General features: G+C 43.6%; 4 protein-coding genes across 14 annotated transcripts; 1 reads left to right on the top strand and 3 right to left on the bottom strand.

Moving 5' to 3' along the window:
• Positions 1-32,612: 32,612 nt before the first annotated feature.
• SPA17 (sperm autoantigenic protein 17) lies at positions 32,613-46,705 on the bottom strand. Of its 2 annotated transcripts, NM_001076440.2 has the most exon segments (5): positions 32,613-32,923; positions 36,554-36,628; positions 39,502-39,572; positions 45,370-45,550; positions 46,649-46,705. In NM_001076440.2, coding segments are annotated over 4 exon segments (444 nt in total). In that variant the 5' UTR covers positions 45,524-45,550; positions 46,649-46,705; the 3' UTR covers positions 32,613-32,779.
• A 154-nt stretch (positions 46,706-46,859) lies between these two features.
• SIAE (sialic acid acetylesterase) lies at positions 46,860-84,626 on the top strand. Of its 7 annotated transcripts, none has more exons than XM_024987037.2 (11): positions 46,860-46,967; positions 50,531-50,566; positions 51,521-51,682; positions 60,386-60,558; positions 69,841-69,979; positions 74,033-74,210; positions 75,828-75,937; positions 76,680-76,813; positions 80,708-80,865; positions 81,835-82,027; positions 83,960-84,626. In XM_024987037.2, exons 3-11 carry the CDS (start codon positions 51,559-51,561, stop codon positions 84,209-84,211), a joined length of 1,461 nt encoding a protein of 486 aa, XP_024842805.1. In that variant the 5' UTR covers positions 46,860-46,967; positions 50,531-50,566; positions 51,521-51,558; the 3' UTR covers positions 84,212-84,626.
• A 4,690-nt stretch (positions 84,627-89,316) lies between these two features.
• Positions 89,317-101,068, bottom strand: TBRG1 (transforming growth factor beta regulator 1). 4 transcript variants are annotated; one of them, NM_001434876.1, is made up of 9 exons: positions 100,707-101,068; positions 99,014-99,084; positions 97,792-98,024; positions 97,068-97,204; positions 96,624-96,770; positions 92,698-92,795; positions 92,356-92,466; positions 91,824-91,966; positions 89,317-89,670 (listed from the first exon to the last, which is right to left on the bottom strand). In NM_001434876.1, the coding sequence occupies exons 1-9, from the start codon at positions 100,854-100,856 to the stop codon at positions 89,525-89,527; spliced, it is 1,236 nt and encodes a 411-aa protein (NP_001421805.1). In that variant the 5' UTR covers positions 100,857-101,068; the 3' UTR covers positions 89,317-89,524. The 4 variants fall into 4 exon arrangements, 3 of the variants coding, with proteins under 3 accessions (NP_001421805.1, NP_001068783.1, XP_059738790.1); NR_198870.1 differs by lacking the exon at positions 97,068-97,204; NM_001075315.1 differs by lacking the exon at positions 97,068-97,204 and having other exon boundaries at positions 89,324-89,670; positions 92,356-92,404; positions 100,707-101,054.
• Positions 101,069-104,058: 2,990 nt separating this feature from the next.
• On the bottom strand, positions 104,059-111,589 carry PANX3 (pannexin 3). Its single transcript, NM_001144084.2, has 4 exons — positions 111,409-111,589; positions 110,283-110,425; positions 107,260-107,474; positions 104,059-104,698 (listed from the first exon to the last, which is right to left on the bottom strand). Exons 1-4 carry the CDS (start codon positions 111,587-111,589, stop codon positions 104,059-104,061), a joined length of 1,179 nt encoding a protein of 392 aa, NP_001137556.1.
• Between the last annotated feature and the right edge of the window lie 13,829 nt (positions 111,590-125,418).

The raw sequence follows: 125,418 nt of genomic DNA, 5'->3' as shown, positions 1-125,418 counted from the left end.
TGGCAAGGCAGCACCTCCCCCACCCACCACGTACTGCACCAGTGTTCTGGGCTGGGTAATAATGCCTGTCATTTCCTCTCCCGGGGGAGTGGGGCTGCAACCGCCCTGACAGCCCCGAGGGATTGAAGGCAACTAAAAATAGTGCATTAAATATAATCTGTTGAGGGGCACGTTTGCATTGCTCTTCTTTCCCCCTCTGGTCTTTTTATCCTGCTGGGCAGGCCAGGCCTGGGTCCAGCTCGGGGGCCCTGGGAATCAGGTTTTGAGCTCCAGCTGCTCTCATTTTGTTGCAGAAGGATTCTCTCGGCAAGAGATTTCAGGGAGCAAATCCACAAAGTACAACCGGGGATCTTCAGGGGCCACCTCTCCTCACTTCCCAGTGGGCCCTCTGGGTCCTTCAGGGCCCGAAGGTACAGGGAGAGAAGCTGGAAGTGGGGGAGACAGTGTTGAGAAGGAGAGCCAGCTCCGGCTTTGTTCTCCCATCAGCCACTTCCGTCTGCTGCACAATCTCTCTGAGGTTAAATATTAATTAAGAGCAGAATGACAGTGAGCGCTGAGCAGTGTCACTTTCTGTCCCAACACAAATGCTAATTTCCTTCCCGGTATGAAGTGACTTTGGAGTGGGATTGGCAGCGCAAGGAGAAAGCTGGTGGGGGTGGGGTGGGGAGGAGGAGAGGGGAGGAGAGATGGGTAGCCCAGCTTTAGAGAACTAAGAGGAATGATGCGAGGGAGGGGGAAGAACGGGCTGTCAGGTGACAAAATGTGGTCATGATGCCAGCAGGGCCCTGTGGGACTCCTGGGCACGGATGCCTTTGGTCCCCCATCCCTTGTAGGCAAGATTCTAGCCTCCACGACCTTCTCTGAGTTCCAGGAGGGAAAACAGTTGCTGATCAAAGGAGAAGCAGCAATGAAATCACCTGAGGCAGAGTCTCATCCACAGTAGGAGATGGACCACTTAGGACCCTGTGCACACCCTAATCTGTCAGCAACCCCGCCCTTTTGAAACTGCAGAAGAAAGAAGAATGCAAGGTTGTTACTGCCTTGATCCTTACCCCATTCTTCTGCCCGACTATAAAACCTTTCCCTGCTCACCAGGGAAGGGACCGCAGTTCTTGAGGCGCTAGCCTACTTACTCAGTTCCCCCTTTGCCTGGCAAAGTAATAAAGCCACTCTTTCTTTCTCCTCCATAACTCTGTCTCCATATTTCTGTCTGGCATTGGTGCAGAGAACCAAGATTTTGGCAACAGTCACAACACAATCCTAGACTTTCTCCACTTTGTTTTTTTTAAAAAACTTTAAATTTTGTATTGGAGTATAGCCAATGAACAATGTTGTGTTAGGTTCAGGCGGACACTGAAGGGACTCAGCCATACATATCCATGTATCCTTTTTCCCCCAGACTCCCCTCCTATCCAGGCTGCCACATGACATTGAGCAGAGTCTCCTGTGCTCTACATTGGGTCCTTGATGGTTATCCATTTTAAATTTAGAAGTTGAACATGTTCATGTCAAACTCCCTAACTATCCCTTCCCCCATCATTCCCCACTGGCAATCATAAGTTCATTCCCTTAAGTCTGTGAGTTTCTTTCTGTTTTCTAAATAAGTTCATTTGTATCATTTCTTTTTAGATTCTGCATATAAGGGATGCCATACGATATTTCTCCTTTCCTGTTTGATTTACTTCACTCAGTATGATCACTTTAACCTGATGATCTAAGAAGCTGGGGTAGAGCTGAGTGACCCCACATCTATAAGGCAGGGTTCTTGACATGGGTCCATGCATTGGTTACAGGGTTCATGAAACTGGAAGTTGTTTGCAAAATTGTGTGTGTGTACATAAGCAGCTTTCTGAGGAGATTTCTGAATTTCCATCACAGCCAATATAATGTTCCACAGGGTCAGCCCCAGTATGTGGTACCCATCTCATGGCTCAAGATGGCTGCTAGAACCTTAGCCGAACATCTGTCTTCTAGGCAGGAGAAGGAAAAAGATGGGACGAAGAGGGGAGGGCAACAAAGTTCCACTCCAGTTTTCTGTTTCCCTATTAATGAACTGTCTCAGAAATCCCTGGTGGCTCAAACAGTAAAGAATTGACCTGTAATGCAGGAGAACAAGGTTCGATCCCTGGGTCAGGAAGATCTGCTGGAGAAGGAAATGGTTACCCACTCTAGCCTTCTTGCCTGGAGAATCCCATGGACAGAGGAGCCTGGTGGGCTACAGTCCATAGAGTTGCAAAGAGTTGGACAGACTGAAGCAACTGAGCTTGGGGGCACCTGGAGAGGTTAGTAGAAGAGAGAGGAATTTAGGGAGGAATACTGATTTGTGTGAGGCCTTAAGGCAAAATCAAACCCCCATTTTTAGGGCAGCACCTGGAACTGTGGTGTTGGAGAAGACTCTTGAGAGTCCCTTGGACTGCAAGGAGATCCAACCAGTCCATCCTAAAGATCAGTCCTGGGTGTTCATTGGAAGGACTGATGCAGAGGCTGAAACTCCAATACTTTGGCCACCTCATGCAAAGAGATGACTCATTGGAAAAGACTCTGAGGCTGGGAGGGATTGGGGGCAGGAGGAGAAGGGGACGACAGAGGATGAGATGGCTGGATGGCATCACTGACTCGATGGACATGAGTTTGAGTGAACTCCGGGAGTTGGTGATGGACAGGGAGGCCTGGTGTGCTGCGATTCATGGGGTCACAGAATCGGACACGACTGAGCGACTGAACTGAACTGAATTGAACTGGGAAAGAAGGGGCAGGAGGAAGAGAAAACATAATCTTTGGAGATCAGATGTTTTGGCAGGGCTGGAGAATTCCTTTGGGAATCTAGAAGTGTTTCTGTTTAACACAGGGAAACTATGCTCTCTATGTTGGGTTGAGTACAAAGCCTGACTTTTTATTCTGGAAGGAGACTGTGTTGTTCTTTATTTTATTTTTAAAAATATTTTTTGTGTTTGCTTACTTGGCTGCCTCTGGTCTTCGTTTTGGCACATGGCATCTTAGTTCCCCGACTAGGGATCAAACCTGCAGCCCCTGCATTGCAAGGCAGAGTCTTAACCACTGGACCATGAGGGAAGTCCCTCTTGTTCTTGTATAGCTTGAAAGTTCTGGTCAAGGTGTCAGGACGGTGAGATGGAGGTGTTCAGGGAGAGGAGGCAAGAGGCCAGGGTGGGGGCTGGGATGGGAGCCACCTTGGTCCAAGTGTTTTGCAGGCCTTTGGGAAGGAGATCCCATGCTAGGTCCTTCCCTCGCCCTTCCTTTTTCTGTCTTTCTTAAAATATCCTGTGTTTCTGCAGCAGTGCGGCTGCTAATCTAAAATAAAAACAGCAGGAAATGCAAATGGTCAGGTTCTCCTAGCAACAGGAGCCAACCCACGCAGGGCGTGTGGAGCAGAGAAAACTGTCCTGAGGCTGAGATGTGGGTGGCTGGGCCGAGGAGCAAGTCTCCTCTGACAGTCTTGCCTCTCTCACTGCAGACAGGGGCTGTCTGGTGGGCAGCCACCTGTTGTGCAAAGAAGCCCTCTATGAACTGGACTGGGGCAAAGGATCACATGCTGGGGAGATGGTGCGAGGGTAGGGAGATAGCAGCAGCCTTGGTTTATTTAAGACACCTCCTAACCAACACAACACAAAATGTAAGCCATTTTCCTCTGATTAAAAAAAAAAAAAGACATCTGTTGACGGCAGTGGCTGGAGTGGCCCCTTGGAACCTGACAGAGGGGGTCTAACTAGGTATGTGATCGGGAAAGGCCTTGATTTATCAACATGTTCTTATATGTCCATTTGAGTCAACCCTTGGAGCCTTGCCGTTCCGAAACAATAGCCATAACAATTTCATAACAATAAGTTATGAAATGAGAGGAAGCAGAAAATGGCTCAGATGCTTAGGTAGGGGGATCAAAACCAGGAGACTGCAAAGACTCTTCGAGACTCCTGGTTTAGGGACTACTTGCTGGTCCAGTGGCTAAAAGTCAGCCTGCAATGCAGTGGACATGGGTTTGATCCCTGCTCCGGGATGATCCCTGCTCTGGGATAATCCCATGAATGGTGAAGCAACTAAGCCCGAGAGCCACAGTTAATGAGCCAGCCCTCTAGAGCCCATGCTCCGCAACGGGCTTAGGCAACTTACTTAGGTTCTGAGAATTGGATTCTTTATCTGTAAAGCAAGAGCAATTGTGTCTGTTTCACAGAGTCGCATCTCACAGAGGTATGTGAAGTGCGAGCACCGCCAGGCATACAGTAGGCCCTCAACAGATACTGGTTTTTGCACCTCTTACTTGTGGTTGCGGTTGCTCAAGGGACCAGGTGGGAGTTTCGACTGCTATTGCCAAGGCAGGGAATGCTATTTTCCAGGTAGCCCGAGATGGAGCTCAAAATGGAATTCTCCCACACACACACAAAGGAGCTTGCCTTCATTATTGATTAAATGGCTTTTAAATAGATAGATCTGAGACCATAATGCCTATGTCTGTTTTTCATCATTGTGTCCTCAGCACCTGGTACTCAATAAACAATTGTTGAGTGAATGAACCAATGTGGTGTTTTTTCCATGAGGAAAGGCATTTTAAATATGAGATAGCCAGCTTACAAAAGAATATTGAAGCAAATGGACTTCCTGAGTTTGATCTGCTTAGGCAACCTCTTTGAGGTCAGGTCCAGAGAAGACAGGTCATGGCCGAGGGTGGGGACCTGACCTGCTAGTGGGTTTACCAAGCCATGACCTGCAACCCTGATCTGTGCAGTTTCTTGGCTCAGACAAGACGACAAGCTGTCCTGATTGATATAAATGGCTGATGAGGGGGTGGGTGTTTTCAGGAGATCTCTGATGGGCTGTTGGGCTCAGAAAAGTGAGTCATCACCCTTGGCCTCAGCAACTCCATCCTCCATCCCACTCTTCTACCTGATGAGGGGCATATGAGGCTGAGGTCACCTCCAAGAAGAGGTTTGCTCTTCCGTCTTATTTGTAAACATCTCCCTGACCCTACACCACTGTCTCAGTCCCTCTCTGTGTGTTTTTTTTTTTTTTTTTTAATTAATTATTTTGTTTGGTTGTGCTGAGTCTTAGTTACGGCAGGCCAGAACTTTGATCCTCATTGTGGCGTGTAAAATCTTCAGTTGCTGCCTGTGGGATCTTAGTTCTTTGACCAGGGATTAAACCCAGACCTCTTGCATTGGGAGCAGGAGTCTTAGCCACTGGACCACCAGGCACATTGCCTTTTTTACTTTCTTTTCTCTCTATCACACCCTTCTCTTTCTCTCTCTCTCTCCCACACATACACACGCATACCGACACGCACATATGAATTTGGATATTGATTTTTACTATTTTAACTCCAGGTTCTGTTTTTCAAATGTGGATAATTCCAGCTTATTCATTATTCTCTTGTCACTGGGGCTGTCATAAAAATGAGTTTCCCGTTGTTGAGATAGTAGCCCCTGTGTGTCTCAGGGAGATCAGCAAGGGCAAAGACCTTCCCATCAGACCCCTGGGAAATCACAGAGCCTGTTGGAGTGTGGGCTTAGCGTGTGAGGTCCCCAGGGAATTATGGCCCACTCCTCCTGGGAATTGTGGACCTGCTGAGCTGATTTGCAATCTCCTTGAATCCCAGACTTACAGGAGTGTTCAGAGTCTCTTCTTTTTGCTTCCTCCACTTAACACATTAAAGACCTACAAGAGGGCAGAGTACCTAAGGATGAGACAAAGTCTTTGGCCTTAGTTTTTTTCTTTATAAGTTATATTAGTTAGCTCCCTAGAATCTGGCTGCCTGATACCATTATCCATAAAACAGGTGGAGAGTAAGAACTGTCTTTGTCTTCATGGGTAGGAAATCAGGTCATCCTCTCCAAAGGTATAGAATACTCCCCCAGGCTGTGGAGAGCAGGTTCTGGTTTCTACCCAGAAAAGCTAGAGAGGAAAACTGTGGCTGCCTACTAGAGTATCAGGGGAAAAAGCAGAGATATTTTTAACATACGGAATATCAGTGAACAGAATGCTAAGGAACTAGAAAACTTATTCCAATAAATATGAAGCATATGCTCTTCCTAAAGCAAACCCAGCTTCTGCTATATACAAATTTCATGAAGGAAAAAAAATGTCGGAAATAGCAGAAATATCTGGCCTGAAGTGGGCTACAACCACTTTCTGCAGGAGACCTGGAAGGCTGCACAGACAGCCTGGGAACAGTGACTGGGGGGTCGGGGGTTCTTGGCCATCTTGTCATGCGGGTTGGGGATTGTCCAGAGCCCTCTGGAGTCCGGGGAGCCCAGCTCAAGATAGACAGTCGGACACACAACCACAGCTTGTAATGTCAGAGCGTGCGTCACCAACAATTGGAACTTCCTCTCCAGCTCCGCTCCCCAGAATCCCCAAACACAGAAAATGCCTTTCTGAGTGGCAGAGATTCCTGCCATCAAACGGCCTTTTGGATTCTCTTCAACCTGTTTTTCCTCTTGCAAGCAGGAAGGGCGATTTGTATTCATCTCATTAGTAGGGTTTTGGTAATTGGGGCTATTATTAATAATTTCATTGCGAAACCTGACAAATATTTTACTCTCTCCTGTAGTGGGTAATTGCATCCCCAACAGCATCTCTTTTTGTGGCGCCAGATGGAGAGGATGTGTGTTTGCCATTCTCATTAATACAGTTAGTACCTTAGCATCGCGCCTGTCCTCTCCCTAGCCCCACGCTCTCCTGGCTCGAGGTGGGGAGGGGAGACCGAACCGGAGGCCTGCTGGGGCAGGGTGGAGGGCGCCTGGGGCCCTGGGCGGAGGCGGGGAAGGCTGTGGGAGGGGCTGGCGGGAGAACCCTGAGAGAGGCGAGGCACTGCGGAGTGCTAAACCACAATAAAAACACCGCCGCTAACAACAGGGTGATGGAGACACAAATCATGATGCTGCCTAAAACTCCCACTGCAGTATTTCAACCCCAGAGCAGCTCCCCCGACTCAGGGCGCCGCCGGCCGCCCTTCCACCCCCCAGCGCCACCCCCGCAGCCAGACTGCTGACACGGTGCAGCCACTCACGCCCCCGGCTGTCCCCGCGCCCAGCACTTCGCTCCTCCCCGCCGGGAGATGCTGGGAGCCCCGTCGGGGAAGGGGGAGCGCTCTCAGCAGGCTGGTAACTGAAAGCCTGTTCCTCTTCCCGGGGAGGAGGAGGAGCAAGGATCGCGCTCCAGCTGCCTGGGCCTCCAAGTCTCTCTCTCCACCCCCCATCCGAAGGCTGCTAACCTGGCCAAATCCTCACGACGTTCCCGGCCCCGCCTCCTCAGCCCCAGCTGGCCCCTGACTAGCAGACGCTGGCCTGATACAGCTTCTCTCCTGGAGGGATAGGGACAAGGGCAGACGCCGGTGAGGGATGTAGCTGCTTCTGCTGCTGCTGCTGCTGTTAAATCGCGTCAGTCGTGTCCGACTCTGTGCGACCTCATAGACGGCAGCCCACCAGGCTCCTCTGTCCCTGGGATTCTCCAGGCAAGAATACTGGAGTGGGTTGCCATTTCCTTCTCCAATGCCTGCATGCGAAGTCGCTTCAGTCGTGTCCGACTCTGTGCGACAACAGCCCATGGACAACAGCCCATCAGGCTCCTCTGTCCACGGGATTCTCTAGGCAAGAATTGCCTAGAGGTGGGTTGCCATTTCCTTCTCCCATGAGGGATATAGTCCAGCCCGCATCTCAGGGTTCCTTTCTGCTGCTGCTGCTAAGTCGCTTCAGTAGTGTCTGACTCTGTGCGACCCCATAGACGGCAGCCCACCAGGCTCCCCCGTCCCTGGGATTCTCCAGGCAAGAACACCGGAGTCGGTTGCCATTTCCTTCTCCCATGAGGGATGTAGTCCAGCCCGCATCTCAGGGTTCCTTTCTGCGGGGTGTCACAAATGAGACCCATGACGGACTGGCTGGAGTCCCCTGGCTCCTGCCTTTTCCCAGTTGTCCGGGAGATGCTTGAGGGTTACCCCTTACTTCCAACTTCGCCTACTCCAAAGGGAAGGCAAAACTAGGCAGGGTATCCTTTCTCTGGCATCTGAGTGTGGATTTGGGGACCTTGAGCGAAGAGTTCCAGAAAGAAACCACCTCGAGGCCAGCCACAGTCTACTCCTAGGAAGGAGTCTGTCCTTCAAGGGACCTAGGTTGTTATAGAATGAAAATAATTTAAAAAAATCATCCCTGGGTATAGCAGCTAAGAGTGGCCATAGTGCTGCTCCATCCAGGTTTGCCCAGGGGCACCACTTTCTTTTCCCCCATTTTGGGTCACCTACTAATATCATTTGAGCCAGATATGGCATTGGTGGCAAAGACTATTACAGTGGGGTTTGGACTTGAAGAACCTGGGTAGAAGCAAGCCTATGGTCCCTACTCCTGCTAATGCTCTGAGCTTTGTGTGACCTCTGTAATTTAAGATTGATACTTCTTCCTGAGCTTTAAAATTAAAAAAATTTTTTATTGGCAATAATAAAATAATTTTTTTATTGGAATAAATAGTTGCTTTATAACATTATTTTCTGCAGTTCAGCAGTGAATCAGTCATACATATACATATATTTCTTTTTTGGGATTTCCTTCCCATTTAAATCACCAGAGTTCTCTGTGTTGTACAGTAGGCTCTCAATAGTTATCTATTTCATATAGAGTATCAATAGTGCGTCTCCTTCATGGACCATAGCCCTGTTGTGAGAAGCATCAGCAACTTCATGGACATGACATTGAGCGAACTCTGGGAGATAGTGGAGGACAGAGGAGCCTAGCATGCTGCAGCCCATGGGGTTGAAAAGAGTTGGATATGACGTAGCGACTGAACAACAACAATCAATAGCGTGTATATGTCAATACCACCCAATTCATCCCAGCCCTTTCCCTTCTTGGTGTCCATATGTTTGTTCTCTACATCTGTGTCTCTATTTCTGCTTTGCAAATAGGTTCATCTGTGCCTTTTTCTAGATTCCACATATATCATTAATGTACAATATTTTTTTTTTAGGTTTTTGAAACAAAACTGAATGAAAATACCTGAGTATTATAGCGGTTTCCCCTGACTCGGATGGACTCATCTTTTCTTTCCAACATATGATCCCATACCTCTTCTCCCCCCAAGAAACTTTCCTTGACCTGTTCTTTTCCATGAAGTCATCTTCATGGAGAAGGCACTACCTGTCTCACTCACCATTGATCTGACAGCCTTATGATGAGTTTCCTGATATGTGGGTAGGAGCAACACGATCATATGTGGTATATGTTGCCTCTAAAATTCAAAGAGGCAAGCACTGTGCCTGTCAGAGTATATCCTGACATGATCTAGACCTCTAGATCCTTAGGAATGCTGCTGATGTGGCAAATCCTTGAGCTTTCTATCATGACACCAATGTGACAGACTAGTATGATGTTCTTAGGGTACCAAGACAATCAAGGTCTCCCTAGACTGTCATGACAAAGAGCAGGTGCCTTTACAGTGAAATATATTTTTGTCTCTGCCACCTGGAGTCAGATTGCTTCTGATTAACTTTGGCCATCGGAATGGGGAGTGGGGGAGAATTTGTTAGGCTACTATCTGCATACCAGCTTCCAAGGGCTCCGTTGCTTTGTTCCAGCAAAGATATCACATCCAGAATCAGCTGCAAATGGCATCACTGATTAAGTGTGTGATAATCTACAGCCATTCTCCAAGACCATCTGTTTTTTGAAAGAGCCAAAAAAGGAAGTTAAATGGGGATGTGGTTGGAATCACACCTCTGCCTCTTTCAAGTCTTTAATGGTGACACTAACTCTGTGATTCCTCTGGCATGGTTTCTAGCTTGTTTTTGGGTTACTAGCTCAGCAGAGGAGAATGGGTTGGGGTAAGGCGTTTGGGGACCTTCTGCTTGGCCCTCCTTTCTGTATAATAGACTGCACTCCATAGGTCATGGGACCACTATGTTATTACGTGTGTCTGTTCCAAGTATATTTTCTGAGACTGGGAACCATAAAAATAGATCCATGGTCCCACTGAGTTTCCAAGGAAGGTGGATCTTTTACCTGACTTTCATAAGCACACTCTGACTAGTGGACCAAGGTGGGGGGCTTCAGATTTTAGCATTTGTGTGGGCATTTTCCAGGCAAGAATACTGGAGTGGGTTGCCACTCCAGGGGATTGTCCCGACTCAGGGATCAAACCTGTGGCTTCTGTGTCTCCAAAGAGTCCTGCCAAGCATTGGGCCTGAGCCACCTGGATTAGGTTACATTTACCACAGAGACACCTGGATTAGGGTCAGGTTAATTGGAGGGATTGGGGGCAGGAAGAGAAGAGGACGACAGAGGATGAGATGGCTTGATGGCATCACCGACTCGATGGACATGAATCTGAGTGAACTCCGGCAGTTGGTGATGGACAGGGAGGCCTGGTGTGCTGCGTTTCATGGGGTCGCAAAGAGTCAGACACAACTGAGCGACTGAACTGAACTGAATTTATTTTTTAATTCCTTGAAGAATGGAATACCTTCCAGGAACTCCTGAGGAAATATGGCTGCTGAATGGTTGAGTAGGTTGCATATAATAGATCCTTTTTAGCATCCTCACATTCTTTAGCATTTAGACCTCTGTCTATAGCATGTCTGATATTTCAGTCTTACTGGCTATAGCTTACTGTCAAGATTGGCTAACCTAGTTGAATATTAATACCTCTTCCCAAGTGCTCAAACCATGACATTACATCCTATTTTCCAGTTGAGCACCCATTTCAAAATATTTTAGGTAATTAGGCCTTCGATTACATTCTTGTTTGTCTAGCAACCTTAGAACCTAGTTAAATGCATGTTCCCCAGAACTCTTTACAGGAGTTGATGTAAGTTAATGAAATCCTGCACTTCTTTTGGCAAACAATCTGTCTCCTCCGGGCACATGTCTTGTACTTTACTATCTGAACTGTGCTGCCATTTAACCCTCCTTGAGCATAGTGGAGGTGGTTTCTGAAGAAATCACATTTTCTTGGCATGGTCATTGAAAGGTTTTCATTTGGGAAGGTTTAGAAGGATTTGCATATTCAAGGTCTCAGTTTCATCTGTGTCTGCACAAATGTCTCCATTCCATACCTTGGAATCTTCCTTCTTCCTCATCTGTGTGTGCATGCTCACTCACTTCAGTCATGTCCAACTCTTTTGTGACCCCATGGACTGTAGCCCGTGAGGCTCCTCTGTGCATGGGATTCTCTAGGCAAGAACACTGGAGTGGGTTGCCATTTCCTTCTCCAGGGGATCTTTCTGACTTGGAGATTGAACCTGGGTCCCCTGTACTGCAGGCAAATTCTTTACCACTGAGCCACCAGGGAGGCCTTTCCCATCATACCCTCCACTTATTGTAAGGGACTTAAACCAAAGGGTTTGAGTATTTAATTGGGTTTGCAACTCTGCCACATTAAAATCATTTTCTAGACTTGATCCTCACCCACATCAATCCAGAGGCTACAGGAGGAGAAGTATTTCTTTAGAGCAAACACTGAGACTTCCTGATTTTCCACCTGGTTCTGAGTTGGGTATTAAAAGTTTTCAACAGGTCCTTTTCCCTTCTTACTCTCTTTGGAGCCATCAGAAGCAGCCATCTGACTCTACAATCTTTATAATAGCTATTGTCACCATGGTGACTAAGTATCACAGTCACTTTACTTCTATTGCCCACCACCTGAACTTCATCCCTTGCAACACCAATGATAAATTGAGTCACTGTGATGCCACTAAATGCCATGGATTATCAGTATCCCATTTTCTCCTGGTAAAAAAGTTAGTTGTGTGCTTCTTAAATGTGAGAGTAATAGAGACTTCTCTGGTGGTCCAGTGAGTGGCTAAGATTCTGCACTCCTAATTCTGAAGGCCCAGGTTTGATCCCTGGTCAGAGAACTAGATCCTATATGCCTCAACCTAAAAAAAATCCCTCATGCCCCAATGAAGATCAAAGATCCTGCCTGCCTCAACTAAGACCCAGTGCAGTCAAAGAAATAAATATTTTTAATATTTATTAAATAGAATATTTAATATTTATTAAATAGCATATATAAATATATATGAATATAAATATTTAATATGTATTAAATAGAATATTAGAATAGCTATAGAATATTAGAATCCCATTTTTAGGGATGGTTTTCTTCGGTCCTTTTTTGATATCTATTCTTACTTTTGTCTAGAGTCTGGAAGGCAACATATGGCACATTCAAATAATGTAATTGAGGTGGATTTAATAAAAGGGGCTATTTATAATGACGAAGATGGGACCAGCAGATTGAATAACTGACTTCAATTCTTTATCCTTATTTTTATCCATATCCTTACATGGTATTGTTATTTGTAGAGTGTAATTCCCTGTCTCACTTCTTTGGGCTTGGAGGACTTTTTGGCCAATAGTATGTGGGTGAACGTGAGACCATGCCAGTCCCAAGCTTAGGCCTTAAGAGGAAGCCTGTGTTGTGTTTGCTCTTTTGAGGCTCTGCCACTGTCATGAGAGAAACATACCTACCGATCCAAGGAGGGTGAGAGGCCTGTGGAGCAGAGTTGCTTCCATCTCACAGACCTCCAGTGAGAAAAGCAGCTGCCCCAGCTTCCAAAGCATGAAGTAAAGAAGTCCAGCTGAGCCCATCCTAAGTCACCCCAGTTCTAGCTGACCTGGAGATCTGTCAGAACAAATGGCTGCTTTAAGACATGGACTCCAGAGTGGTGGAAATGCAGTGCTGGTATATGCAGCAGATACACAAGAAAAAGTAAAAAACAGTAAGAGATGGGGCAGAGCCTCACAGATGCTGATGGAAGGCTTAAAGGATCAAGGGGAGGGAGGAGTTACCAGAACTCGGGCAGTAACTGTAGGAGACGGTGTGTGATGAGAGCTGTGGCCTTTGATAGAGGGATGGAGACAATCCATAGAAGCCAAGTGAGGGGAACAAATTTCATTCCTTTGCTCTTGTTGCGTCCTCTGACCTCCTGATGGTGCCTTTTGTTATCAAAACTGGAAGGCAAGGGAGCCCACCGATGCAGACCGTGAAAAAAAATTCTCTGAGTACACAGAGCGGGATGAAGGTCTGGAAGGGACAATGGAAGATACCTAACACGCTTTGCATGTCTGAGAACATCTTTGTTCACCCTCACACTTGTATGATAGCTTGGTGGAGTATAGAATTCTAGGCTTGAAATTATTTCCTTTAGAAGTTTGAAGAAATTTCCAATACAGTGTAGCTATTGAGAAGCTTGAAAGTCTTCTGATCTCTTACCCTGTATGTGGGATCTATATGTGTCTTGAAATAAGTAGAATCTTCTTGTCCCCAGTAGTCACAAATTTTCTCCATGTGCCTTGCCGTGGATTTACTTTCAGTTATTGTTCTGGACACCCATAGGGTCCTCAATCTGGAAACCTATGTCCTTCAGTTGTTTCTAGAATTATTTCTTGGATAATTTCTCCTATTCTGTTTTCCTGCTCTCTCTAAATTTCTAATTTTCTTTCTCCTATTTTCCATCCTTTTCCTTTGACTCTCCTTTCTGGGAGCTTTCCTCAACTTTTCCCTTCAATTCTCTTGATTTTATTTTAATAGCATTTTAAAATTGAAATATGTCTCATATAGCATATTTACAACTTTAAGTGTATACTTCAGTGGTTTTGAGTCTACTCACTATTTTGTGCAGCCATCACTGCTATTAAATTCCAGAACATTCCCAACATCCCTGAAAGAAGCTGTGTGCCTATTAGCAGTTAATCCTGATTGCCTCCTACTTCCAGCCCCTGGAAAACACTGATCTATTTCCTGTCTCTTATGGATTCACCTATTCTGAACATTTCATATAAATGGAATCATACAATATGTGGACTTTGTGTCTGGCTTCTTTCACCTGGTTCATCCATGTTCTAGCATTTGACAATATTTCATTCCTTTTTAGGGCAGAATAATATTCCGTTGTAGAGTGGTCCCTCACTATCCATGGGGATTTCCAGAATCAATCCAAATCCATGGCTGCTCAAGTCATTTATATAAAATGGCATAGAATACAGTCAACCTTCCATATCTGAGGATGTGAAATCCACAAATAGAAAGGGTTGATTGCATTTATTGGAAAAAAAAAATCCAGGTGTAAGTGGACTCCAGAAATTCAAACCTCTGTTTTTCAAAGGTCAAATGTATAGATATGTCACATCTCATTTACTTAGTCATCAGTTGATGAACATTTGGTTTATTTCCACTTTTTGGTTATTACGAATAATGCTGCTGTGAACATTCATGTACAAATTTTGTACAAACATATGTTTGCAGTTCTCTTGGGTATGCACCTAGAAGTGGAATTGCTGGGTCATATGGCAATTCTATGTTTAACTTTTTGAGGAACTGCCAACTTCATTGAGTTTTAAAAATCTGTAACCAAGTTTGACATTTCTGAGAGCTTTTCTTTTCATTGCCCGAGTGTTTATCCTTTGAAAAAAATTGGTTGTAATCTCTCTCCTCTCTGAGGATATCACTGGAATTAAAAAAAAAAAAGATTTCTTCTCCCTGAATAGCCTATCTTATAAAGCTAATTTAATTTTTAAAAATCTCTGCTTTCTAGGGCTCCTTGGTGGTCCAGTGGTTAAGAATTTGCCTGCTAATGCAGGGGACACGGGTTCCACTCCTGGTCCGAGAAGATCCCACATGCTTCGAGGCAGCTACACCCGTGTGCTGTAACTACTGAGTCCACGAGCCAGAACTGCTGAGCCCGAGTGCCCTCGAGCCTGTGCTCTGCAACAAGGCAGGCCACTGCAGCGACAAGCCCTCACACCTGCTCAGTGCAACTAGAGGAAGCCTGCATGCAGCAAGGAAGACCCAGCACAGCCAAAAAGCAATAAAACGAAAAAAAAAAGAAAAGAAAACCACTCTGTTTTCTGCGTTAGTAGCTTTGACCAACTGTCTGTATATCTCATAATCCTCGGCCGATCAAGAATGATTTTATTCAAGAATAAAGAACCAGAAAACTGACTGGATCACATTTGCTATCACATGGGTCATCTTGTTGATTTTGAGTTTCAAAGTGATTTGATGGGCTGTTTGTGGAGAACTCCTAATGCCAGTTATTTCCATGAGAGTCTTCAGAGAAGGACCTTCCAGTCTCTCATCTGGAAGGTTAGGGTTCTTCTCCCTATGCTGTGGGGGAGGAATGGGAAAAAGGGTTGGATGTCTCTGGACTCACGAGTCAGTGTGCTCGTGGTCACGCCACACTTCTTTGGGCGAGGTGGTTCTGCCCTCAAGGGGGCCTGTATCTCCCAGTCTGGGGACTATGCTATTTTCTCTGGATTGCAAACCTCCGGATTTCTGCTAGTGTGTTGGGGCAGGTTCCCAGTGGCATGAAATGGAGAAAGGAATCTAAGGATCTGACTGCTGCTTAAGCAGCTTTTAAGCCATTTTCTTTTACATCGCCTGCCACCTCCCCCCTTTAACTAATGAGTCCTGCATATTCCTGCCAATGCGGTGGTGCGAATTGTGTTGATGCTCAGCCTTCCTCGGATTAGGCTTGGGATTTGGAGCTCTCAGTTCAGCTGAATCTAGTTTCCAGTTTCTAAAATTTGTTGATTTTTGCCTCATTTCCTATTGCACTAACCATGCTAGAATGTAAAAAACAAACAAAAATCCACTTGCTGTTGTTTTTGTGGGGTTACTGGAGGACACAGAATTAGATGCACATGTTCAGTCTTCCAACTTCATCCAGAAGCCTGCGTCCCACTCTTCTTAATGGAAAAAAAAAAAAAGAAAACTGATATTTTGATTCCCATCTGAATTAGACACCATGTAATCATGGAACAAAACCCTCTATAGTTATCTTAATAGATAGAATGTAACATAAAGAATTGTTAATCAGGTGTAAAGAATTGTTAACATGGTGACTGAAAAAGTTAATAGGGGAACCTCAGCTATTAAGGAGATAGAAATTACAGGAAGCAGCTACTAACTGTTAGGCCTGGAGGAACAAAGAGAAGAAGCTGGAGTTTTTAAAACATAGAAGAGACTCACAGACTTAGAGAAAACACTTATGGTGGCCAGGGGGAAGGAGAAGGGGAAGGGATAGTTGGGGAGTTTGGGATGGACATGTACACACTGCTATATTAAAAATGGATAACCAACAAGGATCTACTATAGAGCACAGGGAACTCTGCTCAGTGTTCTGTGGCAGTCGGGATGGGCAGGGAGTTTGGGGGAGAATGGATACATGTGTACGTACGGCTGAGTCCCTTCACTGTGTACCGGAGTTGTGTACGACATTGTTCATCGGCTATACTATGATATAAAAGTTAAAAACCAACAACCAAACCTAGAAACATAGTGAAAGGGGCTCACGGAGCTGGAAGTCAGACCTCTGAGGAGGAACACATCTCGGCTGGGGCTGGCACCTCTGAGGGGGCGTGCTGAGGCCAGCTGTGACTGTTGGAAAGCTGGGCTAAGCTGCTTCAGGACTGGACACTGCCCTGGGGTGAGAAGAAGCACAGCGAAACCGACGGGCAGAGGAAGCCAACAGGAAATGGACAGAAATGAGCACGTGTCACCTTCTCCTTCAGCCTTGCAGTCTCCCTCGTGGCCCTACTGTAGGAGCCTAAAAGAGGTCCAGGGCTTCCCTGGTGGCTCAGTGGTTATAGCATCCTCCTGCCAATGAAGGAGACAGGGGTTTGATCCCTGGGTTGGGAAGATCCCCTGGAGGAGGGCATGGCAACCCATTCCAGTATTCTTGCCTTGAAAATCCCATGGAGAGGAGCCTAGTGGGCTACAGTCCATGGGGCTGCAAAAGAGTCAGACACAACTTAGCAACTAAACAACAACAAAAGAGTCCAGCTTGCAAAGGACAGGAGTGAGGTGTGGCATGTGGCGCCCAGGCCCAGCATCACAGAGCCAACCGGAAGGCGGGCCTGAAGCTGAGGGACAGCCACTTAGTAATTAGTATAGTCTATGCTTTCGGGTACTTGAATGCCTATGTATCCTGCTGAGACTATTGTGAGCTTTCATTACAACAACGAAATCCACACTGTGTCTCCATCTTCTCACAAAACCATTCTCACTCTCTCCCCAAATGAGAAGACGCCAAGTCCCAACAGCAGTTGTATTGATACGTGGGAGATGGTTTCACTATCTATTCTGAGCTATATTAATTGCTGATTAAATTCTGCCACAGTTCCACCCAAATACTCTGTTTCTAAACAATGTCTTTTGATCCTGGTGTTCCTCCTTTTTCTCAGTTGGTTCAGAATTTGGGGTGGGAAGGGAGGGGTATTATATACTGACCTTCTTCTCCACTAATGGGTGTGCTTATTGTCAACACATTTGCCAGCTTCTGTGCCAATTTACATTCATCCCCAAGAGCAATGTGAGTTTCAACTGTTTCACAGTATCCACTCATTATTGTCAGACTTAAATTTTGCCAATTTATGAATGAGAAATTGTACCCCATTATTGTTTAATTTACATTTTCCTTAATGGGGAGGCTGAACATGTTTTTCCCATTTGCTTTTTGGACTCAGGTTTCTGCTCATATTTTTTGCCCAATTGTCTAATTTTTTCTTCTTAATGAATTGCAAGAATTCATAAAATTTTTTTGGTAAAATGTATATGAAACATGTATACATATGGCTGATCCATGTTGACTGTGAGGAGTTACCCTACATCCAAGGGCAGAGAAACCCCAGCAAGATCGTAGGCGCTAGAGTGGCAGCTGCCTGGTGCTGGAGTGACTTTGAGGAGATACCTCACATCGAAGGGTAAAGGAGAAGCCCCAGCAAGATGGTAGGAGGGGCGAAATCACATTTAGAATCAAACCCCATACCCACCAGAAACACTCAAACATACCTTCTGCCACCAGGACCCAGAGAGTGAGACAGAACTGTGTCTGGGTGTCTCCTGAGGAGGGACGGGTCAGCAGTGCACTGTTGCAGGGGCAGGGGCTCTGGGTGCAGCAGACTTGGGTATGGCATAAGCCCTCTTGGAAGAGGTCACCATTATCTGTGCCATAGAGCCACTGGAACTTACACAGGACTGGGAAACAGACTCTTGAAGGGCACAAACAGAACCTTGTGTGCACCAGCACCCAGGAGAAAGGAGCAGTGACTCAAGAGACTGACCCAGACTTGCCGGTGCATGACCCAGGAGGTGTGGGTCAGTGGTGGCCTGCTGCAGGGTTGGGGGCACAGAGTGTAGCAGTGCGTGCATGGGACATTTTGAAGGAGGTTGCCATTTTCTTCATTACCTCCACCATAGTTTGGCCTCAGGTCAAATACCAGGGAGGGAACACAGCCCTGCCCTTCAACAGAAAACTGGATTAAAGATTTACTGAGCATGACCCCACTCATCAGAACAAGACCCAGTTTCTCTCTCAGTCAGTCTCTCCCATCAGGAAGCTTCCATAATCCTCTTATCCTTCTCCATCAGAGGGCACACAGACTGAAAACCACAATCATAGAAAACGAATCAGTCTGTTTACATGGACCACAGCCTTATCTAACTCAATGAAACTATGAGCCATCCCTAGCTCTATCTATCTAGGGCCACCCAAGATGGACAGGTCATGGTGGAGAGTTCTGACAAAACGTGGTCCACTGGAGAAGAGAATGGCAAGCCACTTCAGTATTCTTGCCTTGAGAACCCCATGAACAGTATGAAAAGGCAAAAAAATAGGACACTGAAAGATGAACTCCCCAGGTTGGTAGGTGCCCAATATGCTACTGGAAATCAGAGGAGAAATAACTCCAGAAAGAATGAAGATCAGATCAGATCAGATCAGTCACTCAGTCGTGTCCGACACTTTGCGACCCCATGAATCGCAGCACGCCAGGCCTCCCTGTCCATCACCAACTCCCGGAGTTCACTCAGACTCACGTCCATCGAGTCGGTGATGCCATCCAGCCATCTCATCCTCTGTCGTCCCCTTCTCCTCCTGCCCCCAATCCCTCCCAGCATCAGGGTCTTTTCCAATGAGTCATCTCTTTGCATGAGGTGGCCAAAGTACTGGAGTTTCAGCTTTAGCATCATTCCTTCCAAAGAAATCCCAGGGCTGATCTCCTTCAGAATGGACTGGTTGGATCTCCTTGCAGTCCAAGGGACTCTCAAGAGTCTTCTCCAACAACACAGTTCAAAAGCATCAATTCTTTGGCGCTCAGCCTTCTTCACAGTCCAACTCTCACATCCATACATGACCACAGGAAAAACCATAGACTTGACTAGATGGACCTTTGTTGGCAAAGTAATGTCTCTGCTTTTGAATATGCTATCTAGGTTGGTCATATCTTTCCTTCCAAGGAGTAAGCGTCTTTTAATTTCATGGCTGCAGTCACCATCTGTAGTGATTTTGGAGTCCAGAAAAATAAAGTCTGACACTGTTTCCACTGTTTCCCCATCTATTTCCCATGAAATGATGGGACCAGATGCCATGATCTTTGTTTTCTGAATGTTGAGCTTTAAGCCAACTTTTTCACTCTCCACTTTCACTTTCATCAAGAGGCTTTTTAGTTCCTCTTCACTTTCTGCCATAAGGGTGGTGTCATCTGCATATCTGAGGTTATTGATATGGAGCCAAAACAAAAACAGGAGATGGCAAGAGTGAACATAGACATTTTAGGAATCAGTGAACTAAAATGGACTGGAATGGGTGAATTTAGCTCAGATGACCATTATATCTATTACTGTGGACAAGAATCCCTTAGAAGAAATGAAGTAGCCATCACAGTGAACAGAAGACTCCAAAATGCAGTACTTGAATGTAATCCCCAAAACAACAGAATGATCTTTGTTCGTTTCCAAGGCAAACCATTCAATATCACAGTAATCCAAGTCTATGCCCAAACCAGTAATGCTGAAGAAACTGAAATTGAACGGTTCTATGAAGACCTACAAGACCTTCTAGAACTAACAGGCAAAAAAGATGTCCTTTTCATTATAGGGGACTGGAACGCAAAAGTAGGAAGCCAAGAAATACCTGGGGTAACAGGCAAATTTGGCCTTGGAGTACAGAATGAAGCAGGGCAAAGGCTAATAGAGTTTTGCCAAGAGAACACACTGGTCATAGCAAACACCCTCTTCCAACAACACATGAGAAGACTACACATGGACATCTCCAGATGGTCAATATTGAAATCAGATTGATTATATTCTTTGCAGCCAAAGATGGAGAAGCTCTATACAGTCAGCAAAACTGAGACCCGGAGCTGACTGTGGCTCAGATCATGAACCCCTTATTGCCAAATTCAGACTTAAATTGAAAGTAGGGAAAACCACTAGACCATTCAGGTATGCCCTAAAAAAATCCCTTACGATTATACAGTGGAAGTGACAAATAGATTCAAGGGATTAGATCTGATAGACAGAGTGCCTGAAGAACTATGGATGGAGGTTTCTGACATTATACAAGAGGCAGTGATCAAGATCATCCCCAAGAAAAAGAAATGCAAAAAGGCAAAATGGTTGTCTGAGAAAGCCTTACAAATAGTTATGAAAACAAGAGAAGAGAAGGGCAAAGGCGAAAAGGAGAGATATACCTATTTGAATGCAGAGTTCCAAAGAATAAAAAAGAGAGGTAAGAAAGCCTTCCTCAGTGATCAGTGCAAAGAAATAGAGGGAAAAAAATAAAATGGGAAAGACTAGGGATCTCTTCAAGAAAATTAGAGATACCAAGGGAACATTTCATGCAAAGATGGGCTTGATAAAGGACAGAAATGGTATGGACCTAACAGAAGTAGAAGATATTAAGAAGAGGTGGCAAGAATACACAGAAGAACTGTACAAAAAAGATCTTCACGACCCAGATAATCACAATGGTGTGATCACTCACCTAGAGCCAGACATCTTGGAATGTGAAGTCAAGTGGGCCTTAGGAAGCATCACTACAAACAAAGCTAGTGGAGGTGATGGAATTCCAGTTGAGCTATTTCAAATCCTGAAAGATGATGCTGTGAAAGTGCTTCACTCAATATGGCAGCAAATTTGGAAAACTCAGCAGTGGCCACAGGACTGGAAAAGGTCAGTTTTCATTCCAATCCCAAAGAAAGGCTATGCCAAAGAATGCTCAAACTACCGCACAATTGCACTCATCTCACACGCTAGTAAAGTAATGCTCAAAATTCTCCAAGCCAGGCTTCAAGAGTATGTGAACCATGAACTTCCAAATATTCAAGCTGGACTTAGAAAAAGCAGAGGAACCAGAGATCAAATTGCCAACATTCGCTGGATCATGGAAAAAGCAAGAGAGTTCCAGAAAAACATCTATTTCTGCTTTATTGACTATGCCAAAGCCTTTGACTGTGTGGATCACAATAAACAGTGGAAAATTTTGAAAGAGATGGGGATACCAGACCACCTGACCTGCCTCTTGAGAAACCTGTATGCAGGTCAGGAAGCAACAGTTAGAACTGGACATGGAACAACAGACTGGTTCCAAATAGGAAAAGGAGTACGTCAAGGCTGTATATTGCCACCTTCTTATTTAACTTATATGCAGAGTACATCATGAGAAATGCTGGGCTGGATGAAGCACAAGCTGGAATCATGATTGGTGGGAGAAATATCAATAAGCTCAGATATGCTGATGACACCACCTTTATGGCAGAAAGTAAAGAAGAACTAAAGAGCCTCTTGATGCAAGTGAAAGAGGAGAGTGAAAAAGTTGGCTTAAAGCTCAACATTCAGAAACCTACGATCATAGCATCTAGTCCCAACGCTTCACGACAAATAGATGAGGAAACAGTGGAAACAGTGAGAGACTTTATTTTTCTGGGCTCCAAAATCACTGTGGATGGTGATTGCAGCCATGAAATTAAAAGATGCTTGCTCCTTGGGAGGAGAATTATGACCAACCTAGACAGCATATTAAACAGCAGAGACATTACTTTGTCAACAAAGGTTCATCTAGTCAAGGCTATGGTTTTTCCAGTAATCATGTATGGATGTGAGAGTTGGACTATAAAGAAAGCTGAGCACTGAAGAATTGATGCTTTTGAAGTGTGGTGTGGGAGGAGACTCTGGGAGTCCCTTGGACTGCAAGGAGATCCAACCAGTCCATCCTAAAGGAGGTCAGTCCTGGGTGTTCATTGGAGGGACTGATGTTGAAGTTGAAACTCCAATACTTCGGCCACCTGATGAGAAAAGCTGACTCATTTGAAAAGACCCTGATGCTGGGAAAGATTGAGGGTGGAGGAGAAGGGGACGACAGAGGATGAGATGCTTGGATGGCATCACTGACTCAATGGACAAGCTCCAGGAATTGGTGATGGATAGGGAGGCCTGTTGTGCTGTAGTTCATGGGTTGCAAAGAGTCAGACACAGTCAGTTCACAGCTGACTGAACTGACTGATATGAAAGATACAAATTAGAATAGAGGATCTGCTGTTGTTGTTCAGTTGCTAGGTCATGTCTAACCCTGTGACCTCTGCAGCACACCAGGCTTCCCTGTCCTTCATCATCTCCTGGAGTCTGCTCAAACTCAGGTCCATTGTGTTGGTGATGCCATCCAACTGTCTCATCCTCTGTCACCCTCTTCTCTTCCTGCCCTCAGTCCTTCCCAGCATTAGACTCTTTTCCAATGAGTTGGCTTTTCATATCAGGGGCCAAAGGATGGAGCTTCAGTGTCAGCATCCATCCTTCCAATGAATATCCAGGGTTCATTTTCTTTAGGACTGACTGGTTTAATCTCTTGCTGTCCAAGGGACTCTCATGCGTCTTCTCCACCACCACAATTCAAAAGCATCAATTATTCCATGCTCAGTCTTCTTTATCGTCTAACTCTCACATCCATACATGAGTAGTGGAAAAATCATAGCTTTGTATAGAAGATATTAAAAAATACTCTCATGTTTCCCTCACCTAGTTTCATTAAATTATTGTATGGATTTTCATTCATTGTCTTAATTTGCTTCAGATTAAACAAAACAGAGAAACACAGTGGACACTCTGTGTCCATGGAGGCTGCTGCAACCAATCCCCTATGGCTCCCAAAGGATGACTATACACTGTTGAGATCCCTTTCGTTCCCTTCTCTGTTTTTACTCGTCTCTGATCCTTCCACAGTCATCTCTATCATGGATTTAGTGTTTACCATTCTCATGCACAGCTTTTATACTGAGTGGGAGTTATATTCTGGATACTAATCTTTTGTTAATTTTATGCATTTTGAATTGCAAATACCTCCTCTCATTCTGCACTGTTTTTTTCACTTTGCTTATGGTGTTTTTTTGATATTTGAAAGTTTTAAATTTTAATGTGATCATATTTATCAGCTGTTTCCTTTATGGTTTGTGCTTTTTGTGTCATGTTTTTAAAAAATCCTTTCTCTTATCTTTCCTGTACTCTTTTTTGGTGGATGTTTTGTTTTATTTCCTTGATGAATGTCTGCGGTTCCTTGAGGAAAGACAAAATCATGACTATGTATGTCTTTCATCCTCTACAATGTTAATAATTCCAGTGACTCCCAAATGGTAGGTGGGAAAGGCCAGATTGGTGGACAGTCACTTGTTATCTTTCTCTGCAGATCAGGCTGTAGCTGCTGTTCTCTTTAGTCTCTATCTTAGGTTCTTTCCTCTCTTTCCCTTTTTTTCATATCTACATTTCTCCTTTCCATTCTTTTACACAGTACTCAAAAGTTTAGAAGAACATCAGTTGCAGCTTAAAACTACTAAAAATAAAGGGGATTTACCATAAACAGTAAATGCTAGAGAGGGTGTGGAGAGAAGGGAACCCTCCTACACTGTTGAAGGGAATGGAAAGTGGTACAGCCACTGTGAAGGACAGAATGGAGGTTCCTTAAAGAATAGAGCTACCATGACCATGCACTCCCACTCCTGAGCATGTATCTGGAGAAAAACATGGTCCCAAAGGACACATGTGCCCCAGTGTTCATTGCAGCACTGTTTACAATAGCCAAGACATGGAAGCCCTCATACATCTATTGACAGAGGAATGGATAAAGAAGATATGGTACATATATACAAGGAAATATTACTCAGACATTAAAAAGAATAAAATAATGCCATTTGTAGCAAAATGAATGGACCTAGAGACTGTCATATTGAGTGAAGTGAGTCAGACAGAGAAGGAGAGATATCCTATAATATCCCTTATATGCAGACTCCAAAAAGAAGTGATACAAATGAACTTATTTACAAAACAGAAATAGATTCAAAGAATGAATTTATGGTGGCCAGGGGGAAGGATTGGGGGAAAGGATAGTTAGGGAGTTTGGGTGCTGGGATGGACATGTACACACTGCAACATTCAAAGTGGATAACTAACAAAAGTACCTACTGTAGAGCACAGGGAATTCTTCTCACTGTATGTGAAAGCCTGGATGGAAGGGGAGTTTGAGGGAGAATGGATACATGGAAATATGGGGCTGAGTCCCTTCCCTGTCCACCTGAAAGTATCACAACACTGTTAATCAGCTATAAAGTGAAAGTCACTAGGTGGTGTCCAGCTCTCTGTGACCCTGTGGACTATACAGTCCATGGAATTCTGGACTGTATACTGGAGTGGGCAGTTGTTCCCTTCTCCAGGGGATCTTCCCAATCCAGGGATCAAACCGAGGTCTCCCGCATTGCAGTTGGATTCTTTACCAGCTGAGCCACCAAGGAAGCCCTAATCAGCTATACTTCAATATAAAAGAAAAGTTTAAAATGGAATAAAAAAGTAAAGGGGATTAATTGGCTCAAACAAGTAGAAAGTCCTTGGACTTCAGCTTTGATTCAGCAGGTCATTGACCTAACACCATCAGTAAAGGGACAGATACTGTGTCTTTCCACTTTTTTGCTCTACTTCCTACCAGGTCAGTTTTATTCTAAACTTGTTTCCCTCTCAAGCGCATGACATTTTTAATGCCTAATTCAGGATTTCTTGAACTTGACACTAGTGACATTTGGGTTGTCTAATTTGGGAATGTGGGGGTCTGTCTTGAGCACTGTAGGATGGTAAGAAGTATGTGGAGAGAGGAGCCTGGTGGGCTACAGTCCATGGGGTCACAAAGAGTCAGACAGGACTGAGCGACTAACTCTAACACTAACAAGAAGCATTCTGGGCTCTACCCATTAGGTACAAACAGCAGAAATCCTCCCCACACTGAGCTGTGACAACCAAATGTCTCCAGACATTGTCCGATGTCTCCTGGGGCGAAATCACCCCTGGTTGAGAGCTTCTCTCCTAATTAGATAGGCTTAAATCGCATCACATGTCTGGTCTTGGAATAATAAGAGTCGCCTGAAAGGATGAAGGTGCTAATTGGCTTAAGTGGATCTGGATTTATTTCTAGAGCAGGCTCAGCCTTTGGTCTGTGTTGACAACAGGTAGACACTGAAAAGAAGATCTAGGTGAGAGCAGAAAGGAGGACGGTGGAGATGATTCTGAACAGTTAAACGGCTCCCCCAAACAATCTGATATGAAGCCCAAAGTGACAGCTGAGCGACCTTTGCTACTCTTTCCCACTTTAATATTCAATTGTCAATTAAAGGTAAGCCTTCACCAAGCTCTTCCATTGTAATAGAAAGAGGAAAGATGGATGAATAGAGAAACTCGTGCATACATACAATGGAATATTATTCAGCCTCAGGATTTTCAGCAGGAAATTTGCAACAGCATGGGTAAATCTGGAGGACATTATGGGAAGTGAAATAAGGCAATCACAGAAGGAAAAATGCTACATGATTCCACTGGTATGAGGTATTAATACTAACTAAACTTATAGAATTTACTAAACTAATAGAGTTTTGCCAAGAAAATGCACTGGTCATAGCAAACACCCTCTTCCAACAACACAAGAGAAGACTCTACACATGGGCATCACCAGATGGTCAACACCGAAATCAGATTGATTATATTCTTTGCAGCCAAAGATGGGGACGCTCTATACAGTCAACAAAAACAAGACCAGGAGCTGACTGTGGCTCAGATCATGAACTCCTTATTACCAAATTCAGACTGAAATTGAAGAAAGTAGGGAAAACCACTAGACCATTCAGGTATGACCTAAATCAAATCCCTTATGATTATACAGTGGAAGTGAAGAAATAGATTTAAGGGCCTAGATCTGATAGAGTGCCTGATGAACTATGGACAGAGGTTCCTGACATTGTAGAGGAGACAGGGATCAAGACCATTCCCATGGAAAAGAAATGCAAAAAAAGCAAAATGGCTGTCTGGGGAGGCCTTACAAATAGCTGTGAAAGGAAGAGAAGAGAAGCGAAAAGCAAAGGAGAAAAGGAAAGATATAAACATCTGAATGCAGAGTTCCAAAGAATAGCAAGAAGAGATAAGAAAGCCTTCCTCAGCGATCAATGCAAAGAAATAGAGGAAAACAACAGAATGGGAAAGACTAGGGATCTCTTCAAGAAAATTAGAGATACCAAGGGAACATTTCATGCAAAGATGGGCTCGATAAAGGACAGAAATGGTATGGACCTAACAGAAGCAGAAGATATTAAGAAGAGGTGGCAAGAATACACAGAACTGTACAAAAAAGATCTTCATGACCCAGATAATCACGATGGTGTGATCACTCACCTAGAGCCAGACATCCTGGAATGTGAAGTCAAGTGGGCCTTAGAAAGCATCACTATGAACAAAGCTAGTGGAGGTGATGGAATTCCAGTTGAGCTATTTCAAATCCTGAAAGATGATGCTGTGAAAGTGCTTCACTCAATATGGCAGCAAATTTGGAAAACTCAGCAGTGGCCACAGGACTGGAAAAGGTCAGTTTTCATTCCAATCCCAAAGAAAGGCTATGCCAAAGAATGCTCAAACTATCGCACAATTGCACTCATCTCACGCGCTAGTAAAGTAATGCTCAAAATTCTCCAAGACAGGCTTCTGCAATACATGAACCATGAACTTCCTGATGTTCAAGCTGGTTTTAGAAAAGGCAGAGGAACCAGAGATCAAATTGCCAACATCCGCTGGATCATGGAAAAAGCAAGAGAGTTCCAGAAAAACATCTATTTCTGCTTTATTGACTATGCCAAAGCCTTTGACTGTGTGGATCACGATAAACTGTGGGAAATTCTGAAAGAGATGGGAATACCAGACCACCTGACCTGCTTCTTGAGAAATCTGTATGCAGGTCAGGAAGCAACAGTTAGAACTGGATATGGAACAACAGACTGGTTCCAAATAGGAAAAGGAATACGTCAAGGCTATATATTGTCACCCTACTTATTTAACTTATATGCAGAGTACATCATGAGAAATGCTGGACTGGAGGAAGCACAAGCTGGAATCAAGATTGCCGGGGAAATATCAATAACCTCATAAGGGTGGTGCAGATGACGCCACCCTTATGGCAGAAAGTGAAGAGGAACTAAAAAGCCTCTTGATGAAAGTGAAAGAGGAGAGTGAAAAAGTTGGCTTAAAGCTCAACATTCAGAAAACAAAGATCATGGCATCCAGTCCCATCACTTCATGGGAAATAGATGGGGAAACAGTGGAAACAGTGTCAGACTTTATTTTTTGGGGCTCCAAAATTACTGCAGATGGTGACTTCAGCCATGAAATTAAAAGATGCTTACTCCTTGGAAGGAAAGTTATGACTAACCTAGATAGCATATTCAAAAGCAGAGACATTACTTTGCCAACAAAGGTACAACAAGGCTATGGTTTTTCCTGTGGTCATGTATGGATGTGAGAGTTGGACTGTGAAGAAAGCTGAGCACCGAACAATTGATGCTTTTGAACTGTGGTGTTGGAGAAGACTCTTGAGAGTCCCTTGGACTGCAAGGAGATCCAACCAGTCCATTCTGAAGGAGATCAGTCCTGGGTGTTCTTTGGAAGGACTGATGCTAAAGCTGAAACTCCAGTGCGTTGGCCACCTCATGCGAAGAGTTGACTCATTGGAAAAGACTCTGATGCTGGGAGGGATTGGGGGCAGGAGGAGAAGGGGACGTCAGAGGATGAGATGGCTGGATGGCATCACCGACTCAATGGATGTGAGTGTGGGTGAACTCCGGGAGTTGGTGATCGACAGGGAGGCCTGGCGTGCTGCAATTTATGTGGTCGTAGAGTCGGACAAGACTGAGCGACTCAACTGAACTGAACATTCAGGACTGATATCTGTTAGGATGGTAGGGACGCAGGACTGGATAGGACTGTGATAAAATTGCAATACAAGCTCAGTCAATACTGTGACTGAGAGCTGGGATGGCCCTGCAGGGTTGCCTCATTTTGAGACAAAAGGCCAAGCCCTTGTACCACAGCGGTGACTAGTCAGTAGACACAAGCTGCCTTGAGGGAGAGTGTAACCTGGACTGAAGTAGCTCGTACTTACTGCTGAAGGCTTAAGTTAGCGAAGTCATCTAAAAGCAAGCAATCTAAACTCACCATCAAGATTGTTTACCGTATTGTTAGGTCTCCAGGCAAGCATTCTATTGTCTCAAAAGCAAGTTTTCTGATAGATTGCAAAATTGGTTTAAGGCTGGATTTATCAAACTGAGCCCTACTTTTTAAAAAAATAATTTTTATTTGTATATTTTTGGCTGTGCTTGGTTTTCATTGCTCCGTGGGCTTTTTTCTAGTTGCAGTGAGTGGGGGCTACTCTTTTTTGCGGTGTGTGGGCTTCTCATTGGGGTGGCTTCTTTTATTGCAGCACACAGGCTGTAGGGCACACAGGCTTCAGTAGGTGCAGCTCCCAGTCTCTAGAGCGCAGGTTCAATAGTTGTGGGTCTTTGGCTTCGTTGCTTCACTGCATGTGAGATTCTCCTGGACCAGGAATCGAACCTGTGTCTCCTGCATTTGCAGGCAGATCTTTTACCACTGAACCACCAGGGAAGCCCTGAGCCCTACTTCTTAGTAATATCATTTCAATGGAATAAAATGCCTTCATTCTTGGTCAGAATCCTCTGAGACAGGAGCCTTCAGCGAGAGAATGATGGCCAATGTTGACGCCTTTTCCTTATATATGACCCCCTTCGGGTAGTGTTGATACACTCCCTCTGGTGATCTCTCGGTTTTGGAGGGTTGACATCCTTTGCCAAGGTGTGTGGTAATGAGTATGGTGGCTGTCCAGATTTTAGTTACTATGACACCACCTGGCAGGCATTTGCTTTTTTTTGCTCCACACAACAGAGACTGGTTACTTCCAAGCACGGTTCATTCATGAAAATAATTTCACATTGTGAAATATTGCATTTTCCATGTTAAGTCTCTTCTGAGAGCCTCACGGGCATAAATAACTGTCAATCCCAGTAGCTATATTTGTCTAAAGTACTTCAGATTTGAAATGTTTATCAACATCATAAATTGATACAAATTGGGTCATGATTATATGCTCCTTAGAGACAGATGGGAAAAATAGGATTAAAAATGAAGAGTGAAAGTTCTTGTCCTGTTTGTAAACTGCTCTTTAGAAATATCCTCATGTCAAGAGAGCTGCATGTGGAAAATTAGTAGCTGGCTCCTGTATGGCCTCTCCTCCTTCCCATAAAATAAGATCATGGGAAAATTTCACAGGAGAGAATCCCACAGTTTGAAGAAAATATAGTACCCGCTGAAATGTTTTCAAATGTTACGAAACTCAAAGTCAAGTTGTTTTGAGGTACAGAGAGGAATGATTGGGTGGATTTTATTGAGAAATTAGGGAAGTAAGTATTTATTTTGCTTTAGAAAAATGACAAAAGTGAATGATATTACTGAGTGTGGAAAATTATTAAACATTGAAAGAAATGTTGTTTAATTAGCAAATTGTGACACTGATGCATGTTCTAAAATATTTTTTTAAATGCAGCACTTTAAAATGAAGATTATTTTAAACTAAAGTGTTCTGGGAAATTCCCTGGAGATCTAATGGTTAACTATAAGCTTCGACTACAGGGGGCACGAACTCAATCCCTGGTTTGGGAACTAAGATCCTGCATGCCATGGCAGGGCCAAAATTTTTTTTTAATTTAAAAATTTAAAAAGTTAAAGTATCTTGGACTAGAATAACTGTATGAAAAGGCAAACACATTTTGTTATAGAAAATCTAATCTGACTTAAAAAAAAAAAGAATGATACCTGTTTAGGCACAGAATCATAGCAACAATCAGATTCTTAATCTGGGCCTCATTTCTCACTCATAGAAACACTGATCGAGCTCTGTACACAGGACAACAGAGAACATGTCCCTCCAGATGATATTGGACTTACATTTACTGAAAAGGACGGACTGATGATCTTGACAGAAGACTCTTTTTCTCTAGATAGTGTTCATATGAAACGTTAATATGAACGTTTTATGAAAAATGAATGTTCACAGACTCTCACACGCAGCCTCCCACAGAACAACATTTTGCGTGTGTTTTAAAAAAACAGTTTGCTTTTTCTCTCTCACATGATCTTCATCTTCTCCTAGAATCCAAAGCTCTTTCTTTTGGGAGGTTCCCCTGTCTGCATCGGACAGCTCCAAGGAACACCCGTTCAGATTGCAATTTCTGTGGCAGGCGATTTAAATCCCTGCAGGTCTGTGTTTGTTAAGCTCTCATTCACTGTTTTAACTATTTCCTTTTTTTCTCGATACTTCCCCAGCCTTTGCTTGTGACAGATAGGCAGTACAGGCGTAGTGAGAAGCCCTGTGGATTCAAATATTGTGAAGGGTATTGTTTGCTGTCCAGCACCCACTATTCCTTTCCCCTGACAGTATTACTCTATTTCCTGTAAGGGACTTCAAACTGCCTTGAAATTCAGCCAGGTGACCTCTTACTCCACGGGAGTGTTATGAGCGAAAGCCTGGAATATTCTCCTCTGTTGGTTTTTCCTGCTTGTGCTTCTGTGACCACCATGAGAAGAACATGCCCCAGGTAGTGTTTTCAGCCTAGGCTCTGAATAGGAGATGTGAAACAAAGGGACTGCAGATGACTCTTGGGCTCACAGCTGGAAGCAGACCTTCCACAGCCAACCCACAAAGCTTTAGCTTACAGCAGACCTGAACTTGCTCTTGAGCCTAAAGTCCAGCCCAGCCAGCCCAGCTCGCTTCCCAGGTGGTTCTAGAGGTAAAGAATCTGCCTGCCAGTGCAGGAGATGTAAGAGACATGGGTTCCATCCCTGGGTTGGGAAGATCCCCTGGAGGAGGGCATGGCAACCCACTCCAGTATTCTTACTTGGAGAATCCCATGGACAGAGGAGCCTGACAGGCTATAGTCCATGGGGTCACGAAGAGTTGGACACGAGTGAGCATGAGAAAAAATGTTTGAAATCATTGAATTTGGAGTGGGTTGTACAGCATTAGTGTGTCAATGACCAAGATAGAGGGAACTGTGATGCGTCATGAGAGACATGATGGGAACTAGAACCAGGGTGGCAACAACAGAAGTGGTTAGATGGCGGGTAATTTTAGCCATAGAGTCTACAGATTTTGCTGACAGATTGTAAACGAGGACTCCTGTGCCACACCTAAAACCTGATGCAGCCATAAATAAGTGAATAATATACTAAAAAAAAAAAAAAAAAGCCAAGACTGGACGGGATCCACGAGTAAGTGTGATCACTTGAAAACAGGTCCAAGGACTAAGGTTGGGGGCATTTTGTATTTGGTGGCTGAGATGTTGACGAATTAGCAGCAGAGAAGATTGAAAAGGAGCAGCCAGAGAGATAAGAAGAAAATCAAACACATGCTAATAAAGTTAATTCATATGCCTTGTCCTAACACTGCCACCATTTCTTTCTTTTCCTCCTTCACCAAAAATATTACCATCCCTAGATGTGTCTGTGTATGCGTGTGTGTGTCTGCGTGTACACTGACTACACAGAAGACACAGTTTTAATCACTTCCCATGTATAATAGAATTGTTGAAAAAGTTAACTGGCATCTTATTTTGCCCTGTTATATATTCACTAGGGAAAAAGTCTTTGTCTCTTAAATCAGGCAGAACATTACCTTAGTCTGCTGATAGATGGCAACAGCACCAATTAAAAGATAAGACTCCATTTTCTCTCCGTTTTATTCTGGGAAGGGAACTGCAAGTTTGGGCCTAAGGCATGAACCCTGCAGTCTTTTTGATATTCAAGGGTGGGGAAGTCTCAAAAAAGGAAAACTAAACTTTCTGAAAATAAGGCCCTGAGATCCTGAGTGGTTCACTGAAAAATAAAAGGCATGGGCTCCTGAGTTTGTGAAACATGTATTATCATTTACAATTTAAAGAAACTTGGGAAATTTTAGCTAAAGAACAGAGCATCTATGACATTATGAAAAGTTTTGTTTTTTTGCAAATATTATACATTAGTCTAGTTCTGTGCAGTTCTGGAAAGCAAGACAAAAGGAGAAAAAAAAAAAACAACAAACCGCCAGCTGCATGAGCAGATGTTTACTACTAAGTCCTAGCCCATGAATTGTGCTCAATACATTTTTTCAATAAAAGATTGTCTGCATGCACGATAAATGAAAACCAGTGAGTGAAACTTCCAGGGAGACAGGGCTTTGACTCAGTTTATCTTTCTAATAAATTTGAGTTACTCAAAAACTAAATGGACTATTCTAGAAAGGCAGCGAAATTCTCTACTACTGGGAGTAAAACAAGAGACAAAGGATTATTTTTCAGGGATGTGATAGAGAATATTTATTCATTAGATAATGGTTAGGCCAGACACTCTAAATCCAGCTTTGTAACTCTAAATCCAAGGGCCTCTAGACTTGGGAGAAGTATAAATAAGACTCATGATATCAGAGAAATCTTCAAGAGGCATGTGTTCAATGGCATGTTTATTAAACAAATGCTCACGACAGATTTTTCACAACAGCAACAAATGTTATTTCATGACATCAAATCTCACTAAGAAAAAAAGACAATCACAACAAGGTTGATGGATTTGGATTTTTTTCTTGTTTTCTGTGGGGGTAAAGCCAGTCTCCTCACTCGTTTTCCTCTGTTTTCTCTTCTTCAAGATCACTCGATTTCATTTTCTTTACCTCCTCTCTGGCTAAGTGTCCCCGGAAGGCTGCCTGGATTTTGAGAGCAGCATTTTCTTCCATGTCCTTGTCTTCTTCAGGAGATTCCTTCCCGGAAAGGAGAACAAGTAAGAGACTTTTAAACATCCCCCATATTTTGATGCCATAAAAATAAATGCCTAAATTTAATCAATTTAGGGATGTAACCGTTAAGATGGGTTGCTTCCATAGCATCATATTGTATATGTACCAAACGCCGTCCCTGTTGTTTAGTCACTAAGTCATGTCCGACTCTTTGCGACCCCAGGGACTATAGCCCTCCAGGCTCCTCTGTCCATGGGATTTCCTAGGCAAGAATACTGGCGTGGGTTGCCATTTCCTTCTCCAGGGGATCTTCCCAACTTAGGGACTGAACCCGTGTCTCCTGCAATGGCAGGCAAATTCTTTACTGCTGAGCCACCAGGGAAGCCCATAGGGGTACCAAATAGTGAACGCCAAAATAGTAGGCATTTTGTTTTGTCAATTTTTGATGTGTCTCTGCAGTAAAAGATTGCTGTCAATTTCTTCCCTTCTGAAATAGCTCCTATTTAACAGCTTCTTATTTAACATTTTTTGGTGGGGGAAATAACTCAGAATCCTTGAAGCAGGGTAAAAATGCCAAGAATAGTAAGTGTGCTGTTCAAAAGAATGGTGATTACACAAGATGGATTAAAGTAAATTCTCAATGATTAGCTAATCAGAACCATATATTTAAAATGAAATGCCACAGAGGAATCTATTTAATGTGACAAAATCAGTTTTAACATGATTAGTTGAATTTTTTGGAGAAGGCAATGGCACCCCACTCCAGTACTCTTGCCTGGAAAATCCCATGGACGGAGGAGCCTGGTGGGCTGCAGTCCATGGGGTCGCTAAGAGTCGGACATGACTGAGCGACTTCACTTTTCACTTTTCACTTTCATGCATTGGAGAAGGAAATGGCAACCCACTCCAGTGTTCTTGCCTGGAGAATCCCAGGGACGGGGGAGCCTGGTGGGCTGCCGTCTATGGGGTAGCACAGAGTTGGACATGACTGAAGCGACTTAGCAGCAGCAGCAGCAGTTGAATTTTTACATATAGTTTCCTTCTTTAAAAAAAACAGGTATAATTTACAGATAGTGAAATGCACACATCTTCAGTGTACAGGTCAATAGACATACAGCTTTTAATATATTTTTAAAATTTTAAAAGTGATACATATATATTTAAAAACTTAAATACAATGGTAGTGAAGGTTTTCTCTGTTTTACAAAGTTCTATACCTAAGACATAACTGTTATTATAGGTGAAGTAAATATAACCTTATAAAATTTCTCTATATATCAAATGTAATCATATGGGTATATATTTGCCTTTTTATTTAAAGAAATGAGATCATGCTAATCACAATGTTCTGCAACTACTTTTTCCACGTGACAATGAATCTTGCCTCTCTTTTTCTATGTTATTCACTACATAATTCTGCCCACTTTTTAATGGCACCATTGTATTCCATTGCATTAATGTACTTTGATTAATTTACTCATTTTCCTACTAATGGACCTTTGGGCTAATTTAAACCCCTTCTCCCCCGATGACAAACAGGCAAATCCAGCTCTTGAAATTTATTAAAATGCAAACAGATTGGTATAAAATTCTCTGAGATGATACCCTAACATAGGCAAAAGAATTATGCTGAAGTTAGAAATCAATGGGACCAAAATTCAAAGTCAAAAAATCTCTGTAAGAGCATCTAATTAGAGATGTAAGGAAAGGATACTCCCTCCCTTATTTCCTGACCTCCCAGTGTATCTTGTGCTCGTGTTAAGCAGATGGAGTTGCACTGAAATAAATTATAAAGGTTATAAGGAAAACTCTCACCCCTGTGGGGAGGGGGATGCCCATTCTGGGTGTCAATTATTGGGTAATTAACTGGGACATTAATATGTGAAAAGAAATTCAGAAGTCTGGCCTTTAACACTGTAGACAGTGAGTTCTTCTCACTAGGCTTGGTCCTCTTGGATCTGGACAATGAAGCATATAGGCAGTGATATGTTTATAGTAAATGTTTAACAACTGGCTCTTCAAAAAAAACAGTCCTGATCTGTAGTATTTATGATGATCTTAATACTCCCACTATAGCTGATTTCAAATATCAAAGTGATATTTGGGGTGGTGTAGATATGTGCACAACTGTCTCTTAACAGCTAGCTTTAGCACACCACTGAATATAAGCATTTTGAGGGTGGACAGAGCCTAACCCACCATTGCTTGGATGTAGGCCATCAGGCAGAATTTTGTAGAGTGAAATTCATGGAAGATGAGTAGGACTCACTGAGTGAAGCCATTTAATTTGACTGTAATAAGTAATTCCCCATGAGAATAATTTCCCCATAACAAATTTCCTTTGTTATGTCTGAACCTTTGCCACTGTGTGGTGGGGACAGCCTTGATTAGTGAAAAGTTCCCCGAGTGGAAGAGGAATCTGAAGGATCAAGGCTGAGACTGTGAATTCGGTCTGTTCTTCTCCTTCGGGAGATTTTCCCCATCTGTTGACAATCTTGGAAAATAAGATTTTCTTTATAAGGGGAAGAATAGTTTTCTTTATAAGAGGCAGGGCTAAAAATGATCCAGCAGTTAGTACATCACTGTTGCTAGTTATCTAGAAAGCAAAATCATTATTTTCAGTTCAGTTCAGTTCAGTCACTCAGTCATGTCTGACTCTTTGCGACCCCATGAATTGCAGCACCCCAGGCCTCCCTGTTCATCACCAACTCCCGGAGTCCACCCAAACCCATGTCCATTGAGTTGGTGATGCCATCCAACCATCTTATCCTGTCGTCCCTTCTCCTCCTGCCCTCAATCTTTCCCAGCATCGGGGTCTTTCCAAATGAGTCAGCTCTCTGCATCAGGTGACTAAAGTATTGGACTTTCAGCTTCAACATCAGTCCTTCCAATGAACACCCAGGACTGATCTCCTTTAGAATGGACTGGTTGGATCTCCTTGCAATCCAAGGGACTCTCAGGAGTCTTCTCCAACACCACAGTTCAAAAGCATCAATTCTTCGGTGCTCAGCTTTCTTCACAGTCCAACTCTCACATCCATACATGACCACTGGAAAAACCATAGCCTTGATTAGACCGATCTTTGTTGACAAAGTAAGTCTCTGCTTTTTAATATGCTGTCTAGGTTGGTCATAACTTTCCTTCCAAGGAGCAAGCGTCTTTTAATTTCATGGCTGCAATCACCATGTGCAGTGATTTTGGAGCCCAGAAAAATAGTCTGCCACTGTTTCCACTGTCTCCCCATCTATCTAAGTGATTGGACCAGATGCCATGATCTTTGTTTTCTGAATGTTGAGCTTTAAGCCAACTTTTTCACTCCTCTTTCACTTTCATCAAGAGTCTCTTTAGTTCTTCTTCACTTCTGCCATAAGGGTGGTGTCATCTGCATATTTGAGGTTATTGATATTTCTCCCGGGAATCTTGATCCCAGCTTCTGCTTCATCTAGCCCAGTGTTTCTCATGATGTACTCTGCATATACGTTAAATAAGCAGGGTGACAATATACAGCCTTGATGTACTCCTTTTCCTATTTGGAACCAGTCTGTTGTTCCATGTCCAGTTCTAACTGTTGCTTCCTGACCTGCATACAGGTTTCTCATTAAGTCATTTTTTTTTTTTGTAGGAACCCAACAGTACATGGAAAATATAACTTACTAAGGCTGTCTTCTCTTTCACAGATGTCTGAGAATTTTCTTTTCCAGGCTCATGTTTTTCAGGTGATTCTTGCTCCTGGAGAGAGGGGAGAGGTCCAAATAGGTAATGTTTCCAAAACAATAAAGTCTTGGATCAAACTCTTTAAAGGTGATTAAAGATTAAATTATTGATAAGTACTAGAAATTAAATACATATTTTTAAACAAGGAAAGCCGGTTGGATAGAAAAAGAAAACTCTCAAGGGAATAGCAAAACAAATATTAAAGACCAAGGAACTGGTTAAAAAAAGTTTGACCTTCTGCTTTTGGAATGTGTGTAATATTGTTTTATATTGAAACCAAGCCATTGTCTTATACTAAAACTTCATATGATGCTGTAATGAACCTTGAACAAAGAATAAAAAAGAGATGCCAACAGTTCCTCAAATAGGAATGAAATAAATCCTATTTTGTTCCATAATGTGAAGCCAAGTAGACTTTTTAATGAAGTTTGTAAATTAAAAACTAAGTCAAAGAAGTAAGTTTTGCTGTGGGGAAGGATTTAAATAGAAAAAAAGGAAACCAGTTCTATCTTGACATGGTTACCGAAATCTTCCTCCAGAAGAGGAGCATTGTTAATTCACAAACTATGGGAAGAGCTTCTTTAATTCATAAAACATAAATTTAAGGACTTATAAGCTAATCAAATAAAGCCTTTAGAATTCAAGAGAAGAAAAAATACTCTAAAATTGCTATGTGACTTAAGATTTAAAAATTTTCAACATTATTCCTTTGCTTTCAATAAAACAGGAACACAGAAAATCTAGTTAGATGGAAAAAAAAGAACACCTCTGTGTCTGGCAGGCACAAATGGATGGAACTTCACTTTTGAACTCACAGAATAAGTCTCAGTGCGATTTGCCCAGAAAATCCCCCAAATCTACTCTGTAACATTATCAAAATTTGACCTTTGCTTACTAATTCTAGTACCTGATGATGCTTCATGGCTAATGTATTATCACAGTTGTCTAAAGTAGTGTTTCTCAGACTACATCCAGGTTCTGGCGTATCTACAAGTTATGTGGATCTTGTTAAAATTTAACTTCTGATTTGGTAGACCTGGGGTAGAGCCTGAATTTCCACCAAGTTCCAAGTTGGTGCCAAAGACGCTGGATCACACATGGCCTTTTTCAACCAGTGTTCCTCATTGGAGTCACAGAACATAGAATGCTTTAAGTGATTATTTTCTCAATTTTCCCAAGGATGGTACATAAACATAATCAGTCTAGATACAAAGGAGAGACATTGATTCCTGACATGCAATGGATGCCTTAGGCTTAGGGCTTAATTATCTCGAGGAGCCTCGGTTGAGAAAGACTGGTTCTGAGAATGCTACTGAGAAGAAGACAGGTTCAGACTGAATAGACTGGCTTAATAGAGAAGGCTCTCAGATCAGATCAGTCGCTCAGTCGTGTCTGACTCTTTGCGACCCCATGAATCGCAGCACACCAGGCCTCCCTGTCCATCTCCAACTCCCGGAGTTCACTCAGACTCACGTCCATCGAGTTGGTGATGCTATCCAGCCATCTCATCCTCTGTCGTCCCCTTCTCCTCCTGCCCCCAATCCCTCCCAGCATCAGGGTCTTTTCCAATGAGTCAACTCTTCACATGAGGTGGCCAAAGTACTGGAGTTTCAGCTTTACCATCATTCCTTCCAAAGAAATCCCAGGGCTGATCTCCTTCAGAATGGACTGGTTGGATCTCCTTGCAGTCCAAGGGACTCTCAAGAGTCTTCTCCAACACCACAGTTCAAAAGCATCAATTCTTCGGCACTCAGCCTTCTTCACAGTCCAACTCTCACATCCATACATGACCACAGGAAAAACCATAGCCTTGACTAGACAGACGAACCTTTGTTGGCAAAGTAATGTCTCTGCTTTTGAATATGCTATCTAGGTTGGTCATAACTTTCCTTCCAAGGAGTAAGCGTCTTTTAATTTCATGACTGCAGTCACCATCTGTAGTGATTTTGGAGCCCAGAAAAACAAAGTCTGACACTGTTTCCCCATCTATTTCCCATGAAGTGATGGGACCGGATGCCATGATCTTCATTTTCTGAATGTTGAGCTTTAAGCCAACTTTTTCACTCTCCACTTTCACTTTCATCAGGAGGCTTTTGAGTTCCTCTTCACTTTCTGCCATAAGGGTGGTGTCATCTGCATATCTGAGGTGATTGATATTTCTCCCGGCAATCTTGATTCCAGCTTGTGTTTCTTCCAGTCCAGCGTTTCTCATGATGTATTCTGCATATAAGTTAAATAAACAGGGTGACAATATACAGCCTTGACGAACTCCTTTTCCTATTTGGAACCAGTCTGTTGTTCCATGTCCAGTTCTAATTGTTGCTTCCTGACCTGCATACAAATTTCTCAAGAGGCAGATCAGGTGGTCTGGTATTCCCATCTCTTGATGAATTTTCCACAGTTTATTGTGATCCACACAGTCAAAGGCTTTGGAAGGCTCTAGACCATCTTTAATTCTAATCAGTCTTTTGTAAGATATCAACAATAATGAATAATTGTTTTATTTTATGTATTTTATTTTATGAAATAGCGTTCATTAATTCAACCACTGTTTATTGCACAGCTGCTATTGATAAGCACTGTGATACTCAATAACATTTGCACAATAACTGAAAGTAATCATTCTATCTCTTTCAAGTACATTTTTCCTGTTGATCATCTGTAAATTTTTTTTTTTGGATCATCTGTAAATTTAAGCTAAGTATGGTACACGATTCAGATACCTTAGAAAAGAATTTATTTCCAGAAAGAATAGCACAATTAAAAAGATTTCATAAGATATTTGTAATGCCTTTCACAATATTCATGATTATGGGCAATCCCAAGGATGTCTGTATTGGAGACAGAGAGAAGTATTAACCAAATCCAAAAGCTTATCGGGACCATACCTTGAATGCATGGTTGTTATAGAAGCGGTCATCAACCTTAGCCCCCCATTCTGCTGGATCAAAGCTGGTTTCTAAATAATAAAAATATAATTCCAGACTTAGTTTGAAGTTCATTAAAGTAAATGCAGACTAGTAACATAAAATGCTTTCTTTTTGAAATTATAGGTCCTTTATTTACCCTTGAAAATTTTATTGACATTGTACAGAGCCTAGTGCTGTGGATATAACCAGTGATGATGATGAATTAAACACCAGATGAACCCTTGAGGATATTTAGAAAAGCAGTTAAAAAACCTACTTGATGCTTTCATATAAGTTATAATAAAATGGGAATGGTAGAGAACAAATGCCAATACTTAAATATCAGTATAGAAATGTATTACTATATACTTATAGAAACTTATTATGTATTAGTAAACATAAGAAAAATGTATAAAAAGAAATGGTGAATAGTGAGGAAATTTGGAGAAATGAAAGAGGGGAGAAGTTTTTTCTTAAAAAAAAGTAGGCATATTATGTAGTCAGGTAGACAGAAGTATTTATATTTAAATAGAATTTTTCTTTAACTTTTCATTATGAAGTATTTCAGGCTTAGAAAGTAGAGAGAATAATATAACAAATTTCCAAGTGCACATTACTCAGATTCAATAATTACAAGCTCATGATTGATCTTATTTTATTTGTAACTTCATTCATTTTCCTGCCCTTTCTTCTGATTATTTTCAAGCCAATCCCAAGCATCTTATTACTTCATCTATAAATACTTGCATCAGCATGCATCTCTGAGATATAAAGCCATAATGCCATTATCATGCCTAAAAATAATAGCAATAATTCCTTAATACCATCAAATATCCAAATTCCTCCCATTATCTAGTATTGCTTGTGCTCAGCTGCTCAGTCGTGTCCCACTCTTTGCAACCCCACTGACTGTGGCCCGTCAGTCTCCTCTGTCCAGCGAATTTTCCAGCCAAAGCTACTGTAGTGGGTTGCCACTTCCTACTCTAGGGCATCTTCCCGACCCAGGGATCAAACCCATTATCTCTTGCATCTTCTACTGAGCGACCTAGGAAGCTCCATTATCTAGTGTATTTTTATTTATTTATTTTTACTGTTGATCTGTTCAAATCAGGATCCAAACACACAACCTTTTGCAGTGTCTTTTAAATCCCTTTTAATTGAAACTTCCCTATCTCCCACCCCACATTTTTTCCTTCCCATTTATTTATTGAGGAAATTAAGTCATTTTTCCTTTGGAGTTTTCCACAGTTTGGATATTTCTAATTCCATTCCCATTATAATTTTTTAACAAGTTCCTCTGCCTTTGAACTTCCTGTATATTTCCAGTTAGATCTACAGGTTTGATCTGATTCAGGTTTGATTTTTTTTTTTCCCAAGAATACTTTATAGGTAGCATGGTATAATTCTGTTAGGAAATATATATCTGGTTGTTTCTCTTTTTCAGTTTTTATGGGCCCATTGATGACTCGCTTAGATAATTTCTTTAGGGATTGCAAAATGGCAGTGTTCAATTTGATTATTACTTCTCTATTTCTGGAGTATGCAACAAAAAATACTTTACCTATTTGGTTACTCTGAAATACAGTTCTTACAGTAAAGGCAGGTTAGAGGTTTGACTATTTACCAATTTTTAGATTAATAAGTAAGTTCCTTAGGATATCTCACGGAGTTTTTTGTTGTTGTTTGTTTTGCTTTCCAGTAAATAATTATGAACTAATGAACATTTAAGAAATGGAATGAATTTCAATCCCCTGCATTTATTCATCTTGCTGCTGCTGCTGCTGCTGCTGCTAAGTCGCTTCAGTCGTGTCTGACTCTGTGCGATCCCATAGATGGCAGCCCACCAGGCTCCCCCGTCCCTGGGATTCTCCAGGCAAGAACACTGGAGTGGGTTGCCATTTCCTTCTCCAATGCAGGAAAGTGAAAAGTGAAAGGGAAGTTGCTCAGTCGTGTCCGACTCCTAGTGACCCCATGGACTGCAGCCCACCAGGCTCCTCTGTCCACGGGATTTTCCCGGCAAAAGTACTGGAGTGGGGTGCCATTGCCTTCTCCGTTATTCATCTTACTGATGTTCTAATTGTCCCAAATTGGGCAGTATGAGCTTATTCAGGTGTTCAGATGTTCCTGAGTCCTATGGAAACAACTCTAATAACCTTTGATAGCTTTCTTACTTGCCGGTACAACAAGGTGATGAGGCTAATCTTGCATACTTTCTGGTCAGTTCACAGGATTGGTTAGTTCTCCAGGAAGCCCTGGTTTTTGGAAAACTGTAGTTAGAAGCCACAATCTAGGGACAAAGGGCTCACTGATACTGGGCTGGTCATTGTTTTGAGGCCTTTAAAAAAGTGTATAGAGCTAGAAAATAATATTGTCTTTTTTTAAAGAGAAAATACACCATGAAATCACACTGACACTTTTCAATTCAAATTTAGAATTATGGGAGTTTATTAACTTCTTTCATTTTTATATTTGTATGTACTTTTTCTTACACTAAAAATCCTATTCCTAATACCAATAGGATAGTTAATTATTTGCTATGTCCTACAATGTATAAAAACTTTGAAATAACTACACTGTAATATTATTAACAGTGATAGATGAAAACAATTAAATATATTTTTTTAACATCATTTTGTTTTTAGGCTATATCCATCAGGAATGCACAAAGCACTGGGTTATAAAGTAACGTGAAATAATCCTTTTTCTGTGGTCATGTTACCCATTTAATACTAGTTAGGTTCATTTATTTCATTTTGCTTCTAAATTTAGAAATTGCTGAACAATTTTAATTCTGTTTTTATAACTATGTTAAACATACATGATTTGATTTAAGATACAGTCAGAGAAGTCTAGCTTCTATGCTATTCCCTCCACTCTTCCTTCTCCTGCTAGGGGTAAAAAATAATTTTTAGAAAGATTTATTCTCCATTTAAAAATATAAATGAACAGTTATGTATTCATATCAATACCTCTGTTAGATAATTGGTACATACTAAACATGTTTTCTTCTATCTTACTTTTTTCACTTAATATGCCCTGAAGATCACTCTATAGCATCATAGAAATCTTCCTCATTTCATTTTTGCTTGTTTTTTTATAGCTGCACGTTTATCAGTAGTGTAGACTTACTCAAGTTTATTTTAAAAAATCCCCTATGATGAATATTTGGGTTGCTTCCTCAAGTAACAATACAATGAAAAGTGAATAAAATACAGGTCAAAGGTAAAAATAGATGTAATTTGGTAGATATTGCTAAGTCCCCTTCTTGGGGTTGTTATCATTTTGCATCTCCTCCAGCAATGTATATGAGTGCTTATTTCCTCTCTAGTGTTGCCTATAATAAACTGGCACACTTTTGGCTTTTTGTCAACTTGATGAATGGAGTCCTGTTGGTGGGTGGTGGAACTTCAGTCTAGTTTTGGTTTGGGCTTCTGTTATTCTGTTATCATTGGTTATTTTGAATACATTTTCATATGTTGAGGGTGAGTCATTTACACTTATTTTTGTGCAAATTGTCTGCTCACATCACTTGCCCGTTTTTATTATAAGGTTGTTGTTTTCTTCTCATGATTTTGACATACTTTTTATTCACTACATTTATTAACCCACTGTAATAGAATTTGCAAATTTTTTTTCTGTCATTTGTAGTTTTCTTTCCCATGTGGTGATTTTTGTAAAAGTAAAAATCTATTTCTATGTTGCCAATTTTATCAATATTTTCTTTAATTGCTTTTGGATTTTTAAAGTATAGTAACTTAGCTAGTAAAAATTTTTCCTCTTTTATGTTACAGAGAAATTAATTCATGCTTTCTTCCAGTATTTGTATGGTTTCATTTTTAAAAATATTTAAATCTCTGATCAATTTGAAACTTTATCCTGGTATATGATATAAGAAATAGATCCAATTTAATCTTTTAACATCTTTATCTTAAGATCATTTGATAAAAGCCCACCTTTTCCCTAGAGGTTTGATATCACTTTATGTCATATACTAAAACATTTCCTGTCACAAAAAAATCTTCAAGAATAAGATGAGTAATTACCTATGAGGAATGCTGGCAAGGGAATTCTTGCACTCTGTGAGAGACTAGGCTAGAGGACTCTTTTTTGTCTTTTTGGACAGGCTAACTTCTGATCCTTGTATCACCTCATTTATATGAGTGGAAATGGGTGTGGTACTTATATTTTTCAAAATAGTTTTACCCATTTTTTATTAGTTAGAAAGTTTGTATTCTGAGACCATTAATCTGAATCACCAGTTACTTTAATTATCATGATCTGGCAACAAATGACTCACATGGTTTTGTAATGGGATGTTTCTGAGGTCTAAAATCAAATAAACAAAAAGACTTTTTAGTCATGAGTTTGTAAAATTAATGTTATAATAATAAAATTAATGTTCACTGCAATTTACCTCTTACTCTAAAGGATTTCTCTTAATAGTTTTTTTAGTGGCATTTAAGTTTCAAATTGGGTAACAAATATTCACACTGACCGGAAATGGAAAAGACCAGCAATTCAGAAAATTGGCAGAGATTCTGAGCTTGGTTAAGGTAGAGCCAAGAGGAGAAGGAGGGGGAGCTATGTAGTGTGTATGGGTTGTTTCAGTTCAAGCCTCAGGTAGCTTTCCTCCCTCTGTAAAATGATTAAAATGGAATGTTTATTTGCTTGTGACTATTTGTTTCTTGTTGTTGTTTAGTCACTAAGCTGTGTCTCTCTGCAACCCCATGAACTGTAGCCTGCCAGACTCCTCTGTCCAAAGGATTTCCCAGGCAATAATACTGGAGTGGGAGCCATCTCCTTCTCCAGGTGATCTTCCTGATGCAGGAACCAGTGTCTCCCGCATAAGCAGGAGGATTCTTTGCCTTTGAGCCACACCACGGGCACCTTTACTACTCTGTTGGAATACTGTTATCAAAAGTAATGACAATAGCTTAAACAAAATGGTTGTTCTAGTCAGCGTTTTTAGTAGAAACTTAATAGCTGAGAATTTGGAAATTTTATTTATGGAAGTGAAGAAACTCTGTTTTGGCTCTCAGCCAAAGAGTTAGCATGAATCTTAGTCTTTGGACAGTATGGGACCTTGGAAATACAGAAAAAGAATATATATTACTTTCCCAAGCTGGAAGTTCACTTTTCAAAGCAGTTTTTCTCTGTATTATTGAGGAACAGTTTCATACACCCCTGCGAATACCAACTTATTTAATCTAAGGAGTATAACATTTTTTTTTTTTTACAACACTTAATACTTTCAAGTTAGGAGAGTCAAAATATAAAGAAAACCGCAAACCCTCCTCCCGGGAAGAAGAGAGAGTCAACTGCCTGGGAGGCAGAGGCACAGTATTCAGGAAAAGAGCTAGGCTGGGTGTTCTCCAGAGCTCCCCTTCCACCCCACCTGTCCATGAGAAATACAAAGCAGGTCTGGGTGATAAACTGGTAACCTTCAATAATGTGAAATAATGTGATTCAAGGCACCCGTGTGTGTTCTAAGCCACTCCAGTTGTGTCAGACTCTTTGCAACCCCATGGACTGTATAGCCTGCCAGGTTCCTCTGTCCATGCGATACTACTAGAGTGGGTTGCCATGCCCTCTTCCGGGGGGGATCTTCCTAACTCAGGGATCGAACCCGTGTCTTTTAACTCTCCTGTATTACTGTATAAAGTTGGGTACTTTACCGCTAGTGCCACCTGGGAAGCCCCCAAAGGCTGTTTCAAATAACAAACTCTTATTTGAAAGCTCCCTGCCTCATAAAGGATTTCTGTGGAATGACGCTGGTCTTAAACAAGTCTCACCATAATCAAACGTTTAGTCGCTCTTTTTTTTAAAGCCTATTTTTATAAAGCTTACTTTCTCTTTTCTCTAGAAGATTCTCAAAATATGCTGCGGCAAAAGCTGGTATATTGTCCGGTTGCTCCCTCAGAATCTCGCGTGTGAGCCCTTCAAGAAGATTTCCAAATCCTTGTGGAATTCGGTAGTGGGTGTTGGAAAACGGAATCGACATCTCCTTGGGAGGAACTGTCTACTGTACCTAGAGATGCATGAAAGAGTTCTGTCTTTAAATTTGTCTCATTTCACTCAGATAATCACAACTAAGACCACAAATTATTTCTGAGACCCCAAATTTCTGGACTTCAATCCTTTCCCCCCCAGTACAATCCAAGTCCGTCAATTTCTTCCAAAGAGTTTTGAACTTTTCCATTATTAGAACATTAAAAATATTTAATAGGTGAAATCATTTTTAAAAAATTACAAAAATCACAGATTTTCACTATTGATACTAAGTACTTTCTCCTCTCTCCCTTTAAAAGGGTAATTTTTCCTATCCCACAGTAATTTAGAGACTGATTGCTAAAAATTCATCTTAAATTGCCGAAAAAAAACCCTGTTTAAGGTGTTAAAAAAAAAAAAAAAAGTAAGTCATTGAAACTACTCTAGCTTGTCGAATGAATATGTTTCGGACTTAAGTCGTTCCCCTGGCTTCCACTTCTGAAGTATGACCTAGGGCGCCTCGTCGAAGCCTCTCTATATTTGTGGAAGAGGCTGTGGGGCGAGAGAGCTGGGGGCAAAGTCAAGACATAGCAATTCCAGCCTCAAAAGGTTTGGGATTCTTACTTTTTTGTTTGTTTGTTTTGTTTTCTCTCTTAGCATACAAGGGCCAAGATAAGGATAGATGCTAAGCAGCGGGTTGGGCTACTGAGTCTGCAAAACACTCAGGGACCTGGCCTGTTTGTGACAGCGTCACTGCCGAATAAGCCCGGAAGTCGTGGTAGGGGTCTCGGTGGGGGTCTAGAAAGCTTAATGAGGCCGAATCTGTGGACTTTCTTCTCCTTCTTCTTCTTCTTTTTTTTTTTTTGACGGAACAGGAGGTGAAGCATTGAATCATTGGTTGTGAGAGGAAGAAACCCTGGACCGATACGGGGAGTGGAGGGCGGTCGGAGAGGGACCACAGGTCTACTGGGGGGCGGGTCGTCGAGATCTGGGATTTCAGACTCGCAAAATGGACTACTGGGTTCCCAGCCTGTCCTCGGCTTCCCAGATTGCGGGAGGGGATCCTGAGAAAATACCAGAGACTAAGGGAAAAGGCGAGGCCTCTATTTCGAAGAGGAAATGGGGTAAACCGCCTCACCTCTCCGTTCTCTTAGAGCTGGAGTCGATGGTTCCGGTTGTTTTTTCTCGTTGCCGGGAAACCGTTTCCTCCCCCGTCCCCGCTCCCTCATTCCACTACGGTGGCCGAAGAGAGGCACGGGCCCCCCGGCGGCCGCGGACAGCTTCGCGGACTTCTGGCCTGGGAAGGGCGGAGTCAGAGCTTTTCCGCCCCGCCCCGCGGCCCCGCCCTCGCTGGCGTCCATGCCCCGAGGCCTGCGCGGCGGCGACGGCTTCTTGCCAACATGATTGCGTCGGAATTTGTCTTGGGTCTGGTGCTACGGTTATTCCTGCAGGCCCACGTAAGTGCAGGTGAGGCGGCCGCGCTCGGCCCGAACCCTGCCCATCCGTCGGCCTGCGAGGACTCCGAGATTCCGCGTCCTCCGCAGGACCGCTCCGGGCGCCTGCTTCTCTAGGTCGGGAAAGGATCCCCGGGCAGGAACCGGGTTCTACGGCCCAGGCCTAGGTTGCAGGTGTCTGCTGGGCCGGAACCCCGGCCCGTTTGCTTCCTTCACTCCCTTCCACCGCCCTTATGACACCTCGCGTAGGGCAGCGAGAGCGTTGGGTTTATCTCAGGAGGGGAGGCCTAGGTGTGCCCAGACCGATGCTCTAAGGGTCTTTAAAGAACTGCGGGGAAACTCGAAGGGGAGGGGGCGAAGCTAGTTAGATAATATTTGGAAACGGGTGACTGAGTCATCCAGAACGTTTCAGTGCTGCCCCCTCAGTGGTACCGTTGGGGAAGGTTTGCCCCGGGCTGGATTCCTTGGGGGAATTAACTTTTACTAGTTTAAGTGGTGATGATGGCTAAGACAGACAGCCCCCTCAACCAGCTCGGAGCATTTAAGACTCAGCTTTGATTCCTGCTCGCGGACATTGATAGTGGGACAATAGCCGTTTTTTTGGGTAGGAGGATGACTCATTTTGACTATTGTCCTGGTCATATCGTGTCGTTTGACCCCGGGCTGGACGCTGGGTCACAGAAAGAAAGTTTAAGTGGGAGAACAGACTGCGTGCAGTAAAGGGACTCTTGCTCTGTGTATGAATCCGCAGAGTACATAGATGAAGACAAACTGCAGCTCATAAGTGGTTTTCGGGGTTTAACAAAGGCATAAACTAGCACTCTGTATCGTTTCCTGATTCATCCCCACAGTGACTTTTGAGTCCAGTATATGAAGTGGGGAGAAGAGAAAGAGGGCCATTATTAGTTTTTATGTTAAAGGCTGTTAACTTTAACATCAGTATTTTATTTATCTTTGCCTTTGGGTCATATTGTTACATAACCTTAATTAACAATGTCTTTATTTTTTATTCATTGATGCTCTAGATTTTCTTTCCTTGGTATTTGGTTGCATATCCGGACTTCTTCAAATCATTCCCTCTCTTCCCATGTTCATCATGTAATATTTGAAATGTACATGAATATATGTAGCAGTGAAGCAATAAAATGAACACCCAAGGGTTTTACACACAATTTAAGAGCTAGACTGTTGCAGTTTTATTGAGACTCCAAGAATATTCCTCCCCAAGGGAGCTATTAGTTCTTCACCAGAAGTAACCACTGCCCTCATGTTGTCAGTCTACTTTTAATGACTACTTTTAACATCCCAGAACACTAATTCCTGTTTTTCTACTCTGACACCAAAATGAAGAAAAAATTGAAGACCTAAAACAAAAAAAATTCAAATGTTAAATGTCTTGTAGTTGACAGAAACAATGACCAGTTGCACCACCTTTCTCCTTCTGTTTTGTCCATTGTTCCATTCCTTGGTAATGTACCACTGTCTACTGTTGTCAGCTTGGAATGTGAGCTTTATAACGACAAGGAATGTGACTTTTCTTTGCTTTACCACCAGTATCCAACTGTGGCAGAGTAGTGATTGCAGTAATCTTGGAATCAGGTGGCTTGAGTTCTTGTCCTGTCCTGAACTACCTGTGTGATTTGGGGCCGAAGAAGTTTAACATCTGTCATGTGTCTAGTTCTCTGCCTGCCACAGTTAAGCTCCCCAGTAGAATGTAAGCTTCCTGCTGGCAAGGAATTTTGTCTGTCTCCCTCCCGCCCCCAACTTCTTTCCCTGTTGTATCCTCAGTGCTTAAAATTGTGCCTGGCACATAGTGCATGCTAAGTCACTTCAGTAGTGTTTGACTCTTTGCAACTCCATGGACTGTAGCCCGCCAGGCTCCTCTGTCCATGGGATTCTCCAGGGAAGAATACTGGAGTGGGTTGCCATTTCCTTCTCCATGGCACATAGTCAGTTCAGTCGCTCAGTTGTGTCCGACTCTTTGCGACCCCATGAACCACAGCACACCAGGCCTCCCTGTCCATCACCAACTCCTGGAGTCCACCCAAACCCATGTCCATTGAGTTGGTGATGCCGTCCAACCATCTTATCCTCTGTCGTCCCCTTCTCCTTCTGCCCTCAATCTTTCCCAGCATCGGGGTCTTTTCAAATGAGTCAGCTCTCTGCATCAGGTGGCTTAAGTATTGGAGTTTCAGCTTCAACATCAGTCCTTCCAATGAACACCCAGGACTGATCTCCTTTAGGATGGACTTGCAGTCCAAGGGACTCTCAAGAGTCTTCTCCAACACCACAGTTCAAAAGTATCAATTCTTTGGCACTCAGCTTTCTTTATAGTCCAACTCTCCCATCCATACATGACCACTGGAAAAACCGTAGCCTTGAGTAGACAGACCTTTGTTGACAAAGTAACATCTCTGCTTTTTAATATGCTGTCTAGGTTGGTCATAAGTTTCCTTCCGAGGAGTAAGCATCTTTTAATTTCATGGCTGCAGTCACCATCTGCAGTGATTTTGGAGTCCAGAAAAATAAAGTCTGCCACTCTTTCAACTGTCTCCCCATCTATTTGCCATGAAGTGAACATAGTGGGCAACTTAAAATATTATAAAATATATTTAAATAAAAATATTTAAATAGTTGCAAACTATTTAAAAAAATTATCTAATCTAGTTGGGTCTCAGTCTGTTGATCAGTAAATAACATGATTCTACCCTAGGGTGTAAAAGATCCTTTCCATCTCTCAAATTCTGTAACTCAGAATAGAGTCGTGCACAAACAGGTTCAACGGATGTGTGTGGTCAACAACAGACCAACCGAGGGGTTGGGGGAAGGTATTTTCCCCCAACGTTTGAGAAGGTGGCTGCACACACCCAGAACCCCTCATTTGCATGGTCTCATGCCTGCAGCCAGCCCCCTCCAGTATTCTTGTCTGGGAAATTCTGTGGACAGAGGAGCCTGATGGGCTATGATCCACGGGGTCACAAAAGAGTCTGACACGACTTACTGACTAAACAACAATAACGCCTGCAGCAGCCAGTTTTCTTTAATCCCTTCCCTACCCCATCCTCTTTCTGCTTGGCTCTTAGGCCTTGGGTTTTCAGGTTTTGTTCCATTTGAAGCACTTACCCAGGACTCGGCCTTCCCACGCATGCGCCTCTTCCCTTCCCCCCAGCAGGCTGCCAAAAGTGCTTATGCAATTCTAGACTGCTGTAGTCTCCTCTTAGAGCATTTTGCTCCTGGTAGCTGTGCATCTCCAGCCCAGTGGGTCTTCTGGATGATCTTTGATTGTCATGTAGATTTTATGATGGAACAAACTCCTGAGAGAGCTGAGGATGTCTAGGGACTGGGCTATTATTTGAAGTGCAGGACAAATAGGCCACCAAGTCTGTGTAGGAGACCCATTAGTGATACTGCCCTGTTAAGTATAGCCTGAGGGGCTGTCACCATTTGGAGCTTCTGGGGAGAAAATAATGTCAACTTTGTTAGTTTTGATTCTCTTTCCTGCCTATCATTTTTATTTAAAACACTTGAAAAAAAAAATCTTAATTTTGTTAATTATTTTCTTCTAGGGGGTTTTGGTCTGTTTTCTTCAGATAAAGTGGGATGTAAGTGAAAAACATTTTTTTTCCTTCTCTTATTAAGTTTTGATGAATTCACTGAGATAATTTGGGTAGATACTTGTTATTAATGAAATACTTCGATATAGGCTGGAGCTTAAAAATAGGAATGATCTCGTTAAAGTGAATTCTTACTCAGCCTTGTTAGTGACTGTCTAGAATAGAATCCACAGTTTCAAGGGCTCTTTCTCTTTTCATATAATTTAGCTTGCAAAATGGGCGAATTGCAAGGAAAAACCTTTGGTTGAGACACTTTGACCTTCTCTCTCTCACTGACCTTATTTTTTGCATCTTAATTGATTTGAATTTACCTTAGAAAGAGTCAGACTTGTCACATAAACTCATAAAGGTTTATTTAGAATCTTCAGTGGGTTGTCAAAAAAACACAGTAAGGAGAGTTATTTGAGGGAAATTGACACTGAGAATGGAAGAGGGGAGATAAAGAGTGGAGGGAAAAGATTAGAGAGGGCTGTGATGGAGAGAGGCAGCCTCTTTATTCCAATCTATGAGGAGTGGGAGTGGCAGTGGAAAGTAGGGAAAGGAAGTGGTTTATTTTTCTCATAAATACCATCTGTGAGATGCATAAAAAGAGCATGTTTGGTGATTTTGGGGGGAGGGAGTCAAGTGTTAGGGCCAGGCCTGAGAGCAAAGGAACATGAGGAGCTTTGAAGGGGAGGAGGCACGTATTAAATGGGTTGTCCCAGGCTCTTTGAATTTTCCTTACTGGTCATCTTGTTCTATGATGCATACTGCTGGAAACTGTCCTTGTGATGCTGCTTACCTAATTAGGAGGAATGAGATCTGGTTTTAGAAAATTGAAAGGACAGGGTAACTTGGAATTCTCACGTATTAAGACTGCGTGTTCCTCGCTGTTTCATCAGATTCAATCTGGCACTGAATCTCTCCAGTGATGCTCGTCTAAATATTTGCTGGATTTTTCAGATGTTGGTTTTCGCTTTGCTTCGTACATTGACGACTACATGGTGCTGCAGAGGGAGCCTGCAGGGGCAGTGATCTGGGGTTACGGCACACCCAGAGCCACAGTGACGGTGACGCTGTGCCGGGATCAGGAGCCCATCATGAAGAAAGGGACCCGTGTGAAAGGTAAGACAGGTCAGCCTCTGTTCAGCTTTTGTCTTCTTCTGCCACCTGCTGGATGATGTGAAAATGAATGCTAATAGTCCAGCTCAGGTTACCCATCCATCCATCCAAGTTACTTGAGTATTTACCATGTGTACTGAGGATACAAAGGAAAATAAGACCAAGTCAAAGCCCCTGTCCTCCAGGATCTCGTGCAGTAATGGGAACAGACACCAAGCCATATAGTGAGCGTGGTCAGTGCTGACAGGGAGGGGGGGGGTGGGATATGGAGTGTCATGGGATGCAGAAGAGAAACACCGCAGGTTGGATGGTAAGGGAAGGTTTCCACTGGAAGTGACATTTGAACTGAATCATGTGTAAAGGAGAGGTCGTCGTACTAGGAGGGTTAAGAACCTAAGCCCTGGGATTCACTGTTCCCATTCAGATCCTGTTTCTTAATGGCTATATGCCCTTGGACATTTTATTTAACATCTCTGCATCACAATTTCTTTATTTTAAAACAGTGATAAAAATAATATTTAGGATTATTTTGAAGATTAAATGAATTAACACATATCAAGTACCTCAAACAGTGCCTGGTGCGTAATAAGTACTGAATAAGTGTTAGCTGTTGTTATTTCTGGGCTTCCCACTGGCTCAGTGGTAAAGAATCTGCCTGCCACTGCCGGAGATGCAGGTTCGATCCCTGGGTCAAGAAGATCTGCTGGAGAAGGAAATGGCAACTCGCTCCTGTATTCTTGCCTAGGAAATCCCATGGACAGAGGAGCCTGGCGGGTTACAGTCCATGAGGTCACAAAGAGTCAGTCATAACCTAGTGACTAAACAACAACATTGTTATTGCTGTCATTATGTTATTTAGTCAGTCACTCGGGTATTTACTGAGTCACTACTAGGTGTCAGATACAGGGTTAGGTATTGGTTATCTAGTGATGAGCAAAACAGAAAAGCTTGGAGGTTAGAGGAGGAAACAGAAAAATAATAATCAATTACAGTGAAGCGTGATGCCACAGTGGGGAAATATAGAGTGCTGTGAGAGTGTTTAGGAGGGATAGTAAACTTAGTCTAACTATCCAGGGTCAAGAAGATCCCCTAGAGAAGGAAATGACAATCCACTCCAGTGTTCTTGCCTGGAGAATCCCATGGGTAGAGGAGCTTGGAAGGCTACACTCCATGGGGTTGCAAGAGTTGCACGCAACTTAGTGACTACACCACCGCCACCCGCAAGGCTTGTTTTGAAAGATGAGCAGGGCAGACCCAATAGAGGGAGCAACCTGGGCAAAGGCATGGAGGTGTAAGTGAGCCTGGGTTGCTGGAGGAGTGACAGGCAGGTTGGTTTGTCTGGACCACTAGGGTGTGTGATGGTGGATGGCAGGAGATAAGGCTGGAAATGGAGGAGGCTTGTTTGTCATTTCCAGGGAGTATATACACTACTTTGGGTAGATGGCTTTTAAGCAGCAAAAGAACACAACCAGATCTGTATTTTAGAAAGATTACTCTGGCTTCACTGGGGAAGAAGAGTTGGAGATGGATGAAACGAGAAGTAGGTGGGACCTGTTAGTAGGCTGTTAGGATATTCAGGCGATAGACAGGGAAGGCCTGACTCCAAGTAGTGGCTGTGAGGATGTTCAACAAGGTGAGAATTAGCAGTTAGCAGACTTCATGAGCAGAGAGGTCATACAGAGGAGTCTCTGCCTAGAAGAGACAAGGATGTATTAGGTAGTGTGTGGAGGAGCTCGAAGTTCCAGGATGCAGGAAGGCAGGTTCAGGGCTGGGTCAGGTGGAGACCTGGTTGTATTATATCTCAGTTAGAGGTCTCTCTACAGCTATGGGATGTTGAGGTGGGAGTCAGACAGGTGAGGAGGCTTCTCTGGGGTGGGTGGTGGTAATGTGGGGGTTGGTGGCTTGATAAGGGACTTGAATATACATGTGACAGCAAAGCTTGTGAAAATTTTATTGGCCCCTGAAAACAAAGATCACCTGATTAGTTTTGTCAATGTACAGGACCAATATTCAATCCAGAGTGATGCAAATGCTGGTGCAGACTTTTAATAATTCATTTCCAGGGCCTTCCCTGGTGGCTCTGGTAAAGAATTGCCTGTCGATGCAGGAGACACGGGTTCAGTCCCTGAGCAGAGGAGATCCCACATGCGATGGAGCAGCTAAGCCTGCGCACCACCACTGTTGAGCCTGTGCCCTAGAGCCCGTGCTCTGCACCAAGAGCAGCCGCCACCATGAGAAGCCCACACACCACAACTGGAGGGTAGCCCCCATTTGCTGCAACCAGAGAAAGCCCTCGCAGCAACGAAGACACAGGACAGCCAAAAATAAAAAAAGAATGCATTTCTTTCAACAAACATAAAGAAAGTATGTACTAAGTACTAGGCATAGGTGCAAGGTAAGTGCTTCTGGTTCTTGGGTTTTAACAAGACTTTGTAGCAGAAGAGGCTTATTGGGTGAAATTCAGAGAGCTGAAAGGGGAACTTAAGCTGACTGAGAAGTTGTTCTCTGTTAGATATAAATGCTGTTGGTGACTTGTAGGATATACTGAAAATGAAGAATTTGGGAGACTAGTAGTGCTTTCTTTTTGTGTTGCGTCATCTCAGAAATAAGCAGTATGGAGTACAGGTAGTGGTACTCTCACTAAAATGACGTTGACTTAAAGAGCTAAAGAACTGATGCAGTTGAATTAAGTTTTGGCTTCCCAGGTTCTTCAGTGGTAAAGAATCTGCCTGCCAGTACAGGAGATGCAGGTTTGATCCCTGGGTCAGGATTATTTTTGATTAATTTTAATTAATTAAAACAATTTAAAACAATTATTTAAATTTTTTTGACCGTGCCCCACAGCATGTGGGATCTTAGTTCCCCAACCAGGGACGGAACCTGCACACCCCCCAACCCCTGCACCCCCAGCACTGGACGCACAGAGTCTTAACTGCTGGACCCCCAGGGACGTCCCAAGAATTGATGTAGTTTAAAAATAAGAAATAGGATTTCTTTGATGCTAATGATTAACATTACCAATTAATACTTAGGAGACAGAGGTTGCACACTACTGTAGAAATAGAGCAAGCACATAATATGTAGCTTTTCAGTCTTAAAAATGTTCTTATGCCTTATTTTTAGTTTTTTTACCCTTTCGTGGCTGTCACAGGACCAATATTTGGAGTGGCCAGAGACAAGGCAGGAGAGTAGGTGGTGACAAGAAGAAATAAAAGCTGCTAATTAGGAGATGAGCCCCTCTCCTTCTTTAGTGAACCTGTTCACTTATCTTGAGTTCAATTCTGTGAACGCCAACTGAGGGCTTATTATTTATAATAAGCTAGAAACCCTAGAGATTCAAAGAAGAATGTAAGTAGTGTCCACCCTCCAGGAACCCACTCGCTCATGCTGTCCTTTCCTTTCCCATTTAGCAGTTTAGGTTCAGCTCAGTTGCATCACTGAAAAGTGATGCATCGTTTAGAGTTTGGATGTATAGCAGCAACTGACGGGAACCAAGTGATTCATGGACTATTGATGGGAATTTCACAGGGAAAGAGATTGTTGTTATTGATGGGGTCGGGAAGGGGCTATTTGGTAGGCTTCCACACTGTCTTGGTAGAAAAAAAAGGTACAATAGTTTATACAGATCCATAAAATAACTTCAATGGACAGCTTGCTCTGTCCTGCCCATGAAGCAACATGGATAAAGTGATATTTGGAATAAAAAAGATAGACATGTAGGAAATTTCACTGGGCAGTGAAGGAAATGTGTTTCAAAGGAGACACTGTGGGGCATTTTGAAGGGTTGACTTCTATTTAGATTCTGATGACGACCCTGGGATTTTCAGCCAGACAACCTCATTTGGCCACTCTGTCCATCTCTGTTAATATTTAACTTATTACCTATAATCCCCTAAGTGCCCACAGCAAAGCAGAATTTAATGGCATAAAGGGTTTTGTCCAGTAGACTGACACTTGAGCTTTGGGCAAGTTGAGACCTGAGGGATGGCTGGGAACATGGTCAGGTTCCGGGCCTGTTTATGTCATCAGGTGACGCTTAATGCTTCTTTCAGAGACAAGGTGTGAACTTGGGGCAAGGAGCCTGTATCCTCTCACTTTGACACACTTTGGGGGTGCACCTGCAGGCGATAAAATGAAGGTGTATCTGCTTGAATTTGTCATCATGATCGAGGTAAAGAAAAGCTCAGAAAGCCTAAACCTTGTAGAAAGTAAAAAATCTGCATTAGTTTTCTATGTCACATAGTAAGTTATCGCCAACTTAGGTGATTAAAACAACTTACTTTTACTATCTCTGTCGATCTGAAACTTGGCCATCATTTAGCTGGGTTCTCAGAGTTTCAGAAGGTTGAAATCAAGGTGCTGGCTGGGCTGAGTTCTCATCTGGAGGTTCCAATAGGGAATGATTAACTTCCAGGCTCCGTTAGGTTGCTGGCAGAGTCCTGTCCTTGTGCCTGTAGAATTCATGGCCCCATCTCTGAAGCTTCACATCTCTTACGTCTAGACCCTACTTAAAGGGCTCACCTTCTTTAGGTCAGGCCCACCCAGAACAATCTCCCTTTGAGTTAACTTCAAGTCAACTGATGAGGGATTATTCATTATACCTGCAACCCCCCTTCATCCTTTCTAGGTAAGATAACATAATCATGAGGATGGCATCTAATCCCCTCTGCCATTTTCTGTTGATTAGAAGCAAATCATGAATTCTGTCAGCACTTGAGGAACTCTGCAAGGGTGTGACTTATTGGGGGTCATCTTTGGCTGTGTCTGCCATAGCAGGCTATAGATTAAGGAATTTACAGGAATAGTTTTATTGATAGAAAAATACTTAAGCTTTTTTTTTTTCATTCATGGTGGCGGTAGAGATGAACTTTATACAGAATAATGCAGGTCTGGCAGGGGCAATTTGGGCAGTAAGGCCTCCTTTACCTCCAGGTCACTTCCACAAACCAGTGAGCCTGTCTGCAGTTGGTGGGGTGCCAGGGTTCTGTGGGGGAACAGTGACTGGGGGCTTCTTCCTGATCCAGGTTTTTCCTCTTGGAAAGGGAAGAGTTGTTGGATAATTTTCCTTTTTCTCTTCTTGGCTGCTGAGATTTGGCACAATAACCTGAAAAATAATTAACATCTGATGTGAATGGCAAACAGGAAAAAAGCAAGATGTGCTTTATGACTAATCATGTCTCTAGACCCATTATTTTCTTTCTTTTTTTTTTGCCTTTGATTTGTTGATTCTTCCCATTTTAAGGTGGGGGCTGGTCTGGGGGATGGAGAAAACATGGAGAGAGTTCTTTTCTTATGCCTGTGGCTGGAAAATGAAGAGAAGAGGGACAGTGAGAAATAAGCCACCAGATACGCTAGTGGTTGGGCAGGGAAACACAGTCAGTTTGCGTGGCTTTCTTGTCAGTATAACCTGGCACTGGGGTTTGCTCTCTGCCCTTACTTGGTGATGCTCCTGGCACATGGTGGGCACAATGAAGGAAGGACATGTATCTTCCTGGATGGAAGAAGAAAGAATGGAGGAAGCAGATGTTTGATTGCAGCAAAAATGAGCATTTACATAAACCTGGGCCTGGATTGGTAAGAGATATGACAAGATGGCAAGTGATGGGAGCCTAGAGGAAGGACCCAGAACAGCTGTTGCTCAGGAAGCCCATTGGGGTCAGCAAACGCCGGCTGAATAGTGAGCTTCAACTCTTGGTGGTCAGTCACTCAATTTTATCACTTGGACTCAACCTAATGGACTTGGTGGGTCAATGGTTTCTGAAATCTACAACTAGACTTCACTGGCCTATGGTCAGCTCCACTTAAACAGCCCGTCCTAAATGGATGGGCCAAGGCCGAATCAGTGCTCCCTGTGGACCGTCCCACCCTTGCTTTCAGTCTAGAAACAGTCTTCACGAGGGCTGTTCTCCTTTGTATACACTTTGTTGTTCAGGCAGTAAGTCATGTCTGACTCTGTGACCCCACGGACTGCAGCATGCCAGGCTTCCCTGTCCTTCACTGTCTCCCAGAGTTTGCTCAAACTTATGTCCGTTGAGTCAGTGATGTCATCCAACCATCTTATCTTCTGTTGCCTGCTTCTCTTCCTGCCTTCAGTATTTCCCAACATCAGGTTTTTTTCCAGTGACTCAGTTCTTGGCATCAGGTGGCTAAAGAATTGGAGCTTCAGCTTCAGCATCAGTCCTTCCAATGAATATTCAGGGTTAAATTTCCTTTAGGATTGACCAGTTTGATCTCCTTGCAGTCCAAGGGACTCTCAAGAGTCTTCTCCCGCCCATGGAAGTAAATCTGCATTGTTTTAAACTGATTGTTTCTGAGTTAGTTTGACCATTAATAACCTCTCTGTAGTGGAGCTGGTTTCTCCTGCCTTGTGTGGCAGTTAACTTTACTTGACCCTGAGTGTGTCAGAGTTTTTCTTTTATGAAGTGGGAGAGGAAAAGAGCTAGAAACTAAAAGAACTCGGGGACTAGAACAGAAGGAAGTTCTCAAGGTCTTTGAGGAAGTTGAGAGGTTTCCTAGAGGGAGTGGTTCTGGAGAACAAGGCTCTCGATGCCTGGTTCTCTTCAGATGCTTTGGGCTCTAGGGGGAGTGCCTCCTCTGGCTGAGGTAGGGGGGTGGTGCTGTGTTTTGCCCAGCTTCCTCCCCCTTTCCTTCTTTGCCTTTTTATTGCTGGGCAGCAGAGCTTTTCAGAAGCTCTGGGGAAGGTGGTTTTCCACACCAGCCATATTGCTTGGATGGAGACTAAGTGCAAACACTTAATTAATAGCAGTGACTCAGAGTAGCATGTACTGTAGTAGAAGGCTCAGAAAATAGCCCTGTCCTAGGTTTTGCAAGGATTGACCGCATTATCACAAATGAGTAACGTTGATGGCAGGAGGACGGAGCTCCGGTAAGAAGCCTGGGGAGACCTTGGCAAGGCTGCGGTTGGGACAGCTGGAGAGTCTGCCTGCTCAGACGAGAGTGCCATACGGATCACCTCACACCTGTGCGGTGCAATCTGTGCTCGCTGCCCACTGTTTCCCAGACAGTGGTTTTTGTGCTTTAGGTGCATTCTGCATTTAATGTGTTGATGTCTGTGGCGATTGGTGGTGTAAAAACAATAGCAGACATTCGGTCCTGGGCTCAGTTGCCCTCTCACGGGTGGGAATAGCGGACTCAGTCGGCTCTGCTTCTAAGAGGAGTGACCTGAGCCCTTTCACTGTTGCCTAAGGGTTTTGGATATTTCTCCCAGACTCTGAGTAATCCTTTACCATTTCAGCCTTTACCCATCTCCTGCCATGTGTCTGGACTTCTCCCCTTAGCTCTTACTGATTAGGAAGATCTTAGCATGTGGTACAGAGTAGGCACTTGGCTGGTATTTTTGTTTTTTAGTATTTTTATAATTGATATTTTTTCGGTTGGTATAATAACCTTGGCTTCCCAGGTGGCTCAGATGGTAAAAACTCCTCCTGCCAAGCAGGAGAAGTGGGTTCAATCCCTGGGTCAGGAAGATCCCCTGAGAAGGAATGGCAAGAGAAGGAATGGTGACACATTCCAGTAATCTTGCCTGGAGAATTCCATGGACATAGGAGCCTGGTGGGTCCATGGGGTCGCAAAAGAGTTGGACATGACTTAATGGACTCAACAACCACAACGATAACCTTAGGATGCCTCATTTGCTGTTCTTGCCATTCCTTCCCTTTGAATTGACATTGATCTGATGGGCACAAATTATCAATCAGTCCATATTCTTCAACATTATGCCAAGAATATTTCTTTTAAAATGATCATCTCTATTTTATCTATTTTCTCCTCCCACTTCTTCAACTTTGTTCGTGTGGTTTGGTTCTCCTAGGCATAATTTTGCCACTTGGAAGATATTCTTCTTGAGTTTCCGAGTATGATGTTGGCAGTGGTGGTGGTATGAGTGGGTGAGAGGTGGGAAGGTGGTGGGGGGGTGGTTCCTAAGGAATATGCTATGAATTTCTGAAACAGGGCCTTGGATGGCTTTTCATCTCCTTAATTGAGTCCGAAAACATTAAGACTGGTAAATAACTCTGTGAAAATAATTAATTGGATAAGTCTAAATATCTTCTTCAAAGAGAGATGAATTTATTTGCCTCCTACTACTTCTTTGTGTCCATTTCTCCACTCACCTGTTTAACTGTAGATAGAAGAGCCCAGAACCACTGGTGTTTTTAATCCCCAAGAGCAACACAGGGAGGAGGTGGGGGTGTTGATGACAAGGATGGTACCATCAAGTAAGTTTCAGATGATGAGTGGTTTTCTCTAACCTGTGCTCACATTTGATTGGATAGTTCCAAGTTAGTTTGGGGCACTGTAAATCTATTAGATTATGATCATGTTGATTTTGACAGTTTGGTGGTATAGTAAGAATTTCCATCTTGCGTTTTTGTATTAAACTCCCTTGCATTTAATATCTGTATTTTTGTCTGTCCTTGCTTAGGATTATAACTGGGTGATTTACTTTTCTTATAAATGCTTCAGTTAAAAGTAAGGAGGGATTGGTACAGATTAAAGAGAGCCACACTACTGCTTTTGTTATTTCTGTTGACATGTCTAAAATTTGGCTGGTCTTCATAGCTTTGGATCCAGTTCATCACAGAAGAGGGGAATTGCCACAAATAAGTCTGATGCATGACTCTGGGCTTCAGTTTCATTTTAGTGGATTGATTCATTAATTCTGGAGCCTTGTTACTATTTCAGCAGACTCTAACACCTGGACAGTGGTACTGGATCCTATGAAGCCTGGTGGACCTTATGAAGTGATGGCACAGCAGACTCTTGGGAGGATAAACTTCACTCTGAGAGTTCATGATGTCTTGTTTGGAGATGTTTGGCTTTGCAGTGGGCAAAGTAACATGAAGATGACAGTTTCACAGGTAATTTGCAAAGTCTCAGTGATAATAACGTTGATGATGAAGAAGAAAAAGAAGGAAGAGGAGAGGGGCGAGGAGGAGCAGGAGGTAGAAGCCAAGATCTGTTCTAAGTGCTTTCTCTGCATGTGCTAATTAATTCAGTTGAACAACTTCATAGGGTGAATACTTATAAGACATTCATAACTCACAGATGAGGACACTGGCCCAGCTGTGTTTAAGCTCCTGCCTAAGATCACAGCATAATTGTGGAGCCAGGGCGTGAATGTGACCCCAAATCCTGTTTTGCTAGTCATGGCCAGTGTGCTGTCAGTGTGTGGGGCACTACTTTCTCACTTTCCTGGGCTAAAGGCAGAAGCTGGACAGTATCTGATGGTAACGGAGATTTAATAGCAAATCGGGGGCCATGTAGATTACTCTTCTCTTTGAATGGTCTTAGAAGATGAGCTTCTGGAGACAGCCTAGGAGATCAAAACAATTAGATTTTGTTTTGATGCTGAGCAGCTAACACACTCTGTCTTTTGTTGCCATGGAGATTTTAAAAATTGAGACTGAATGTTGGCTTTGCCTCTTACTAGTTGTATGGCTTGGAGCAAATCACTTGGTGTTTATGAAACTTTGTTTTTAAAACATGCTTTTAAAAACTGTGGCTAAAATGAATATGACATAATGTGTATCATTTTAACTGTTGGTAAGTGTACAGTTCAGCAGCATTAAATATATTCACAATGCTTTGTGTACCCAGTCACCACTGTCTATCCCCACAACTTTATCATCATCTCTAACGTTTACTCCATACCCAGTAAACAATAAATCCCCCTTTCTCCTTCCTCCTGCCACTGGTAACTCTATCTTGCTCTCTCTCTATGCATTTGCCTCTTCTTGGTACCTCCTAGAAGTGGAATCATGCAATAGTTGTTCTTCTGTGTCTGACTTATCTTTCTGAGGATCATGCTTTCAAGGTCCATGCATGTAGCTTGTATCAAACTTTTGTCCCTTTTTATGGCTGAATTGTATTCCATTGTATAGGCCACATTTTGTTTATCCATTCACCTGTGGATGAACACCCGGGTTGTTTCCACGTTTTGGCTATTGTGAGCAATGTTCATAGCAATATTAGATCAATGTTGTGAACATTGATTTACAGATAATCTGTTTCAGTTCCTGCTTTCAGTTCTTTTGGATATATGCCTATGATTGGAATTGCTTGGTTAGTTCTATATTTAATTTTTGAGGACCCATCAAACCATTTTCCACAATGGCTATACCATTTTACATTCCTACTAGCAATACACAAAGGTTCTAATTTCACTGCATCCTCACTGACAGGTGTTAGGTTTCATTTTCTGATTATAGCCACATTAGTAGGTGAGAAGTGGTATCCTAATGTGGTTTTGATTTGCATTTCTCTGACAACTAGTACCTGCCAAGGCTGAAGGAAACACATAATTTAGTATTGAAGATTGTGTTAGTTTTTGAAAGAAAGCATTATAATACATTTAAATTGTGTTTTTATGTAAACCATGACTTCATTGAATTAGACTTTAATTAGGTCATAGTACTAATTTGATCAGAATATTAATTAGGTCAGAGTATTAAAGTAACCATCATCTTTATTGAGTGAATTATAATCATAGAGGCTAGACCTAGAAAGAAGGCAATAGCACCCCACTCCAGTACTCTTGCCTGGAAAATCCCATGGACGGAGGAGCCTGGTAGGCTGCAGTCCATGGAGTCACTAGGAGTCAGACACAACTGAGCGACTTCACTCTGACTTTTCACTTTTATGCACTGGAGAAGGAAATGGCAACCAAACTCCAGTGTTCTTGCCTGGAGAATCCCAGAGACGAGGGAGCCTGGTGGGCTGCAGTCTATGGGGTCGCAGAGTCGGACACGACTGAAGTGACTTAGCAGCAGCAACTAGTGATATTGCATATTACTTCATGTACTTATTAGCCATTTGTATGTCTTATTTGAAAAAATGTTTATTTAGGCCTTTTGTCCCTTTTTGAATTGGGTTGCTTTTATTGTTAAATTGTAGGAATTTTTTTATATCTTCGAGGTATTAATCGCTTGTCAGATGCATGGTTTATAGCTATTTTGTCTCATTCTCTAGTTTGTCAGTTTCATTTTTGAGGGTGTCCTTTGATACATAAAAGTTCTCAATTTTTATGAAGTTCAGTTTATCTGTGTTTTCTTTTGTTGTTGTCTATACTTTTGGTATCATCTTCTTGATACTGTTGCCAAGTCCAGTGACATGAAGGTTTTTCCAGTGTTTCTTCTGAGAATATTTTAGTTTTAACTCTTAAGTTTAGGTCTTTGAGTCTTTTTGATCACTTTTTTTATATGTAGTGTAAGATGAGGGTCTAACTTCATTCTTTTGCAAGTGGATATCCAGTTCTCCCAGCACCAATTGTTGAAAAGATGGTTCTTCCCCTATTGAATGGTCTTGGCACTTTTTTTTCACAAATTCATTGGCTTTATATATGAGGATTTATATCTTGGCTTTTTAGGCTATTCCATTGGTCTATATATCTCTCCTTATGGCAGTACCATACTGGTTGAATTACTGTAGCTTTGTAGTAAGTTTCAAAGTTGGGACATGTAAGTCTCCTCCAAGAATTTCTTTTGTTAGTGTCAATCTTTCTCTGTTTTAGTCATGGCCTTGTAGATTAATTTTTCTTAAATTGAAAACTAGCATTTTTGTCTCCCAGAGGCTTCACTGGGGTCTGTTTATGCCTGATAGAAGGTGAGGAGGAAGAGCACTACAAGGGCTCCCAGGTAGGGATGGGCATACTCAGTAAACAGAAAACCCAGTGCAAACAGGGGGAATGCCAGCCTGTCGAAATGTTGTCAGTGAGGAAGCTCAACTTGAAGTATTCCTACCTCCATTGCTATTAGAGCAATGGGTGAGTCTGACACATAATGAGTGAGTCTCTTAAGTGAAGCAGGAGAAAGAGGACATCAGAAGGGCTTCCCTGGTGGTCCAGTGGTTGAGGATCTGCTTGCCAGTGCAGGGAGCACAAGTTCGATCCCTGGTCCGGGAAGATCCCACATGCTGCGTAGCAGCTAAGCCCCTGAGCCACAACAATTGAGCTTGTACTCTAGATCCCAAGAGCTGCAACTAACTTTAGCCACTTGCCTTAAAGCCCATTCTCAAGAGAAGCCACCACAGTGATAAGCGCACACACCACAGCTAGAGTAGCCCCTGCTCGCCGCAACTAGAGAAAGCCCGTGCACAGCAGTGGAGACCCAGTGCAGCCAAACATAAATTTAAAAACATTTTTTTTAAAGAAAAGGATGTTGAAAAAGTCATCAAGGAAGCAAGCTTCTTAATTGTTTACTGGTACTCTAGCAAAACAAGAGTGGTAAACAAAAGCCTTGGGGCTCTGAGATTTCTTTCTGCAAACAACTCTGCTTTCTGATTGAACACCAAAGCAGTCTAGAATAAAGGGAGTGGATTTCTGGATAGAGTGGGATGGGGTTTTGCTTTTGGGCCTCAGAATTGTCCTTCCTTTGTTTGTTTAGTACAAGCGATTTGATTTAAAAATAAAAGTAAGGGAATCATTGCTGTTTCATTTATATTAGAATCAGGGCTGGACAGTAGCAAGTTCATAGTTATGTTTAAAGTTTATCAGCTTAAAACACTGCTGAGAGATTAGAAAATATTTTTTTTACTCACTCTCAGACCTCCAGAGAAATTCATGTGAATTAAGTCCTTTGACACATTTGAAATTAGGGTTGATTTTCTTTGCTTGTCTTTATTATCTGATTTTTCTATAATGAGCATGAAATGACTGGTTTTTAAGACAAAGTTATAAAAACAAGAAATTGATTTCACTTAACTGATACCTTAAATATCTATCAAAGGCTCAATTTATAATAAAGAGGCACATTGTATAAATAAGAATCTTAGGAATAAATGATTTAACTTGCATTAGGGATCAGAACTAATATGTTTATACTTTGACATGTACTTTTATTTGTTCCCATTAATAGGTTCAGATCTTGAAAAGATTATGATCTTCCCTAGTAGCTCTTTCTCTAAAACTCAGTTCCTTAAGTGGATTTTTATTTTCTTGACTTTTTTTCATTATCTACTTCTTCATTTTTGAGAGATATTTAAGTTTGAGTTTTAAAAAACTCTACAACTAGACCATAATCTCAATTAATCTTTTAAAAAAATGTATAAAATTGAGCCCTTGCACATACTTAAGGTCTCTTGTTTTGCTTCTGTAGCTTCTGCCCCTTCTAGCTTCTTTTTTTCTCTCTTTTAAAAAAAAAAACCAGTTAATAAATAATGCTTTTAAAAATATTCTACTTTGGACATACCTATTTCCTTTCATTATTAGTTTTCTAATTTAAAAATCTAAATTCTTGCATTTATGTCTTCCTAACCAATATTTTACTTAGTCTTGCTTTCTACCCTACTTAAATATATGGAAACCTTTTAAATTTAAATGTTTATTAAATTTGACTTAACTGGGCTCCATGTTAACATCAGTGAATAGAAGCAAAATTGAAGTTTCATCTCTTGATAGAAAGCATGGTTTTATATAGAAGTGGGATTGCTGTTAACTCATTAAGGAAAACAGTATTTTCCTTAATGCTTTAATTGCAGTTCCCTGTTTGCACAGAGAGGCATGGACCAGATCTGTTTGTATCTGCACAGTCAGGCTCTCAACTGCACTCTGTGCCAGGGGATCTCATCCCATTTTCTGTCAAGCTAAGTCACAGTTTGATTGTTAAGACTGAACACATTTTTTTTCTGCCTGGAATTTACTCTTAAACATCTTCTATATCGAACTAAGGCTATAGAAGCTCTGAGATACAGAAAAATAGAAAAAGATTCCATCTGAAAAAGCCAAGTGTTAATTTTGTTTGTTTTAGAATCACGCGCTTAGTCTGCAAGACAGCGTTTTAGGTGCTGGCAGTACCAAAAGCCAAATTTTCTAGTCTCTTAACACTCTGTAGAACTTTGTTTTTGGATCATAAAGATGCTTGACATGACTCCTCCTTTATTCATTTTCCTCCCTACCCCTGAAGACTCCCAACACACACACACACACGCACACACACACACACACACGCACACACACACACGTGTGCATACAGTGCCTCTCTCTTTCCCCTTCTCTCCCTCCATATGACATTTCTGGGGAGACAAAATTTCCACTATAACCAACCACTCTTCACAGTCAAATGAAGGAAATGGCAGATTGTGTGCCCATCTTGTTGTTAGGGTAAAGTGGAATTTTAAAATCGAGTGTTATTTATAACACTGAGTGAGATGTTTATAAATGGAGGAAAGTCTAAATGCTCATCTGTCACCTTCTAAGTCAGGGTACATCTTAAGACTTGGCTATTTCTAGTTAGGCTCAGAAGAAGATGGCCAGTGTTCGATGGGAAACCCAGTTTTCCATATCTCAGCAGTCTCCACATTCCTGCTTTACCAATCGGGCAATTAAAATCCAGAAGAGAAGGGCTGGCGCCACAGTACAATAAAAGATTCCCGGGAGGTATGATGACTGGCTTATTTATAGTTATTTTCTCAACTTTCAATCTGCCATATTGTAATGTGGTCGAAGGTAAAGTGGCGCTTCCCTGGTGGTTCCGTGGTGAAGAGCCCGCCTGCCAATGTAGGAGACACGGATTCAATCCCTGGGTCGGAAAGATCTCCTGGAGAAGGGAATAACAACCCACTCCAGTATTCTTGCCTAGGAAATCCCAGGGACAGGGGAACCTGGTGTGGTCTACCAGTCCACGGGGTCGCAAAGAGTTAGACATGACTGAGTGACTAACGCCCTCACTTCAAAAGCTGACATTATTTTGTAAACTATTATTATACACGATAATTACACAGTCCGTCACTGTCCTTCGGACACAACTGAGTGACTGAACACCCCCCCCCCCCCGCCCCCACACACGTGCCTTGCTCGCCTGTGCAGACCCCACACTACGACTCTCTGAGGAAATAGATTCTTGACGTTTCTTCATTAATTCAAGAATGTGGTGTAAAGGTTACAAAATGAACACTGGCGAGCAGCTGCTTTGATGGTGAACCGTGGGTCCCCAGAGAGGTGGAGGGCTCTCCCCATCGCTGCAGCCTTAATGACTTCAAATACCTTGGTCTTCATTTACATCCTCATTTCAATACTTGGTAGGAAAATAATTACACCGAGGTGTTTGATGAGATGAAATTTGATCTCAGCAGATGGAGGAAGGCTTCCCCTTTCATCAGCAGGGAAACCAAGTGTCATTTAAATGAAAATCTTCCTGAAATCTCTTTATTCCTAAGTTTGCTGCCAATATCCCTGAGGAAATGCTTCCATCAAAAATGGCTTGGTGAGACCTACTGTAAGCACAGGGAACTCTCTGCTCAGTGTTATGAGGCTGCCTGGATGGGAGAGGAGTCTGGGGGAGAATGGATACATATATATGTATGGCTGAGTCCCTTTGCCCTCTGTTCACCTGAAGCTCTCACAACATTGTTCCTTAATCAGCTATACCCCAATATAAAATACAAAGTTCCTCTTTTTTTTTTTTAAAGGCTTGGTGATTCTGGGAAAGGATTCCCATTTCAGAAGTAGTTGTCATCAGGTCCAGCAAGAATTCTCCCCACCCCCATTTTTTGCTAACACTTTCTGTGGCTTTTGAGTTTTGGATTGAAATACTGCACACATGTGAGTTTGAAAATGGAAGTTTTCCAGACAGTGCTTTGGATTCAGTTCCGCGTGTGCTGGTAACAATAGAGGACGATGCCACCCCCCCGCCCCCAGTTCATTTGGCCTTGCCATACTCTGGAGTGTTAGCAACGGGTCACCGCGCCACCTCCCGAGCTGGCCCTGGAGTTCCCAGTCGGTGCAGAAGCTGGTGTGGGTGGAGGGAGCGAAAGCAGTTTCATCCTCCGTTTCCATGGAAGCAGCATACGATCCTTAGCACTCGGTGCTGAACTGAATTTCAAGGGAGGTGACTTTTTACAGGTACTTGCCGCTGAAAAATAACTTCCCTGCCAAAATATACTGAGTGCATTAGCCTGTTCTTCATCTTCAATGTTTATTCTGCATGAAACTTGCCAGGCAAGATCCAGAACGGGCAAGCCTGGACTTCCTGTGGAATTTTCCTGAGACCATGTGTGGAAGCCCAGTAACCCTGGCAGCCCGGAGCCACATCACCCAGCCACAAGCTGCGGCTCCCACTGGGACCAAAGGGCCATTGCCTTTGCATCTGGCCGGCTTATTGGCCACAGCAGGCTCAGTGGCAAGTCAAAAGGCGATTCCAGGGGCAGCGCATCTCAATGACGTGCTCTGTGGGGGCACTGCGGCTGCTCCTGCCCGGTGGGCCGCAGGGCCAGCTGTATTCTCTGCGGTGGGTGGGAGGGAAGGCGAGCCAGCTGCACACCCTGTGGCCAGGGACCAATGGAGAGCGGCCCAGCCTCCTGCAGCCTCCACAGTCTTGTCTCAGCTGGAGCTCTGGTTCCCTGAGGCCAATGATAACTGGCCTTCTTGAGGCTCCTGTTAGGCTTTTGTTTTGGGACGACCAGACTGTCCAGAGGGGTGGAGAGGAGACTAGAAAAAACAAACACTCATTAAAAAGCAAAACAATATTTTTATGACACAATCTTTTTTAGTTTTTAAAACACGTTTAATTGGAGGATAATTGCTTTACAAGGTTGTGTTGGTTTCTGTTGTTCAACAAGGAGAATCACCTATAAGTATACTTACATTCGCTCCCTTTTGAGCCTGCCCCTGCCATCCCACCCAGCTCGGCCATCACAGAGCACTGAGCTAAGCTCCCTATGCTGGACAGCAGCTGCCCACCAGATATCTATTTTACACGTGGTAGTGTAAATGCTGCTCTCTCAGTTCATCCTCCTCCACCCCATTTTTTTTTTTTAATAAAGAAAAACATGCCTACTCAACATCAGGATTGAAGGAAATAGCACTTATGTGTGAGCCCTGAGAGGAAAGATGCTTGATATATTAGGTGTAGCACACATATTCATGTCCAGAGGAACCCTAAGCCAGTCCTGTCACGTTCTTGGCAACTGGTGAGGTTTCATACAGTGGTTTGGGAAAAAGTTATGTGCCCTTGGATAGACCCTTCTCTTTGTCTGGTTTCTTGGGACTGATCTCAGCAATCACCCGGGACCCCGCCTTCCAAACTTCTGGGCCTCCTGTGATTTTCTTGGGCGATTTTCCAGGACTGAGATGAGAAGATAAGCATTTTGAGGCTGATTTCAGGATGTTTCAGGAGTTCAACAATTGTTTCTCAATTGTGTTTCTTTTTAATACACATCTCTTGAAAGTGAAGTTGCCCAGTCGTGTCCAACTCTTTGCGACCCCATGGACTGTAGCCCAACAGGCTCCTCCGTCCATGTGATTCTCCAGGCAAGAGTACTGGAGTGGGTTGCCATATCCTTCTCCAACGCATCTCTTATGGGGTATGAAAGAAAGTGAAAAGTGAAAGTGAAGTCGCTCAGTCATGTCCAGACTCTTTACGACCCCATGGACTGTAGCCTACCAGGCTCCTCAGTCCATGGAATTTTCCAGGCAAGAGTACTGGAGTGGGTTGCCACTTCCTTCTCCAGGGAATCTTCCCAACCCAGGGATTGAACCCGGGTCTCCCGCACTGCAGGCAGACGCTTTATCGTCTGAGCCACCAGGGAAGCCAAAAATATTTCTTTGAGCTGCTTTTTGGCTGGGGGGTGGGGGGGTGGTGCGGCAAGAATACTGGAGTGGGTTGCCATTCCCTTCTCCAGGAGATCTTCCTGACCCAGGGATTAAACCCGGGTCTCCTGCATTGTAGGCAGATGCTTTACTGTCTGAGCCACCAGGGAAGTCCTTATGGGGTATGGATTACATAAACCTACCTCTCCATGGCCTTTTTGGCTCCATTTTTTTTTTTAAAAGAAGATAATGCTATGGCTTTATTGGATACTTTTCCTGAATAGAAGTATTTTACTTTCAAGGTGTTGACCTTTTTTAGCCCAAACCCATCCACAGCTCCTCTCATCCAATACAGACTTGTCCTTGAGATTGCAGATGTCATGGTGTTCCCACCTTCTTTGGGGATATGACTTATCATGGTGTCTGAGGGTCAAGATGGATCCAGGCAATCTGGACCAGCCCATCGTGGGTTTCGATTATGCATTTGTTTTCTGTATCCTGAAGGCGCAGAAGGAACTGCAGGCGGGGAGTGGGTGCGGTAGCGTCTATGAGGGGGCAGCAGCATCATCAAGTGTCCACTTGGTTGGTGTAGGAAATGACGTCCCTGCTTCTTTTCCAGGTATTTAACGCCACAGGCGAGCTGTCGAACACGGCTGCCTATCAGTCTGTCCGCATCCTCTCCGTGTCTTCCACCCAGGCTCAGCAGGAGCTGGAGGACCTCGCCAAGGTTGACCTGCGATGGTCCAAGCCCACCTCGAGTAAGTGATGGCTGGAGTGCATGCCGGCTCCTCTGTGAGTGCTCGGCGCCCTGTGTGGCATCTGTGAGCCTAAATTGGGTTCTGTTGTGTCTGTCAGAGCTTGCCCATCCATTTACTCATTTCTTATTGACCGCCCTGCCCTGCCCTGGTTCCTGGTGGCTCAGTGATAAAGGATCTGCTTGCAGTGTAGGAGATGCAGGTTCCATCCCTGGGACAGGAAGATTCCCTGGAGTAGAAAATGACAACCCACTCCAGTATTCTTAGCTGGGAAATCCCATGGACAGAGGAGACTGATGGGCTACAGTCCATGGGGTCCCAAGAGTCAGACACGACTGAGCAACTGAATCACCACCACACACTTTCTGATGGTACCTGTTTCATGCCTTTCTTCCCAGGACTCCACAGTGAATTTGCCCCCTTGCTCTGAGCAGATGGCGCTTCCTCCAGCTTCATCGGCCTCTTGGAAGCCACTCAGCACAAACTCCGCCAGCATCTCCTCAGTGCCCAATGTTCTCCTCTCCTTTTTTCCTCCGTTTCTGTGTCTGAACACAGCTGACTATTTCCCTCAAGGCTGTCTCTGACTCGGGCTCTTACCTTCTCCAGGGCCTCCTCTTAGCCCTCAGGCTCTCTCCTTTTACCCCACCGTCCAGCCTGCAGGGAACCTTTACTCCAGGCTGCTCTGCGCTGGTCTCTGTTCTGGATCCCGAGGGTGCAGCTGTGATCAGGACCCAGTCCCCACCCTCAGAGCTTCACTTATCTGTAAGGAACACACCCCTTTCTCCTGGAACCGCTCCTCTCTCCTTTGCTTTGTTAAACCTTCTTAGAACATCTTTCCATTCTTTTCACTCCCTTCCTGAGTGTGTACTCTTCGTTGTTGTTGTTCATTCACTAGGTTGCGTCTGACTCTTTGTGACCCCATGGACTGCAGCACGCCTGGCTTCCCTGTCCTTCACCATCTCCCAGAGTTTGCTCAGACTTATGTTCATTGAGTTCGTGATGCCATCCAACCATCTTGTCCTCTGTTGTTCCCACTCTTTAACCCTTTATAATCTGGCTGCTGTGTCCAGGTCGACAACCGGTTCCCCCAAGGTTTCTACTGTTCTTCTGTGATGCGCTCTGGACAGCCCGTGGCATCGGCTCTGCTGACGGCTGCTCCTGGCAGCTGCGCCTCCCTCTGAGCCTGCGAGGTGCTTCCTCTCCCTCGTGCTCCCTCTCTGTCTGCGCCCTGCCTGTTTCTTGGCTTTCTCCAATCCCTTCCTCCCGAAGGGAGGTCCCTTGTGCTCTTTACAGTCCCTTTTTTCACCTGTACATACTTTACCTTGGTAACCTCAGTTACTCCTACATTTTCAAGTATTAATTCATTCAGCAAATATCTGGGTGCCTTTTGTGTGCTTGGCGCTATTCTAAGTCCTGGGGGGTGATAGCAGAGAATAAAGCAGGCAGGCACGCCTGGTCTCCTGGATGGAGCTTATAGTCTAGTGGGAGAGTACAGAAGATAAATAAGAAAATTAGTAAGTTATATTTGAAGTATTGTACTATTGAGTGTCACGCTGTCTGAACTTTCCCTTTAAGAACTCAGGAACTGAATAGATTTGGGTAAAAAGTTTTTAATGAATCCTTTGGTCTATGAACTCTTCCTGCATGTCCTCCAAAACTCAGTAATCAGTTAGATTGGATAAGGTATTATACCTTGCTGTCGGTTCCCTTTCAGTCTCTGAACTCAGAGACTCAAATGTTTGAACATCAAGGGATAGGTTAAATGGTGGTACATGCTGAGAAATAAGTTACGTAAAATACTTATCCAGGGCAGGGGGCAGTACTGCTGGGGCTGGGGTGGGCTGGTGGTTTCCAATTCAGAGTGGACATGGAGGTCCCGCCTGAGAAAGGCAGCATTTCCGTAATAACTTGACAGAGGTGAGGCCACGCAGGTGTCTGGGGAAGAGCCTGGTAGGTCAAGACCCTCTCATATTTCAAGTCTCTCCTGCCTCTTCTACTGTCCTCGTATCTCTGACTGCAGTTGGGAAAGGTCTCTCTCTTTTTTTTTTTTTTTGGCTGTGCTGGGTATTCATTGCAGCACACAGGCTTCTCTACTTGTGGCTCATGGGCTTAGCTGCTCTGTGGCACGTGGGATCTCAGTTCCCAGCCCAGGGATCTAACCCACGTCCCCTGCATTGCAAGGTAGATTCTCAACCACTGGACTACCAGGGAAGTCCCCAGGGTCTCTGATTTTAAAGACTCTTGTGTTGAGCTTGGACGTTTCTGGATAGTTGAGGACAGTCGCCCCCTCTTCAGGTCCTTACTGTTGAAACATCTATGATGTCCGTTTAGCCACATACGGTTCACTCACAGGGTCCAGGCCTTAGACTGGAGACACCTTTGCTGCCCAACACACATTCTCATTCCCACGCCTTTCCAAGTGGCTTTCCATTTTCTTTACTCCAGCCTCCCCTCCAGTTGTCTCTTACACTATTCTCCTTTGCCATTGCCTTCTCCAAGGCATGAAAGTGAAAAGTGAAAGTGAAGTCACTAAGTCGTGTCCGACTCTTAGCGACCCCATGGACTGCAGCTCCCCAGGCTCCTCCATCCATGGGATTTTCCAGGCAAGAGTACTGGAGTGGGGTGCCATTGCCTTCTCCGTTGTAATTGATACTCTCCTCAAATACTTGAGAAACTTTCCAGTTCTGCATGTGTCTGTACATATTGTTTCTTTTGCCCAGAATGCTAGCTCTGCTTACTGCATTCCTATCTCCGAAGGTCTCTCCACCTCCCTCCCTTTTCTCTTAATTACCTTCTCCCTCTACCTCCCCATCAGTGAGTCCACCCTTATTCCAGCCACCACTGCCACCCAACACCAGCCAGCAAACATTCACTGACTCTGCACTGGGTCCCAGATGCCGAGAACACAGAAATCCTAATGGTTTAGCGAGGTGAGGGAAACCCCAAGCACAGAGCAGGACCGGAGCACAGGGAAGGAGCCGCCTTTCCTGGGCATGTTACCATCTGTCTTTTGTTTGCTATTCTTTATTTTTGTGTGTGTGTGTGTGTGTTTAAAGTTCTTGTTTGCTATTCTTTATTTTGCTGTTAGAACCCCTTAACACACCTTTGTACTTCTTAAAGCACTAAACCATATTTTGCAATATATTTGACTTTGCTGAATGTGTCTCGTTCTGTAGGATAGAAGACCTCTGAGGAAAGGATCCCTGTCTTTCCTTTTCCTTTTCATTTCTGTATCACAATCATCTAGAAGTCCCTGGTGCCTGGTAGGGGCTCAATCCATTTTAATTGATTGAAACTGATTTTCAACACCTGCCATCGCACTTTCCACGTTTCGAGAGCCGGAAATGTGTTGTTTGGCTCTTTCGCGCGCCAAGGCAGTGACTTACGCCTCGTGGTTCTTTCACGGCTGCTGGGTTGGGTTGGTCCCACCGGTTGCACGTGTGCCTGTTCCCCTGTTCGTTCTTCCGATGTGGAATCACCCTTCCTGGTCTGTGTTGGTTCCTGGGCTACATGGACGAATGAGCTCGATGGTGCCAAACTCTGAAATGCTGGTTTTGGTTTCTGTTGCTTTCCCTTTCGGCCAAAGTCCCCATCACTTGTTTATTTTTGTCTTCATTAATGTGGCTATAAGCTTGGATATAAAACCACCCAGAAAAAATATACCTGTCTTCTCGACATTCTCTGTGCTTGCTTATCCCCTTCCACAGAGCTAAGTGGGGATGGGATGGATGTTGGGTAAGAGTGTAGGTGGGGGGGAGGGTTGGGGGTTGGCAGCCTTTCTGCCCCTCACCTGTTGCAGAGAGGTATCAATATTCCTAGGTTCTCAGGGCCCTGCACATGGTGGGGAAGCCTCCTTGCCTGGCTGAATATACATGTATATTCGGCTTTCTGCTAGCCAGCCAGCTGCCTCTCCATCTTCTCCTGCACTTGGAAAGTCTTAGAAAGGAATGCAAGGCCTGACCCAACACCCGAGCTTCTCACCTAGGCCTGCCCAGGAGCTCCAGGCCGTGTCCACCTACTTTTCCCCTGACTGTCTCTATCTGTTTCTCTGAACAGAGAACTTAGGCCACGGCAACTTCACGTATATGTCAGCAGTGTGCTGGCTTTTCGGGCGTTTCCTGTATGACACCCTGCGGTATCCTGTGGGGCTGCTGTCCTCCTCGTGGAGTGGGACGCCCATTGAAGCCTGGTCGTCTAGAAGGTCCCTTGAAGCCTGTGGGGTCCCGAGGTCAGGGTAAGAAAGCGTCCTCTGGTCCAGGAGAAAGCCTGCCAGGAAATTCCGTGAGAGAGCAGGATCATAGTCTCCTTGGGGAAGTCAAGTATGAGCTGAATGTACAAATATGTGTTAAATGTCTGTGACTTATTCAGGTGTTATTTTCACTGTCATCATGACCACAATCGTTTCACAATATGTCAAGAAGTAATTATGACCCTTTTCCTTAATAATAGGGATAGCTAATATATTTTTCTAAATTTATTTTTTAATCAGATATTTTTAACTTTTTGTATTGGGATATAGCCAGTTAACAGATAATGTTGTGATGGTTTCAGGTAGATAGAAAAGGGACTCAGTATACGTGTACCCATTCTCCCCCAAACTCCCCTCCTGTCCAGGCTGCTTCGTAATATTGAGCCGAGTTCTGTGTGCTCTACTTTGTTGGTTATCCATTTTAAATACAGCAGTGTGTATCTGTCCATCCCAAACTCCCTAACTATCAGTAGGGATAACTTAATACTCAATAGAAGCTTTCTAAATGCCAGATACTGTCACGAGCACTTTATATAATATTAACTCATTTAATGCAACATTCTCTTGAAATATGGGTACTATTAACACATGAGGAGAAAGGGGCTGATTGGGAGAGAGGTTTGGTGACTTGCTTGGGAGCACGACTAGTAAGTGGTGAAGTCTGATGTCAGTGTCTGTGCTCTTAACCGCTGTGAGAATAAACCCAATCTAACAGTTTGGAAGAACACGGTATCCATGTCATCAGAAAGCGGTATTGGAAGACTGATGGTGAAAGCACATTCAGGAAAAGCTGGATCAGGAATAACAGTGAGTTGGGAAGAAGCAGAGAAGAGGCTAGTCGATAACTTCTTGACACTAATGTTGCGATAGAGATGGATACTGTGTGAGCTGCCTTCACAGAACTTGTCTCATCAGTTCTGGCAAGAGCATGGATTTGAGCTCTTGGTGTGTCTTGGGTAAAGGCCTGTCTGCTGGGGAGTGAAGTCATCCTGCTTTGGAACAGAAAGACTTACTCTCAGTAGAGGTGGAAGAATCTAAAGCCAGGCTTCCCACACCTCAGGGGGCATGGCAGGGACAATACCAAAGGGCCATGGGGTTCTCGCACACAGCTGCTCCAAGAGAAATCCACACAGGTATTCCACAGAGACAACTTAGGGCCACATTCCAAGTCATCAGAAAACGTGCCTTCTGACCTGGCCATCTCATTTCTTGGAATTAAGACTTATGTAATGATTCAGCTCTCAGGAAGATAATCATGGCATTGCTTATAAAAGCAAAGAACTTAGCCTCAGTGTCCATTCAGTGAGTGCTGGTTAAGTAAACTTTTTGCCTGTGTGATAGACTCATTAACACCTGCCCGCTCCTCCCCCCGCCCCCGCCCCTGGTCTCAGTCACTAGATGAAACCAGCGACGGTGCCACTGAACTCACAGAGAGCTGACTGACACACGTTTTCATGGAAACAGAGTGGTTGAATTGGACTCTGAGCTGCTTTCGTCAGGGGGTTTGCCCCCAGGTGAAGCTGGATAGGTGCCTGGCTCAGGGCTTATCATGGGATCGGTCCCTGGCTCTCTCCTGACGCTCATGTGTCTTCCTCACTTTAGGTCCATGCCATCCGACCTTAAAATCGGTCCGAGCGCGCACTCTGTTCTCTGGAACGCCATGATCCATCCACTCCGTAACATGACACTGAAGGGGGTGATATGGTACCAGGGTGAGTGTCAGTTTCTGGTTTTCCATTGTGTCAGTTAGCTGTTGCCACATAACAAGCCTCCCTGGGGCTCAGTGACTTCAAGCCATTGTACTTTTATTTGGCTCACTATTCTTTGAGTTAGCCCGGTAGTGTTTCTGTCGGGGCTGCTTTGGCTCATTTCTGCTGGGCTCTCGTATGCATCTTTGGCAGCCTGTCAGGTTGTCTGGTGGCTGGATGACCTAGGATGGCCTCTACCTCATGTCTGTTGACTGGGGCTCCTGGTTCTCACATGGCCTCTCGTCCTTCAACAAGCCGTGATAGTGATGGTTTATTGCTCGGTTGTGTCCGGCTCCTTGTGACTCCATGGACTGTTGCTCACCAGCCTCTGTCCATGGGATTCTCCAGGCAAGAATACTGGAGTGGGTTGCCGTTTCCTCCTCCAGGGCATCTTCCCGACCCAGGGATTGAACCCTGGTCTCCTGCATTGCAGGTGGATTCTTTACTGACTGAGCCACCACGGAAGATCTTCAGCAAGCTAGTTCAGCCTTATTTATCATTTACATGGCAGTGTCAGGCTTCCAAGTGTGTCAGGAGAGAACAAACTCCAGAGCCGATCTGCTCTTGCAGTCGTGTTTGCTGATGGCCCATCAGCCACAGCAAACCTGAGGCCAGTCCAGCGAGACCTCAGGATGGAGGCTAGGGAGCAATGTGGGGTCATCTTGCGTCTACCCCAACTCCCTCTCACAGTTTGGACTGTTTTCAGGGGAGTCCAATGTAAACTTTAACAGGGACCTGTACAATTGTACATTCCCTCTGCTCATTGACGACTGGCGCCAGACCTTCCACGATGGCTCCCAGGGGCAGACAGAGCGCCTCTTCCCATTCGGATTTGTCCAGGTAGGTGCCGAAAGGAAGAGGGTTTGTGGGCTTTGGTGGGGGAGATGCTGCTGAGACCTCTTCCCTGGAATCCATGTTCTGTTTTTTTTGCCCTCATAGCCTGCCTGCTGTTCATCTCAGCTCACTGACAGGACAATTAAATCTTAAAAAAATTAATAAGTAACCAGTATTTGGGCTTCCCAGGTGGCTCAGTGGTAAAGAATCCGCCTGCAATGCGGGAGATGTTGGTTCAATCCCTGGGTCGGGAAGACCCCCTGGAGAAGGAAATGGCAACCCACTCTAGTATTCTTGCCTGGGAAATCCCATGGACAGAGGAACCTGGTGGGCAACAGTCCATGGGGTCGCAAGAGTCAGACACCACTGAAGCAAGTTAGCACGCACACAGCCAAGTTCTTAAGTGCTTCACCTCGCCTGTTCACACGACCCCTCCAGGACCAAGATGTCCCAGCAGGGCAGTAGTTCTGACTTTTCTGGAATATAGGAATTAAACAAGTAAGGTGTGACATAAACAAGATCCGCCTCACAACATAGACACGAAACGGGCGTTAGTATTTGGCTGGACACCCCTGTCTGTAGGCGTCCGCCTCTGGTAGCCCACAGATACTTCCCTCTCACCAACCCCCGCTTGCCTCCCCCACCCCGTTCCTCTTCTCTGTCCTAGTTCATAGGGCTTTTTTTGGATAAAAGATTTTTATAGACCTGCTTTCCACTTACAATTACTTTACAATCATTTCCTTTCTCCTTTCTTAACATTTGTTTTGACTTTGAACGAGAATATTCTGCTCATTATTTTCAAAATAGCAACGCCTGTCACCACTTCTGTGTTACTCTTGGTAGAAACTGCATTTGGTCCTTGAAGGTGCTTCTTTTGCCTCTCAGCCTGTGTACATGGTGATTGGAATGTGACGTCAATCAACTTAGGCCAAAAATACGTTTAAGTGTTTATTATATGCCACAAACTGTGTGGGCTACTAGAAATATACAGCAGGAAGCAGAGAGACCTGCTCCTTGTCCTCTACCCCTGGTTTAGTAGAAGTGCCTTAGCCTCGGGCGCCAGCTTTATCATCATCAACAACAGTATGTTGGTTGCTTGTGAAAAACTGGGACTATAAATGTTTAACTTCAAAGGGAACTGTCAAATACAACAGTTTAATGGTTCCGAGCGTAGTCTGGGGATTTGACTCTCAGCTCTGGCACTTCCTTAGCTGTGTGATTTCGAATAAGACATCGAACCTCTTTGTTATTTTAAGTATTAAATGAGCTAGTCCATGTAAAGCTTGGCACAAGTGAGAAGATGCCTGTGTTTATTATAAATGAGAGAAGTCGGAAAATCTGGAGGGGCAGTTGGTCTGTTAGGGAAGATGAATTGGCTGAAAGGGCTGCATGTGAAACCATGGTGGCAGTAACTGGAGCACGCAGTTAGATGGGGACGCGAGCTCTGTGGAGAGGGCAGGGCTACATCCACATGTCTGCGAGTTTAATACTGATGTGTGATCTGAGGCATGGGGAGAGAGAGGAGCTGGAGTTCAGGACTGGAGACCTTATTATTGTTGTTCAGTTGCTAAGTTGTGTCTGACTCTTTGTGACCACATGGACTGCAGCATGCCAGGCCCCTCTGTCCTCCACTATCTCCTGGAGTTTGCTCAAATTCAGGTCCATTGAGTTGGTTATGCCATCCAACCATCTCGTCCTTGGAGAAGGCAATGGCAACCCACTCCAGTGTTCTTGCCTGGAGAATCCCAGGGACGGGGGAGCCTGCTGTCTATGGGGTCGCACAGAGTCGGACACGACTGAAGCAACTTAGCAGCAGCAGCAGCATCTCATTCTCTGTCGCTCTCTTCTCCTCCTGCTCTCAATCTTTCCCAGCATCAGGATCTTTTCTAATGAGTCAGTTCTTCGCATCATGTGGCCAGAGTATTGGAGCTTCAGCTTTAGCATCAGTCCTTCCAGTAAATATTCAGGGTTGATTTCTACAGGGTTGCCTGGTTTGATCTTCTTGCAGTCTAAGGGGCTCTCAAGAGTCTCCTCCAGCACCACAGTTCAAAAGCATCAGTTCTTCGGCACCCAGCCTTCTTTATAGTCCATCTCTCACGTCTGGACATGACTACCAGTCTCGAGGGAGTATATGCTTTTTCAGAAGGATTTTGGAGAAACAGTGAACCAGACTACAAAACACAGATGCTATTGTAGAATCCTGCAAATGTAGCCACTTTTATATTCTGTGGCTGTGACATGCCTTCTTTAGCAGCAGTGTTTCTCCTAATCCCTGCAAGTGGCCTGCTTTATATCTCAGGGGAAAAATACAGGAATTTCCTGTGGGTGTAGAGTCTGCTGCTGCCCCCATGCGGTCAATCTGTAGTAGTACAGCTGATGAAGTAGTGGGGAATGACTGCAGGGATTCTCAGCCAACTGCCATTTTGAAACAACTTCCTTGGCTTGAGTGGCTCTTGGTAGCATTTTCCCCTCAGCACTTCAGGCTGGAACTCCCCCTAGACTCTTCCAGGGGGTTCCTGCAGGGATCTGCATCATGGCGCCCGTTGGCGCACATGGCCCCATTTTCAGCCTTCTCTCTTGGGTGTTGTGTGGGAAGCAGCAGGGTTACTCAGTGGGTCTTTTTATTGCCATTTTCTAGTTTTCATGACATTTCATTGCGAAGCTCCACCACCTTTTATCACTTCATGTGTTAAGGCCGATTTGCATAGGAGAGTTTAAAAAGAACCAGTGGTGGGGAAAAATGTACTCTTTCTTTCAGTGGGAGAAACCTCACGACCAGGTGGCAGCAGGGCATGGCTGCTGGAACGTGTGAAGGACTGGGGTCTTTGATGAAGTCTGCTATGTGCTCAGGGGTAGATGCTGAAGCTGAAGCTCCAATACTTTGGCCACCTGATGTGAAGAGCCGGCTCTTTGGAAAAGACCCTGATGCTGGAAAAGATTGAAGGCAAAAGGAGAAGGGGGCGATAGAGGATGAGATGGTTAGAAAGCATCACTGACTCAATGGACATGAATTTGACCAAACTCTGGGAGATAGTGGAGGACAGAGGAGCCTGGTATGCTGCAGTCCATGGGGTTGCAAAGAGTCAGACACGACTTAGCAACAAGGGGAGGGTCCTCTCCACTTCCCTACAGAGCTTTGGCCTGTGTTGTACACAGATGTACAATAGGTCAGTGACCTACTGCCTTGTAACAGACGACCTCAGAACTTTGGGGCTGACAACAGCAGCCACTGTGTTTGCTCCTCATTCCATGGGTTGGCCAGGCAGGGAGAGGTGGTCCCCCGGAGCGGCTCATTTCTGCCCTGGGACATTAGCCAGGCTTGCTCGTGTGCCTGCAGCCGGAACTGAAGGACCCAGAATTCACGTGACTGGACCCTCAGCTGGGAAGGCTGGGACATGAACGCCTCTCTCCTCGTGGCCTTCTGGTTCCCAAGGCCGCTGTCTCCACGTTTCTTCAGCAGGGCAGCCGCACTTTTGTTCCGTGGCCATCTCAGGGCTCTGAGGAGACGAAACCAGGAGGCAAGCACTCCTGAGGCAGAGACTCAGTAGCTGCTCACCATCACCTCGGCTGCATGCTGTTTGTCAGAGCAAATCACAGGCTTAGCCCAAGTTCATTGCAAGGAGAAATAGACTCCAGGTCTTGCTGCAAGGAGGGTGCTGGAGGGTGGAGTTCTACCACAGCTCGTGGGATGAGTGGTTCAACCAGGAGGGTGAGAGACTCGGTAAGAACGTGTTGGGATCAGCCCGTGGGCGAGTGAGTGAAGCAGAAGCAGGGTCTGCTTGTGAAAGACTCCAGTGTCGGTTTCTTTAAAAAATTTTTTTTTCTTAATGTTTTTCTAGCTGTTTTGAAGTGTAGGTTTCTGACGCAGTGAAGTTCTGATGCACAGTGTCTACTTTCTAGTTATCTTCCTATTTGTCTGGTGAAGCCCTGCATGATGGACTTCCCCAGATCCGTTGGCATCAGACAGCCGACTTTGGCTACGTCCCCAACCAAAGGATGCCCAACACCTTCATGGCTGCTGCTGTGGATCTCTGTGATAGGAACTCACCTTTTGGCAGGTGGGTGCTTCTCGGGCTTTGCTTGAACAGTAATATGTGTTTTCTGTGGCCTTCTCTTGATGTTCACTTGTGAGTGGGCCTAAGGAATGGACCCTAGAAGCATGATTTATCCATCATTCACACCCTGGATGTGCTACAGTAACTAACACCCCTCCCCACCCCAGGGCCGTGATGCTACCGAACCTTATTTCGTGTTGACACTCTCATGTCCAAAGAAGGGACGGGCTTTGCTGTCGTTGTCATTCACAGATCCAGAGTGACAGAGGCTCCGGGGGGATCTGTGCTTCCACAGCTGCCTGACAGTCTCATATTCGCAGCTGGAGGCTTCCACCTGAAGCAACACAAGTCTCTTCTGCTCACATTGCACTGGCCACGGCAAGTCCCATGGCCATGTCTATTTTTAGTGAGAGCAGGAAGTGGAATTCTACCCCATACTCAGAGGAGGACGTTGGTGAACAGCCCTGATGACTACCGCCTACTAGGATACGAGGGAATGGCAGTGTGACCTGGGGCCCAGTGCAGAGTGTCCCAATTACAGCAGGAGCCTGAATGAATATTTGTTTATTGAATGAAGGAATGTTTGTTGAGTGAACACATAAAACCTGGAGGGGGCCGAGTAGTGACAACCTGATTCAGATGAAACACTTTGAGAACGTTGAGTGCTTGCAACAGTCTTACGACAGCTCTTTCTTCTAGGTTAGTTCCAAAGTCTGCCCTCCCTCCCTCCTCCTCTTCCCTTACTACTTCCTTCCAAGCCATCAATTATTTCAGGGTTGTTGACGCATAGAAGACCCGTCTGTGGTTACAATTCACCATTTCTCTTAGGCTGACTAGTCCCGGGTCACTGGCTATTAGATTCAGTCTCACTTTCTTAAAGGGTTCTTTATATAAGATTTCTTTTTTTTTTTTTTAAATATGACTATTGTTGAGCCCAAACCCTAAGTTCTCTCCCTGTTCTTCGTCCTGTAGCATTCACCCTCGAGATAAGCAGACGGTGGCCTACAGGCTGCACCTGGGGGCCCGTGCCTTGGCTTACGGGGAGAAGTTGATCTTTCAAGGACCACTGCCTCAGAAGATAGAACTCCTGGCCGACACCGGGCTGCTCAACCTCACATATTCCCAGCCAATCAAGGTGCAGAGGCGTGACGACAAGATATTTGAGGTGAGAACTGCAGAAAACAATAGGGGTTCATCCTGCGTGGGGATCAGGATTTCCTCCACACCGAGGCTCATCTCTAATTATATACGAGGCAGGTCTTGGTTGGTCAGGGGCTAGGTTTATCTCAGAGTGACAAGTAAGCAGTTCTTGATTTATTCGCTTAGAGGCAATTTTGATGAGACAAAAGCTAATTTAAAAATTAAATCAATATTAAATAAAAAAATATATAAATGTTATAAATCTATTTTTATTTTATAAAAATATATAATTTTGTTTACAATTTATAAAATCAAATTAGTTAAACAATTAAAAATTATTAAAATTAATTAACAAATTAAGAGTCCATATTAAAAAGATATTCCATTTGTATTTTCCCTCCCAGAGCAGCCGTTTTTGCTCAGAACAGGTAGCATTATTTGTGGGTACCTATTTGAAAGGAAAGGATCCTGGCTGCAGAATATTTCCCTCATCCTTGGACATCCATTTTTGTCACACTATCCTAAATTCTGATTTTCTTTTGAGTTTAATCTCTTCTTTAAGAGATTTAAGTGTGGTGATTTGCAGCTTAGTTTGAATTACTGTAATGGGCTTCCCTGGTAGCTCAGCTGGTAAAGAATCCACCTGCAGTGTGGGAGACCTGGGATCCATCCCTGGCTTGGGAAGATCCCTTGGAAAAGGGAAACGCTACCCACTCCAGTATTCTGGCCTGGAGAATTCCATGGACTGTAGTCTGTGGGGTCGCAAAGAGTCAGACGTGGTGGGCGACTTTCACTTTCACAGTGATGGAACTCTGTACTTGCTGCTAATACCTGGTGAGGATCATTTCACTGCAGAACTGGAGCTGTTGATGAAACAGCTTATTTAGGAGTCTCCTAGGTTGAGGCTTCCCTGGTGGCTTGGTGGTAAAGAATCCACCTGCTGATGCAGGGTTGAATCCCTAGGTCGGGCATTCTGATCCCCAAGAGAAGGAAATGGCAACCCACTTCCAGTATTCTAGTCTGGGAAATCCCACGGACAGAGGAGCCTGGTGGGCTACAGTCCATTGGGTCAGAAAGAGTCGAACACAACTGAGCAACTCTACAACATCAACAAGGCCAAGGTGGTGGCTGGAGGCATCCCCAGGTGGAATATTTAAATGAGTGTCTTTGGGAGTCCTGAGGCCCTTAGGCGTTGGGGGGTGGTGAGTGAAAAGAGGGCATTGGAGGGACAGTGAAAGAATGTAGAAGATAAACTGTAGTTACACAAGAGATCATGGGACTGTTCCTCCTCTGGAATCCCCCTGCCTCAGGTGCTTACTTAGCACCGAACTCCACTTAGCTTCCCTGGATGCTGGGTTTTAGGTGAGTCCCAGCGCCCTGGAATCTTGGCACTCTGATTTCCCCTCTGTAGTCAGCTGCTGGCAATATGCCCACTGCCTGGCCCTGGAGTCGGAGTTGGGGCCAGGACAGATTTGAACCTTTGGGAACTGGCTATTTTAACACTCCCTTCACCAGAATCACTTTCTGACTTGAGAATAGCTTACCATCCACAGTTCCGTGTGCCCCTTCCTCTTCCCCCAGCTCCACTGGGAGCCAGAGAGCAGCCCAGATTCCAGTAAGCAATCTGCTCACCCAGATTCCTGCCTGATTGGTGGGAGGACCACAGGAAGATTGTTCAGGGGAGCCTTTCCTAAGTGCTTCATGTCTCCATGCTGTCTTATCTCTCTCAGTAATTTGCTGTTTTATTTCTTGATCTCAGCTATTTATCTTGTGAACTTTTATTATCGATCTGTGGCTGTGATAACCAGACCCAATTTGTCCTGGTTATTGTAGAAAACACGTCCCTTGGCCAAGAGCAGCCCCTTCTCGCCCTTCCGTCTGTCTGCAGAGCAGGCCCATCTCTTGGCACATCCTCCCAACTATCCTAACCATTCCTGTTCGTGACTCTCCTGTTTAGGTCTCATGTTGCAGTGACCACCAGTGCAAGTGGCTTCCAGCTCCCATGGACACCTTCTCCACCCAGACCCTGGCCCTGAACATCACGTCTTGCCATGACACCCCAGCTGCTCTTCGGTATGCCTGGACCCCATGGCCTTGTGAATATAAGCAGTGTCCCCTGTACCACCTGACCAGTACCCTGCCAGCTCCTCCCTTTATTGCTCCCATTACAAACCCAAGCTCTGGCTATCACAGCAGGACTGCTAAATGATTTTACAGCAGTGTAATCACGTCTCAGACACAAGTGTGGATCCTTTAGATTTGGGCATTTAGGAGTTTAAATGACTACTGATTTTTAATGGAAATTAATCAAACTGCCTCATTGAGAGCACCCGGCTAGCACATGGCTGTTTTCATATTCTGAGATGCCAGGGCTGGTAGGCGAATGGAACGCTTGCCTTCTGTCCTCAGCCAGGCCAGGTATCCACAGTAGACTAATTACCAACTACAAACAAGTTGAGCCTGTGTGATTCACTTCCTTCATTATTTGGAATGAACAGTCTTTAACACTTTTGTGTTACCTCTAGACTGTGGAAACTCAGGATTGGAAGAGATTTCAAGGCCGTGGAGGCTGACTAGCATTTACGTGTTTGTTTTTTAATAAAATCTGACAAGTGGTTATCAAATTTCTGTCGAGTTTCCATTCTAAGCGTCCCATTGGTTTTTCATGTGGAACTGACATGTTTCTTCTGGTACACAAGTCTTTCAGAGAAGTGAAGATGGCCCTGTTTTGTGCTAAGCCAAAAACAATTCTGTTCCTTCAGTCTAAATGATAAGGTGAATGTTTAAAACAAAGAAACCACAACCACACGCAGGGATTTTGGGAGGTGTGAAGGGATGGCTGTGAGGCGGCAAGAGAGGGCAAGGTGGAGCAGCCCGTGCGGGAACCACGTGACTGCAGAGGTCAGGGAGAGCAGATAGCGCTATTGGGCTCTTGACAGGTAAGAGGTTTAACAAAAATAACCCAGATGGGAGAATAAAGAGTCTGAAAGTAAAGCTACACGATAAGCATTTAGAAAAATAATCCAGATGGGACAAATGTGAAAGAGGGCTTTGGCGTATACTGTTGAGAATCCTAACGGTGTTTACTGGCTGATTAAAAACAGCTGAAGGCACTTGATAATTGTCATCTATTAAGAAGCTGGAAATAAAGTAACATCCTGAGTCATGGGTACACATTGATCTCTAGACAAAACTGGGTTTGGAACAGGCTTGCAAATTGTCCTTTGAAGCTGAGAAAGGAGCAAGATTTATCTGCGAGTAGTTCCCATTATCTTAATGTGAAAAACAAGCACAGAAGCACACGCATCACTCGCCACACCTGCCCCAAGGGGTCCTAGTGTAACTGAACAGCAGGGATGCTTTGTTAGTGCCAGGATTTTATTTAAAATTTTATTTATTTTTTAATTTTTTGGCTGTGCCACACAGCGAGCAGAATCTTAATTCCCCAATCAAGGATTGAACCCGTGTCCCCGGCAGTGCAGTCTTAACCCCTGGACTACCAGGGAAGTCCCAGTACCAAGATTTTAGTTAGCAAAAACCAAAACAGATATGCAGCATGCAAAGAACTTTGGCTCCTTTGAGGACTTCTAGCGTACAATTAACTCCTCATACCTGCACCTTGGTCTCTGATTCATTTGACCTCACAGAAACCACAAACCCTGCACCAGCTCCTGAGAAAAAAATCAATCTACTGTGTACCCCCAACATACAGGCGCTCAGTAGCTGTTCTAACCTGGAAGGAGCAAGAGACAGCCAAGAGCTCTAGGCCTGTGTTCCCTTCACTCCTGGTAACCTAGGGCACACCGTACAACTAGTTAGGTTTAGGTAGCGGGTATCTTCATGCAAAGTCATGTGAAAATTATTTTTAATGGTCGAATAATTTAAAACATTGTGTAGGAATTCAGGTTATTTCCCAAATGAAAATAATACTGTTTGAAAATGAAATTTATGATCACTGTAGACGACTTGGGTGCTAAAGAAGAGTGTATGATGTAAAATCACGCCCAAATTCATCATCTGGACACAGTGTTTTGGTGATCATCACTTGATTTGTTTGGGTCAGATTTTACACACCACTACACTGTATATTATTTAGTAATTGGTGTTTTTTATTTATTCTAACAAAATAATTTCCCTAGGTAAAGTGAAGAGAGATTTCATTTGCTTCAGTTGGTGGGTGCCCCATACTTAACCAATTTGCCATGAGTAGACAGACAGGGTTTTAAACTAATACTGTGATAACCGTTACATGTCAACATCGTTCTGCACTTAATCTCTTAGGGTCCTTAATGTGGACTAACAGGGTTAAGAATAAATATGTTTAACATTTTAATACCCACAGCATAACCCTTCCAAAGGGTTCAACAGGTGACATTTCCACCAAGGTAAAGTCCCATATTTCCCCCCTATTCTCACCGACATTGAATACTGTCAAACTTAAGAAATCTTTAATAATCTAATAGATGAAAACAATTTTTAAGTGTATAGCTAGGACAGTATTTTTCAAGTTATTTAAAACAATGATTCATAGTAGAAACACTTTGTGTCATTCCGCATATCCCCACGTGTACTGTGTGAGTGGGAGATAAACACCTATACACACAGTATAGTTGAATTCAACCTTTCAGCATCCAACGCATTCCAGTATGTTCTGTCTTCGAACTTAATTTTAAAATATGTGGGTCTTGACTGCCACAGTTGAAAACAACTAACAAAGCTGAGATTTGTAGTTTGAAAATACTTCTAGGGAAGCTACAAATGAATGCTTATTAAAGTAAACCATGCACTAACTTATGGGCTTCCCTGTGGCTCAGTTGGTAAAGAATCCACCTGCAATGTAGGAGACCTGAGTTCGACCCCTGGGTTCGGAAGATCCCCTGGAGAAGGGAAAGGCTACCCACTCCAGTATTCTGGCCTAGAGAATTCCATGGACCGTACAGTCCGTGGGGTAGCAAAGAGTTGGACACGACTGAGTGACTTTCACTTCACTTCATGCACTAACTTATAAGAACTTTTTAATATCTTTCTTAAAATGAAGCTCACTGTGAACTTGTAATTAACTTGGGCTGTAACAGAATGGAAAGATACAGATTATGTGATAAAAGCAGCAGATACCACTTCTGTGTTAAGTACAAATGGGTTCTGGCATCTGAGGTAGAGAAATAAGAAAAATGAAAAACATGCAGCAGTTTTGAGTGCTCTCCTTTCTATCCCGATTTGCTATTATCCATATTTTATTGTATTTTTGCACTGTAAAAGTTACACAGACTTGTAAGACCATAATTAAGAGTCATAAAATCAATATTAGTCACTTTAGCATCTGATACGTTATGGTGGCCAGTGTGATGTGCTCTAAAGGTGGCATTTGATTCGTCCCTCGACTGTCCAGATACAGTCCCATAAAATGCAGGCCCCCTGTTTGTTTTCTCCGTTAGTGGGTATGGATTGTAGCACAGTGACAATCCAGTTCCTCCACTCTTCCCCATCCTTCTACCTCTGGCCTCCTTTGGTTCATTCCATTCCAGCCAGCCCTGGTTCCTGGCTGGTTGACAGTGAATCATCACACAGGTACGGTGGAGGTGAACTGGCTGGGCTTCAGTGATAGGGTAAGCCTCTACCTTAATGCTGTAAGTTGAGTCCAGGAAATTCTGTTATATAGAATGCAGTTATTACACAACTAATGAACTGATGGGGTGAGTCTGTTACGGAGGATGGAACCAATCGTGTATTTGTGTTACTGTGTGGTTTCAATGTATTCAGTGGAGCCACAAAGGGGATGTAGACAAGGCTAGAGATGACTTTTTGGATCCTCCTGTGAAATGTGAAGAAGATGAACAGTGGGCCTTGCGTGAGGAACTCTGCCCGTGGCAAAGGTCATGAGGAAGGAGGCCTGGCATACGCACAGGCGGGATCGAGCCTCAGGAGGCCCCCTGGAAATTCTCGAGCATCTACCCCCAAAATCAGAGTCTGCCTACTTTACTACTTTGTGGTCTCACCTACACCTCTGACTTTATGGGGGACTGCCCCCCACCACCTCTCTCTGAAAAAGGGTTAACTTAGAGTTCCAGTTAATAATAATTCCTGGGCGTGACTGGAGTGTTTCAACCTACAAACTCCTCTGAAGGTTCTCTAGCCTGTCTTGACAGGATTGTCCGGCCACATGTGATTGTTCACAGCCTCCCAACCGTGAGAGGCACAAGATGCTCTGAACTTTCTAAAAACAGATTCTTTTGAGAAGTTAGAAAATTATTAATATAGTATTAGTGGGCTAGTTAGGAATTATACCGGTGGAGGGTTTCATTGTTGAGCCAATATTTGCTGCTACATATCTCTTGCTCCTTATACACATTAATGAATATATAGAAGAAATAAGTATTAACCTTTGATATTAATCACGTTAGACCTTAGGCTAAATAAATTCTTTTCTTAAGTAAAACCCACTACAACCTCACCCTATAGGAATGTAACTTCATCTGGTACCTTTGGAAGGTGGGGTCTGTTTTAAGAATAATCACCCCTGGAGAAATAAGTGTTCTGGTTGACTGACCGCTGTCACAAGGAGAGGGTCATAAATTGTCAGCAGGCCCCTTGGCCAGAAGATGATGTAACACCCCTAAGACCTCTGTATACATTTGTATGAAGCACCTGACTTTGATAAAAGTCAGGACTGCTGACCCCACATGACTTTTGTTTTACATCTCTGTGTATAAAAGTAGACCATGGGAAAATAAAGAATGGGATCAGTTCCTCGAAAGACTGGTCTCCCCATGTCATTCTTTCTCTCACCTTCTGGCTGAATCCCCATCTGGAACGTGGAGGCTCGTCAAGCCTACTAATTATGCCTGGGCTTCTAAGATCTGACCAGGGAGGCCTTAGTGTCTCCTCTCCTTCGGGAGAACAGGAGGACACCTGCAGCCTACATAGGTGACATAAATTCCTTGTATTGGAATTTTATTAGCTTTCCACGTAAACCAAGTTATTCAGCCTCTTTTCTCCACTGAATTTTCCTACTGAGCTATCCTTATTCTATTACTCTTTATATCTCTAATTAATATTTAATTAAAGCTATTGTATCCTGATCGCTGAAGCCGTCTCTCCTTCGAATTTCCCTGGATCCACCGGGGCTGGACCCCGGCACTGGACCTTCCAGCTTGGGGATAAGTAGGATCTGACTCTGATCACACTGACGTGAAGATAAAGCAGCAGCTGGCTGCAGCGGCTGAGACAGTCAACAACCCAGGCTCAGAATCGAGGGTGGAGGGTTGTCAGAAGGTGTAAAATTCTGATTATATCATGATGACAACAAGATGAAAATAAGCAGAACTGTCAACAGAAATTTATTACTAAAAATAAAACCAAGTTGAAGTTTTTCCCAGGAAAGCTGTCACCATGGGAACCTCTGCGACAAAATGTGTTAATTTACTATCTTCTTCACTCCTGAGTTGCTGCCTTCTTCTATATAGTCTAATTAAGCTAAAATACCCATCCTGATGAGAATGATGTGGTATCGACTCCTTTTACTTCAATCCGAAGACTGAGATGGGCTGCACGGTGACGGAGACTTCAGGTGCTGTAGGTGAGCGTCTACCAAGGGTTCATGGGTCAGGAACATGGGTTGGTAAGAAGACACAAAGGCTGTAGGCTGAAGCTCCGGGAGGTCCAAGGATCCTGGAGAAAAAAATTCCTTAAGTTCCACTGCTGCCTGGGAATCTTAGGAGACTGGCTTGATCAGACACACACATATCCTTTTAATTCTTTCAATTCGTTTGCATCTGTCAGCCCAATTCTGCTCTTGTTTGATGAGACAGGACAGATATTTACTTCTACAATGAAGCAAACTGGCTGAAATACAGCAAGTAGTGCTGGGAAAGCTGGAGAGCCACATGTGAATCAATTACAACCCCACACCCTACACAAAAAAAACTCAAAATGGTGATATAAGACACGACACTATAAAACTCCTAGAAGAGAACACAGGCAAAACATATGACATAAATTGAATGTTTTATGTTTTCTTAGGTCAGTCTCCCAAGGCAAAAGAAATAAAAGCAAAAGTAAACAAATGGGATCCAATCAAACTTTAAAGCTTTTGCACAGCAAAGGAAACAATAAAACAAAAAGACAACCTATGGACTGGGAGAAAATATTTACAAATGATGCTACTGACAATGGTTTTGTTTCCAAAACATACTAATAGTTCATACAGTTAAAAAAAATTAAAACCCAATTGAAAATGAGCAGAACATCTAAACAGACATTTCTCCAAAGAAGACATACATATGTCCAATAGGCACATGAAAAGATGCTGCTGCTGCTGCTAAGTAGCTTCAGTCACGTCTGACTCTGTCCAACCCCATAGACGGCAGCCCACCAGGCTCCTCTGTCCCTGGGATTCTCCAGGCAAGAACACTGGAGTGGGCTGCCATTTCCTTCTCCAGAAAAGATGCTTATCATCCCTAATTATTACAGAAATACAAGTCAAAACTACAATGATGTACCACCTCACATTAGTCAGAATGGTCATCATTAAAAAGTCTACAAAATAATAGATGTTGGAGACTGTGGAGAAAAAGGAACCCTTCTACACTGTTGATGGAATGTACGCTGGTGCAACCACTGTGGAAAACAGTATGGCGGTTCCTCAAAAAACTAGAGTTATAAGCATGATCCAGCAATCCCACTCCTGAGCGTACACCCAGACAAGACTATAAACCATGATCCAGCAATCCTACTCCTGAGCGTACATCCAGACAAGACTATAAGCCATGATCCAGCAATCCCACTCCTGAGCATACACCCAGACAAGACCATAACGCAGAGAGATGGACACCCCTATGTTCATAGCAACAGAATAGTCAAGTCACTGACAGATGAATGAATGAAGATGTGGTATGTAAACATACAATGTGATATAACGCAGCAATAAAAAAGAATGAAATAATGCCATGTGCAGCAACATGGATGGACAGAGGTTATTATACAAAGTGAAGTAAGTCAGAAAGAGAAAGACAAATACCATATGATATTGCTTATATGCGGAATATAAAATACAACACAAATGAACATATCCACAAAACAAAACCAGACTCATCGACATAGAGAACAGACACGTGGTTGCCAAGGGAGAGGAAAGGATTGGGAGTTTGGGATTAGCAGACTAGACATGCATACTAGTATGCACATGGATAAAATGTATGGATATTTTATGGATGGATAAAAACCACACATAATGGATAAAAACAAGTGTATAGCACAAGGAACTATAGTCAATATCCCGTGACAAAACAGAATATAAAGTATATATGTATAATTGAATCACTCTGGCGTACAGCAGAAATTAACAGTGTAAATCAACTAGATTAAGTAACTTGCCTAAGGTTACAGAGCACAGTAGGTAAAGACAGAGAAGTTAACTCCATTTTCTCATTTCTAGTCCAGAGCTCTCCCTATATGACACCCATGCTGGATCCTCTGATCACTCCACTCATTTGTGGGGGGAATCCATGGAGGATAGGCAGGATCAAGGCCATGGATTTCCATACTATATGTTATGTTTCAAGTCCCACAGTGAACTTCCCCTTAGAGTTCTGCTGAGGACATCCAGCTTAGAAAATGAGCTGCTCTAAGTTCTTGGTGAGCCCTGCCACCCCAGGATCTCAGCCACGCCTTGAGACTTCTGCTAGAGCTACCTGTGGCTGGAGCAGGGAAAGCCTTTGTCACTCACTGCCCAGGTCAGTGGGCTACTCGGCGATGAAGGAAGAGGGAAGGGTAGCCTAAAAATGGTCAACTTTCAAACCAGAAGGGAAAAATAAAAAAGATACCTTGTAGAATGGGATCACTATGATCTTCATCGAAGGTGTGTCTCTGAAAGGCTTCAAAGCTTGTAGCTATGTCATTCTCTAGCTGTTCTTGTGGTGGGGGGCTGTCTCCAGGTTTGCACACATCAAACTTCACCCACTGGTAACTGCAGGACCAAAGGGAACATTATTGAGTTGTCCTTTGGCTGTTAATCCATTTGTCCCTCCAAAGCGATCAGGTATTTTTTTCTTTAGGTCTCTCCTATATATATCTGAAAAACATATTAACTAACCAAAATTGAAAAGCACAGACAGGCGTCTCTAGTGACACTTTTTCTGCAGGACTTCCCCATCCATTAGCTGTCATGATGCACACAAATGGTAAGACCTTCAGGACAGCAGGGTGCCATCCACAAGCCGCAGAAGACGATACTGTGCCTTATGTACAGAAGCAGCTCAGTAAATAGATGAACAAGCAGAGCAGTGGCCACCAGTTTAGTCCCTGGCCCACTGACCATGGAGCTTCTTTCAAGGAAATGGATTCGACCCCACTTACTTGACACATTTTCGAGCTCCTGGACAACTCTGGATCAGGTTGTGGATGGCTGGATGAGAAAACCCAAAAAAGTCAGCTCCAGATGGATGCAGGTTGGGTATTAGTTTTCCCCTAAATGGGAGACAGAGAATTTTTGCTTGAGAGCCGAGAGATGAGTATGAACACACAGAGTAATCTTTCCTGACTTGGAGAGTCTGGAGCCTGTAGCTGCCAAGATACGCCAAGGACATAGGCTAGCTTTCTATACAATAAGGGATCTCTACTCATTAAAAGCAAGAGAGAAGGTCTCACTGTACCCCAACTGACCTTTCTAGCCTGCCTTCCAATTACTGGTCAACTTACATAGCCGTGCTGATGGTCTTGAGCAGCTCTGCATGACAGGCATCAGCGGAGGAGCTGATGATAGCATTCTGGGGGTCGTCTTCAGGAACAATTTCAAACTGAGAAAGATAAAGGAGCAGTGAGCCCAGTCTTCAGGGAGAAGGTGGCAGTCACACTGCTGCTACTGCTGTTCTTCACTCTGGAGCCCGAAGCACGGTGTGCCTCTTGTTTAACTGTGTCTTGGCTGTTAGACACTCCAAGCCATAAAACAAAGAAAGGCTTTCAACTGTTTGATTCTGCACCCTTTGTTTAACTACTGTCCAGAGGGCAATGCTTAACTTGTTCCATACCTTTCCAGATGCTTTCTTATCCACTAACATATTTATAAACTATAAGTACAGATATTTTGAAACAAATGAGATTGTTCTCCACATAACCTTACATTGATTTTACAGTATCTAGGAAGAGATCGAGGCCATTTTGACTACAAATCTCCATTTCACTTTATTTTTTGAGTTGTAAAATATCTTGATTGTTTATAAAAAGAAACTGTTAGATCAAAATTCTACTAATACTGAGGAATTTTTGCCAGGAAAGTATTTTGTAACAAGTGTGATCTAGCTAACAATTCCCTGACAAATTTTCTATACTGTTTAAAGACTTTTGACAAAAAAAAAAAAAAAAAAGAAAAAGAAAAAGAAAATTCTTTTCTGTAACACGTTCTATATTTAGTCAGTTAAATTCCTTAATCAGTTTTCTATAAAGTTCAATTAAGCAGTTTCCAGTCTTTCAAAGTTTAATCAAATTATTCCACACAGGATTAATCTATTTTCTGTATATCTATATATATATACACCCACACACATACACACTATATGTATTTATAAATAGTATATATGTGTTTACAATTATGTGCATTTATCATTTTTTTTTTAAGAATCCAAAACAAACCCTACTAAGTGGCTTCTACTACTGTTAGTTTTCCTCTGTGGTTATTATTTCACTTGATTCAATCTTCCTGTGTCAAATTTCAGAGCTCTTTAAATTTTGTTAATAATAAATTATCTTGTGAGTAGTTTCAGTCAGAATGGTTTTATTATTTCAATGACATATGTTGCAAATTTAACATTCTGATGGTTTATACTGATTTCTCAGCTAATTCATGAAAAAACTGTTAACAATTATCTTCGAATATTTCAGGGTTGCTCTTCTATTTGATACTGATCACACCAATCCCAACCTTTTATATTGTGTGTACACTTATATATCCTATTCGAGCAAAGCACAGTTAAAAGCCTAAAATGTATTATTTTGGTCTTGGGATCTTTCTCTACTTCATTCTTTTAACTGTTGTATAATATTATACAAGGTGGGTATATTTTAATTTTTAACCATTCTCCTACTGATGGCTATTAAGGCTACTTTTAAATTCTTGCTATTGCAAACAATGTCGCAATTATACTGTTATATGTAACTCTTCTGTTCACATTTGTGCATCTAAGACATTCCAGAATATCTAGAAGTATCCTGGACCAAAGATTCACACATTAAAATTGTTGATACTACCCCAGCAGCCTTCCAAAAAAAGGAACTTTACAATTTTCACTCCTAATAATGCCATTTGTACTTGTTTTCCTACACGCTGGCCAACATTTGCTATTATCTATCTGATATTTGCGTATGAGAAAAATAAGATCTTTTTGTTTTATTTTCATCTCCCTAACTACGAGTGCTGTCTGCTCTCATCGACCATCTGCACTGTTTCTGTGAAATACCTGTTTTTTTTTTTTTCCCATCTGATTGCTTTTATATCTTAGACTACAAGAGCACTTTATCTGGATTTTAATCCACTGTGATATGTTTTCTTCTTGTTTGTTGCTTGAGTTTTAACTTTGATTATGGTGGCACCCCACTCCAGTACTCGTCTGGAAAATTCCACGGATGGAGGAGCCTGGTAGGCTGCAGTCCATGGGGTCGCTAAGAGTCGGACACCACTGAGCGACTTCACTTGCACTTTTCACTTCCATGCATTGGAGAAGGAAATGGCAACCCACTCCACTTGCCTGGAGAATCCCAGGGACGGGGGAGCCTGGTGGGCTGCAGTCTATGGGGTCGCACAGAGTCAGACACGACTGAAATGACTTAGCAGTAGCATGGTGGTTTTTGTCATTCAGAAGTGTTTAAAATTTTAATAGTCAAATCTGTTACTATTTTCCATTATGGCTTCTAGTTTTCACATCTTGCTAAAGAAAACCTTTCCCCTCACCCTAGGACAATAAAACTATTGTTCTATGTTTTAACATATTACAGTATAGAACATTCTATGAAGCTAAAGTAAATAAAAGTCATACTGGGATTTATAGTCAAATAGATGAAACAGAACTGTCTGGAAACACAACAAAGTATTACATGTATTTAGTATACATTAAAGGTGTCACTTGATGTCAGTTAGAGAAAAAAAGGAAAGCTCAGTATGGAATTCTCCAGGCCAGAATACTGGAGTGGGTAGCCTTTCCCTTCTCCAGGGGATCTTCCCAACCCAGGGGTAGAATCCAGGTCTCCTGCACTGCAGGCAGATTCTTTACCAGCTGAACCACAAGCAAAGCCCACTTCACTTCACTTCAAAGGTGTCACTTGATGTCAGTTAGGGGAAAAAAATGAAAGCGCACAAGGTACCTGAAAATCCTGTGTGGATGGACTAATGGCTTAACAAAAGAAACAAAAACCCTACAGAATCTGTGTTTTCAAAAACACTTTAGCATTTGTCTTTCAGGGGTCCCTTGGTGGCTCAGGTGGTAAAGAATCCACCTACAATGCAAGAGACCCAGGTTCAATCCCTGGGTTGGGAAGATCCTCTGGAAAAGGAAATGGCAACCCACCCCAGTATTCTTGCCTGGAGAATCCCATGGGCAGAGGATCCTAGTGGGCTACAGTCCATGGGATGGCAAAGAGTTGGACACAACTGAGCAGCTAACACTTCCAGAGGAAATTAAGGACCAGCTTGTGGGTTGTCATTTACGTTCTATTAGGATTCTGATTAGATTTTCCTTAAATATATAGATTTGTTATAAACACTGCTACATCAAGTCTGTCTGTTAGAACACGTTCTAAAGAGAAATGCTGCATGGCCAAGGTCATCAGAACTCTCAGCTGCATTTAAGAGCCTTCTAACAAGGATAGGAGCGATGCAGTATTATCCACAAGTGGCAGGCAGGCTCTCAGCTTCTGCTCAAAGCTTCCACCCCATTTTCCAGCCACCTGCAACATCATCAGACAGCGAAGCCTGCAACTCTGACAAGAGTCTATCTTCCCCAAGGATCAGAGGACATGGTGTGGGAAAATGAACCGTCTTGAACCACAGCACTGAGAGGATACGCAGTAAGGGATTTCCCCAGTAGTCCAGTGGTTTAGTTTGCCTGCCAATGCAGGGGACACGGGCTCAATCCCCGGTCCCAGAAGATCTCACATGCCGTGTAGCAGCTAAGCCCACGCGCCACAACTACTGAGCCTGCACGCCTAGAGCCCGTGCTCCACAAGAAGAGAAGCCACCGCAATGAGAAGCCCGCGCGCAGCAATGAAGACCCAGTGCAGCTGAACATAAAGGAATAAATTAAAAAAAAAAAAGAGCACGCGCAGGCAAAAGTGAATATGTAGTTTATCTGCTGCCTCCATTTTGGTTCCACCTGAACGGGCAGAGTGTCACACTAATCTTCCCTGAGTGTAAGCCTGAACTTCACACACAAGCAGTCTGGTCAGGCCTCACATGGTCACCACTAACGTGAGGAGCAGAACGGTTCACCGGAAGGGGTGTCAGTCGGGGAATCACACGGATGCAGATTCACATCCTGGCTCCATCACTTACTCACAGAGTGCCTGTCACAGAGAAGGTTCTCAGAAAAAGAGGGGAAAAAGAAACAAAACCCAGCAGTTATCCTTAGCGCAGGTACCTGAGGCTGCGTGCCACCATCCTTGATCTGACAGGTGTACAGACACTCCTGGTCCGGACTCCGCATGCTGGCATAGACCCGAGTGCTGCAATAGCCCACGGGGTAGATGGCAGTCTCGTCATGGAAGCCAGGTCGGTCGGTGATGATCTAGAAAAGAAAAGATCCCCTCAACTTGCCACTGAGGTCGCTGGAGAACTGAAAGGCCCAGGGTACTGTGGAAGCCTCTAGAACCACCTTGGGGCTGAAAAGAGTGACTCAGATCAGAGAGACAAAGAGCGCTGGATGTGCAGCCGATGAAAACAATCTGCTTTCCTAGGGACTGGAGGTTTTCAGGGGTTGGTCTGGATCAGCGAGGGACTGCTGCTTATGGGAACAGGGAGGGAAGGCTCAACCCCACTCCCGAATCTCTGCTGCTCCTCTCTCTTGGTCGCTGGGCTCACTCACCTCCCCCAGGCTATACACTGTTAGGCCCCCCAGTCCGATGGGGAACACAGGCCGTCCTGAGGGGTCCAGGGCAATGGGCTGAACCGGCTTGCGAGCACCTGCCTCCATTTTCTTTTTCTTGGATGTTTTCTTCAGAACTGAAACGCAAATCTGGGGTCACCCACTTTAGGTCCCTCCCAATGCTGAGGGGAAGGGAAAAAATTTACACGATGCTAAGAGCAACGAGACAATCCTGGTTCTATGCACACATTGAAAGGGCACGTGGGGCTTTTCCCCAAAGCCCTGTTTATCTTTCTAACCCGCCCACCTGGCTGCAACCAATTTCAGCATCAGTGCTTAGGATCTAGAAGCCTTACATTTTGTAAGGCCTCTGGCTTCACTTATAAGGTCAGCAATTTTCCAAGCCATCCATGTGCTCAAAGGCCACCGAGCCCATTTCCCTGCCTCTAGGAAAGACTGAACTGGAGGCTCCCAGACAGCTGGGAATGTAGGAGAAGTGGGGGAAGCCCTGAACTTCTCTCATTATGTTTAATCAGGTCTAAACATGAGTCCTCTACCCGGAGTGGCTTGAAGACACTTGGTTTTCAAGGGCCTTTACCAGGGGTGCTTAAGGACCAGTAAGAGTTTACATCATCTCTGTGGCCGAGTGTCTACCAGTCAGGACCAGGTTCTTTTCATTAGTTGCTGAGCCACCAGGACAACTGATATCCTCTCGCCAAGGTACCTTCCAGTTTGTTGTTCTCTTTGCCTTTTTCTTTTTTCTCCTTCTTGGATTTCTTCCCAAATGGTTCCTCAGCCCCAGTGCTTGGCCCAGAGACCGGCCCAGTTCCCTGGAGGGTTCCCACAGAGCTGGCCACAGTGTAAGTCAGGGGCAAACTGGAGCTGTGGGAAGGAGCTGCAGCCTGTACGTCCCCTTCGGTTAAGGCTTGTAGCTGGAGGAGCTTCTTTAGCAAGTACCTGAGGTTGGGGAGGAAAGGGAGCAAGGGGTATGAGCTTCTGTTTTGTCTCAATTCCATATTTTATTCAAGTACTAGGAAAAGTCACAAGTACATGCAAAGACGATCACGTTCACAAAAGTAAAGTTCTTATTAAACCCTGGGAAAAACGAAGCTCCAGAGGATAACACCTCAAGAAGCTAAGGATAAAGGACTACAGTGCATCCCTTCTGCATATGGAGAGCTCTTCTAACTGGATGCTGGAAGATGTTAGGCTTCCAAAGGGCACATATCATGAGCTGCTCACTCAGAGTACTCAGTTCAGTTCAGGCGCTCAGTTGTGTCCTACTCTTTGCGACCCCATTAATCGCAGCACGCCAGGCCTCCCTGTCTATCACCAACTCCTGGAGTTCACCCAAACTCATGTGCATCAAGTCAGTGATGCCATCCAGCCATCTCATCCTCTGTCGTCCCCTTCTCTTCCTGCCCCTAATCCCTCCCAGCATCAGGGTCTTTTCCAATGAGTCAACTCTTTGCGTGAGGTGGCCAAAGTATTGGAGTTTCAGCATCAGTCCTTCCAATGAACACCCAGGACTTGTCTCCTTTTAGAAGGACTGGTTGGATCTCCTTGCAGTCCAAGGGACTCGCAAGAGTCTTCTCCAGCACCACAGTTCAAAAGCATCAATTACTACATACTGAATAAATATTTGTAGGAAAAAAATGTAGTTTTTAATTCCCTGGCTTTTATAATAGCCCAGTTATAATACCACATTACTTATTAGATGTGGTCAGAGGGTTTTGTTGGAAAGATGGAGAGCGCTGTTTCATCATCACAGTCTAACATGACCTGGGTTGCTATGAATCAGTACCACAGGCTGTGAGTTTCTCTGGACCACACTGGTGGCCGGTGCAAAGTACAAAAATCTTGATGGAGGAAAAAACCCCCAAGAGCACCAACACCATATCAATCACCAAAAATGTGATTCTGAACACAAAGTGACCCCAGCTCACCGTCTCTCTTCTTTTGCTTTAAGAAATTTTTCCTCAAGACGAGCAATTTCATCACAAATAGCAGCATTTTCCTTGAAGAAAAATTTGGAATATAATCACACAAAAGGAATAAAAGATCAAAGTAGGCTGAGAAGAGGAGCTATATTCCAAACCAAAGAGCTATGTGTTGCTATGGAGAAGAAGAGCCAGTCTACAGTGCAGACAAACTGTAAAGAAACCTGTAAGTAAAGGTAGGGCCAATTTCTACTATGGGCAGAGTAGTAATTTGGAAACTGCACCACCTTCGAGTGAAAAGGGGGAGTTAGTAATTATTTTGCCAGAACAATACGGCAAAGTAGGGTGTCCCAGAAAAATCAACACATATGGTCACCTTAATTAGGGTAGCCATCAGCAGCGAGAAGGCCATACTTCTCAAATCTATAGATACTTTACCTCAACCCTTATAACAATAGGGAACGTCCTCATTCCCAAGTGCCTTGACTCTTAGGGAGCTTATAAAGCAACCTAACCCAAAGCAAAGCATACAGTAATGAACCTTAAAGAGAAAAATCTGGATGGAACAAAATCAAGTCTAGTCTATAAAATTTTAAACTTCACAACCTACTTATATGTATTCAAGCATCATCGTTCTTTACTGATGGCTCCGTTCATCTCTCAAACATGAGTCCTGAGGGGACTGTTTCAATCTGGATGTTCCACAGTTGGGACCTCAAACGTTGAACGATCAAAACAATACCTTTTTTCTTCACGAAACCTTCTTCATGGGTCTGATGGAACCAAGAGTCTAATAATAATACAAGTGCCAAGCTTTAGGTACCGCTAATATTTAGGGATAAAAGAAAGGCAACATCAATTAGATACCGAATCCTTTAAATTCTGCTTTTCTTACTTCTCTCCAGTGCACATAGCAGGTGGCAAATAAATGTCCTCAGAATAAGTGTTCTAATTTCCAAAGCTTTCCCTGTGCGTCCAAAAAAGCTAAGGGATGTTCAAATTTTGGTATGCGAAGAGGTAAGGTGTTGATTCACATGTGGGAAGACATTTGAGATACTTGCTATCTCCAAGCACTGAGCTGAGCTTGAGCAAGCCACAATATCGTCTAACAGTTGTGGCTGGCAAACCAGAAAGAGTTCATTCATTCAATAAACCTGCTGCACCTACAATAAAAGATCAGCAGAAAACTCGGAAGACTCACAAGAGAGCAGAAGCCGGGACTATTGAAAGTTTCATGTGCCTGTTCAGGGAAGGGGTCGGCTGTGGGTGTGCGGAGTGCATGGGAACAGGATGCGGTAATGAAGTAATAATAGAATCAGGTGTTTGACTTGTTGGAGTCAGGGCTCTGCCAGAGTTCTCAAGTTTCTTTGGAGAACCAAAGGCATTTCCAAGGATTCTGCGGCAATAAGGAAAATGACTAACGCTTACTGACACATCTTCTAGGTACTTGCCCCTTAACTTTCCTCATTTAATCTTCATTAACTCAGCAAGGTAGTTAGTTATTAGCGCTCATTTGCAGACGAGGAAACAGAATTACAGGAATTATGTAATTCGCACATGGCTAACCACAAGTAATGTACCCTGGAAGAGCTAACATTCTATTAACACTGCCACTCTGGGAAGGGGAACAGTTCGGGGAAAGATTTCGCGAGTTAGGAGAGGCTAAAGGTGGAGAAGGCCCGAGCGCCGGCATACTTACAAACACCGTGGCTTTGGCCGCTCTGCGCAGCCGCAGGTACTTGAGCCGGTACTTTTCGTTTTGACTCTTCTTCGGGAGCTTTTTCATCCTGGCTTTGCTGGACTGCAGCGGGTCTCGCGGCGAGGAGGCCAGGCTGCCCAGCAGGCTCATGGTCCGGCCCCGCTATGGGGGCTCCAGGGCGCGGCCTGCATCGGCCCTTCCGCTGAGGAGCGGCCCTCAACGTCGGCTTGGTCTGGGCTGGGCTGGCGGGAGCGGCCCTTTAAAAAACGACCTCTCTGGAAGGTTCACCAGGCGCCTGGCTAGGCCAGAAATCCTGTAACCGAACCGACTCCAGGCACCTCCTGCACTTCCGCATCTGCCTCGGAAGTCAGCCGCGACCGGAGGTTACGTCACGGCGTCAACCTCACGTAACTTCCGGTGCTGGAATCCGGTCTCGGCAGGGCGGATCTGCGGCTCGGGAGGCTGGGGGGAGGCGGGGCTTGGTGAAGAGGGAGAGCGGTTGGAAACGACCGTTTGAGACGTTGTGTACATGTGTGTGTTTAGCTGAGGCTTGTTACTGTTGAGCTAAAGACCAATACACAAAAATCACATGGTTCCTAAGCCCGAAGTGTTTTAGCACCTCTTTCCCACATTCCTTACAGACTGGCCTTCCCCGATTGTACGACGCGCTGGAGCGCATAAGGGGAGTGCTGTTGTCTTTGCTTCTTTTCTTCATAAAGCTGGCATAGATGTTTCCTGAGGGCCTAGTACGCTGTCATTTTACTGGGATTACAGTGGTGAATAGAAAAAAGAAGTCCCCTGCTTTCAGATTAGAATCTAGTAGGGAAGATGGAAGATTTAACCGGCACTTTTAATAAGGGGCTTGCACTAAGTAGGCACTCTATATGTTTGCGTAAGGAAACCAAAAGTATGTTTCTGTGCTTAAACTTATATAGCTCTAACTCTGTAACCAAGGTCTGCCTAAAATCATCAAGTAGAATAGACAGTTCTTTAGAATGCGGTATTGGTAACTGTACCGGGTTGGAAGGTAGAAGGCTTGCAGTATTCTTTTTTTCCCCCCAGCCATGCCACTAACTAGAGTGAGCCTCTGGGTCCCAGGTTTCTCAAAACTGAGTATGCTCTTTAGAATGATGAGGTGAAAGACAGTTATAAACTGAAAGATTCTGTACTGATACCTAATTACTATTGTGTATACTCAAAATTTAGATTTCTAGAATTGTATATGGAAATTAAGAAAAATATGTACACTGTCAAAACATTAAGTTACTGGAGAAAAACCTGAAGCTTAAATAAGAAACTTATGATCAGCTAAAAAAAAAAGAGGTTTAGAATAAAAAATCCAGGTACTTCATTTCTGGAAATTGTAAGAATAGTTGCAAGAGTCCTGATAAAATGGCTTTCCCACAGAGAGAAGGTTATGAGTCCTTTATGTCCATCTGTAGTGTAAGCTGCCCCGTTGGACCTCATGTTTCTAGTGTGCTTTTACAAACATACTCAAGGCAGCCTTATGGATTCATGTCTGGAAATTGCCAGGAATACTTTCAGCTGACCAACTATCCATACTCATGCCTTTCATACTATAGATTGGCACTTTACCTTGGAACCTGAAAATAGGTTGTTCTAACTGACAGGAAGTTTTCTTTCTTCTTTTTTTACCTTTATTTGCTAAGAGCCTGATTTATTTGATGTTCAGCTGTATTTTGTCCTTGCAGGCTTCGTGATCTGACTCTGTTTTCACTATTCCTCTGCATATATTACATGTATCCTACCTAGTGGGAGGGAAAGTACTGTCATTTATCTTGGTTTGCAAGCTGCTCTGGCCAACGGATTTCTGTGGCATTTACATTAACATTTTATTTTTCATTAGAAATACTTCTTTATGATTTATAAAACAGTTCATGCAAAATTCAGAAAATATAAAGATTTTTAAAAATTCATACATCTGCCACACGAAATGAATCACTTTTAACACGTTTAATTTTTTAAATTGAAGTATAGTTGATTTACAATATATTAGTTTCAGGTGTATAGCATAGTGATTCAGTATTTTTGCAGATTATACTTCATTTAAAGTTATTACAAGATAATGGCTATGATTTCCTGTGTTATACAGTACATCCTTGTTCTTATCTGTTTCATATGCAGTAGTTTGTATGTTTCATATTTTAATGCACATTTACATAGGTTAGATGATACTGAATGTAACATTTCCTCTTTTGTTCACTTACCACTGTTATAGTCATTTTGTAATGTTATTATAACATCTTTATAAATGTAACTTTAGATGGCTGCTTAATATTCCAGTTGTGGTGTAATAACTTTACATAATTATTTATTTCCATGTTTGACTTTTTTTTTTTGTTTCAAACTAGTTTATTTAAGGATTCCAGTTTCACTCCTCAATGAAGTGAAAGTGAAAGTGAAAGTCGCTCAGTCCTGTCCGACTCTTTGCGACCCCGTGGACTGTATAGTCCAATAGATCTTATGTATTTCTCACATGCTTCTTTGCTCTTTAGTTCATCTAGTTCTGAAGGGTTACCAGGTGTTACCTTCTTGATCAGTCAACCATCTTCATAACAAGATTTGTTGACACATTCTGGATTTTCTGCTAGAGCCTCATTCATTTCAATTATTTCTCCTAATGGAGAAGAATAGAACTCTCTAGTAGCTTTTATGCTTTCCAAAGCATCAGAGTCCTCTTGTTCAATTTTTTCCCGACTTCAGGCAGACTACAGCAAAAACACCTCCCAAAGCTTCTTGTTCCTTATGTATTCAGAAGAATATTTATTTATTAGTGTCTATGATGACACAGCCTTTAGGTAACTTATTTAAGAGGAAAAGACAAGTACATGGGCTATATTAATATAGTGTAATAAGTTTTATCTCAGAGGTAGGTATCAAATGATATGGCAACACTCAGTTAGGGGAGGAGCGTTTTCTGCCCAGGAAACCCTGGGCAGACTTTGAAGGAGAGCATGGTAAACTGAGTGTTTATCCTAGAAAGGTCATGGAGTAAATACAGTGGGAAAAACCTGCCTCTATGAATAGCCTATAGAACTTTCTCCCTTTTTACAATGTCTAGACTTCCAGTTTCAGTTTTCTTCTTGTCATATTATGCTCTAGACGTAATATATATATATTTTTTATTCTTCAGCTCCAACTTTCAGATTTGTTTCCATGTGATGATTTTATCTTCTCATCTTTGGGATAACATAATATAGGATCTTCGACTCAGCTAAATCCAAGCTTAGCAATCCTAACTTGGGTGTTTTTGTATATTAGTGCATGAGGCTTGTGAAAAAGGGGAGAGATTTTTACTTTCCATAGGACTTCTTGCTTCACAGTTTCTTAACTATGGATTTTCATCACACATCCCATGGGTGAGATGTTTAGGTTTTGAGGGTTCTAAGCCAGCCAATAAAGTCATGAAATCAACCACGGTGTCAATGTTGTGCTTCTGGGTGGCTGTGTCCTTCAGCGCACAAAGGACACTCAACCAGCTAAAAGAGACGAGCTCAGAGATGTTGGCTCGGAGGAAAAGAAGGATCACATTGAGGTCATTGATGGGACAGCCCAGCATTTTTCTGCTGAGAAGATCAAAAGCTGGGAGCATCTCGTAGATGGAGAGGAGCCGTTTGTCCCACCGGCAGAGCCGTGTGAGGTTGTATAGTATCACTGGAACCAACAGGGTGTAGATGGCTACGCTGGCGAGACTGACAATCTGGAAGACAGACAAAGAGGTCAGCCTGCATGTGATGAGGTCGGGGATGTGGGTCTCATCATGTAGCAGCCCTGTCTTGATGGAACAGCTGAATTCCTCTTGGAAGAAGACGTCCAGGTGAAAGTGGCCCAGGTATAGGTAGGTAGCGGAGGTGAAGAGGAGCAAGAGGGCGTTCCTCAGGAGGTAGGTGGCCACTAGTGAGTGTGAGCGCTGCTTACAGGCCAGGTACCGCTCCAGCAAGGGGAATTCAAAGTACCGTTCTTTCCGAGCCCTGGGCAGGGGAAGAAAGCAGCCAAGTTTAGGAAGAAGCATTTAAAACTGTATCCTGAGGGGGCTTCCCTGGTGGCTCAGTGGTAAAGAATCCACCTGCCAATGCGAGAGACGTGAATTCAATCCCTGGTTTAGGAAGCTCCCACATGCCGAGGAACAACTAAGCCCCTGTGCCACAACTACTGAGCCTGTGTTCTAGAGCCTGTGAGCCGCAGGCTTATTTGTCCCATGGCGTGTGGAACCCACATGTTCCACAGCTACTGAAGCCCACGTTCCCTAGAGCCTGTGCTCCGCAGCAACAGAAGCCACCGCGGTGAGAAGCCTGCGCACCACAACTAGAGTTGCCACTGCTTGTCACAACTAGAGAAAAGCCCATGCAGCAACGAAGACCTGGCACAGCCAAAAAAAAAAAAATCAACTGTATCCTGATGTACTTCCCTGGTTGCCCAGTGGTTAATACTCCATGTTTCTAATACAGGGGTCCTGGGTTCGATCCCCTGTCAGGGAACTAGATCCCACATGCCGCAACCAAGACATGGCACAGTCAAATAAATAAAATTTAAAACAAAAACAAAGAAACGATATCCTGAGAGCTGCATGGGGGAAGTAACAAAATCTGTGTATCCGGCATGGTATTCTTGGCTCACAGGAACATCTGTCTTTTTTGAGCATAACCACTCCCCTCCCCTAAAACAGGTATGTGAGTGTATCTTAATTCTCCAAGTAATGAATGTAATGCAGTAAACCCAGCAAATGATCAGTGAGTAATAAATGACCGATCACTCTGGATTTCTGCCTAGCAGGGCAGACTAAATCTGTAAGCTGAAGCAGGATTCTTAGGAAGCACTGATTTATTAAATTAGCACAGGACTGGGGTGCGGGGGAGCAGGGATTCTAAATTACCATGTTCTGGTTTTCAGTCTGCTTACTTTGTGTGTGATTTTTAGGTCAGTTCATTCATTTTATAAAAATAAGTGTGCTTACAAGTGTTTGTTGAGAGTTGTATTTAGGTATATGTAATCCAGTCTCTGCTCTGAAGAAGCTTGCTGCTGCCAAGTCGCTTCAGTCGTGTCCAACTCTGTGCGACCCCATGGACTGCAGCCTACCAGGCTTCTCTGTCCACGGGATTCTCCAGGCAAGAACACTGGAGTGGGTTGCCATTTCCTTCTCCAATGCATGAAAGTGGAAAGTGAAAGTGAAGTCACTCAGTCGTGTCTGACTCTTAGCGACCCCATGGACTGCAGCCCGCCAGGCTCCTCCATCCATGGGATTTTCCGGGCAACAGTACTGGAGTGGGGTGCCATTGCCTTCTCCCTTAAGAAGCTTACAGTCTGGCTTTCAGGGAAAGGGCAGAGGAGACATGCAAATATGAAATGAAAATAATGCTTGACTTGTTGCTAAAAGATGGATACAAACCACAGTAGTTGTAAAAGTTAGGAGACAGACCACAGTATGAGCTGGAGTGTTCAGAAACATCTCTGGAGAATGTTATTTTAGATTGGTCTTCCAAAGGTAGATAGGGTTCAGAAAGATAGACAGGGGAGGAGCTTTTTTCAGAGGATAGAAATGTGCACAAACTGGGGTTTCAAATCTTAGCTCAACTGTGCTTAGAGGGGGCCTGCCCTGGCCACCCAAATTAAAACTGTGCCTCCCTCCACCTCCCAGCCTTCCTGAGTCCCTGACCCTGGCTCAGTTTTCTTTATCCACTTATCTTCTACCATATAATTTATTTGTGTGTTATGCTCATTCATTGTCTGCTTACCCTCAATACAATATTACCCCTTCCTCCCTCAACACACGTGTACACAGACATCTCCATAGCACCCAGAGCTGTGTCTGGTGCTCCATAAATGAGAAATGAGTGCTTAAATGAATGAATGGCTTGTTTGGGAGAAAGGAAGGAGACTGCCCAGGGGGCATGGAAGGTTTCCGTTACTTGGAAGTTTGAGAGAAGCTTGACAAAGTAGTTGATGACAGTGTGTGGAGGGCCTAGGAAAAATATTTGGGAGAACTTGGATCTTTTTTCCTGCAGGCCTGGGAGAAGCCATTTAAGTTTCTGTAAAAGCGATCTTTCAGGACTTCTCTAGTAGTCCAGTGGTTAAGAGTCTATCTGCTAATGCAGGGGACATGGGTTTAATCCCTGGCCCAGGAAGATTCCACATGCCATGGGACAAATAAGCCTTTGTGCCACAACTACTGAGCTCGTTTGCCCACCCTAGAGCCTGTGCTCCACAACGAGAACCACTGCAATGAGAAGCCCGCTCGCTGTGCAGTCAAAAACTAAAATAAACGAATAATTTCAAAAACCTCAGTAGAGATTTTTTAAGAAGTGGTCTTTCAGAGGCTAACCCCTTTGTGACACTTTGCGTTCACCTGTAAACTGGAGGCACATTCCTTTTCCCTCTTCCTGTACAGAGATGATAGCGCATTAATGAGGTGATGTGTTAAGCACTTTGAATTCTAGAGAAGGATGGTGCAGAGGAGAGTTTCAAGATTACCCTGCAAGGTACCATTTTAGTGCTCGGCAGAGTCTTTCGGAAAGGAGTGGAGGAGACAACTCACTTCTCCAGCTCGTCCCAGAACACATCAGTGTCTGAGCTCTCCTGTCGGATCTTCAGCATGTGCTGCACCAGGCGGATGGCGCGGTTGTAGGACTTGTCCAGCTCGCTAATGATGAACAGCAGGTCCGAACTGAGGGCCGGCACGGCTGCATACTGCCACAGCAGAACTGGCAGGTACATGGCCACAGCTAGGGCCAGCAGCGAGTAGGGGAGGGCCTGCAGGGGAAGAGAAAGCTGAGGAGGGCAGCCCAGGGTTGCCCAGACCTTGCACCCTTGCAGAGAGAGTATTGAGGGAGGGATCTCATTCGCTGATTCCTGTCTCGGAAGGGGAAGGTAGAGAGAGAGAGAGACAGACAGACAGACAGAGATGGGAAGGAAGGGAGGAAGGGAAGAGAAAGAGCACTAGCTGCCTGTTCCCACTGCCCATGCATGTTATCCTGGGTTGCCACCTAGAGGTCATGGCCATGGTCATTATGTCAGTCTAGGGGAGAGCACCTCATTCCCAATCTTCCACTTTTCTTGCTCTGACCACTCCAGATTCTTAACATCAGACATCCAGAGTTCACTAGCCTTCAAAATGCTGCCAGGGGCTCTGACATGGCTTTTATTTCGACTCTTCAGAGAGGAAGTCAGAGCCCCATTTCCTCCATGTAGTCTGCCCACCACCCCTCCCCACTGCCCCCTCTCCCCGCTCCCCCTCACCCCCATATGCAGTGGCTTTTTCTCCTCTCTGGATTCTTGATAAGACCAAACTACACATCAGGCACTGTCTTGGATTCCTTGGGTGCTGTGTCTGGTCTCTGTGTGTGGAAGCTGATGTCGAGGTCTGTATAAATTTGGTGTTCTTCATTATAATGTTTGCTCCCTGAGATGAAGGATTTTTCCTTATGGTTCCTTTTCACATTCACCACACCTAACAGGTTAGGCCTACTATTTTGCACACAGTAAAAACTCTACTTACAGAGACTTAGTTAAGGACATGTGTGCTGGGTACTGAATATGCATTTTTCATTCAGGGTCAGGTACTATCAGTATTTCTATTTTATAGACAAAGAAACTGAAGCATGAAAATGTTGAGAAACCCCCACAGGGTTATGTGTCTAGTAGGTGAGTGAGCAGGATTTGGATCCAGGCAATTTGATTTTGGAGTTTAATCCCTTAATAAAGGGGCTTCCCAGGTGGCTCAGATGGTAAAGAATCTGCCTGCAGAGCAGGAGATGTGGGTTCAATTGTTGGGTCGGGAAGATCCCCTGGAGAAGGGAACAGCTACCCACTCCAGTATTCTTGCCTGGGAAATCCCATGGACGGAGGAGCCTGGTGGGCTACAGTCCATGAGGTTATAAACAGTTGGACATGACTGAGCAAATAACACACACCTTTAATAAATACTTGACTATAGCTTCTCCAAACTATAGTTTGAAGAAAAAGAGGGAGGGTGCATATTTGGTTGTGTGTGTGTGTTTCTGAACTAAATGAGAGACAGGATAGGAAAGTCATATCAGGCCACGAGAGAAAATGGGAACATTTTCACTCCTGTCTAAGAAATTATATTTCTTGAAAATGAACTCTTCACCCTAGAGCTTCTGTTTCAATAGGTTTAAAGTGGAGCCAGAGAATATGGGCTTAAAGAGCTCTCAGGACATTTCATGATTGACAATTTGATTCTCTTCTGACATGTAAATCCCCGCTGCAGTACTTTGAACTTGTTACTGTCTAGATCCTGCTTGAATACTTCCAGAGACAGACACCTCATGAACTCTTTCTATGAAGTCTCTGTTTTTTTTTTTTTTTTTTATTAAACTTTTTATTTTATATTGGACTATAGCCAGTTAACAATGTCATGATATTTTCAGGTGGACAGCAAAGGGACTCAGCCATACACATACATGTATCCATTCTCTCCTAAACTCCTCTTATATCTAGGCTGCCACATAACATTGAGCAGAGTTCCCTGTGCTATACAGTAGGTCCTGGCTGGTTATCCATTTTAAATAGCGCAGTGTGTACACGTCGCTCTTAAACTATCCCTTCCCCACACTTTCCCCCTGGTAAAATCTCTGGTTTTGTCTGGGTCCTAGAACTGTGGCTTGAGGTGTAAATTGTTATAACTATCATAAGCTGTAAACTGTCATAACTAGAAAATGCTATGAGTGACCTCTGTTTAAAACTGTAAATTGTACGTACATATTACTTCTGCTCCCTCATGAAACCTCACTAGAATGACAATAAAGGGACCCCCCCATAATCCTGTAAGGACAAGGAAAATAGGAGAGGAGACAAGAGCGACAGTGTGTTGAAACCTGGGAAGCAGTTGTGTAATAGAGGGTACCAGCCTGCAGAGAGGATGTGGTGTTGAGGTAGGGGCCACAAGCTGCTTTTCACCACGCACAGAAGCAGAAAGGCTCAGGAATGGGAGATAACCAGATACGTCTGAAAGTGGGGATGCACGTGGAGCTGGAAACAGGAATACTGAGAAAACAGACCCGCAGGTCCTTTCTGAAACATGATGCCCTCAGCTAACCACCCTTATGGTTTATTCTTTGGAAATGTTAAATCAGACAGATTCTGCACTTGGGTCCATTGAGGGCAGGGGGCCATACTGAGAATGGGGGACAGGGGGCAGTGACCTGTGTAAGTACTGGATGTTGACACCCACAGTTGAGTTCCAAGAGGATTGGCAGACAAGCTTGATGCCAACTGCCTGCTGCTCCCTCTGCATAAGTTAGGGACTGACTGATTCTTCTTGGGAAAACTGACCAGTCCAGAATATCAGATTGCAGCTGTTATCAGCTGATATTTGAGGTTTTCCTAATGAAATGGCCCAAAGAGGTCCCTTTAAATTGACTGCTTCAACCCGAGGCAGTCAGATAAAAGCGAGTGAGCAAATATATGACCAGATATTCGAAGAATGCCTGAAACATGAAAGTCAATGACCAAAATAAAATGGCAGGGGCAGGCAAGGAGAGAATGTAATGACTCAGTTCCTCCCCCTCCACCCAGCTGGTAGAGCCCCAGCCACTTTACCTTGTGAGGCCAGAGGGATTTCGTCTTGGACTGGCCAGACTCATCCTGTTCGTGGTGAACCAGGGAGTCCCAACAAGAACTGTCCACGTAGGCAGCCTGCCGGATGCTGAAGTTACTGGGACAAAAGCAGCTGATAGGAGACCCTGAAACAGGAACAAAGCTTGAGGCAGCCCTGGGTAGGGGTGGGGGAACAGGGAGCTGGGGGACAATCAGTTAAGAGCTTTCCAAGGGTCACTTCCAGAACTCTGACCATCTCTGTATCTGTCAGGCACTGTCTTCTTCCCAGGCCCTAGCTTTCTGGGTGAATGAAGAAGTAGGGGGAAGCTGACACATCTCCCTGGGAAAGTTGGTGAGCTCACTACGTAACCAGAAAAGAGAGTCAGAAATCCCAAATCAGGGACTCCCCTGGTGGCCCTGTGGCTAAGATTCTGTGCTCCCAATACAGGGGGCCCAGGTTCAATCCCTGGTCAGGGAATTAGATCTCACATGCTGCAACTAAGACCTGGCACAGCCAAATAAATAAATAAATATTAAGAAAAACAAATCCCAATTCTGAGAAAGCTCACGTTGTCTTTAATAGAGGTGGCAGATTTGCTGAGTTAATCTAGCACCTGGACCACTCAGTATATGTATTTGTTAGTGTTTCTGCTCAGGGCTGGGGTTCTTGAAGATGAGTGGATTCATTGATGCTGTGATGACACAGCATTTATTGAGCACCCGTGTTGCTGTCAGGCTCTGTCAGGCACTTAACATGTGTTCTTAAGTCAACAATCCAGGAGGTAGGGAGTAAGAAAAGGCCCCAAGAAGATAAGAGATTTATCTAAAGCTTGGCTAACTAAAACGTTTAGAGGTCCTGGAAAGATGATACAACTCTAGTATCTTCCGTCCACATGAAAATCAAAACAAACTAATTATTGCAATGATTTCAAGCATACTGGAATTAAGGCTATTTTTTATTGCAAAATTTTGGAAGTGACTTTCAAAGTTTTTCTGCGTCTCAGCTTTGCTGGCATCCTAAACAGATGCATAATCTCCCTTTTGGGTGATGCCCGGCCCAAGTCATGCGATCTGGACAGGGTGGGGGCTGTCTTGCTTCAGGGCCTACTGGGGCTTGGAAGCCACTTACCGGAGGAGAACTCCTGGGCAAAGGCTAGTGACACCAGCAGCAGGGGGAAGCCCACGGCTACGAACTTGACCATTCGGTCCAGGGGAAGCTCCAGACGCAGTCCTTTGAGGCGGGGGCCCTTGCGGTCGGGCAGCAAGGCATCTGAGAGCATGTACTCTGCAGCTGTGTGTGCGAGCGACATGCTGCTGTTGAGCTTGGGCCCAGGGCTGGCAGACGGGGGTCCTGGAGAGTGGGGTCCCGGAGAGTGGAGTCCCAGTAGGTGGCAGCTTCAGGGAGCAGGCTTTCAGCAGATGGTTCCTGCAGCCTGGGCCTCACGAGTATCTGTGTGAGGAGCGGGCACTGGTTCTCTAAATAACTGGCTAGGCCCTGAGCCAGGCACCTGGTAATTAGAGGGAGGCATCGCCCAGTGGGTCGTTACTGGAGGAGGGTCGGGTGTCGGCTGGGGCTGGTGCCAGGCCGCCCTCTGGACTGTTGAAGGCAGACGCAGTCCTATGGCTTTAAGCTGCCCTGTCATTAATCTAGTATTTTTGGTGAGGTGGGGGAGAGGAGGAGGGCTGTCAAGCAGGCCCCCTGTGTAATTGGTGTGGAATCTGGGTGGAGATTGCTTAAATGTGTGGAAGGCCCTCATTTTGTGGTTTGGGGTGGGAATGGAGCCCCCAGGACTCCGCTAGGGTTGCGGCTCCAACATAGTACTTGTCCCAGTGATGATTTCTGCTTCGGGCCCAGGCTCCTTCCCAGAAACTGATCTGTTTTTGGCGTTAGGTCCCCTGCTCTGCTTCTGGTCTGTTTCTAAAATGTTTCAACCACATATTTACAATTTCCTTATGTTTACATTTTTTTTTTTAAAGCTCCCATTAGTTCTCTAGAAAGCTGAGGGAAGAGTGGGAGTGTTGACGTGCAGCGAGAACATGACCTGTGAAATCTGGAGGGAAAGTCTTCACTGGACACACAGCAGCACTGTTTTTTTTTTAAAATTTTTATTGAGTGACTGCAGGAATCACCTTTGGCTCAGTATTCTCATCTATCAAAAGGTACTATATTGGTTGCGAAAAATTGTAAAGATTGATGAAGAGTATTGTATAGGAAGATGGATTGTAAACTGTAAAGTGTAGTGCAAATGTCAACGTTTCATTTATTTATTTAAAATTTATTTAGCTGTGCTGGGTCTTCGTTGTTGTGTGTGGGGTTTTCTCTAGTTCTGGTGAGGATAGGCGACTTTAGTTGTGGTGCTTGGGCTTCTCCTTGCTGTGGCTTCTCTTGTTGCGGAGAACAGGCTCTAGGGGCATGGGCTTCAGTAGTTGCCCTGTGGCATGTGGGATCTTCCTGGACCAGGGATCAAACCCATGTCCCCTGCATGGGCAGGCAGATTCTTAACTACTGGATCACCAGGGAAGTCCAACTCTTACTTTGATTTGGTGGGGCTGGATGGGTAGTTGGAAAAGCAAACACTGGGGCCTATGGTAATTGTTGAGGCAGTCTGAACGCGGGTTGGAAAAAGAATTTCCAGACACAGAACATTTCAGAAGGGAGTGAGGTTATTAAGAACAAAGAGCAAAGATAAAGTGGGCACTGTGAGCACAGCGGGCAGACCTCCTGACAGACTGGGGAAAGCTAACAGTTTTCATGGGTTAATAGCCAATTTTTATAGCTTCAAGACAAAGAAAATTCCTGCTGGAAGATTGGTGCTAGGTGATTGGTTGGGGCACTATAGGGAGTGGATATCTATAGGGAGTGGACATTTACTGGTGTGGGCATCTTTGCCTAATTGGGAGTCAGGAAGCTTGTTAGTGATGATCAGGGGCTTTTGACAAGGTTACAAAGGGGCCCAGTCAGCTTCAGAGGTGAACTTCATTCTGGGCTCCGCTTCTGTGGCCTTGGTGTAAAGCCTCACACCTGTGTCATTTGCGGCAGGACTCAACAGTAATCTCTCTAGTACTGCCCTTAGACTTGGCAAGAGAGGCTTGACCTTGGCTCTCAGGCTGGTCCCCTTTGGCTGTGGCCTTCCCACAAGGCAAGGAGTGCATGGGGCCACGAGGATGTGCCTGTTCAGGGCCCGTGCATCTGCTCTAGGCCATTCTTCTCACACCTGGAGTGCTGTCATTCCCTGCTCCGATGACCCCTGTCTGCCTTTGGGGCTCGTGCAGGCCTTTTCCTCAGGTACACCGTCCCATCAGCAGATTATGCTGCTGGTGTGCAGCCCCTCACTGAGGGGGTGTGGATGGAATTTAGAAGTTCTGGAATTTAGAAGTCATTGTGCAACTGTGAGGCTTCTTGCAATGTGGGACTTAATTGGGTGGGGGAGATGGGAAGATTGAGAAGATTGAGTAGACTGAGAAGATTGCTTATGTATTTTTTTTTTTTTTTTTCCTTTGGCTGTGCTGTGAGGCTTGTGGGATTCTAGTTTCCCAACCAGGGATCGAACCTAGGCCGCCTGCAGTGGAAGCACAGAGTCCTAAGCTCTGGACCACCAGGGAATTCCCAGGGACTTGGGCAGTTTGAGGATTCTCAATTTGAATCTGACATTCCTGAGCATTATGAAGGGCTGTGTGTGTGTATGTCAAGGTAGGCAGATAAAGCATATTTTATTTAAGTTTGCTAACTTGATTTATAACTTCTGATTTTTTAGACACATGGCATGTAGGCTGGCATTACCTCTCTCCATCCCCAGGCTAGAGGCCAACTCTGATTCAGAGCTTCCCTGTGTGTACTAACTATGGATCCCTACCTAGGAGCTAGAGGAAGGGTCCTTTATTTCTCTTCCTCATTGGCCTCTCCACACTATGTGTTTTTGCCAAATGTATTTTTGCCAAACATTATTGATTTGTCTGTATGCATTTTCTTTTCCCTTTTAAAAATACTTTACATTTCAAAAATAGATAGCCAATGGGAATTTGGTGTATGACTCAGGAAACTCAAACCAGAGCTCAGTGACAGTCTAGAGGGGTGGGATGGGGAAGGAGGTGGGAAGGGTGTTCAAGTGGGAGGGGACATGGGTAAACCTATGGCTGATTCATGTTGATGTTTGGTAGAAATCAATGCACTACTGTAATGCAATTATCCTTTAATTAACAATAAATAAATTAAAAAATAGTTTACATTTCAATGGCATATATAATACATATTAATATACACATATCCCATATATTTTCATCTGATCAAGAAATAGAACCTCAGTTAACACCTGAAAAGCCACCTTTGTGCTCCTTTCCAAAAACCATCATTTCCTGAGAGGTAACCATTATCCCAATTTCTTATAGCATAGATTAATTTTGCCTTCCTTATGCTTTATAGAAATGGAATCATGGGTATATATGCTTCTGTGTTTTGCCTCTATTGCTTTACATGATATCTAGGAGAATCCATTTTATTGCCTGATTTTATGTTCTGTGTAAGTGGAATCATATGTATGTATTTTTTTGTGTGTCTGGATTGTCTGCTCAACATATTTCTGAGGTTCATCCACATTATTGTATGTGTCAGATTCCCATTCCTCTTTATTGCACAGAAATACAACAACTTGTTTGTTCATTCACCAGCCAATGGACATTTGAGTTTTTCATTTCTGTTCTTATAAAATAATGCTACTGTAAACATTCTGATTCTTGGTGTCTTGTGGGGAATATATGTATGCATTTCTGTTAGTTATATACTGATGAGAACTGGTATATTGGAATTGCTGGGTCACAATGCTTTACATATATTTGTTTTCAAATGATTGCTTTTATTTACATTTTCATCAATAGTTTGATGAAAGCCCAGTCCTATTTGCTACATATCCTTATGTTTTTGCAATCAAAAAAGTTTGGCCATTTAGGAAGGTGTGTAATAACATTGAATTGGGGTTTATCTTGCATCTCTCTGATGCTAAATGAAGTTGGTCACTTTGACCGTTTGGAAATTTTCTTTTCTGAAGTGTATGTTTAAGCCTTTTTTTTTCCCTCCTGGGTTGTATATATTTTTGAATATTTATTTGAGAATTTCTTTTTACATTCATCTGAGACCATCATCAGATATTTGTTATATTTTTACCTTCTGGAAGTCTCAGTTCCTTGTGGGGTGTTGGCAGGAAGCTTTAGTTCCTCAACAGGTAGACCTCTCCCTGCTTCCCAACCTCTCACAGAGAGCGAGTGGAGAGGGAGCCACCGTGCCTTTAACGACCTAACCTCTGAAGTTGGATTTCTATTTCTATTTTTTTTCCTATTCAATAAAAGGAAGTTATGAAATCCAGCATGTTAAAGGTGATGGGAATTGGGCTCCACATTTTGAAGAGTGTATCAAAGGATTTGTGGAATATTTTAGGCCATGATTCCTGAGGAAATTCTTTTTTCATCCACATTGTCAAATTTACTTGCATACCATTATTCACAATATTCTCTTGTCATATTGTATTACTATCTTATTTTGGAAAAAAATCTAAAAAATACAGCAAAGTTGAAAGAATTTTCCCATGAACATCTGTAATAGTTAATTCTATCAATAGCATTTTACTTGGCTTGCTTTGTTAGTTATCTGCTTAACTACCTACTGCTCTGAAGTGTTAGTCACTCAGTCATGCCTGACTCTTTGTGACCCAGTGAACTGTAGTCTGCCAGGCTCCTTTGTCCATGGGATTCTCTAAGCAAGAATACTGGAGTGGGTTGCCATTTCCTTCTCCAGGGGATCCTCCTGACCCAGCGATCAAACCTGGCTCTCCTACATTGCAGGCGGATTCTGTATCATCTGAGCCACCAGGGAAGCCCTTCCACTACTCTATCCATCCATAAACCATTTAACTTTTTTTGGATTCACTTCAAAGTAAATTGCAAATATTGATATACTTCTCCCTAAATGCTTCAGCATGCACATCACTAACTGTACTTCAATATTTGCTTACAGTTTATTTCTCTTAAGGTAATAGTTATGTGCAATGAAATGAACAAAACTTAAATGTGCATACATAGATTCTGACAGATGCAAACACCTGTGCAATCCACACTTTATCGGGACTAGGACATCGTCACTCCAGAAAATTCCCTCTTTTTCTTTTTTAGAGGCCCTGATTTTCTGATGAAAATCTCCATACTTTCATCTAACTCATTAATCTTCCATTTTCTTTCGAATTAATTAATTAATTGCCATGCCACATGGTTTATGGGATCATAGTTCCCTGACTAGGGATTGAACCTGGGCCCTTGGCAGTGAAGCACAGAGTCCTAACCACTGGACTGCCGGGGAATTCCCATCTTCTGTTTTCTTAATCATGCTAATCAGAGTTATTTTAAAATCCCTATTGCTAACTCCAGGATTGGAGTAACCCATAGATCTGCTCCTATTACCTACTTTTTGCAAAGATTACTGTTTGGAATTTGCACTGTGTGGTGAACCCCGGGGCTAAAGCACCATAAGAACCAGAGATGCTCTGGGTGACGCTGTCTTTCACCAAAGACGGCCCCCCTTTCCTCTATTAGGTGTACAGGGAGAGGAGCTGACCCCTGAATCCCATCAGGGTCTGAGTTGAGTTAGGTGTGTGCTGGAGTTTAGTGAGAGTCAGTGCACATTTAGTTTTTCCTATTCCTAGAGTCTGATCGTTCTAGGATTTTGACTGAGCCTATGGCTCAGATGGTAAAGAATTTCCCTGCAATGCCGGAGACCTGGGTTTGATTCCTGGGTTGGGAAGATCCCCTGGAGGAGGGCATGGCAACCCACTCCAGTATTCTTGCCTGGAGAATCCCCATGGACAGAGGAGCCTGGTGGGCTACAGTCCAGGGGGTCACAAAGAGTCGGATACGACTCAGTGACTAAGCACAGCACATGCAGCACAGTTGAGTCTTTGTCTCCTTAAGTTCTGAAAGACTGTGAGAGGGACTATTTTTCTCTTCAGAGGGTTTCAGTTTAGCTCCTTAGCCTCCTGCTGCAAGTAGCCTCGGATCTGGCCAGTGCTTTGAACGAGAGACTGCCTTGGTGAGTCTGATCAGTGACTTTAATGTGGGACTCTTCTCTTTGCAGTGTATTTGTTTCCTAATTAGCACAGAGTAGAGGAGATTTCATTTTGCATTTTAGAGGCTTTTAGTCTAGTCCACACCTCCCCCGAACTCAGGAACTGTCCTGTAGGGAAGGCTGGGCGTGCATTTGAAGTCTCTCAAATTTCCAATTGTTCACTCCACCCTCGGAACAACCACTAAAAGCTTTGATGGTTCATTTTTCCTTGACAGAGGGCCTCTGCTTGGACCAAGACCAACGGGTGAGTTGGCACCCAGAAGCAGAAAATTTTTCCAACGGAAAACTTGCTGGACATTGTTTTCTTACCCCAAATGGTTCGATCTCCTGTGGAATTTAACTTCATCTTGTCTTCATTCCTTCCACAGCTTCCCAATTTCCACAAAACATACTTTTTGTAATCAACACAGTATTTGTATTTGTTGCTGCAGAAGCATTTGCCTGCTATGACATACTGTACTTCAGAGTCTGTCCATGATAATTTTAATACACTAAAGTGATTTTATGTTTTATATTTTACTGTTTCTTACTTTTTAAAACTCAGCTCTGTACCTCACAAGTCCATCCACATTGCTACCTGCACAGATATAACGAATTATTTCTACTGCTGCAAAAGATTTCATTTTATCTACTTCATTGCCTGTTGATGAGCATTTATCTTGCCTGTATTCCTTGTACCACCTACCATGCACGTTTTCCCTTATGGTTCCACAAAAGAATTCAATTGGGATATACTCTCAAGGACTAGAATTTCTAGCTTGTAGGGCAGCATATACTTTCCTATTCTAGCAGAAAGTGAAAACTGCTCAGTTGTGTCTGACTCTTTGTCTTCCCATGGACTATATAGGATATTCCTATATTCTCTAGGCCAGAATACTGGAGTGGGTAGCCTTTCCCTTCTTCAGGGCATCTTCCAAACCCAGGGATCAAAGCCAGGTCTCCTGCATTGCAGGCAGATTCTTTACCAGCTGAGCCACAAGGGAAGCCCAAGAATACTGGAGTGGGTAGCCTATCCCTTCTGCAGGGCATCTTCCCAATCCAGGTATCGAACTGGGGTCTCCTGCATTGCAGGCAGATTCTTTACTAATTGAGCTATCAGGGAAGCCCTAGCTCCATTTGGGTGGTATCATATTATTCCTAGAATGGCTGTGGTGTGCAAAATTTCTTATATTCCCACATTTTCACCAAGAGTTGTTGTTGTTCAGTCACTCTCATGTCTGACTCTTTGAGACCCCATGGACTGCAGCACTCCAGGCTTCCCTGTCCTTCACCATCTCCCAGAGCTTGCTCAAACTCATGTCCATCCAACCATCTGGTCCTCTGTCATCCCCATCTCCTCCTGCCTTCAATCTTTCCCAGCATCAGGGTCTTTTCCAATGAGTCAGTTCTTTGTATCAGGTGGCCAAAGTATTGGAGCTTCAGCTTTAGCATCAGTCCTTCCAATGAATATTCAGGACTGATTTCCTTTAGGATGGACTGGTTTGATCTTGCAGTCCAAGGGACTCTCAAGAGTCTTCTCCAACATCACAGTTCAAAAGCATTAATTCTTGGGTGCTCAGCCTTCTGACTTCTGTACATGACTACTGGGAAAACCATAGCTTTGTTAGCACCATCTAACTTGATATTTTTATCAGTCTGTTGGATGTTCTCAAAGTGTGATCTAGGAACCCCTGAGAGTCCTTGAAGCCCTTTTAGGGAGTCTGCAAGGTCAAAACTCTTTTCATACCAATATTGGCATTATCTGATCTTTAACTCTCATTCTTGCTTGAATGTAAACTTTTCTGGAGGCTACAAGATATATGTGATTTTTCAATGGGTTGAATGGAGAGGCAAATATGAGATTCCATCTATTTTTAAATTAACATTAAGCTAGATATTAGAGAGACATGCAAAACTACACTCTTATTACTCTTATTACTACATTTTGTTTTATTTTGGAATATATAGTTACTTTCCACAAAAATATTTATGTTGTAATAGATTTGTTATTCTTACTTTAAAATGAAGATTTTCAGCTTTATCACTCTTATTACTACATTTTTGTTTTATTTTGGAATATATAGTTACTTTTCACAAAAATATTTATGTTGTAATAGATTTGTTATTCTTACTTTAAAATAAAGATTTTCAGCTTTAATTTCTAATGTGGTAAATATAAGTTGACGTCTCTCTCATATATAAAAGCTCTTTGTTCCTTGATGTTGTTTAAGACTGCAGGGGGATCCTGAGATTAAATGTTTGAGAGCTGTTGGTATAAAGATGGTATAAAGCAAGACCTGATAAGAATATGATGATATACATATACTAGTCACGGGTCAGCATCAGGTGGCCAAAGTATTGGGACTGTTTTAAGGGTAAGACCCTTAAAGTACTGATGAACTTTGTGTCAGAGAAGATCCTCTCCTTTGAGGATAGCTTGTCATAGCTCTAGTTGTTGCAGGTATTGTTCATGGCTAAGAGTTACATTTAAGGGTTACATTTCAAATCCTGAAAGATGATGCTGTGAGAGTGTTGCACTCAATATGCCAGCAAATTTGGAAAACTCAGCAGTGGCCACAGGACTGGAAAAGGTCAGTTTTCATTCCAATCCCAAAGAAAGGCAATGCCAAAGAATGCTCAAACTACTGCACAATTGCACTCATCTCACATGCTAGTACAGTAATGCTCAAAATTCTCCAAGCCAGGCTTCAGCAATACGTGAACCGTGAACTTCCTGATATTTAAGCTGGTTTTCGAAAAGGCAGAGGAACCAGAGATCAAATTGCTAACATCAGCTGGATCATCAAAAAAGCAAGAGAGTTCCAGAAAAACATCTATTTCTGCTTTATTGACTGTGCCAAAGCCTTTGACTGTGTGGATCACAATAAACTGTGGATAATTCTGAAAGAGATGGGAATACCAGACCACCTGATCTGCCTCTTGAGAAACCTATATGCAGGTCAGGAAGCAACAGTTAGAACTGGACATAGAACAAGACTGGTTCCAAATAGGAAAAGGAGTACGTCAAGGCTGTATATTGTCACCCTGCTTATTTAAATTATATGCAGAGTACATCATGAGAAATGCTGGGCTGGAAGAAGCACAAGCTGGAATCAAGATTGCCAGGAGAAATATCGATAAGCTCAGATAATGCAGATGACACCACCCTTATGGCAGAAAGTGAAAAGGAACTGAAGATCCTCTTGATGAAGGTGAAAGAGGAGAGTGAAAAAGTTGGCTTAAAGCTCAACATTCAGAAAACTAAGATCATGCCATCTGGTCCCATCACTTCATGGAAAATAGATGGGGAAACAGTGGAAACAGTGTCAGACTTTATTTGGGGGGGCTCCAAAATCACTACAGATGGTGACTGCAGCCATGAAATTAAGACTCTTACTCCTTGGAAGGAAAGTTATGACCAACCTAGATAGTGTATTAAAAAGCAGAGACATTATTCTTCCAACAAAGGCCCGTCTAGTCAGGGCTATGGTTTTTCCAGTGGTCATGTATGGATGTGAGAGTTGGACTGTGAAGAAAGCTTAGTGCCAAAGAATTGATGCTTTTGAACTGTGGTGTTGGAGAAGACTCTTGAGAGTCCTTGGACTGCAAGGAGATCTAACCAGTCAATCCTAAAAGAAATCAATCCTGAATATTCACTGGAAAGACTGATGCTGAAGCTGAAACTCCAATACTTTGGCCACCTGATACAAAGAACTGACTCACTGGAAAAAACCCTGATGTTGGGAAAGATTGAAGGTGGGAGGAGAAGGAGACAACAGAGGATGAGATGGTTGGATGGCATCACTGACTCAATGGACATGAGTTTGAGCAAGCTCTGGGAGATGGTGAAGGACAGGGAAGCCTGGCATGCTGCAGTCCGTGGGGTCACAAAGTGTCGGACAAGACTGAGCAACTGAACTGAACTGAATAACAGAGTAGCTGCAGAGATCCACTGATGATGAATTTCAGAGGAGAGTAGTAAATGGGAGTGTGAAGTTGAGGATTAGAAAAGTTGGAGCAGTCAAGACTGGGCGTCCCACTGTGGTGCTCCCTGGAAGAGAGGGAGCTGGGCCCCTGGTTGCCTTGTTGATTCCCTGAGAATGAATTCTGTTTCTGTAGAGCCATTTTCTGCAGCGATTCCCTTCTAGGCAGCAGGCCTGTGCCAAGGCCAGGAATGAGCATCTCCCCCACAACTGTTTCATGTGTTTTCTTCGTCTTACTACTGCTAATGTTTGTTAGGACTTAGACTCGGTGGGCAGTGTTTCAGAGACCAGCATGGTTAGAGGAAATGGGCAAGGCCTGGAGTTTTCCCACTTACAACTTCCTCATATATTTAGAGATAAAAGTTTCTGTTTTATTTCTTGGACATGCATTTCACTTCAGAAATGTAATCTCCCCTTTCCTATAGCCAATTCCAAAATATTCACCAGAACATGATAATGTAAAGCTGACATCCCAAATCCACGGAATACAGTGTGGTGTTTTTATATTACTTACTGAATGACAAGTCATGTCCTTATCTATAAGATGAGAAATAAAAATATCAACTCCCATGGGGTGTTATAAGTACAAAATGGGATACTGCATATGGAAATATTTTTTTCAAATGCTCAGTTGCTATAGAAATGTGAATTGTCATTAGATCAGTCACTCAGTTGTGTCTGACTCTTTGCGACCCCATGAATCGCAGCACACCAGGCCTCCCTGTCCATCACCAACTCCCGGAGTTCACTCAGACTCATGTCCATCGAGTCAGTGATGCCATCCAGCCATCTCATCCTCTGTCGTCCCCTTCTCCTCTTGCCCCCAATCCCTCCTAGCATCAGAGTCTTTTCCAATGAGTCAACTCTTCGCATGAGGTGGCCAAAGTACTGGAGTTTCAGCTTTAGCATCATTCCTTCCAAAGAAATCCCAGGGCTGATCCCCTTCAGAATGGACTGGTTGGATCTCCTTGCAGTCCAAGGGACTCTCAAGAGTCTTCTCCAACACCACAGTTCCAAAGCATCAATTCTTCGGCGCTCAGCCTTCTTCACAGTCCAACTCTCACATCCATACATGACGACAGGAAAAACCATAGCCCTGACTAGACGGGCCTTTGTTGGCAGAATAATGTCTCTGTTTTTTAATACACTATCTAGGTTGGTCATAACTTTCCCTCCAAGGAGTAAGAGTCTTTTAATTTCATGGCTGCAGTCACCATCTGTAGTGATTTTGGAGCCCCCCCAAATAAAGTCTGACACTGTTTCCACTGTTTCCCCATCTATTTGCCATGAAGTGATGGGACCGGATGCCATGATCTTCGTTTTCTGAATGTTGAGCTTTAAGCCAACTTTTTCACTCTCCACTTTCACTTTCATCAAGAGGCTTCTGAGTTCTTCTTCACTTTCTGCCATAAGGGTGGTGTCATCTGCATATCTGAGGTTATTGATATTTCTCCCAAAAATCTTGACTCCAGCTTGTGCTTCTTCCAGTCCAGCGTTTCTCATGATGTACTCTGCATATAAGTTAAATAAACAGGGTGACAATATACAGCCTTGACGAACTCCTTTTCCTATTTGGAACCAGTCTGTTGTTCCATGTCCAGTTCTAACTGTTGCTTCCTGACCTGCATACAAATTTCTCAAGAGGCAGATCAGGTGGTCTGGTATTCCCATCTCTTGAAGAATTTTCCACAGTTTATTGTGATCCACACAGTCAAATGCTTTGGCATAGTCAATAAAGCAGAAATAGATGCTTTTCTGGAACTCTCTTGCTTTTTCCATGATCCAGAGGATGTTGGCAATTTGATCCCTGGTTCCTCTGCCTTTTCTAAAACCAGCTTGAACATCAGGAAGTTCACAGTCAACATGGTCAACAAAAGAGTCCGAAATGCAGTACTTGGATGCAATCTCAAAAACAACAGAATGATCTCTGTTCATTTCCAAGGCAAACCATTCAAGATCACAGTAATCCAAGTCTATGCCCCAACCAGTAACACTGAAGAAGCTGAAGTTGAACGGTTCTATGAAGACCTACAAGACCTTTTACTAACACCCAGAAAAGATGTCCTTTTCATTATAGGGGTCTGGAATGCAAAAGTAGGAAGTCAAGAAACACCTGGAGTAACAGGCAAATTTGGCCTTGGAATACGGAATGAAGCAGGGCAAAGACTAATAGAGTTTTGCCAATAAAATGCACTGGTCATAACAAACACCCTCTTCCAACAACACAAGAGAGACTCTATACATGGACATCACCAGATGGTCAACACCAAAATCAGATTGATTATATTCTTTGCAGCCAAAGATGGAGAAGCTCTATACAGTCAGCAAAAAAAGACCAAGAGCTGACTGTGGCTCAGACCATGAACTCCTTATTGCCAAATTCAGACTTAAATTGAAGAAAGTAGGGAAAACCACTAGACCATTCAGGTATGACCTAAATCAAATCCCTTATGATTATACAGTGGAAGTGAGATATAGATTTAAGGGCCTAGATCTGATAGATAGAGTGCCTGATGAACTATGGAATGAGGTTTGTGACATTGTACAGGAGACAGGGATCAAGACCATTCACATGGAAAAGAAATGCAAAAAAGCAAAATGGCTGTCTGGGGAGGCCTTACAAATAGCTGTGAAAAGAAGAGAAGCGAAATGCAAAGGAGAAAAGGAAAGATATAAACATCTGAATGCAGAGTTCCAAAGAATAGCAAGAAGAGATAAGAAAGCCTTCTTCAGCGATCAATGCAAAGAAATAGAGGAAAACAACAGAATGGGAAAGACTAGGGATCTCTTCAAGAAAATCAGAGATACCAAAGGAACATTTCATGCAAAGATGGGCTCGATAAAGGACAGAAATGGTATGGACCTAACAGAAGCAGAAGATATTAAGAAGAGGTGGCAAGAATACACAGAAGAACTGTACAAAAAAGATCTTCATGACCCGGATAATCACGATGGTGTGATCACTCACCTAGAGCCAGACATCCTGGAATGTGAAGTCAAGTGGGCCTTAGAAAGCATCACTACAAACAAAGCTAGTGGAGGTGATGGAATTCCAGTTGAACTATTCCAAATCCTGAAAGATGATGCTGTGAAAGTGGTGCAACTCAATATGCCAGCAAATTTGGAAAACTCAGCAGTGGCCACAGGACTGGAAAAGGTCAGTTTTCATTCTAATCCCAAAGAAAGGCAATGCCAAAGAATGCTCAAACTACCGCACAATTGCACTCATCTCACAGGCTAGTAAAGTAATGCTCAAAATTCTCCAAGCCAGGCTTCAGCAATATGTGAATTGTCATTAGGCATCTGGAAATTGACTTTAGTGTTCCCCTGGACTTGAAGCTCTATGATTTAACTCAGCAGGTATCTTCCTACTTTGGGGAGGTTGAAAGTGAAAATGAAAATGTTAGCCCCTCAGTCATGTCCAACTCTTTGCAACCCCACAGAATACAGCCTGACAGCCTCCTCTGTCCATGGGATTTCCCAGGTAAGAATACTGGAGTGGGTGGCCATTCCCTTCTCCAGGGGATCTTTCCAACCCAGGGCTCAAACCTGGGTCTCCAGCATTACAGGCAGATTCTTTACCATCTGAGCAATCTGGGTTAGTTACCAGCTAAGTTGGAGGGCAGCAGCTGGGGTGAGAGCATTACGTGGTGTTTCCTGAGAAACCATCCCCAAAAGGAGGACAGTCTGCACACCACCTGGCCATGTATTATCAGTGTTAATGAGCTTGACTAATTGAATTTTAATGTGCACAGACATCAGAGAAGACCATAAAGAAACTGTGTTAGGTGCCTGCATGTGGCCTCTCTGTAGTGTGGCCCGAGGTAGCCAAAGAAGATGGAAGAGGATAAAGAACAAGGGATTATAGACACCCACAAAAACATGCATGTTGTCACAGCAGAGTATTTGTGAAATATTGTATATATGCTTGTGGGTATAAGTACTGAAAATAAAAGATGAAGTAGGCTATAGTACTTTGTGTATTTATGCCAATAACTGGGTTTACTTTGCATATGAAGTCGAACCCAAGAAATTGGTGATTGGGCTTAAGTCCTATGATTGCTTAAAAGCC

The sequence above is a fragment of the Bos taurus genome, chromosome 29 (assembly GCF_002263795.3).
Source record: "Bos taurus isolate L1 Dominette 01449 registration number 42190680 breed Hereford chromosome 29, ARS-UCD2.0, whole genome shotgun sequence".
NCBI classification, from domain to species: Eukaryota; Metazoa; Chordata; class Mammalia; order Artiodactyla; family Bovidae; genus Bos; species Bos taurus.
Note: the sequence above shows the minus strand (reverse complement) of the source record. Positions and strands in the feature narration are given on the sequence as shown.

Coding starts and splice junctions, on each gene's coding strand:
- SPA17 (XM_005226805.4), bottom strand. CDS start 45,523: ATGTCGATTCCGTTTTCCAACACCCACTACCGAATTCCACAAGGATTT. Junction 39,573..45,369: donor TCTTCTAGAGAAAAGAGAAA/GTAAGCTTTATA, acceptor TTTATTATTTAG/AAACCAGCTTTGATCCAGCA. Junction 32,924..39,501: donor ATAACAACCATGCATTCAAG/GTATGGTCCCGA, acceptor CTTTCCGGGAAG/GAATCTCCTGAAGAAGACAA.
- SIAE (XM_005226787.5), top strand. CDS start 46,911: ATGATTGCGTCGGAATTTGTCTTGGGTCTGGTGCTACGGTTATTCCTG. Junction 46,978..50,530: donor GCAGGCCCACGTAAGTGCAG/GTGAGGCGGCCG, acceptor ATTTTCTTCTAG/GGGGTTTTGGTCTGTTTTCT. Junction 60,559..69,840: donor TGAAGATGACAGTTTCACAG/GTAATTTGCAAA, acceptor CTTCTTTTCCAG/GTATTTAACGCCACAGGCGA.
- TBRG1 (NM_001434876.1), bottom strand. CDS start 100,856: ATGAGCCTGCTGGGCAGCCTGGCCTCCTCGCCGCGAGACCCGCTGCAG. Junction 99,085..100,706: donor CGGCCAAAGCCACGGTGTTT/GTAAGTATGCCG, acceptor TTTTTCTTCAAG/GAAAATGCTGCTATTTGTGA. Junction 98,025..99,013: donor AAAGCAAAAGAAGAGAGACG/GTGAGCTGGGGT, acceptor CCCCAACCTCAG/GTACTTGCTAAAGAAGCTCC.
- PANX3 (NM_001144084.2), bottom strand. CDS start 111,589: ATGTCGCTCGCACACACAGCTGCAGAGTACATGCTCTCAGATGCCTTG. Junction 110,426..111,408: donor TGCCCAGGAGTTCTCCTCCG/GTAAGTGGCTTC, acceptor TTCCTGTTTCAG/GGTCTCCTATCAGCTGCTTT. Junction 104,699..107,259: donor TTCTGGGACGAGCTGGAGAA/GTGAGTTGTCTC, acceptor TCCCCTGCCCAG/GGCTCGGAAAGAACGGTACT.